Source organism: Nomascus leucogenys, chromosome 19 (genome assembly GCF_006542625.1).
Source record: "Nomascus leucogenys isolate Asia chromosome 19, Asia_NLE_v1, whole genome shotgun sequence".
Lineage (NCBI taxonomy): Eukaryota > Metazoa > Chordata > Mammalia > Primates > Hylobatidae > Nomascus > Nomascus leucogenys.
The window spans coordinates 11,064,390-11,208,568 of record NC_044399.1 but is presented as its reverse complement, the minus strand read 5'-3'; the positions used below and the strand labels follow the sequence as shown (position 1 = coordinate 11,208,568).

Here is a 144,179-nt window from a genome sequence, read left to right as displayed (position 1 = left end):
TCAAGTATACCCAGCCCAGCTCGGCCCATCTCGCATGCTCTCTACCATACACTTGAGCATGTTTCAATATCAGAAGACAAAATGTCACATGACACATTTTATATGATCTGCATTATTTTATGTGGTTCTTAGCTCGCTGGCTATTACTGAAATTCCAAATCAAGTGTTCTTCAACAGCCCCTACAGAGCCTGCAGGGGTGCTGAACTGACATTGACAAGTTAAACGGCAATAATAGGGCGCACCACAGTTTGCAGCATATGTGGAGTCACATAACCCATCTGAGCTTCACCATCACAAGCATCACAAACTGAGTCTCTCAGGGAAGGGACCTTGTTGAAGGCCTTGCTTTAGACACTTGCTCCCCACTCTAGCCCTGACCAGAGGGGTCGGGAAGACTACTGGGGCCCCCCAAGTAGCCGGTGAGAAAGGACCTTTGGGAACAGGGTTCGGTGAGGGAAGGCTACACACTGAGGTGCTTTGGCTTAATAGGTGTGTGCTAAATAGGGTGACTGTTCCCACCCAACACCTATGACAGCAAAAGAGGGTGCCATAAATAATTACAGGACAATAGGCATAAACCTGAGTGACCCGGACAAACAAGGACTTGCGTTCCCATGCTAAGGGTCTGCCCTGGATCGGGCAGTCTGGGAGACTGTGCTAGGTGCTGTGGGGACACCGAGATGGTGACACCCTCGCTGCCCCGGGGAGTGTGACATTTACTGGGAGCAGGAGATGGAAAAATACATACTGGGACATGACCACAACCATCTCTGTCACTTAAATGCTATGTTCAGAGCTTTGTCCCCTGCACTCCAACTTTACAGAGGGAAACAAAATCTGTCTGCAGCAGAAAGATGACGATCGCGACGGAGCTCCTATCCCCACCCACGAACTGAAATGGTATGGAGATGGAGGCATTTGAACTGGGCCTTGAAGGATGACTAGGGCTGTGACCGGTGCGGGGGAGAAGGGATTGAAGATGGGCGTCTGTGCCGGGGGCAGGATGTATTCCCTTGGCAGCTTGCTACGAGTTCAATCGCAAACATGTAACAGCAGGGAGTTTAAGCAGGACTGGCCTGGCTGCTCCCCTGTGACCACCGACTTTGCTTGTGCTCATCCTAATTTCTTGTCACTAAGAAAAGTCACATCAGACACCGTGGTTGGGTTTCCAGGACGCAGGTGGTTTCCTATGTGTAGTGGCAGAGTGTCACCTCCAGGGGGCGCTCAAGGCCTCCCTACGGCTCACCTGCAGGAGTGGGGCAGGCCCAGGACAATGAGAGGAGAGGCCCAAAGCCCCGCTCCCCACGGAGGCCTGCAGCTTTCTTCTCTGCCTCCATCTCCCCCACAACAAACACCCCAGGGGCCAGTGCCTTCAGGCCGGCCAGAGGTGGCAGCCTCCCGAGAGCCCTCCCAGGACCAGGGCGCAGCCCACACAGGCGTTTCGGGGGTTCGCGGTCTGGGAGAAGTGGACCCTTTCTCTGGGTTTGTCTCCACACCCGGCCACCGTCAGGGGCGTGCGCTCCAGAGGTCCCTGTAGAAAGGGGCCCCAGAGGACGTCGCCCAGCCTCTGTTCAGGCCTCTGGTTGGTGAAGCCAAATGAACCCAGGTGGCAAACAAAAGCTCTGGGTAGATGGGGCCCCAATTCCAACCCCCAAGCCTACATGGACTGGAGGTGACAAAACGGGTCCAGGGTCCTGAATGGTCACCTCCCTGGAGACCCAACTAACACACCTGGCTCAGCCCGTCCCAGGGGCAGCACGGGGACGTGGTCGAAGGAAAGAACAGAGCCGACGGGGGTGTACCAGCCTGTTCTCGCACTGCTATAAAGAAATACCTGAACCTGGGTAATTTATAAAGAAAAGAGGTTTAAGTGGCTCACAGTTCCACAGGCTGTACAGGAAGCATAGCTGGGGAGACCTCGGGAAACTTACAATCATGGCAGAAGGCGAAGGGGAAGCCAGCACGTCCTATACGGCCGGAGCAGGAGGAAGAGGAAGAGAAGAGAAGGCGGTGCTACGTACTTTTAACCAACCAGATCTCTCATGAGAACAGCAAAGGGAAAGTCGGCCACCGTGATCCAATCACCTCTCCCCAAACCTCTCCTCCAACACTGGGGATTATAATTCAACAGGAGCTTCGGGTGGGGGACACAAATCCAAACCATATCGGGGGAGAGGTGGGGCCAGCCTTTGAGGGGCCCTGAATGCCAAGCTAAGTGACTAGAGGAAGACTAAACTCGGAGTTCTTCATACAGAGACAAATGCAGGATCTGGCTCCGTGCATTTTCCCGTACAGTGCTCTCTGAGTCCACTGGGCCAGTATAAATGGATTCAGTGTCTTGGCAGTATTTACAGTAGAGCCTGTCACCACAGGCCATCTGCTTTCAGGTGTAGTGCTGGTATTAATATAGCTACTGTTTATCAAGTACCTGTGAGTAGTATATAGTTAGGTATTATAAGCTTCATTTTATAGATGAGACAACTAAGTCTTCAGCAAATCAAAAGTTGTAACTGACAATACTAGGGTGTGAGTCCAGGCCTTGTGGCCCCCGAACCTTGGCCTTCACTCTGGGTCTTACATATTTGGCACGTGACTGCCTGCTATCTTTCATAGGCGGGGTGCCTGACCAAGACGAATATCACCACACGCACCCTAACTAAGAAAAAAATAAAGTCCCAACGGCCCAAGGAACAACCCCTGCAGACTTAGCTTTAAGGGAACACACTGTACTCTCATTCCCCAGACTTTGCTCAAGCTGACCCCGCAGCCTGGAAAGCTCCACCCCCCTCAGCTCTGTTTATTGAAATCCTATTCCTCCTCCAAGGCCAGCTTCTCAGAGAGGCCTCCTCCGGCCCTGCCAGGCTGAATCACTCTAGACCTGTGCCCTGTGAACTCTGTGGCTGGCCAGCTGCAGCCCCACCCATTCCCATTCCACCTTGACCTCCTGCAGAGGAGGGAGAGACCAGGCCTTACACGCCTCCCCCCAATCGCCCCCCCCAACCCCACCACAGAGCTCTGCATACACTCAGGGCCCAGAAATACTTGTGGCGCAGAGACCGAGCCCGGAGTCTGTGGAAATGGCCGTGGCCAATAGCACAGGTGATGCTGCCAACTTAGCAGGTGCCTCCGAGGGCTCACGCTGCCGCCAGCTGCCCTCTTCCAGCCCCAGGAATGGAAACGGCCCCATGGTGGCTGAGCCACTTTTACGCTTCCCAGAAGCCAGCCAGCCCTGCCTGGGCTTCTGGACAGGGCAGTCGCAGCTCCTGCCTCTCCCATCCACATCTCCTGCATCCCCCCTCAGCATTCCTGGACCGCTGTCAGTCCACCAGGGGCCTGCCTGATCTAGGTCCCAGTTCCTCTTCTTTGCTGAAGCCCTGACTCTGGGCCCAGCCCTTCCTGCCATCCAAGGACTAGTTCCAGACTCAGTCCCCAGCAGCAACTCCCAGTGACACTCCCAGTTTCACGGCTCTGCAGCCACCCCTCAGCAAGAAGGCCAGATTCCTCCAGGTGCAGCACCAGCCTGAGCCAAGGCCAAGGCCACCAGGCCCCTTCAGAAGCAGAGCCTTGCAGGAAGCCAGCTCTACAGCCTGAGAGGAAGCAGGCCAGACTCCCCCCACCCCCATCACCCTTCAGAGCCATGGAGGCCTGCCTCCCGAGAGGCAAAAGGCCATGGGCACCACACAGAGACGGCCGGGGCAGGGGTGGGGGGAATCTAGACCACAGTGGATCGGCCAAGGGGCCTGCTGAGGGTTTTAGCCTGGGGCTTAGTATCCCATCCATCTGTCAACAAGCGTTTATCAAACACACAGGAAGGTTGTGGGGTTGGAAGAGCTATGGAATACGAGGGGACACGTGGCTAGTTTGACATCCTCTCTGCAGCTTCATTACAAGGAGCCTTCAGTGAAGGAAGCACCACCTCTGTTTACAAAGTCCCCAGGCTTTTATGTTATTTAAACTTTCCTATATATGCTACATGTTCTACAATGAACATGCTTTTATAATCAGAAAAATAATTAATATCCAATAAAACATAAGCAGAAAACAGACATAATATTAAATCAGTATTAAATCCAAACTTCCACATCTGTAGGGAGGTGCAGGAGAGAACGAGGGTTGGGCTGGGCCCCCGGAGGCCTGGGTTCCTCTCCCCGTCTTCCACCACTCCCCTCCCAAGGTGCTGTGTGAAAGTCCCAACTTCATAGCCTCAGTTTTCTCAGCTGTCAAATGGGAATAGCAGTGCTGTGCTCCCCACCTGCCAGGCTTGTGTGAGAGAGATGCCGTGATAATAACACCTCCATCTCAGGCTGGCGAGAGAGTCAGTCCCACGGGGCATGAGGCAGAGCTTCATAAGAGCCCCACCTGCCCACTGGGAAGATGTGAGTGCCATTCTCAGTCAGCACCGGGCAAACTTAACAGACATTCCAGCAATGGCCCAGGCCCCACCCTCAGGACTCACTGCCGCTCGGGGTTATTTGAACGCCCTCCACTCCTGCTTTGGGCTTTTTTGTGAAAATAACTACTTTTGTGCAACAACAACAAAAAAAGCCTTGGCTGCTAGGATGAGATCTGAAAAGGGCAGTAGGGACAGCCGCTGGCTTTGGAGTCCGCAGGACCCCCCACAGCACACACAGCATATTATTGGAGACAGCACTGGTTAAATGACCACATTGGAGGGGTCCCTTCAACTCTCCACACCTCGTTTCCTGGCCTGCACACAAACTGGACAGACAAGGGCGTTCCAGCACAGTGCCTGATGGGCTGGAGGCACTCATGAAGCTCTGAAGTCCGATTTTGAAGATTAAGCAATCACTATGCATTTTCCTTCCAAGGCAAAGAAAAAAGCCTTTAATTCTTGAATAAGTTCTACAGTCTCCTCTATAAATGCAGCCTTCTGAATAGGAGCCTGTGAGGAGCAAGCTGGGCTGGTCACTTATCTGGAGAAGCGTGAATGCACAAACCCATCCTGAACAAGGCGCTCTGGGCACAAATGTTCCCCGGGTCCCATCAGTACGCGGGCACCTGGGGATGGGAGGAGGAAGAGCAGGGGCTGTGTTTGCAGATGGCCACATGGCCAGCCCTTACCCATGACCAAGCCGAGTCTGGGGAGCTCTTGCCCTGCGAGGTCTCCCAGCTGGAGCTGCGAATGCCGTCCTGATCCCCCATGGCCCACCCTGTGGGGTGCTGCCTGCCTCCTCACCCAGCATCAGGAGAGAAATGTCCCCCGGGCAACACCGGCTCAGAAGCTGGGAGGCTGGGCTGGGCGACACCGGAGCCTGGGCAGGCGGTGCTTCCCTTCGCACCAGTCCCGGGAGCCCCAGCCAAGTCACAAGGCTCAGCAAAAGAGCAGAGTGTTGAATTGCAAATCCTCTCCTACCTGGGGACCAGCTGACAAACAACACCCAGGATGCAAAGCTTCCAGAAGATGCCAGTTTCTGTCAACTTTGTGAAGGGGAAACTAGAGAGGGGGGAATGACCCCTGCCAGCCAGCCGCAGGGTACTGTGTACCCTGCCCTCCCCACTCCAGCTCATCAGAGACAGTAGGACTCAGAGATTGAATGACTTCCCCAAGGCCACGCGGTTCCCTGGATGCTTTTCTCCTGCTCTACTTGTTTCCAGATTTATCCTCTCTTTGTCTTGGGATGTTCTGTTTCCAGAGGAGATTTTGGTGGGAGGTGTGGAGGGAAAGACCACCTCTCGTGCTGAGTGCCAGAAATGGTGCTTTCTAGATAATAATTCCTCCACTTTGTACTCTACCACTGTCTCGCGTGAACGGTTCTGGAGTCCTCTCTGCTCCTTTGCATCACCTCGGCACCCCGCAGAGCGTCAGGAGAGCCGGGTCCAGTGCGATGCTGCACTCCCCACATGGCCCTGAGCACGGCACGCCACTCTGGACCCTCTTTCCCAGCGGGCTCCCAAGGCCACCTGCAGGCACTCAGCCCCATCCATCATCATGACAGCTCTCCGGGTGAATACCTCTCACATATCAGGATCTGTGCTAGACACTGAAGATGCATGCCGGGTGCGGACGCTCACGCCTGTAATCCCAGCACTTTGAGAGGCTGAGGCAGATGGATTGCTTGAGCTCAGGAGTTCGAGACCAGCCTGGGCAACATGATGAAACCCCATCTCTATCAAAAATACAAAAAATTAGCCAGGCATGGTGATGCATGCCTGTGGTCCCAGCTACTAGAGTGGCTGAGGTGGGAGGATGGCTTCAGCCCGGGAGGTAGAAGTTGCAGTGAGACGAAATCACACCATTGCACTCCAACCTGGGTGACAGAGTGAGACCTTATCTCAAAAAACAGAAGAAGATGCATGATCATATATAATTTCCCAGCACCCCGATAAGGTTATGAACAGAAAACAGAAGCTTACAGAACTGGCCTTGGGTCCCAAAGCTGGGAAGTGGCAGAGCAGGGCCAGGCTGACTTCAAAGGTGGTGCTCTTCATCTAAACCTAATCCTTGCATGAGCCTTGGATTCTGTCCAGAGTGGTGATGGGGCTGGGCTCGGGTGACCTGCGCAGGGTAAAAGGGAGGGCACATCACTAGGGCAGTTTCTTGGCAAGGTGAGGACAGAGGGCACACTTCGAGGGAAGGTACAGAGGCCACTATCTGGTTCAACAACAACTGAAGGAGAGGGCTTTGCAGTTTCACTGAGAGAGAAACAGTGTGCCCTGGCAGCACAGCAGGGCTAGGGAAGAAACTTTAGAATACTGTCATGCGAGCATGTCGGGCGTTCTAAGCGTCCAAGAAAGGGAGTGGACAAGGAGAACTGCCTAAGTTCCCCTTCCAGGCCAAGCGAGCCTCACTGAGCCTCAGCTTCCTTCTTTGGGAGATGATACTGCCTAACCTTGAGGACCACTGTGAGATTAGAGGTGATGTGTGTGAGAAAAATGCTTGGCACAGAGAAGTTCAGAGACGTCAATCCCAGCCTCTCACCCTTTCCCTCGAAGGTCAAAGGGAGGAGAAATCATTACAGGTGGAGAGATCAGGGAAGACTTCATGGAGAAGGGGGCATTTGGCCTGGGTCTTGAAGAGGACAAATCTGAAAACAAGGAGAACAGGAGAAAAGCATCCCGGGAAGGAGTCATAGCAGGAGCTAAGTCATAGCAGGAGCTGAGGAAGTAACCGAGTGCTCTCGGGGGTTCATAGGTGACTCCCAGAGGCAGCCTGGTCGCCAGGGAATGGAGGTGTCCTGTGGATTCCGGACAGCTCCAGGGATTCAGGGAAATGTTTCAGGGACATTCAGCTTGGTCCTGGCCGTGAGGGGGAGCCAGCAGGAGAACATTTGGAGGCAGAAGCTGCAGCAGTAAGTCAGGCCCCCAACTCAACTTCTCCGGGTGCTGGTCCTCCTCTGTCCCTGCAGCCTGCGATGCCACGATGGCCTCCTGAAGTCTCTAACGTTCCTCTGTTGGCTCCAAAAGTGCTGCTCCCTAATTCTCCCTGTTCTCCCCTGGCAGGCTGTCTCTGCTGTTTTCATTACAGCTCCTCTTCCTCATTCCCTCCAGAGGGCACCCCCGCCCAGACAAAATCCATCTGGGATTGTCATAGGAATGAAATGGGAAAATAAATGAAAGATACCTGGCTTCTTCCGTCTAATGCAACATGCATACCATAGTGACCCTCACTTTACAGGCTTGGAGGCCAGCACTTCCCCAGCATAGTGGATCCAGCAGGGACGTAGTGTACTCAAACCAGGTCTCTGCCATCCCAGGTCACTGTGCCATGACCCTGGCCAATGGGACATTGATGCTCCTGGCCTTCCTTACTGCAGGAGAGCCCAGAGAGTGCTGGGGAAGGAGTAGCGCAGAGCTGATAACCCCCCACCACCCATGACCTGGAATAGCTCCCACAGTGTGAGTGCCCCGAAACGTGTTAAGCGTAAGGCAGAAAATAACAGCCCTTAAGACACTTCTACTGAGCTGGGGCACCAGCACTACTACTATTTTTAATTCATCCTGTCAAGATATTTTAAGAACCTCATGACCAATGAGTGATAAGATAGTGAGGAATTATACCTGGTCATGTTCAGCATTTGGCCAGGATCTGGTAGAAGCAGACCATGTGGGTAAGAAGGAGCTGCTCTGAACACAGGCAAGGCCAGAGTCATCGCATTGATTAGGAAGGTGCAGTCCGAGGGTAGCCTCCCATACAAACCAAGCCGGGAGAGGGGCTGCAGCCGGCTGCATCTTGGCCTCGGTCCTCAGAGCTCCAGCCCCAAGGCATGGCCGTTTCACGCCCCTGTTGGTAGCAGGTGTTGGAGGAGACAGGTGGTCAGAATGATATATGTCCCACTGCTATGTCAGGCCGCTGAAAGCTCCACTGATCTACACAGTGGGCCAAGAAATGGGGTCATGGCCATTGAAGGGGCTCCCAGCCCATGCCAGGGCCCACTAGAAGCTCAGCATGGTGGTTAAATCCCACATTCTGGATCAGACAGGCCTGGGCTCCCTGTCTGACTCTTCCTCTTAGAAGCTGCTTTGACTTAGAGCAATTCACTCAACCTCTGAGAAACTTCGTTTCTTTGTCTGGGAAAAACGAGGATAAAAATAGAGTTTCTCCCCCAGAAGGTTGTTGTGGGAATACTTGAGGCCATGCATGAAAGTCCTTGACAATGTCTTCAGTGAGTGGCAGCAGCTATTCATCCCCATAGTCACTTTGGGAGGCAGAGACGGCTCCACTTTACAGATGGAGACACCGAGTCTCTGCTTTATTTGGGGCAGCTGCTGGCTACAGACCCTCCAACTTCTCCACAGTAGAGCTCCCAAATCCGCCATTTCTCCTCGAGTGACCTCAGCCAGGACCAAGGTGAATGTCCCTGAAACATTTTCCTGGAACCCCCAGCTGTCAAGAATCCACAATCCACCTGTCTCCTGGTGACCAGACTGCACCTGGGAGTCACCTATGAGCCCCCGAGAGCACTCGGTATTTCATCACTTTTAACCCTTAGCTCCTGCTATGACTCCTCCTGGGATGCTTTTCTCCTGCTCCCCTTGTTTTCAGATTTGTCCTCTTCAAGACCCAGGCCAAATGCCCCCTTCTCCATGAAGTCTTCCCTGATCTCTCCACCTGTAATGATTTCTCCTTCCTTTGACCTTCGAGGGAAAGAATGAGAGCCTGGGACTGACGTCTCTGAACTCCTTCTCTGTGCCAAGTACTTTACTCACACATATCACCTCTAATCTCACAGCATTCTTCATGGTTAGGCAGTATCACCTCCCAGAGAAGGAAGCTGGGGCTCAGCGAGTCTCATTTGGCCAGGAAGGGGAACTTAGGCAGAGTCCTCATCATCCACTCCCCTTATTGGTTGGACACTTAGAATGTCCAGGGAGGATTAGTTGCCTGTGAATTTCTGTCTCATCATCCCAACACCACAGGGGCCCCCTCAGGACAGGATCCAGGCCTTACTCATTTTTAGCATTGTTAAAAGATAAACTGAGGTACAATACAATTATAAAAAGTTTATTTGAATGAATAGCGGTTCATGAATCAAGAAACACCAAACTGAAAGTGATTTCAGGCTCCACCAGGAGAGCCCAAGGGGAGGGTTTTTATACGGCGAATGCAGAAGTAAAGCAAAGAAAGTATTTCATGTGTTACAATTATGTAGTTGACTTATTTGGCCTATCTCACTGGAATGTCCCTAGTTGTATAAGTTAGTTGGCAGCTTCTGATCGGTTGAGCTTAAGTTCTTTAAAAAAAAAAAAATAGGTGTTTACAAGAAATAGCCCAAGTTAAGTTTTGTTTATATTTGCAAACAACGTCAAGGTCACCTCCGTGGCTTAACTGGTTTTGTCTGCTCAGGGATTCTTCAGGCCCGGTCTCAGTTTTCATATTAATTTCCGTGAGTAGCACCAATAGCACCTCCTACTCTGGAGAGTGCCCACCATAAGAAAAAAAGTCAAATCCTGTCGTGGTTTTTTAATTAATAAACTTTTTATTTTTTAGAGCAATTTCAAGCCCATGCAAAAACTGACTGGTGAGTATGGACAGTTCCCATACACCTTCTGTTCCCACACATGCACACTCACCCCACCCCATCCCCGCTATCAACATGCCCCTCCAGAGTGGTAGGTTTGTTACAATCGGTGAACCTACGCCGACATCATTATCACCCAAACTCCACAGTTTACATTAGGATTCACGCTTGGCATTGTACATTCTATGGGCTTTGACAAAAGTATAATGATATGTATCCACCACTATAGGGTCATACACAGTAGTTTCACTGCCCTAAAATCTTCTGTGCTCGACCTATCCATCCCTCCCTTCCCCCAACCCTTGGCAACCACAGATCCTTTTAGTGTAGCCCTAGTTTTGTCTTTTCCAGAATATCATACAGTTGAAATCACACAGTATGTAACCTTTTCAAGTGGACTTTTTCCACTTAATAATTTGCATTTAATGGTTTCTTCATGTCTTTTTCTGGCTTGAGAGCTCATTTGGTTTTAGCACTGAATACTATTCCATTTTCTGGATATGCCACAATTTACTTATCCATTCGCCTACTGAAGGACATCTTGGTTGCTTCCAAGTTTGGGTAATTAAGATAACGCTGTTATAAACATTCATGTGCAGGTTTTTGTGTGCATATAAGTTTTCAATTCATTTAGGTAAGTACCAAGGGACATGGTTGCTGGATCGTATGGTAAGAGTGTACACTGTTTTGTAACAAACCACCAAACTATCTCCCAACGTGGCTGTACCATTTTGCATTCCCATCAGCAAAGAATGAGAATTCCTTTTGCTCTACAGCCTCACCAGCATGTGGTGTTATTGGTGTTCTGGATTTTGGCCATTCTAAATGGTGTATAGCGTGTCTCAATGTTGTTTTAATTTGCATCTCCCTGATGACATATGATGTGGAGCATCTTTTCACATGTTTATATGCCATCTGTACATCTTCTTCAGTGAGGTGCCTGTTAAGATCTTAGATCTGTTTTTTAATTGGTTGTTTTCTTACTGCTGAGTTTTAAGAGTTCTTTGTATATTACGGGTAACAGTTCTTTATCAGATGTGACTTTGCAAATCTTTTCTCCTTGTCTATGGCTTGTCTTATTCTCTTGACAGTGACTCACACAGTCAGTGCTTTCACAGAGCAGAAAATTTGTATTTTAATAAAGCCCAGTTTATCCATTCTTTCTTTCATGGATTGTGCCTTTGGTGTTGCATCTGAAAAGTCATCACCCAACCAAAGGACATCTAGATTTTCTCCTATGTTCTTTTCTAAGAGTTCTATATTTCTGCATTTACGTTTAGGTCTGTGATCCTTTTGTGTTCATTTCTGTGAAGTGTAAAGTCTGTGTCTAGATTTCTTTTTGCATGTGGATGTCCAATTGTTCCAGCACCATTTGTTGAAAAGAGTATCTTTGTTCCATTGCATTGCCTTTGTTCCTTTGTCAAAAATCAGTTGATCATATTTATTTGGGTTTATTTCTGACCCCTCTGTTCTGTTCCGTTGATCTGCTTTGTCTATTCTTTTGCCAGTAGCACACTGTCTTGATTACCATACCTTTTCAGCAAGTCTTGAAGTCAAGTAGTGTCAATCCTCTAACTTTGTCCTTCTCCTTCAATATTGCACTGGGTATTCTGGGTCTTTGGCCTCTCCAAATAAATTTTACAATCAGTTTTTTAATACCCACAAAATAGCCTACTGGGCTTGGATTTTTATTGGAAATGGCATTAAATCTGTAGACAAGTTGAGAAGAGCTGACATTTTGACAATATTGAATCTTCTTATCCATGAATGTGGAATATCTCTCCATGTATTCATTTCTTCATTTATTTCTTTGGTCAGAGCTTTGTAGTTTTCCTCATATAGAATTTGGACATATGCTGTTAGGTTGATACCTAAGTATTTCACTTTGCAGGGGTCGGGGGATCCTAATTTAAATGATACATATTTTTAAATTTTTAATTCTACCTGTTTATTGCTGAAATATAGGAAAACAATTGACTTTTGTATATTAACATTGTGTCTTGAAACCTTGTTATAATCACTTATTTATTCCAGGAGGGGAGTTTTTTTTTTCATCAGTTCTTTCGAGTGTTCTACATAGATGTCATCTGTGTCATCTGTGAACATGTTCTTGTTTGCTGTCTACTTCTTCTATTAACTTCCTCAGCATATTAATGATGGGTTTTATAAATTTCTGGTCTGAGAATTCCTACATCCCTGCTGTATCTGAGTCTGGTTCTGATACTTGTTCATTCTCTTCAAACTGTGCTTTTTGCCTTTTAGTATGCCTTGTGATTTTTTTGTTGCAAGATGGACATGATATACTAGGTAAAAAGAATTGGGGTAGACAGGTCTTTAGTAATGTAGTGATAAAGTGTGGAGGGCGAGGAAGCATTTTACAGTCCCATGATTAGTTCTCAGGCTTTTAATAATGGTGAACATCATAGTGCTTCTCAGTTCTCCCTGTCCCTCTTTAGGTGGAACGGGATGGCTAGAGTGGTCTGAAGTTGGGTACTTCCCTTCCTCTGGTCAGTTAGACTCTGATAAAACCCCAGCACATTAGGCCCTGGTAAAATAGCTTCTTTGAGGGCAGGCTTTGTTAAGAACAGGGTGCTCTGGCATATTTCAAGGTGGTTCCCTTCACCTCCCCCTGCCAGAGCATGAGGGGATTTTTCTCTGATACTCGCTGTGAGAGTCCAGTTGAGCTCCTGGAGGTAAAACTCACAAAAGCGTGAGCCCACCCTCCACCATGACTGGTCCCCCTGGAGTTTTTAACTCTCAGACTCTTCCATACTGAGCCTCCAGCAATTAAAGTTTAAGTTTTCCTACCTGGGTACTGGTTCCTGTGGAGGTTTCCCTCATGGGTTTTGGCTCAGGAAAGATATGCTTCTCGTATGTGCCTATTGGTCTCTCTAACTCTGAGGGCAGCAGTTTGCCCTGTGACCTCACGATTCTGCCAGATCTAAGTAGAACTGTTGATTTTTCAATTTGTTCAGCTTTTTAATTGTTGTTAGGAAAGAATGACTACTTCTAAGCCCCTATGTGCCTGATGGAAAACTAGAAGTTTTCCAGGTTTGAAATTGCTAGTAGTTACAATTTATAAAGCAATGGCACAGGGGACAGATATTGCCCACTCTCATGGAATATATTAATAGATCATTTTCTCTTACAAGCAAAAGTATCAAAATGCCTGTTTGTCTCAGAATTTTCCTGTGAGAAATGGATAGGGAGGGGAACAGTGTTTCATTCAAATCCTGACTGTTCCACAGTGTGCTCCAACGCATGGGATTGTGCATCTAGAAAACAACAAGGGGCAAACCAGGGAGTCAGGCAATAAAAGCAGACAATGAGGAGAGCCTTCAGGTGGCCTGGGTAATTTTGTGGGAGTTAGAACATGCTCTTACTTTAGTGAGGGATACCTTGGGAAAAATAAGTGACTTTTCCATCAATTTCATCTTACCCATTTCAATTGATCAGGATCATTCAAATATCTACACATTTATACACATACATACATTCACATGCACACATGATCACACACACCCAGGAACACACACACACACACACACATCATCATCACACATACCAATGATCATACACACAATCACACATACCTAAGATCACACACAGCCATGATCACATACACAATCACAACACAATCACACACACACCCATGATCACACACACACACTTATGATCACACATACCTATGATCACATATACATACACATCTAGGATCACACATACCCATGATCATACACACACCCATTATCACATACACACACCCACACACACCCACACCTATGATCACACACATCCATGATCATACAACAATCACACACACACCTATGATCTCACACACACACATCCATGATCACACACACGCAGACACGCACATTAGATCAGTTCAGAGTCCCAGCAAAAATAGATAGGACACTTGAGCCAGGTGCTTGAGGCTTAATAATGGGACTGTTTACAAGGATGTGGGCAGGGTTGAGAAAGACCAGCAGAGTGGGGGGTCAGGGGTGACCTGACCTAGGCCTGCAAGAGGAAAGGCCATTGCCACCCTGGGGTAGGGAGAAAAGGAGGTGGAGCTATGACCTGAGCCCAGGTGGAGGAGTCAGGAGAACGTTCCCCAGGTCACACACCCTGGCCACCAGAAACCGTGACTATGTTACCTCACGTGGGTGATCTTACATCTTCCACCACACTCCATGGCAAAGGAGAATTGAGTTGGCAGGTGGAATTAAGGTTGCTGGTCAGCTGCTCTTAAAATAGGAAGATAATTCTGGATCATCCTTAAACAGTTATCCAACCAGTTACCCTAGCCCCTCTTCTTCTACCTGTCTTCACCGCAGAGCTTGACGCACACCTGGCATCCCTCACTCTCATCCCAGCCTCTGTCCTTGCTGTGTTCACCCAGGTGGGCTCAATACAATCATGAGGGTTCTTAAAAGAGGAAGAGGGAGGCAGAAGAGAGCACAGAGATACGGCGTGAGAGGACTCAACCTGCCACTGCTGGCTCTGAAGATGGAGGAGGGGCCTCGAGCCAAGGAATGCAGGTGGCCTCTAGGAAGCAGAGAAGGCAAGAAATGGATTCTCCCCTAGAGCTCCCAGAATGGAACGCATCCTTCCAGCATCTGTATTTTAGCCTAGTGAAACCCAGGTTGCACTTCTACCCTACTCAACTATCAGGTGATAAACGCGTATTGTTTTAAGCCACTAAGTTTCCAGCAATTTGTTACAGGAGCCCTAGAAAACTAACACACCAAAGAGTGGCTGGAGGAGAGGATCACCCTGCGGCCCTTGGGTGTCAAGAGTGTCAGCTGACCCATGGTAATCAGCCCCGAGGGACCCAGTCAGAGGAGCAAACACTGGAACTCTCTCTCCTTTCACTCACCTTCCACCACCAGCCAAGCTCTGTGGAGGCCAGAGCTCATCGAGAACGCTCTCTCTTTCTCTCTGACACACACACACACGCATCTCTGTTGTTCCTATGAAGGTAAACTCTGCTTCTCTGAGTCAGAAAATCCTCCTGTGACTGAATCCTGGAGTGAGGAAAAGAGGGAATTACCTCTGCATTTTTATTTATTTTTTTTATTTTTATTATTTTTTTATTTTTTTTTTGAGACGGAGTCTCGCTCTGTCACCCAGGCTGGAGTGCAGTGGCGCGATCTCGGCTCACTGCAAGCCCCGTGTCCCGGGTTCACGCCATTCTCCTGCCTCAGCCTCTCCGAGTAGCTGGGACTACAGGCGCCTGCCACCACGCCCGGCTAATTTTTTTTATATATATATTTTTAGTAGAGACGGGGTTTCACCATGGTCTCGATCTCCTGACCTCGTGATCCGCCCGCCTCGGCCTCCCAAAGTGCTGGGATTACAAGCGTGAGCCACCGCGCCCGGCCTACCTCTGCATTTTTAAATACTCTCTCCAGTCCACATGTTGGCATCAGACTAAAAGCTGCATAGGGATTAGAAACTGTCAAAGGCAGTTCAGGCTGCCATAACAAAATACCATAGACTGGTTAACAACAGGAATTTATTTTCTCACTGTACTAGAGGCTGGAAGTCCAGGGGCAAGGTGCTGGCATGGTGGGGTGCTGCGGAGGGCCCTCTTTCTGGGGCTGACTCCTCACCATGTCTTCACATGGTGAAGAGGGGACAGAGGAGGAAGAGAATGCTCTCTGGTGTCTCCTCTTTAAGAACACTAATCCTATGGGATCAGGGCCCCACCCTTACAACATCATTTAACCTTAATTACTCCCTTACTCCAAATACAGTCACACTGGGAGTTTGGGCTTTAACATACTAATTTGGGGGACACAACTCAATCCATAGAACAGGTTATTTTAATGAAAGCTTGCATGCAAAATACAAGAAGGCCAGGACCCAGAGCACACAAAGCAAATAGGAAACCCGGAGTCCTGGCCCCAGACACCCCCTGGCCAGCCAGAAAGCCTTGTAATACCTGACTCTATTGCTCAAAATAGAGCAGCTCTCACATCCCTGGACTCAGAACTGCTGCTCTCCATAACTTCCCACACCTGTTAGAGTCTAATGACTGAGTAGTTCTAATTATTCGCTGCTAAATTAGAAACAGACGAAGGTAGCTGCCTGCTCAGCAGTTGAACAGGAAAGCCAAGACTTTGATTCTGCAAAGTGGAAAATATCAAGGGTCAATCTTCCAATACAGGCTGAAATCAGTGCAAACACAAATGATGTTTTATTCTTATTCAGAGGCAACATCAGGCTCTGATGAGTATTGTAGAAGCAAGAGCCAGGCCCAGAGCATCTGTGCATGGATATACTCTCTGTGAAGGGCTTCAAGTTCCTGTGACCATGAATGAGATTTACAAACAGGGAGCAGAGCAGTCATTGTGCCCCGATCCCCTGGTGAAGACAGAAATTCTCAGCCTTTTGCACACGCCTGTTGAGGGGACCCCCTAGGCAATTCGATGGTGCTGAATTCCCTCATTTCCACATTCACTGCGTTTTCCAGTACTCCCCTGACCTGTCTGGAGACACCCACTTGCAGAAAATACAAAGAAAATTCTCCTCTTTCTAAATAATAGAGAATGCTTACCTAGAGCTGTCCTGAGAAGGCATCAATACATGTCTTTGATGCTCCCTCTGGAAAACGTAGCCACCCCCAACAGTGCCACACATGAAAGACCAGAGACTGTCCCCTTTATCTTTGGGCTTCCCTCCTGTGTAGGCATTAAAGGTTTAACTCCCTGAAGTAAGTAACAGCCAAGGAGCTTCAGTCCCTGTGAATTTTTTTTTTTTTTTGACAGAGTCTCACCCTGTCGCCCAGACTGGAGTGAGTGACGTGATCTTGGCTCACCGAAACCTCTGCCTCCCGGGTTCAAGTGATTCTTGTGCCTCAGCCTCCCGAGTAGCTGGGATTACAGGTGTGCACCACCGTGCCTGGCTAATTTTTGTATTTTTTAGTAGAGACAGGGTTTTGCCATATTGGCCAGCCTGGTCTCGAACTCCTGACTTCAGGTGATCCGCCTGCCTTGGCCTCCCAAAGTGCTAGGATTACAGCAATCCCTGTGATTCTTATCTGCTCATTGCTCTAACTCAATGAGGTATGAAAAACAGATATTAGTCTTATCACCCTCCATTTCAGATGAGTAAACCAAGGCTGAGAAAAGCTGCGTGACTTGGACAAGCCATAAGACAAATGAGCAGCAGGAGCCAAGACCTGTCCTTGCCTCTTCTGACTGCAAGCCCAGTGTCACACCAACCTAGACCTTGGGAGGCTAAGCACTTGGAGGATTCTTCCAAAGAGAAGCAGAAACCTACCTTTTCCCTACAGGCCTTATTGAGCTACATGAAACCCATTGACATAGTTTGGCTGTGTCCCCACCCAAATCTCATCTTGAATTGTAGCTCCCATAATTCCCATGTGTTGTGGGAGGGACCTGGTGGGAGATAATTGAAACATGGCGGTCATTTCCCCCATACTGTTCTCGTGGTAGTGAATACATCTCAGGAGTTCTGATGGTTTTATAACGGGTTTCCCCTTTCACTTGGCTCTCATTCTCTCTTGTCTGCTGCCATGTAAGACATCCTTTGCTCTTCCACCATGATTGTGTGGTTTCCCCAGCCATGTGGAACTGTGAGTCCATTAAACTTCTTTTCTATGTCATAAATTACCCAGTCTCAGGTATGTCTTTATCAGCAGCATGAAAACAAGCTAATACACCCATTAAAAAGTTAAGAATGTATTGGTACTGGTTATTTGGTTCAAAAAATGTGTTTAACATTCATCCATATGGAATCCTTAAACTTGATGTGAAAACTGAAGTTTAATCTCACAGTTTTCAAATTTTTTAGTTTTAGTTTTGTTTTACTTTTAATACTGTAAATATTGATAGAAATAACCCATGTAAACAAAAGTTCTCTGGGGTCATCAGTCATTTTTAAGAGTATAAAAGGGTCCTGAGACAAAAATGTTATACTTTTTAAAATTAAAACTGAGAATTTTTTAAGTATATATTTTTAATTCATTAAAAAATAATAAACCCATTACATGCTAAAACATATTGCCAGTTTTAATTAGAAATAAATCAAGACCACGTGAACTCTATAAAATACAAAAATACGGCTGGCGCCTGTCCCAGCTACTCAGATGAAAAATGCTCCGGGCATGGGCCATGGTGCTCACGGCCTCGTTAATTCCCCAGGCATTTTTGTGGGAGGCCCGAGGCGGGGGTGGATCACCTGAGGTCAGGAGTTCAAGACCAGCCTGATCAACATGGAGAAACCTCATCTCTACTAAAAATACAAAATTAGCTGGGAGTGGTGGTGCATGCCTGTAATCCCAGCTACTCGGGAGGCTGAGGCAGGAGAAGTGCTTGAACCCAGAAGGCGGAGGTTGCGGTGAGCTGAGATCATGCCATTGCTCTCCAGCCTGGGCACCAAGAATGAACTCTGTCTCAAAAAAAAAATAAAAATAAAAGTAAAAAACCATGTTTCCAAATTTTAAAAAATTGCATTATATTGCTTCATATTTTTTGCAAATCTCATTAATGTCTGGCTGAACTGAAGACACCTGATTCCCTGCTTCTGCGTTCAATCTGTTCCAATATTATGCACTGGTTGACTTATATGACGAAAAGTCAATTTGTGTATAAAGGAAAGTCAATTTGTATATAAAGAAAAGTCAATTTCACACAGACATATAATTGAAAAAGAGGGGGGATATTTTAATAATCTTTCAGATACTTGTGGATATTCTTCTCTGATATTACACCAAATTTGACAAGTAGTGGCTTCTTAAAGGTTGTTACAATATGGAAACTGAAACTATACTGATGAATTTTTCATAATCAGTTAAATTAAAATCCATTGGTCTACTTTCCCTTTTGAATGGGTCTTTTACTCATGCACAATTTTATACCCTCATACATTGGTTATTTGCAAAATACCAGTTCACCTAGTAGCCATGCAGATCATCCAACTGTTGATACATTTCATTATACAAAAATCACATTATCTAATATCACCATTGATATCATTAGTAAAGTCTTTGGATGTTGGGAAACTGCAAGTTCATAATGGCAAATACTATGGCCCAAAATTTCTTTCTGCAAGCTCAAATGTTGTAAATTTATTTACCAAAATACGTTCTGTTATTTTCCCTGAGTGCCAGGCTTACCTCATTCATTTTTAAGAAAATATCTGCCAAATACTCAGGCCTAAATAACCATAGTTTGGCAGTCATATTTTCAAGTAAAAATAATGTTCCAAGGAAAAAGCAGCAAGTTCATCTTGTGACTCGGACAAGTGCACAAATGCTTTCCTTTGAAATGACCATTGTACTTCAATAAGCAGCAGAAGTGATTTTAGGCAGGTGAAGAAGAAAAAGCAAAAATGTTAACCTTTAGGATACCAGGGTAAATATTACATTTAATTTTGAGTTGCTGGCACAAAAGCAAAAGGAGAAGCACGATACACTCCATCGCTTACAGTAATAGAAAAGAGGAAGCAGACAGGAAAGGCATATATTGCTTGATATTAAAGAAATTATTCTGAAATAATTTCTCAACCCCAAACATCATATATTATACACAAACTTCTCTGCTGCCTGTTCACATGGGCTTCCCTCTCTCCTCCGAGGAGTCTTCGGGTAGAACACAATCAGAGCTGAAACAGGGACAGAGCGGGGCAGTGGTCGTGACAAACATTTTTATTTTGTCTCAGATTTCACATCATATACTTAGACTTCTATATAGAAAAAACAGTTGGATCTGTAGCAGTTTATAACTCATTAAAAGCTTTTAAACCTGTGAGATACTGTATAAAAATTATTCTAAATGATTTCAGAGAAATGAGCACTGCCCAGCAATTTCATCATCTCTCCTATTGTTTTACAGCCTTGATTCATCTCTTAATTTCCTTGAGATCACAAGAAATTAAGTGGACACGACCTTTCTTTTAAAATTAAAACTTCAAGGCCAGGCACAGTGGCTCACACTTGTAATCTCAGCACTTTGGGAGGCCGAGGCAGGTGGATTGCTTGAGGCCAGGAGTTTGAGACCAGCCTGGCCAACATGGTGAAACCCTGTCTCTACCAAAAATAATTTTTTAAAAAAGCCAGTCATGGTGGTATACACCTGTAATCCCAGCTACTCGAATGGCTGAGACACGAGAATCGCTTGAACCCTCAAGGCAGAGGTTGCCGTGAGCAGAAATGGTGCCACTGCACTCCAGCCTGGGCAACACAGCAATACTCTGTCTCAAAATAAATGCAATTAAAACTTCAAAATACCAATTAGGAAGGAGTTGTAAACTATTAAAAAAATCACACATTCTGACAAAGAAAGCCCTCTTCCTTTCTTTGTTCCTCAACTGCAAAACACATCAGACTAAATATAAGTCTAACCGCGTCTGCTCAATTGACTTTCCTGGTGGGATATTCTCATTTGTAGTTACAACTGGCCACATAATTTGCAAGACTCTATACAAAATGAAATCGCAGGATTCCTTGTTCAAAAATTATGCAGCATTCCCAGATGACAACAGCATTTGTCTCAGGACAAGGCCTTTTCAAGCTTGGGACCCTGTGCAAAAACACAGTCACACTCCTAAGAACAGCCTTGGTTGTTAGTGATTCTCGCCATTCAATAAATGCTTATAATTTCAATAAATTTATTGTGCAGAGTAAAAGTATATTTACATAATCTCAATTCCAATGTAGATATGGTTATATGACCACATGGAAGATTAAACTGATTATCACCGGGCCATAATAACTTTGCTGAAGACAAAAAAGTCAGGATCCCTGGGTTCCAATTTCAAGTCTGCCCCCCAGCAAATACCAGCGGTCTAGGATGAGATGAGAAGGCCTCTGGGCTTTTCGGCTGTAAAGTTCTGGTGTTTTGCATGAATTTAGAAAAGTGAAAGGTTTTAAAACATGCTAAAAACACTTCTCACTTCATCCCCTAGCTCCATGAGAATGACACTCTCAAAGGACTGGGAAAGTGTGGCACCATGAGGATGTATTCTCAGTGACAAAGGAGCTTCCTGGGGCTCTTAAGATGGCATTGAAACAGCCCTTTAGCAAGAACAATAACAAAATGCTGAAGTGCTGGGACAGTCTTTCCCAAGACCTCTCCCGAGCTGCACACACACACAAAGCAACACCAGGGCCAAGGCGCAAGACGAAAGCACCATGTCTATTTATGCTGCAGGTAGAAGCTTCCACACACATTCGCTCATTTCATCTTCCCAGAAATTCTGCAGTGTCGATAATAAAGTTGCAAAACCAGATTCAGAGAGGTTAAAAAACTTCCCCAAGATCACAAAGTTCGAAAGTGGTGGAGTCCGGCCCAACTTGTGATTATCAGCCCCCAAAGGAACCCCCTTTGCACCAGCACGGGCTTCCCTGGGTCGGACTGAACCCAGACGTGTGACCGACGCTAACGGGCTGGCACTCGCGGTCTCACGTTGGCTCAGAGACACCCTTTCGGAGGCGTGTCCTCCCAGTTCTAGAGATTCCCAGAGAAGAGGAGGTGCTCACTAACCAGGCAGCTCGCCCAGACTCTGGGCAGTGAGAGGGAGGGAGCGCCGGCCGCGGGAGCGGGATGGAGACCAGCAGCCCGCGGCCCCCGCGGCCCAGCTCCAACCCGGTGCTGAGCCTGGACGCCCGGCTGGGCGTGGACACGCGCCTCTGGGCCAAGGTGCTGTTCACCGCGCTTTACGCACTCATCTGGGCGCTGGGCGCGGCGGGCAATGCGCTGTCCGTGCACGTGGTGCTGAAGGCGCGGGCCGGGCGCGCGGGGCGCCTGCGCTACCACGTGCTCAGCCTGGCGCTCGCGGGCCTGCTGCTGCTGCTAGTCGGCGTGCCGGTGGAGCTCTACAGTTTCGTGTGGTTCCACTACCCCTGGGTCTTCGGCGACCTGGGCTGCCGCGGCTACTACTTCGTGCGCGAGCTGTGCGCCTACGCCACGGTGCTGAGCGTGGCAGGCCTGAGCGCCGAGCGCTGCCTAGCCGTGTGCCAGCCTCTGCGTGCCCGCAGCCTGCTGACGCCGCGCCGGACCCGGCGGCTGGTGGCACTCTTGTGGGCCACCTCGCTTGGCCTCGCCCTGCCCATGGCCGTCATCATGGGACAGAAGCACGAACTGGAGACGGCGGACGGGGAGCCGGAGCCCGCCTCCCGAGTGTGCACGGTGCTGGTGAGCCGCACCGCGCTCCAAGTCTTTATCCAGGTAAGGGCGTGGAGAGCGGGAGTTGGGGGTGGGGCGGTGCTGGGAGGAGGGAACCCTCCTCTCCCCGGGGAACAGACATCTTCAACTCTAATGCTCGCCACCACCCAGAAAGTTGGGTCTCGTTGCTCTGTCCCATTTTACTAGACGGAGGGAGGCGTGGCCAAAGTGAAGCATTGAAAGAAGTCCCGATTTAAATTCAAAATTAACTCCAAAGTCAATGTTCCCACTCTTTCGAGAGTGGTGCTCAGACATTACTGAGTGTAAAGTTGCCTGCGGAGCCTGTGAAAATACGGAGTCCATGACCCACCCAAGTTCCTGCCTCAGTAGCCCGAAGTCTGTGTTCCAATGAGCCCCCGCAGACGGCTCTGGAGAGGACCTCCCTGGAGGTAGGGTGGGGACGGGGAAGGCACTCCCGGCCTCTCTTCCAGAGGCCTGATCAGGCTTCTAACCTCATTTCCTGTTACCTTCTCCTGGGCAGCCTTGCCTCCTCCAGGCTACTTGTCCCCCCACACCTCTTGCCCCCACTTTCCCCGAACCCCCCACCATGCCCAGCCTCTGGCTTTTAAGTCAAAAGCTCATTCTTCCAACCCTTCGTATTCCCCAAAGTGCAGCTCTGATCTCACCTCCTCCCCAACTCCAGGGACTCTGCCCTGTCTTCTGAATTCTCTCAGCATGTGATGTATTTGCAGCACTTCACAATGCATTTTCTGAAAGTGATGCTCACCTTTCTAAGTGTCTGTCTCCATTTCTGCATCGTTCTACAAGCCAATGTCCTCTGGTCGCTTGCTCTAGTCACATTAGACCATGATCTCATGTATCCAGCACATTGCGGAAGTGGGAAAGGCTGAGAAAGCACAGGCCCCTCCAGGCCCTGCTGGGCCTCCAGGAAACCTAAAGGAACAAAGCAGGGTGGAACCAGGACCCCTTCTCTGCACACTGGCACACGAGGGTATGTGGGAGAGTTTACTGTGTGAATTCATCAGGGCACATGGAGGGTGCAGAGGCTGCTTAGGGGACTCGTCCTAAGCAGCCTCCTAAGTGGCTTCTTAGTGCCACGTCCCCAGGCGAGGCTCCCTCTCATGTTAAGCTGCCTCCTGCAGCTGGAAGCCCAGCCTGCCTACACAGTCGAAGGGCCCTCTCTAAAGTCCCCTCTCTCTTCCTGTACCCTCTCCTTGTTCCTGAAGATCCCACCTTTGTTCACGTCTGCTCATCCATCCCCTGGGCAGGGGTAGAGGACTGAAGGGCCTCAGGGAAGGTGTTCACTCACCAACCTGCTTTTCACTCATGACCAAGAGAAATCCATGGAGTAGGCAACGTCTTAAGATTTCATGGGTGTTCAGTGGAGCCACTTTGTTCCCATTCAATCTAAACATTGTGGAGGGGAGAGGGACTCTCCATGGCCGGAATCCTCCCAGATCTTGAGCATGCCCCACAGTCCTGCCCCCGGAATCCACAGAGGCCACCGAGTCATCTTCAGAAGTGTACCTCTGTGGAGTGGCTGTCCTGGCAACAGGGCCTTCTCTCCACTGAACTTGTCACCTCTTATTTCTTTAAACAACATCTTCCTCCCCTAGTTCCTTTCTGACAGGCTCAGCCCAGAGATCCCTTGCGCATCACATGGAATCTGCCATGATCAACTGTCTGCAGTGATTTTCCCATGGGTCTGGGGGTTCCAATCGGCACCTGGAAGCAGGACACAGGTCTCCCGTGGATGTGGGGTATGGAGGGTGGGATCTGGCCTGGAGAGAGGGAGAGAAGGATGGAGGGACCAAATGCCTGAGGAAGATGTATTTATTTGTTTCCTTGTTTATTTTACATGGAACTTTGCATTTAAAAGTTTATAAGGCTCGGTGCAGTAGCTCAAGCCTGTAATCTCAGCACTTTGGGAGGCTAAGGCAGGAGGATCAGTTGAGGCCAGGAGTTCGAGACCAGCCTGGGCAACATAGTGAAACCCTGTCTCTCCTAAAAATAAAATAGTTAGCTGGGCATGGTGGCATGCCTGTAGTCCTAGATGTTGAGGAGCCTGAGGCAGGAAGATCCCTTGAACCCAGGAGTTTGAGGTCGCATTGAGTCATGATTGCATCACTGCACTCCAGCAGGGGTGACAGAGCAAGACCCTGTCTCAAAAAATAAAAATTAAACATTAAAAGTTCATAATCTGTTTCTGAACAAAAAATCTAGCCATTGTGGAAGGGGAAAAAGAGGCTGGAGAGGGGTGTAGTCAGAACTCTATGTTGCAAATGATGGAAACGGAGCTGGAGGCAACTTCAGCCAAAATAAAAAATTGAAGCAAGGATGTTGGGGCAGCCAAGATCTCTGGACAGAGTCAGGGCCTCAGAGCTCCCAGGAGCCCCTCTCTCTCCTGCTCTTCCCAGACTCAGAAAGAGGCCTCTCGGTGTCTGTGGGTAGGGTTCACATGCCCAGGTCTGTCCACAGGGCAAGAACATGGCTGCTGGCATCCTCTGTGATAATTCAATGAGATCATGTGGAATTGCCCAGAATATTGCAGGTCCTCAACAAATGTTCACCTTCTTTCCTTTCCTGCCTTTTCTTCCCACCTGAGGATTTAACTCCAGCTCTCCCTTCCCAGCCTGGTACAGTGCCTGGCTCACGGGAAGCAGAATCAGGGCCTTCCCACCTGTCCCGTCTTCTCTCCCTCCCTGCCTGCTCTGCCCTTCTCCTTCCCTCTCTCCTCTCCTCACTCATCATCAAGCTCCCTCCTTCCTCCACCCCTGGCCTCTCCTTAATAGCTCAGCTCCATTTGCCTTCTCTGGATTTACTTTTTGTTTTGTTTTTTTGTTTTGTTTGTTTTTTTTGATATGGAGTCTCACTCTGTCGCCAGGCTAGAGTGCAGTGGCACGTTCTCGGCTTACTGCAACCTCATCCTCCCGGGTTCAAGCGATTCTCCTGCCTCAGCCTCCTGAGTAGCTGAGACTACAGGCGTGTACCACCACGCCCAGCTAATTTTTGTATTTTTAGTAGAAACGGGGTTTCACCATGTTGGCCAGGATAGTCTCGATCTCCTGACCTCATGATCCGCCCACCTCGGCCTCCCAAAGTGCTGGGATTATAGCCGTGAGCCACCGCGCCCGGCCTAGATTCACTTTTTGTTTGTTGTTTTTTATTTTATTTTTATTTTATTTTTTGCTTTGAAAACATCTTTACTGTTTAAACAAGGTTATATACGTACATTTTTTAAAAATTTGAGCATGAGTAAGCAAAGGGGTGTGAGAGTTTGGTAGGATGAGGAACCCCACGGCAGCTGTCCCTGTGGCCTCTGGGGCAGCAGCTGGGAGGACCAGCGAGGAGAGACCAGCTGGAGACCCGCAGCCTCATCTCTCTGCTCTCTTTGCCCAGGAGATCTTCCCAGGCCTCCCCACCACTTTAACCCACTGCCACTGGGTACCCCAGCTCTACCAAGGGGTATCATCCTCCTTTTGCCACATTGATTCAGGTCCTGCTGTTGCTGCCGGGTAGCAGGATTCCAAGGGCTAAAGCGCCTGAGTGCCTTCCTGCAGTCTTGACCTGGTTTCTTGGCCTCAGAGGCTGTGACCATGGACTGTGACTTTAAACTGAAGCTGTCCAGCAAGTGGGAGCCGCTTGAGGACCTGTTTGAATCTGAGGACTGCAAAGCAGGCTGAGGCACTTGGGGTCGCGTCTACAAAGCCAAGAGGAAAGGTGGTTTCTTCACAAGCTTGAGCACCCACAGGCCCGCCCTCTTCGGAAAGTCTGTCTGTCTCATGCTGACAGGGAAGTAGGGCTTCTGTATGACCTCTGACTTATAATCTAGTGGTGCAGAGCTACTAACAAACAAGAAGCCAGCTCAGTTACCTTGGGGGAGAGTGAGGTCATCATCACCTTCCATCCTAGATGCAGTTTGCTGCCTGCATGACCACTGGGAGTTGCATAGGTATGTAGAACCTGCCAATATTTTAACTATGAGTAAAGATCCTGAGTAAAGACGAGTCAAAATTACTGATATGAGTGGTACTCTATTTTTTTGTTCACCTTTAAAGCCTTGGGCAGATCTGGATCTAGCAGCTGTAGCATTCTGGTTCTGAGTCCCAGAGCTACTTATCGAGGCAAGACATTATTCCAGAGCTGCTGATACATGGGCTATAGAGTGTGTATTTGCAGAACTACTAATGTCAGAACCAGTATTTTTTATCATCCACACTAGTAACCTTTAGCCCCATGACAAGCTAGCACTAAGCACAGAGCAGCAGGTACGGGAATCTACCTCCCAGCTGCCTGCACATGGTTCCCAGCTGCAGCAGAAGAGCCAGCGCATTGCTGTTCAGATCTGGCTGTGCAGTTCTCCGCTGAGGCCTGGCATGGCTGTGACGATGAACCATATTTCCACAGTGCCTGGGAGCCGAGTTCCACCACTTGTCACAGTCTGGAATAGTGACTTCCAGGCTGTTCCTAATTGGGAGACAAGCTTGAAAAAAAAAAAAGTGCCAAAGTGCCAAGCAGTGTTTGTGTTTTGAATATGCTACTCACATGGTTTCCTTGACATGGTTCAACCTGGCCAGAACAATGAAGCTGTGAAATGAATTCTGTCAGTCTAACAGCATCTTTTGACAAATAGTGCGTTTAAAAATGTTTAACTTGAAACATACAGTGTATGTTAACGCAACAAAATAACCAGACTCAAATTAGGATTATTTTGGTTCTAATATTTTATCAGTGAGTTGATTCACTGTTCATATTAATCAGTGTTTTTTTGTCCAAGAAAATTGCTCACAGTTTTTGAAAGTACGAAAAACTATAGTTTTCCCAGAAAGATTTTAAAACTCCCAAAGATTAATTACTAATGTATAAATATATTTTTAATTTTGATCTTTGTCTTGACTCATATTAAAGCTACAAATTGATAGTAATTAAGTATGTCATTACTGATATAAACCTGTTTGGTTCCTCAACAAACTAAATCGATGGTCATAGGTAGTGTTTTATTTTTCCGTCAGTGTTGCTGATTTGCGAGCAAGCATTAAGATAGAAAAGCCGGAATGATAACTCCATAAAAAGGCACAGGGTCCAATTCAGATAGTTCATACTGATTTTAAAGTGGTATTAAATATCATTCAGTTAGTCTGGGCACAGTGGCTCACACCTGTAATCTCAGCACTTTGGGAAGCCAAGGTGGGCAGATTGCTTGAGCTCAGGAGTTCAGGACGAGCCTGGGCAGCATAGTGAGAACCCCATCTCTACAAAAATTACAAAATTTAGCCAGGCGTATTGGCACATGCATGTAGTCCCAGCTACTCGGGAGGCTGAGGTGGGAGGATCACTTGAGCCCAGGAGGCAGAGGTTGCAGTAAGTTGTGATTGCACTACCGCCCTCTAGTCTGGGTGACCTCGTCTCAAAAAAAAAAAAAAAAAATGCTCAGTGTTTAAAACGTTTGCTAAAGGAAAGATGGAAGAGAGCCTTAGAACTGATGGGGGGGAGCCCTAGAACACATTGATTTTGAATTTTTAAAAGTAAACATTTAAAACACAGGGTATTATATAAATAAATTCATTTTTCTAAGTCAAATAGTATCGATGATAACCCAAGGTGTGTGATGGAAAACAGCAATCCTGTCGTTCTCCACACACTGATTCATTTTTCTATTTCTCTAGTTGAGAGGCAAGTACCGTGTGTTCTTGTCTCTTGCCCTCTTTGCCTCCATATTTCTATAGAGCACACTAGCTTTATTTCTCAGTTTTAAATTGTATCCACTGTCTTATATTTATAGAAAATGAGCATTTCACTCTACTACATTCCTATCCCTGCCCTCTGCCACCATCACCTCAACACACACTGGCCCCATCCTCCTTCCAGTATAATTCTATCCCTGTGCTGGGTTAAATTTATGTTCAGTGTTTATGTAATTGTGACTATGTAAACATTCTTCACAGATGATCCATGTGTTGTATTTTCTTTCTAATCCAAAGACTTTTGTTTTCTTTGCAGTTAATAATATATGGTCTTTTTTTTCATTTGCAAAGTATTTTACGTACCTATTTGTAGTTCATTTTCAGCTTCTCTATCACAAGCATAAACGCCCTTTCAATATGTTCTGATCCATTAGATAATCTACCAGTTTCATCTTTTATTTTTCAATTCTCCCTGGAACTCCCTGGTCTCCTGCTCCAGTCCCACTGGTTGCTTTCTAGTGCACAGGGGGACCATAGGGAAGTCTCATTTGCACAGGGGCCCCCTGGGAGCTCCCTTCCATCTGCACAGGGGGCCCCTAGAGGCTCCCTTCCATCACTTGGTGGGTCCTCTGTAGGATACCCCATTTTGAATGACAGGTCTTCCTCCTTATTGGCTTATAACCTTATTTGTCTAGAACATATGTTCTTTTAATCTCCTGAAACCTGAGGAAGGGTCCATAGAGGGTAAAAAAATTTGAGAATTTGCATGTTAAAAATTGTTTTCTTTTATCCTCACGTTTGTCATAATATGGCTGGGTATAAAATTCTAAGATGGAAGCCATTTTTCTCACAAATTGTAAAGCACTGCTCATGATTTTCTAGCTTCCACCATTGCTTTTATGAAGTGAATGTCATTCTGGTTTTCCATCCTATCTATGTGACCTGTTTTATCTGTCTGGAAGCTTTCAAGATCTTCTCTTTATACCCAAGGTGCTAAATGTCATAAGAGTGAGACTTGCTGTGAGTCTATTTCTATCCATTCTTCTGGGCACCCAGACAGCCTTTCAGTCTAGAAGCTCAGATTCCTCAACGTTGGGAAAACTTTCTTGAATGCATTTTTAAATAAAATTTCCTCCCCTCTGTTTTCTCTATTTTTTTCTTTCTGGAACCCCTATTATGAACATCCTAAACTAATCTGAAATTTTATTTTCTCTCTCCTCACTTTCTGAGAACTTTCTCAACCTTATCTTCTAACCCTTCTGCTGCTCCTTCTGCTAGCAGATTCCGGGCCTGGGGCACAGCTAGATGGTGAGGGCCACAGGGCCCTGGCACTGCCCCATAGCCCTTGGCATTACCTCCACAGGTGAATGTGCTGGTGTCCTTCGTGCTTCCCTTGGCACTAACTGCTTTCCTGAACGGGGTCACAGTGAGCCACCTGCTGGCCCTCTGCTCCCAAGTGCCATCCACTTCTACCCCGGGCAGCTGCACCCCCAGCCGCCTGGAGCTGCTGAGTGAGGAGGGTCTCCTCAGCTTCATCGTATGGAAGAAGACCTTTATCCAGGGAGGCCAGGTCAGCCTGGTGAGACACAAAGACGTGCGCCGGATCCGCAGCCTCCAGCGCAGCGTCCAGGTTCTCAGTTAAGTCCTCTGTAACATCACCCCAGAAGAAAGGGGCCCAGGTTCCAGGGCTGCCTCCACCAATCCCTGGCCGGGTAACCTCAGCAAGTCACTACCTCTCTCAAGGCTTCCTTTATCCTATGCCCCAGGGGAACTGTATAACCAACAGACTTCCTGTAGGGTTCGGTGGTATAATTAAAGGAAAGAATAGGAATTGTGTACATGAAGCCTCCGATCTGCTCCAGGGAGTTGCACACACAGGCAAACAGAGACCTGACCACTTTTCAGTAAGTCTGGCGGTGTGGATGAACACAAGAAGCAGTTATAGTTAAAGACTGCGGCTGCAAATTGTGGACTCTCAGATGGGCTGGGTACCTAAATCCAGTTCCCTTCAAACTCCATTTTCCTTCCTACCACACGGATCTGTTTGCTTTCTTGTTTTGTAAGTCTCTGGGAAAATTTGGCCTTATAAGAGAAACTCCAAAAGGCACCGGAGAGCAGAGGTCTCTCCAAGCACCCACCATAACCCAGGCACTAGCTAGGGTATGGAAGGATCAAGTACAAGACAGGCACTCTGCTGTCATCAATGTCACAGTCTTGTGTACGGACAGAGACGCAAGAGCTAAGTGCAATGTGATGTGATAAGTAACACAAAGTCACACATGAAGGTGTCAGACTTCATTTTATGGACAATGGTCAGTGATTGAAAAAGTCGATGTCCATGAGTGACGGGAGATTTGCTTTTGAGACCTATTGCACTCAGCTCTTTGGAGAATGAGCTAAACATGCCTTTCAAACTTCAGTGTGCATAAGAATGATCTCGAGAGTTGTAAAATGCAAGCCACGGGGCCCAAGATTCTGCACTTCTACCAGGCTTCTCATTGGTGTTGACACTGCTGGTCCAGGGGCTGCCCTGGGCTAGATGATGGCTTTGCCAGTCGGAGCAGAGTAGAAGCAGGAGAGGGAAGGGGTGGGAGGTTGGGGAACTCGTCATAGTCCAGTGCAGAGGCAGTAAGAGTGTCTTAGGGAGGTAGCAGTGAGAGCAGGGAAAGCACACAGAGGAGAGATGCTAAGAAGGAACTTTTTAATAGACTGGATATAGAAAGGAACAGAAAAATAGGAGTCTCTGGCTTATGGCTTGAGTGCCAGATGAATGGCAGTGCTGTAAATTAACCAGAGAAAAGACTAAAGGAGCAATAGGCTTTCTAGGACAAGAAAGACACGAGTTCTTTTTCTTTTTGAGATGGAGTCTTGCTCGGCCATCCAGGCTGGAGTGCAGCGGCGTGGTCTCAGCTCACTGCAACCTCCTCCTTTCAGGTTCAAGCAATTCTCCTGCCTCAGCCTCCCAAGTAGCTGGGATTACAGGCACCTGCCACCATGCCCAGCTAATTTTCATCCTGTTAGCCTGGCTGGTCTCGAACACCTGACCTCAACTGATCTGCTTGCCTCGGCTTCCCAAAGTGCTGGGATTACAGGCATGAGCCACCGTGCCTAGCCCAAGAAAGACACATTTCTGTTGTACATGCAGATCAATAACCAGGTAGGGATATCTAGCCCTGGGTTGGGAATATATTCTAGTGGCCAAGAGGAGGTCCTAGAAGCATGCTGTGTCCTGGTCATGGTCACAGAGAGAGGGGAAGCCTCAGAAGCATGGCCTGTGCCATGGACATTCACCCAGAGGACAGGATCACATGAGGTATGAGAAGAGATTCAGGTCGGGATATATCAGATAACCTCAAAGCCTCCTTCCAACCCTTGACTCCAGGACCAAGTTAGAGGGAAATGCTGCTGTCCCCTTGGGCATCATCCTCCCTTTGCAATGGTGTAACTGAGAATGTGTTTGCTTTCTCCTGGCGCTGTCTCTCCCTTTCCAATGCTCTGCAGGAGCCATCATGGTCATGTATGTCATCTGCTGGCTGCCGTACCACGCCCGCAGGCTCATGTACTGCTACGTCCCTGATGACGCGTGGACTGAGTGAGTGTGGCAGAAGGACCCTAGCACACAGGGAGGGCCCAACTGGGCTGGGCCTGGGGTCTCCATTGCTCTCCAGAGGGACCCTCCATTGCTGGGTCCTCTGGAACCCTGGACTGCATTCCACCTGGCCCTGTGCAGTCTGTGCCTTGAAATCTCACAGCCAGGGATGGGGAACAGAACGTTGTCTCTGACCTGGTAAGGCCGTGTGCATGAGAGGCCTAGCCAAGACTGTGGGATTCTCACTACAGGAGAGAGAGAAGCCTACAGCCTGGGAAGGGGGAGCACAGGCCATGCTTCTGAGGCTTCCCCTCTCTCTCCTTCCTCTCCTATTCCAAGGAGAGTGTGAGGAAGACACAAAGCTGCGACCCCATGAGCTAACAAAGGTCCCCTCGGCAGAGACCAAGACATGCACCCCCTTTTATGACATGGTTGGAGAAGATGAGAGAATTCATAATCTGCCTTTCAGAAATCACTGTGCCCCAATCATAAGTGGGAATCAAACATCCAAAAGAATCGAGGTCCCAGGAAGCCTCCACAGAAAGAGCCATGTGACAGATGCCTCCTCCTCAGGAGCCACCAGCACCCCTTACACTTGCGCGGGCAACATGAGCTTGTGCCAAGTGCTTCCCACTGCAGAGAACCTGCAGCAAGGAGTGTGGCTCCTCAGAAGGACCTTCGGCTCTTAGTGCAGCCACATCTCCCAACCACACGCAGCAGCCCGGGGCACCCAGGGCCTCAGTGGCTGGACAGATGGCCCCTGTCAGTCGGCAGTGTCACCTTACCGTGAGGTGACCAGGAACCACAGCCAGGAATGGCAGATCATAGAGGCTGGGTGGAGGGCATCAGCAGCTGGGGACGAAACATTTGTGGAATTTACATTGTGCTTCCTGGCCGGGTGCGGTGGCTCACACCTGTAATCTCAGCACTTTGGGAGGCTAAGGCAGGTGGATCACCTGAGGTCAGGAGTTCAAGACCAGTCTGGCCAACATGGTGAAACCGCGTCTCTACTAAAAATACAAAAATTGGCTGGGCATGGTGTTGTGCACCTGTAGTCCCAGCTATTTAGGACTGTAGGCAGGAGAATTGCTTGGGCCCGGGAGGCGGAGGTTGCAGTGAGCCGTGCCGTTGCAGTCCAGCCTGGGAGACAGAGCAAGACTCCGTCTCAAAAACAAACAAACAAACAAACAAACAAAAACACTGTGCTTCCTGATAGCAGAAAATAGGCTTCCTCATGCAGCCCTCTGGAGGAGAGGCATTCTCCAGCAGGAAGTGGACACTGCGAGGAGGTGACAGGTCCTCTAACCAGGCTTCCGGGTTTCTCTTACAGCCCACTGTACAATTTCTACCACTACTTCTACATGGTGACCAACACACTTTTCTACGTCAGCTCAACTGTGACTCCTCTTCTCTACAACGCCGTGTCCTCCTCCTTCAGAAAACACTTCCTGGAAGACATCAGCTCCCTGTGTGGGGAGCAGCACCCCATGGAACGGTTACCCCCTGAAGCCCCGGAGTCCCACCCTAATGGATACAGCTTCAGGCTTTGGGGATCCTCCAGAAACCCGGACCTGAATGTAATGCAAGAATGAACAGAACAAGCAAAATGACCAGCTGCTTAGTCACCTGGCAAAGCAGGTGAGCAACCTTATCACTAATCATTCAAGCTTCGCAGCTAGGGCGACTGCTATCAACCCCAGCTCTGCTGAGAACCATCAAGTGCAGGGAAGCCACGTGACCCCTCCTAGCCTCAGGCTCCCTCGTCTGTGTAGTGGAGATAAAGAACGGCACCCATCTCCTAGTGTTGTCTGAGACTAAAGTGCCTAGCACAGAGCCTGGTGTGTAGTAGATGCTCAATAAATCTTTGCTGGCACGATTTCTGTTGTTACTGTTGTTGCATGGCCATCATCATTGCTTTCCTGCTGTCCTGAAAGCCCAGGACATTCTTCTGTAGTTTTACGCTCAGGTGTCCTATAAATTTCCTCAAATGACAAATCAGCAGTGCCCCAGAAGCTGACCAAATTGGTGCCTCACATGAGCTGTAGTAAGATTCTCCATTCTCTCCCAGGCAGGGAGCAGCTGTTGACACTGACAGCAGCTTCTGCAGACTCTGGAAAGCCAGTGGGCTGCTGGCGTCCCCTCCTGCCTCTGGCCAAGCCAGCCCATGTGGCTTACGGGGTAACGGCCATGCACACTCTGCCACGAGGCATATGCGGCCCAGTTATGCTCTGGCCAGCGCAGTGCTGGACAAGAGTTGAATCTTAATTCTCTTCATCAGGGCAGGCTCTGCCTGTTTGACAGCAGGCCTCAGTCCCTGCACTGCCCGCACAGGCCAGGCCCACTTCCTGCCACCAGCCTTGCACCCGAAGGCAGTAAGGCTGAGGCCAGGGGAGCAATGGTGCTTTTCCCTGAGTGCAGAGGACGCAGTGGCAAAAGGCAGGGGAGGGTACTGGCCTGTGAGGGGAGGAGGAGAGAGATGGGTGCAGGACAGATCACCAAGGAGAGGTTCATTTTGATAAACTGCATCAACGCTTCCCTAGACTCTGTCCACCTCCTGACCCGTCCCCCACCCCCTACTCCCATGATGAACACTGCACACACTCATCACACACACAAGACCCCAGAAGTGTTTATTTCATCAAGCTTCCATCTCTGAGCCATGACTTTATCAGTATCAGAATCCTAGGAGGCTTTCGCTAAACGTTGAAAGTATGCACGGCACACCTGTGATAGTTTCTTATGGCTGCCATAACAAAGTAACACAAACTGCGTGTCTTAAAACAACAGAAATGTATTCTCTCACAATCCCGGAGGCTACAAATCTGAAATCCAGGTATTGGCAGGGCGCACTCACCCAAGACTCTAGGGAAGGAAACTTCCTTACTTCTTCCACCTTCCGATGGTTCTCAGCAAACCTTGGCGTTCCTTGGCTTGTAAATTTATCGCTCTAATCTCTGCCTCCATTGTCACATGATAGTCTGTCTGCCTCCACGTCTCTCTCTCCCGTCTTAGAAGGACACCAGTCATACTGGACTATGACCATATGGGGGACCCCTTCACTCCACTAGGACCTCATCTTAGCTAGTTACATCAGTAATTATATCAGTAATGACCCTATTTCCAAATAAGGTCCCATTCTGAGGTCCTGGGGCTTAAGAGTTCAACATGTCTTTTTTCAGGACATGATTCGACCTGAAATACCACCCAAACTCCCCCGCCTCAGCAGGCTGGACTCGCACCCTGGGAAAGACCCTTTGATAGGGCAAGAACTTGAGTTAGAGTAGCCCATGGTCTCAAGTGAGAAGAAAGAGTCCTCGCCAGAGTTTTAGAAAGAAAGGAGAAGGAAAACTGGGACAGCATATTTGGCGAATGACAAATGCAGTCATAGAAGAATTCTTGTTTCTTCTCTAGATGTGAAGGCCTTTAAAAAGCTGCACTGGCTTTTCCAACTGTTTTGTGAAATAAAATGCTAATTCCCTCTGGGCTGGGAAATCTGCCCAAGCAAGTAGACTGAAAAAGAAATGAAAGCTGTCAACACTGGATGCACCCTTGGTTCACAGTCTTCCCTTCAACAAAAGCTGTCTGCAGAATCTTAAGCCAGATCTAGGAGGTTTCATGCAATTTTTAAGATTAAAAGTGATTTCTAAACCTTAATACTGGGCTGTCCCACACTCTGGATGGCACATGATGTGGTATGTTTCATAAATGCCCACACCCAGGATTACCTCCAGGAAACCCGAGAACTGGGTTTCCCAGTGAGAAAAGATTGGATCTGTACCTTGATTGTACACAGAGCCTTGCGAGCCAACAGTGCCTTCTAATATATGGCATTCAGTGGCAGTAAATTGCTCAGAACAGGAAGCAGCTGTGATGTTAGTGGAGATATCATTACACATGCAGGCATGAATCTAGGTTTGTTCTATCACTTAATAGCTGTGTCATCTTAGACAAGTCATTTTACCTCTCGGCGCCCCAGTTTCTTCTTCCATAAAGTGGTCCCAATAATATCCATCTCAGAGTATTGTGTCGATTCAATGAAATAATGAATATTTAGTCATCTCATAAAACGCCTGGCACAGAGTGGGTGCTCACAAATGTTTGCTACTCACTATGTTCATTTTGTAGCTAACACACTCTCTGGGGAGCTGGGTGACTTGGCCAAGGAATAGAAGCACGAACCCAAGTCTCCTGATTTGAAATGCCAAGCCCTCTCCACTGCCACATCCTGCCATGGGAACTCCAACCCCCACATAATAAATGTTGCTTCTTGCAGCATGATTCCTCCTGTGTTATTGCAGCAGCTCTTAATTTGCTAAAAGCATCCAGGTGATTTTTTTCTTTGGGAACTATCTCTGACCCTGACTACTAGGCAGGTCAGAAAAGCATCTCTGAGCCCAGATGGCAAGGAACAGAGAAAACAGCTCTAAAGCTAGGCCTAGTAGGCACTAAGTTAGTGGTGCATAGCACATAGTCATGAAGACCCATTAAACACTGACCTACAGCCCCGGCCCACTGTGAACCCCTGTAGTAAGGTTGGGTTTTGCTGATCGGTTTGGGTCACTACTCGGGTTTTGAGGGCTTTCTATTTGGTTGGACTTGAGACTATAAAGCAGAGTCCTAGGATAAGCGAGGGTCTTAACTCTCGGATTGTCCTGGAAAAGATTCTTGTAGGTCTTGGAGTGCCCCCTAAATGAAGAAACAGGAGGTTTAACGGTTGTGTATGGACTGTTAGAGGTGCATGAATGGGGCTTCCTGTTCAAAACGACATCTGGCTAAGAGTCCCCTGACACAGCCATTTCCATTAGAACAACTGTAAAGATACAATGGAGAAAAGCTCATGACATTAGGAAAAGCAAAGAATGGAAGCCAAAAATCTCATAACTCCTAGTAACTATCAAACTGCTGGAATTTTCAACCACTGGTTAAAAAAATGCTCTATTGCCTAAAACAGCACACCTCTAGGCTTAAAATAAGTTGGAATTTGCTTAGCTTCCCACTGCCAGAAGTGTAGATGATGGCTTTTAAGTCATTGGAAACCTGCACCTCCATTTTATACCTCCCCATCAGTTCCCTCTTCTACATTAGTTTAAAAGAACCTGGTAATAACACTGACATCAACCCAAGTGTCCTGATTTGGATCATGTCTAGAGATGGGCTCAGAGGCATTGCATCCTAACTAGCCCTGATCCATGGCACGGAGAAGGAGGATCCACCAACTCCAAAACAGTTAGGAAGCAAGGCCAAGGGCAAGCCTTGCCAACTGAAAAAAATTGAATTTGATTTTTCTTCATTCCATGAAGAAAAGTAAAGACACATACACACACACACAGGACCAAATTAGGGGTGAGGAATTCTGCAGGATAAAATGTGCAATAGGTCAGGAGCACACCCCGGCAACGGATTTACTATCCCAGACAATGATTTCTTCCCTTCATAGCTTGCAAGAAAGCATGGCTCCTTGGCATCGCATGCAAAAGGCCATCAAGGAAAGGACAAGTTGTGACAAAAGGGAGCATGGCGATGCCCTGCATGCAGTAGAGAGGGAACGACAGTGTAGGAATTCAATCTGGGGTTTGGTGAAACACTTGAGAAGCCCTTCTGGAAGGGAGTGGAAAAGCATGAGGAGATGAAGACGAGCCAGGCCCTGATGGCAGACGAAAACCACAAAGCAGCAGATCACCAGAGCTAACGGGAAAGGGTGGGAGTTCAGAGGAAAAAAATGCCACCAAATAGGAGGGATTTATTGAAAAGTTTTAACCAGAGGAGTGACACAATCAATCATTGAAACAGAGAAGGAACACTATCAAATTTGTGTGTGTGTGTGTGTGTGTGTGTGTGTGACATTTGAGTACTGGGGAATTTCCTGTTTAAGAAAAAGTATACAATTTACACGTAAGTCCTCTTACCTTACAAAAAGTAAAGCATCTGGAAGGGCAGAGAGAAAAATGCGGAAGCCCCCTCAACACACCCCACTCCCTGCCCCTTCCCCAATGTGGCCATTGTCAACAGTTTGGTGTTCATTATTCCAGTTTCTTTCTACACATATGCAAAAATACATGCATAAATTATGCCTATGTATTTTTACATGTAAACTAAACTTTGTGTTTCTTTCTCTGATCAATATCTCCATGTCAATATACATAAAACTGCCGTGTTATTTTTCACTTTTGTGTTTGGAACACTGTTCTGGAAAATCAAGTCTGCCTAGGAGGAGCTAGAGTGGTTTAGAAAGTGTGTGCCCCCATCATCACTGGACTATGGAAGAGTAAGGACAAAAGCAGGGAAGATGAGTTAGAGAGATGGAGATATTTTCTTAGCAGAAAGGCTGAGAACTGAGGAGAGAGACTAGACTGATATGAAATGAAAAATGAGATGTTGAAGGCCAGTGAGACACACAACAGGGAACTGGAGAGAGGCCTAGATCCAACTGTTCTTAAGGAAGGTATTAGAAAAGGGGGTGATGTCTTAGTTGTGTGAGATCAGAAGTGGTGAGGGGAAGCACATACTGCTCATCTGACAAGAACAGCAGCCTGGTGTGTGTCTGCAAAGGGACCGAGGACCCAGGAAACTCTGGAGATGCGACTTTTAAAGCCACAGACACATTTTGGAGTAGGAGTAATTGGGGAACAATCCCTTAAAATATGACCGCAGTGCCAAGTGGTTACAGAAAATCTGGGTGTGTTTGAGAGGGGAAGGCTAGAGATAGCAATCTAAATACTCAAAATGCTATTAACTGAGTTTCAAGTTCTCTGTAGGTGGAAATACAGAAATTGCTGGGTCCTTAAGGAGCATCCCTGAGAAATGTATAGAATATGGGATCTAGGGAAGGCCCAGTCAAGATGAGATCTATTGGAAAGGAGCCAGACAGCACGTGGGTGGATCAAGTCCCAGCCTGGGTTAGACGTTGGTCTGACAAAATAGCTCCTGATGGTTCCATACAGGGAGATAAGTTAATATTTGTGACACACTTAGAACAGGGAGTCGAAAGTGATACATATGTGGTAAGTGATAAATATGTGTTGTGCTATAATAAGTTAAGTTAAAACATTTTTATTTGCATAGTAGATAGAATTGGCAGATCCTGGACTCATCGATTTCATCTCTCTCACTGTGGGAAGCTCAACAAGACGAAATCTAGAGAAGTACATTAGAAAAACAAATGTCTGTGCAGAAAATAAGAGAAATCATAAAAGGCAGTCCCATTCACCATTATCTATTCACGGCCTAGCCCAAGTGTTAGAGAAGAGGGATATCAACTCAGGAAGCAGGATAGAGGCAGCTCTTAGTAGGAAAAAAGGAGACAGGAGTGGCACATCCTTCTAAATAGAAAAAATATAGCAGAAAGAAAGGGGATTGAAAGCCATGAGCACTCCAAAATGAGAGAGGAGGGTATGTCAAGAAACATATGAGCAATACTGGCCTTCACTACATATGAGCAGTGCTGGCCTTCACCAGGGTTTGGGAAGGTGATTGATTCTCCAGCAGAAACAAATGTGAGGGGGAAGGGGAAGCTTCTCCAAGAAGCAGGTTCCATAGCTCCAAGCAGGTTCTGCCCCATGGCAGGACTGCAAACACCTGCACACAGGTGAGAGTGTCTGGGGACAGCTGGTCAACCAAGAGGGTGGGCCCTTGAATGTTACTGCTGTGATGGGATGATCACGCTAAGCAAGTTTCTCAACTTCACAGGAAGGCAGCGATACCTCCAAGTCTCATTGTTTGAGATAGGAAAGAGCAGGCAGAGATGGCATTTTCCCTAGGTAGTGGAAACAGCACCATCCTTAACGTGGATGAGGGAGTTACCCAGTTGAATTCAAGTGCAGACGTTGTGGATTCCAGACCCACAGGCACAGACCAGCTTCCTGGAATGACTAAAACCAAAAGGATTTTCCCATCCTCCTCCTTCACTCAGATATCACCGAGGGTCCTCTATGGCTTTTGGAAACACTGAACAGTGTACTTCAACATAATTTTGCCTGAGAAAATGTCCTTGTTTTCTAAAAGTTATGAGGGAAAGCCCAGTACTTTAATAATTGCATCGATTCCTTGAATCGCTGGATCTAAAAACTGAGGAACATCAAATAATTACCAATGTGCTAACGCAACCTTCAGAGAACCTGGAGGAATCCATTCCAGTGAGCATTCCCAGGCTGCAGCTGCAGAGGGAACCCCAACTCCACCAGGCATCTAGAACATTCCTGGATGAGAAGAAGCTGAATAACAAGTAAGGGAAGATGGGTTGGGACTTTACCTTAAAGAATACATATAATTTCTTTGGATTTTTCATCCAATTTTGCTTTACATTTGATTCCTTTGTGTTTCAATGTCTTTGAACATCAACTGATAAAGGACTTTGATTTTGCCCCCAAAATATATAATAGGAGAGGATTAATATTCAAATGTGGGGTGTATTAGTCCATTTTCATGTTGGTGATAAAGACATACCAGAGACTGGGTAATTTATAAAGAAAAAGAGGTTTGACGGACACACAGTTCCATGTGGCTGGGGAGGCCTCACAATCATGGCAGAAGGCAAAAGGCACATCTTACATGGCGGCAGACAAGAGAGAATGAGAACCAAGTGAAAGGGCTTTTCCCTTATAAAACTGTCAGATCTCATGAGACTTATTCATGACCACAAGAACAGTATGGGGGAAACTGCCCCCATGATTCAATTATCTCCCACCAGGTCCCTTCCACGACATGAGGAAATTATGGGAGCTACAATTCAAGATGAGATTTGGGTGGGGACACAGTCAAACCATATCACAGGGACATTTCCATTTTGTTAGATGGTTATTGGAACATCGCTCAGGGCCATCAAGTTGCATAATCCTAGCAGGCACAATTCACATTGCTCATCAAGATGGGTTAAGTGATGCCAACATCACAAATGAACCCTGAAATTGCAGTAGCTTAACAGTGTAAAAAATTGTCACTGGTTCTTATCATAGAACATCATTATGAGGGCAAGGGTCTGTGCAGGGTCCCGGTCCCCTCATCTCAGGACACCTCCCTCCTAAACATACGGCCACCTCCTGGGGTCAAGTCTACAGCACCATCAAGGGCTTCAAGGAACATTCAGAAAAAGCAAACATTGTTTTTGGGGAGGTGGTCTTAAAAATGAGAGCAGAGCTTCCCCCAAGGACTGTTCATCCCGCTAGGGGGTCAGCCTGTACTGATTGTAGGCTTAATGGTCAAGCCCAGTGGGTTAGGGAATCAAAAAGTGAGGTAAACTAACAGGAAACATTTGTTCCCAACTTCTGATGTTTCCTCCCACATGCAGGGAACACCATTAATGTAACATTTCTAGCTTCTCTCTACCTCCTCACTTACCCTTTGCCATGGGCAAAGAAGTAACCTATGTTATGGGTTCAGGGAAGGAGTTTGCCTGCATAAGTCAGCAATCTACTCCTTCCCTCTGCCCCTGGACCCAGCCTGCCTGTGGAGCACAGGATCCTGCCTGCTCTTCCAAGCTATACATTTGTAGGGACGAGACCCCACGTGGTATCTGCTGCTTGAGGCCAGGTAGGAAGGCCTAATTCCAGCTTCAGCACTGGAAACCTTGTTGATACTGATATGCCTACATCTGCCTTATTGATTCAACAGGGGACATTTTGGTCTCCATTTGTTTAACTACTCTTTTGTCTTACATCTGGATTCAGAGTGAGAATATCGATCTCAATAGGCAGCTTCCAGAAACAATCTGGTTGGGATTTGGATTAGCTTTGTATTGAACTTATACGTTAATTTGAGGTAGTGTTGGGGGGAGGAATTGGTAGTTTGATAATATTGAATCTTTCCATTAGGATTTTTCTCTATGTTTAATTTTATCTATCTTCTTTTATTTCTTTCATGGACGTTTTATAACTATCTTCACAGAGGTCTTACACATTTTCTACCTATTGGATACAATGTTTACTCTTCGGGTGATGGGTTCACTAGAAGCCCAGACTTCACCACTACACAATACATGCATGTAAGAAACCTGCACTTGTACCTCCTAAATCCTTAAAAATAAAACTTTAAAAATAAACTTAAAAAAAAATAAGTTTTTGGCAAGACCGAATAAGAAAAATGAGAAGAAAGAGATATGACACTAAAAAGAGAAATATAGTAAAGAGATTCTTAAAATTACAACACAAATATATAACGTTTAAATTTATGCCAGAAAACTTGAAGGTTTTTATGAAATAGATAATTTCCCAGAATGTACATTTCAGAACGTTGGATAAAATCTAAATATACAAATAACTGTGAAATAAATTGTGAAACACGCTCCATGTTTATTGCAGCACTATTCAAAAAAGCCAAGATTTGGAGCAACCTAAGTGTCTGTCAATAAACGAATGGATAAAGAAAATGGGATACATATACACAATAGGGTACTATTCAGCCATTAAAAAAAAAGTATGAGTTTGGGAGGCTGAGGCAGGCGGATCACGAGGTCAAGAGATCGAGACCATCCTGGCCAACATGGTGAAACCCCGTCTCTACTAAAAATACAAAAATTAGCTGGGCGTGGTGGCAGGCGCCTACAGTCCCAGCTACTCAGGAGGATGAGGCAGGAAAATCAATTGAACCCAGGAGGCTGAGGTTGCAGTGAGCTGAGATCACGCCACTGCATTCCAGCCTGGCGACAGAGCAAGACTCCGTCTCAAAAAAAAAAAAGAATGAGGTCCTGTCATCTGCAACAACATGGCTGGAACTGGAGGTCATTATGTTAAGTGAAATAAGCCAGGCACAGGACAAACTGAATGTCCTCACTTATTTGTGTGAGCTAAGAAAATTAAAACAATTGAATTCATAGAGATAGAGAGTAGAATGATGGTTAGCAAAGGCTGGGAACAGCAGTTGGGGAAAGGGGTGTAGGGATGGGTAATGGGTACAAAAATATAGTTAGAGAGAATGAATAAGATCTAGTATTTGATAGCACAACAGGATGACTATAGTCAATACTTTATTAAACATTTAAAAATAAGAGTATAGTTGTTTATAACATATAGAAACAGGAAATGCTTGAGGTGATGGATACCGCATTTACCCTCTGATTATTATACATTTTATGCCTGTAGCAAAAGATTTCATGTACCCCATAAGTATATATACCTACTATGTACCCACAAAAGTTAAAAATAAGTAAATTGTACAAGTAGTTAAAAAACACCTCTTCCTTAAAGAAAAAAAAGAAACTAGAACCATACTTCTTTTTAATGTATGTATTATTCTTAACTGGTTTGGGATTAGTGTTATTTCTGACCTTGCAGAAGTACAGATGTCTATATTTTCCAATGCTCTGGAAGTTTTATTTTATGGTAGTAAAATATACCAAAAAATTTACTATTATTGACATTTAGCATATTCACAACATTGTGTAACAATCACTACTCTCTAGTTCCAGAACATTTTCTGATTTTCTGGAATGATTTGTGTAACACAGAACTCTCTCTCCTTTGAAGGTAACTCTATGTCCAACAGGTTACTATGCCCATCAAATTTCATTTCTATTGGTCTCCTTCCTCCGTTTCTGAGAGAGATGAAGTGGTCTCCATTTATGACTACGGAATTTATGCATTCTTCTCATATATATATATATATTTATAGAGGTGGGGTCTTGCCATGTTGCCCAGGCTGGTCTCTAACTCCTGAGCTCAGGCACTCCTCCCACCTCGGCCTCCCAAAGTGTTGGGATTACAGACGTTGAGCCACCATGCCCGCCCCTCTTCTCACATTTCTAACAGATCTCACTTTATATATTTCATAACATGTGGGCATGTCTACAGAAGTTTGTGATCAAAATATTAAATTCTATTCTGATTAGCTTTCTCAACCCAATCTGAGCACCTCAATCTATTATTAGGTAAATTTAATCCACTTATATTTCTTTTGACAGTTGATATGTTTGGATGTTTGTCCCCTCCAAATCTCCTGTTGAAATGTGATCCCCAGTGTTGGAGGTGGGGCCTGGTGGGAGGTGTTTAGGTCATGGGGGGCAGATTCCATGGTGCTTAGATTGCTTGGTGCTGTCCTCAGGATGAGTGGGTTCTCCCTCTGAGTTCACGTGAGATCCGGTTGTTGAAAAGTGTGCGGCACCTCCCCACCTCTCTCTTGCTCCTGTTCTCACAATGTGATGTGTCTGCTCCCCTCCACCTTCCACCGCGATTGGAAGCTTCCTGAAGCCTTCACCAGGAGCAGATGCCAGCATCATGCTTCCTATACAGCCTGCAGAACCGTGAGCCAATAAACCTCTTATAAATTCCCCAGTCTCAGGTACTCCTTTATAGTAACACACAAATGGACACACACACCTGCCATCTAATTTTGTTTCTTATTTGCCAAGATTTCCTGTTGTTCTCCCCCATCCCCAGCTGTTCTTTCCTTATGTTGGATTTCATTGATTTGGTCTTTGCTGTCTTCCCTTTAACGTTTTAGATGTTGGAGATTCTTTCTTTTCTGCCAGTGGTCATCCGAAATGCTTAACATGCATATTTAAATGTTCCTTTTCTACCAGCATATTAATCAGTGCTGACCCAGTCAATCAAAAATTTCAGCGCAACTTCACTATTTTCTTAGTTTCTCCATCACTGATCACTCCCACCCCTGCTCCCATGTTGACATCATTGCGGGTATGAGATTCATTCATTCACTGAGCGGGCACTGAATGAACACATACCAGGAGCTGGGCAAATTCAAAGCTCTGGGCATGCAGCACTGAATGTTTCTTACAGAATTCCTACCTTCACAGAAGGAGACAAAAATAGCAAAAATGTATTCTATGTTAGTAGTCCCCCAATATGGGATGGCCTCGTTGGGAAAGTGACTTACGAGTAGCAAGAGAACATCAGAGTGTGGGACAGTCCAAGGGGTGTAGAGGGATGAGCACTCCCGGCATGAGGGGCAGCAGGCCTGAGTGGGCACTTGCCTGGCAGGGTCCAGGGAGCTGATGGGCAGTGAGCAAGGGGGCCACTGGCCTTAGCCGTGGCCGTATGCTTAGCCCAGGTTAGTGGAGTATGGGAAGCGTGGTGGGAAGGACCGCAGGGAATCAGCCACGCTCGCTGCTCCAAACCACTCCCCCTGGTAATCATCCAGACAAATGCCCCAGGTCCCTTCCACCCTTTGCAGCCACTGTGAAGCTCAGAGTCCCCCCAAACTACCTTTCCTTGGTGGCAGGCTTCTCTGCAATTCTGAGTTGGTTTCTTCTGTATTTGTTCTCCTGCACATCCAATGCAGTCTGCCTTTTTATCCTCAGGAATTCTGCAACATGTTAATATATTCCAGTTTTACGGCTTTATTCTTATTTCTTTTCCAAAACTATCCATTTTAAGCAGCTAGTCCCCAGAGATGAGTAGCCACACTACCTTATCTCGAAACAATGCTATGAATACTCACCAACAAAACAATACATGCATTATAAGTTTTATTTATAAGACTGGAACAGACAAGAATATTAGTTTGAGGGTTTTTTCCAATTTAAATTAACTAATAAAGTGGGGAGAATGACACAAAAACTGCTATTTACAAAAGACAAGTATGATTAAAGAAGGTCAGTTTTTATTCCAAAATAGGAATAATGAGATATACAAAGTGATCATTTTATAAACATTGATCTAAATATTTAATACTCGTGGACTTTTTTTCTTAGGAAAAAAAGATTGACATCAACTCTTCGGCATCATCTTTTACAATCATTTATTCTTGGATTGTTATCCATTAGAGTGCTTATAAATGTCTAAGATAGATGTGTAAGAATGCATTCTGAGGCCAGGCACAGTGGCTCACACCTGTAATCCCAGCACTTTGAGAGGATAAGGTGGGCAGATCACCTGAGGCCAGGAGTTCAAGACCAGCCTGGCCAACATGGCAAAACTCCGTCTCTACTAAAAAAAAAAAAAAAAAAAAAAATTAGCTGGGCATGGTGGTGGGCGCCCATAATCCCAGCTACTCGGGAGGCTGAGGCTGGAGAATCACTTGAACCCAGGAGGCAGAGGTTGCAGTGAGCCGAGATCATTGCACCACTGCACTCCAGCCTGGGCAGCAAGAGTGAAACTCCGTCCTGAAAAAAAAAAAAAAGAATGCATTCTGATGATTAAATTGAATCGTCTTTAAACTTTTCCTTCAAGTTATGTGCCACTTCAAAAACAGTGTGGCATTGAGGGTAGGCGAGTGGGAGAAGGGAGACCTGGACTGCAGAGTCCAGAAGCCAGAACTTTGAACTGTGCTTCTAGCTCTTTCCAGCAATGAGAACTTGGAAAGGTAGACTCTTTGCATCTCAACCTTCTCATCTTTCAAAGGGGACGAATAATTCCAATCACACAGGAAAGGACTGAACAAGATGAACGAGATGATCACTGTCCAGGCGCTGGGCAATGGGTGGCCTCTCAACTGTGGCTTTAAAAACCATTCTGGGCCAGGCACCGTGGCTCACGTCTGTAATCCCAACACTTTGGGAGGCCGAGGCGGGTGGATCACGAGGTCAGGAGATCCAGACCATCCTGGCTAACATGGTGAAACCCCGTCTCTACTAAAAAATACAAAAAAATTAGCCGGGCATGGTGGTGGGCACCTGTAGTCCCAGCTATTCCGGAGGCTGAGGCAGGAGAGTGGCGTGAACCCGGGAGGTGGAGCGTGCAGTGAGCCGAGATCGCACCACTGCACTCCAGCCTGGGCGACAGAGCTAGACTCCGTCTCAAAAAAAATAAAAATAAATAAAAATAAAAAAAAAAAACCATTCTGTCAGGCTGTGAAGGGGTGAGCCCTAAGAAATACATCTCCCTGCCTCCTTCTCTCTTCTGTTCCCACCTCCTCTCTAGTCAAGTGAGATTCTTCCCTGAGGAACCGAACATTAGTAAGAGAAAATGAGCTACTTTAGGAACTGAAAACTAAACTCTAGTAAATTACAGTCATAAGTCTAGTTCTCATCAACTATTTTCTATATCACTTTGGTTGTTTTCACTGTTTGTTTCAAGTAAGCAATGTGGTCCTTTCTCCTTTGTAAGGCTAATTTTAGGTCAACCTCTGTTAGCCTCATTTCCTACCCCCACCTCCACCCCCCCCCCAAAAAAAACCTTTTTAAAGAAAGCTTCTCTGCATTTTTGCCCTTTCTAAGAGGTAGGGTATTTACCCTATATTATTTTAATAGGATCATATTTGCTCCAAAGTAAATCAATTTGTTTAACTTTATTAAATTTGATGCCTTTGGGCTAGCCTCTGAAACAGCAAACTTATAGGCAATTAAATAATTGTTATTAAAACGATCTACTTATTTTTTCTTGTCTCCAGCCTTTACAGTTAAAATGTTCCTTTGGAATATTGCTCTGTAGGAGGTTACAGGGGAACCTACTTGGCTGAAATCCCATCTACTGAAATACTGGCACCGCTACAAAATAACCCAAGATTCTTTAGAACTAAGAGAAAAAAATCAGGTTTGTCCATGGAAGCACGCGAATGGCAGGACAGGGAGTAAATCTTTGTTCCTCGTGAAACGGGCTTTAAAACAGCCCAGGGCAATGGGCTGGCCCAGAACTTGGGAGTCTCAAGGTTTCATTCCCACCCACTGCGGAGTCTTTTCCTGGCTCCCAGGACCACAGTCTCGGGGGCCCATGTGTACTAGGAGGGGCTGCGCCTGGACAGTCCCTGGGGTCCATTCCAGTCAAACACCCCACAGATCCAGGCCTCCCTTTAGCCTCAACAGCATGAGGGCTCTGAGCACTCATCTCTTCCAGAAAACTCGCCGCTGTCTTCCTCAGATGTGTCGTCCGGTCAGAAAAAAGAGCGGCCGGTCTTCCCTGGCATTGGCAGTCTGGAACTCATCGCGCAGCCGGAACTGCCACTCATCCTCGAGCTCCAGGCGGACGACCGTCTGGCGCAGTGAGCTCCGGTCCTGACAGATGACACACAAGGTCGCACCTGCGTGGACAACGGCAGGGGTGTGGGAAGGGAAAAGGTGAGTTTATCCAGAGGAAAGCGGCTGCCCGGATTCTACTTGCAATGACGAGACAGGGCGCTGCTGAGAAGGGCAGAGGCGGCGTCCAAGTCTTGCTTCTTTCGGGATGATGTACAATCTTAGCGCGACAGGAGTGTGGCTGGGATGTGGCAGGTGTGCGGGGGAGAAAACACGGAGGCAGAAGGAAAGCTGAGCAGGGACTGAACCGGGGTGCGGAGAGGAAGGAGAGAGGCTGGTCGAATCGCAAACCAAGCATCCTCAGCCCCAGCCGGTAGCTCACATACCCCACCCTACCTACCCCACCTTACAGCTTCATCCCCCTCTTCTGCCACCCATCCAGGCCTGGGGCAGCCCCCACTGTCCCACGTGCCAGCCACAGGAATTCTCCTTCCTCTCAACTCCCAGCACGTGGCGACACCTCAACCCGGTCTCCTCCACACTTTCCCTCTCTGCTCCCTCCCCACCTTTGTGTCCAGTGCTCCCTTTAGATGAAATGTTTCCCAAGGCAGAGACTGCTGTAGAAACCTCTTGATCTTTCCCAAGGCCTTAGATGCTGCTGGTGCTCATTCAGTGCCTGCTAGAGGGGAAGGTCAGAGCCAAGGGCCACCAAGGAAAGCGAAGGTCAGCTAGGGATCTGAGCAGGACTGGAAATGCAGACTGGAAATCGTGTTTTCAAGTCATGCAGAACAAGTGCTTGTCATTCTCAACCAAGCTGGTGCAGACAGGAGAGAGACTGGCGTAAAAGTCAAGGTGGTGTGGCACCTCCCAGGACGAGGAGGAAGACTTGTCTACCAGGAGGAAGCGCGTCAGCAACGACCGGGACACTGATGTGAAGGATTTGGGTTGGAAAAGAACACAGATGGCTGGTGCGGTGGCTCACGCCGATAATCCCAACACTTTGGGAGGCCGAGGCAGGTGGATCACCTGAGGTTGGGAGTTCGAGACGAGCCTGGCCAACATGGCGAAACCCTGTCTCTACTAAAAATAAAAAATTAGCTGGGCGTGGTGGCGGCACCTGTAATCCCAGATACTCAGGAGGCTGAGGCACGAGAATCACTTGAACCCGGGAGGCAGAAGTTGCAGTGAGCCAAGATCGTGCCACTGCACTCCAGCCAAGGTGACAGAGCAAGACTCCATCTCAAAAGAAAGAAAGAAAGAAAGAAAGAAAGAAAGAAAGAAAGAAAGAAAGAAAGAAAGAAAGAAAACACAAAGGCTAAAAAATGTCTGCAATTCATCTAAAAGAAAGGGGGACGTGTCTTGCCTCTACCCAAACAGGTATAGGGGAAAGAGAGCCCCTGGGGATCAAATCCCAGCTCCTTGCACTTCCCTGGGTGGCTGAGGCAGTCACTTCCCTCTCTGATCCTCAGTTTACCCATGGGCAAATAAGGACTAGGACCAAAGGTCCCCTCCTGAGGGTACCCGGTGACTACAGCCATTGAAGACAAGGTGCAGAGTTAAGAGTACAAAAGTTACCTTTCAGAAAATGAAACTTTTTCAAAAAGCTAGCTCCCACGAAAGAGTCACAGAGGTACAGCAGCAGCCCACTGAACAGCAAGTCCGAGCAGCTGATGTTTAAAGAGTGGGGCCTGGAGCTCACGTAGCAAACAGAAATCTGAAAAAGAAGAAATCCAAGAGAGGGCACTGTTTTCTATGAAATGCTCAGTAACATTCTACTATAGGTTTGCATCTAGTAAATACCAACTGCTTGGTCCAGCTCAAGATTTTTGGGGGGCCAGAGACGATATTTTCATGTTATTTCCAAATCTGTATCTGAAAAATAAATTCTGGAAGTTTTATCCAGACTTATCTAGTCATGAGTTTATCTGAGAATCAGAATATTTAGGCCGGGTGCGGTGGCTCACACTTGTAATCCCAGCATTTTGGGAGGCCCAGGCGGGTGGATCCCCTGAGGTTGGGAGTTGGAGACCAGCCTGGACAACATGGTGAAACCCCGTCTCTACTAAAAATACAAAAATTAGCCAGGCATGGTGGCACATGCCTGCAATCCCAGCTACTTGGGAGGCTGAGGCAGGAGAATCACTTGGACCCAGGAGGAGGAGACTGCAGTGAGCTGAGATCCTGCCATTGCACTCCAGCCTGGGCGACGAAAGTGAAACTCCATCTCAAAAACAAACAAACAAACAAACAAACAAAAAGTTTGGGCATCAGAATTGGGCTGGCTTCCTATCTTCTTACTTCCGGGCAAAGCATCTCAGCTCTCTCAGCTCAATGGCAAAAGCTATAAAGTGGGGTCAACCCCAAGACAAAGGAGTTGAGGACTTAGGATCCAGAGTCCCAGATTCCAGCCCATCGGTTCTAGAGATTTCTCTGAATTAGGGATTCGACAGCGCCCCCTCTGAAAGTCACCTGAGATCCCAGGTTCAGGTAACAGTCGACAGACAGCACTGGGTGGTCATGGTTCTTCAGGGACAGCGGGAAGAAGAGGTGGCTGTGGTGCTGCAGGAACTTCTCCAGCAGGAGCTGGGCGGGCGCCGCGAGGAACGTGTGCTTGCTGTCCGGGGCACAGATGTACTGGGCCGGCACAACCGCTGCGGAGTTATCTGACACCTGCACGGGAAGGGGGGTGTCAGGCCACTACCGCCCTGAGGGGCGAGGACCTTCCCACGGCTTCTGGGCTGCATGGCTTCTGGGCTGCACGGGTGGCCCAGGCATGGAAGCTTGTGTCGCTCAGGGGAATGAACTGAGAACACATACTTCAAGAATAAACTTCTCTGTTGAGAAAGATTAGGTTTTACTCAAGGGAAACATGAAAGAGACATGTCAAAACGAATGAACCCAATCAGTAAGAATTATAGACACTGATCATTCCATGCAGGAAACCGGCTTTCTGGTCTAGGGAAAATAAGAGAACCAGTGGGCCTGGGGGATGCAAGCGTCTGGGAGTGGCCAGCTCCCCACCAAAGATCCTGTCCCCATCCCGCCCAGCCCCGGGGCTCTTCCCACCCACAGCCAGCATCCAAGCCACAGGCTCTTGCTCCATCACCAACACGTTTACATCTACGTAAATCAGACTGTCGCTGGCTTCCCTCCCGTGAGTCCTAGAGAAAAGTCTGGAACTTTCCCATGGCTGGGAAGGCCTGCCTACTTCCCCAGCTCCTCTCCACCACCCTCTTCCCCTTCCTCCATACTGACCTCCTCGCTCCTATCCTTCTGCACCTTCACCCACTGAAGGAATCCTGTCCTTGCTCCTGCCTCTGTCCCTGCCCGTGCCCCTGCCTCTGTCCCTGCCCGTGCCCCTGCCTCTGCTCCTTCCCATGCCTCTGCCTCTGCCCCTGCCCCTGCCCGTGCTCCTGCCTCTGCCCCTGCCCGTGCTCCTGCCTCTGTCCCTGCCCGTGCCCCTGCCTCTGTCCCTGCCCGTGTCCCTGCCCCTGCCTCTGTCCCTGCCTCTGCCCCTGTCCCTGCCCCTGCCCCCCTGCCCCTGCCTCTGCCCCCCTGCCCCTGCCCCTGCCTCTGCCCCTGCCTTTGCCCATGTCCCTGCCCCTGCCTCTGCCCTGCCTCTGCCCCTGCCTCTGCCCATGCCCGTGCCCCTGCCCCTGCCCTTGACCCTGCCTGGGCACGTGGCTCACTCTCTTTCTCCAGGTCTCTGCTTTAACGTCACTTCCCCAGGGACTCCCACAGACTCAGGTCTCCCTGCGACACACACTTCACCTTTGTGGCGCTTCTCCCGATGGTCCTTAACTAGCCATGTGTCTAACATCTGCCCCAGCTGCTGGGGTGTGTATTCCTGAGCATGGGGATTGGCTGCTCACTAAATATTTAGTGAATAAATGAAAACAATGCAGGGATTTCACTCACATGAAAGATTCTAAGACATGACTAGCTTTCTTATGTATAACCAATATGCAATCAAATATAATAGAAAATTAAGATTATGTTCAAATAATAAAGATAAAATACCTAAGAGTTAAAAAATGACACTGAAGGACATAAAAGTTGGTTTTAAAGGCACATCCACATCTGGCCCTTTGGTGGAGACACGGTAAAGGTGTCTGTTCTCCCTGATTAAACAACAAACCTCACACAATTGTAAGATCTCAATGATGCTGTAAGTGGGGGCCTTTATTTAAAGGTCTTGTTACTTTGCAAGAGAAATGAGGAGAGGCCCCACACTCCCGGAAAAGGGGCAATCCCTGCCTCTGGGGGTCAGTGGAGATGGAGCTGGTGTCCCAGTTCAGACCCAGCCCACCTCAGCATAGCTAACTCCATCAGGAGTTTACAGAAACAAGGAGGGATAGAGGCTGGGAAAGGCAGCTGGTGGCATTAGGGCAGGATCAAGACAGACAGAAGTGACAGAGAAAGGGGCTCTGGCCCACGGGACTGGGGAGAACTTCGGGCAGAGACACACCTGCTGCATTGCTTCCTGGAAGACACAGAGCTATCAAGACTTGCTGTGATTTTACATCTTAATTCCCCAGGCCTGCTCAGCTGGAACACACATATCGTACCATGTCTCTCCCCACCCTGAGGCTGCCCAGTGGACACACAGTATGACTATGGGGCCAGCCTGCAGAGCCATTCAGATAGTTATGCAACCAGGCACCATCCCAGGGGCCCAAGGAAGAGCGTGGCCTGAGACCTCACCCAGCTGGGATGGGTGAGAACACACAGGAAGGCTTGGATGTGGCCTTGCACCCAGCGGAAGCTTGCAGGATACTGGTTAATATCAGGTAGAAGAGAGACCCCATGGGCCCTGTCATTTCCCAGGGCTCGATGCCGATTAAAAACCTTTACCGATCCCACCCAGTAGGGCCCTGCCCCATGCGCTTGAAAGAGACATGGCCTCCCTCGATGGCTCCTACCCTCAGTGTGCGTGCCAGGGTGGCACAGGCGGTGGACACAGAGGCCTGCCCAGCAGCGAGGAGCTCACCTTGGACGTGATGTGGAAGGACCTGTGGCCGCCCACCACGATCTGCTTCTTCATCACGCTGAAGCGGTTGAACCGGCAGAGCAGGAGGCCGGCGCTGTGCACCCGCAGGTTGAAGTCTACATCGTCACACAGGAACCTACTCAGGGCCAGAGGGAGGGTGGGTCTGATGGGCACGGCTCACACCCTCCGTCACTGCCCCCAGCACCTAGAGTGTGGGTTCCCATTTTTGGCGGCTATGACGGTGGAGTGGGCTTCATTCTTGCCTCAAGACCTTCCTTACTCTAGGGGAAATATAAGGCAAAACAGACAAGGAAAACCCACAGGACAGACAGGGCCATCTCTGCACAGGAAAGGCAGTGTGTACCTCATGCTTAAACCACACAAGGTGGTGACCACAGACCAAGGACCAAGTGCACGTGAGAAATGTTAACACAACCTCACGCGTCGGTGAAAAAGAAAGCAAAAAAAACCTCCCAGGGTAAAAACATGAGCCGCTTTTTACAGCTAAGAAGAATAGGGCTCGGAGGTGAGTGGCCTGCCTGCGCTGCAAAGATAATACGCAGCAGAACCCGGGCTCCTGGAGGCCCAGTCAGTCTGGCTCCAAAACCGACCCTCCTCGAGTGGCTGACGCAGGCTGTGGCCCACTGCCCGGCGTAGAGAGGTACTCCATGAACACTGAGCATTGAATCCTCTGGAGACGTGAGCACTTCTGTGACTAGATATGTACAGAAACCTACGGAAATTGTCATTTTCTTCAGTGCTAAAGCTCCTAGAAAACAATGTATTGGGAGAATGAACCAAAAAGGCCAGAAAAACACACAGTCCAATATAACTCACTCAATAAAGCATCATGAGAACTGGTGAATGAAGCTGAATGATCTGCAAATACTCAAAATTATTCAGCACTAAAAAAAACTGGGACAGCGGAGAGCAAGGCCAGGTCAGTGCTCACAACCAGGACGCCTCTGCAGCCCCAGGCTGCCCTCACTCAGGACTCTGCACCCCCAGGCTGCCCTCACTCAGGACTCTGCACCCCCAGGGCCGCTGCCCCCTCTGCCCCAGGTGCAGGAGCTCACCGGTTCTGGTTGTACTGCACGTTCTGGGTCAGGTCCACGTTCAGGATGATGAAGTTGTGCACGTGGCAGCGGGAGAAGGGCTCTCGCACCTCGCTGGCCCGGGTCTTGCTGGACCACTTCCGCAGGCCCAGCAGGGCGTAGTGCATGATGTTGGGGGCCGCCTCGATGTGCTGCATGATGTGCTTCAAAGACACGTTCCTTTCCGACCAGGAGAACTCCCTGCTCGAAGGAGGGAGAGTGAGTCCCTAGGCTGACACATGAGCAGCAGCAAGGCCCTTGGGACCAGGCAGTGTGGCACCGGCTCTCAGACCGCCGTGAACACCCGGACGGGCCAGTGCCCCGCACAGTCCCCACCCCCGGGGCCAGGCACCCTGCTGGGCACTTCTCACGGGCGCTCATTTCTTCTATGTGCTGAACACATTTGCTGACCATTATTTAGTCAATTCTCACAACAACCCCATGGCACAGGTATTAATCGCAGACGAGGAAACTAGAACCCAACATGATTTAGCCATTTGCCTAAAGCCACACAGCAAATAAAAATAAAGCTAGGAGTCAGCAGTCAGGCTAGTGAGGAGGGCTGGGGCTGGGGGCAGCAGGAAGGGAGTTTCTGGGGGGCAGCAATGTCCCTTTCTTAATATCGGAGTTGGTTAAATGAATGTGCTTAACTTGGGAAAAATTCTGTGTATGTATTACACTTTCCTTTTTGTCTATATGTTATACTAAATGGATAGTGTGATTTTCTGTATTATACTTCAATAACAACTTTTTTTTCTTTGAGACGGAGTCTCGCTCTGTCTCCCAGGCTGGAGTGCAGTGGCGCCATCTCCACTTACTACAAGCTCCGCCTCCCAGGTTCATGCCATTCTCCTGCCTCAGCCTCCCAAGTAGCTGGGACTACAGGTGCCCGCTACCACACTCAGCTATTTTTTTGTGTGTTTTTAGTAGAGACAAGGTTTCACTGTGTTAGCCAGGATGGTCTCGATCTCCCGACCTCATGATCCACCTGCCTTGGCCTCCCGAGGTGCTGGGATTACAGGTGTGAGCCACCGCGCCCGGCCCAATAACAATTTTTTAAAATTAAAAGCAAGCCAGGCTTGGCACGTGAGCTCACTTTTACCATACCCAGGGCTCTGGGAACCACAACCACCCCTTCTACTATGAGAGGCCCTCCGGTCTTCCAGGGGTGGGTGCATTCCCCATACAAAGAGGGCACACTCGTTGGTCATTTGTAGGGTGGCAGGAGGTGGTGCTCTCAGGCCACCTCACCTGCTTCTCTCCCCAGCAGAGTTGACGTCCACCACGTTCCACATCACACAGGAGTCATCAGAGATCACAATGAAAGGCCAGATGTCCTGCGGCTTGATCCCCAGCTCCTCCTGCCGGTTCCGCTCAAGCTCCAGGTTATGGTAGGACAGCTCCTTGATGAGGAAATGGGCGGCACCTGCAGTGGGCGAAGCACCTGGACTCAGGGCTGTCCTGCACCCACACCCACAGCAGACAGACCCCAGGCAGACCTGCTGTCGAGGCCGCCCAGACAAGCCAGCTCCGACCTTCCTGACATGAATCACCTGTCACAAAACACAGCCCATGGGCTAGGGAGAGAAAACTACAGAGAGGAAAACACTCCTCTCCAGGTGGAACACAAATTTGCTTTCTTATGCTTTCTTCTCTAACCATTGAAAATATCAGTTTGGCCAGGCGCAGTGGCTCACGCCTATAACCCCAGCAGTTTGGGGGGCCGAGGCAGTCCAATAACCTGAGGTCGGGAGTTTAAGACCAGCCTGGCCAACATGGTGAAACCCTGTCTCTACAAAAATGCAAAAATTAGCCAGGCGTCATGGCTAGTGCCTGTAATTCCAGCTACTCGGGCAGCTGAGGCGGGAGAATCGCTTGAACCCGTAAGACAGAGGTTGCAGTGAGCCGAGATCATGCCGTTGCACTCCAGCCTGGGTGACAGAACGAGACTCCATCTCAAAAAAAAAAAAAAAAAAAAAGAGAGAAAGAAAGAAAGAAAATATCGACTAAATGGATAACCAAACACTGGGTGCGGGTGGGGGGAAGACTGCATAAAAAAGTCAAACAAAATGAAAATAGCTTTAAAAGTCCAAAAGTAAAAGGCCTGATGTCACATGTTTAACTTTTGCCTCTAGAATCCTCTCTCAAGTGTTCGTTCACAGGAGTCTGACTGAGTAGATGACATTAAAGGACACTCACCAACCCCAGCGCTGTTGAAGATACTGGGGAGCACCAGCATGATGTGGTTGGGCCAATATTTCTTATAAATGGCCATCTCGTATTCCTTGACAACCAGCACATGCAAATGGCTGGCACCATCCATTGCATGGTACAGATTAAAGAGCCCATGTTCGTGACGGCCGGTGGTTGGAGTGAATGTCGGACTTTTTATATATTCATGGCTCTGCAAAGTACAGGTATCATGAAGTAGAGTGTTTATAAACGTGGCTGCAATTATTCCCTTGACTTGTGACTTTGCAGCATTTTCCATCAAAGAATGATGACCATTCTCATACTGCTGGAATTTTCAGCCTTGTGACTTGCTTTTACCAGTAAAAGGCAGGAAAAATGGCCTTGTGCCAGTCCTGGGCCTACCCTCAGAGGACTTACATGTTCCATGCCCTCTCAGAACTCTCCCATGCACAAGCCCGGGCTAGCCTGCTGGACGATGAGAGACCACAGGGAGGAGAGCTGAACAGCCCAGCTGAGGCCCCCAGCCAGCCCGCAGACAACCTGCTGGCTCACTATTGACACAAGTGAGTGAGTACAAGCAAGCCCAGAAAACCATCCGGCTGAACCAAGCCCAAACTGTTAGGCTACAGATCCCAAAGCTAATGCTTATTTGGGAATGGTTTGTTAGGCAACAGAAACTAACTGGCATATAGCAATTAACCAAATTCATTACCCTGTCATATTAGAATCTAATATTGTGTCCAGAGCACACATTATTCGTGTATGTCTTTAATTTTCCATACACTATGAACACATAACAATCGCTGCCCCATAGAGCTTAGCTATCCACTCGGGTTGTTATATCTTTTATGTAAATAACTATTTTCTTCAACTCCTTCCTTAACAGTAAGTTCATCTGGCAGAGCTAGGCCTTCTGCTCCCTCTGAATTCCTCAAAGCACCTGCCACAATACTGTGAAGCAGCTGGTGCTCATGGCCAGCTCCGCCAGGAAGGCTGGAAGGTGAGGGGAGTGGTGGAGAAACCCCAGCTCTCATATTTCACCCATGGAATTTCACTGCAACACCCAACCCCAGCCTGTGGGGTAGGAGGTACCTTACAATGATGGCCTCTTGGGTACATTACAAATATTTTCATTGCTTAATAACAGGCTGCTGGGTCTGAAAGGCCAGGTGCAACTCCACAGGTGCCTGGCACTCTGGAGAAGGAAAAGCAGCTTCTCCACATGGCCTGCTTTGAGTGGGGCTGGTTAAAGAGCAGCCAGCTGACTCAGGTGATCAGGTAAGCACTGTCAAACCAAAAGCTCTACAAGGAGCATCTCTGTGAGAATGGTCAGAGACAATGGAACATTCAGAACAATCTCTTCAAAAGATAAAGGAAATGTGTCTTTTAGAGAGACACACTGAAATATCTATATCTATAGGTATAAATATGTATAGATAGATGACATCATTTGAGGTCTGGAATTTACTTCCAAACAAAACAGGAAGGAAGAAGAGGAGAGAGGGATGGATGAAACAAGGCTGGCTATGAGTTAGCAATTGCTGGAGTTGGTAATGGGCCCTAGGGATTCACTGTGCTGTCCTATCTACCTAAGCCTATGCAAAATGTTACCTGGCAGAGCATTCAAGAAAAGACAAGGAGGGGATGAGCATTTACCCAGCTCCTGTTATCTTCCAGGCACGGAGCTAGGGGCTTTCATCAGTTATTCCAAATAGTTCTCACCACAAGCTTTTGCAAGTTACTACTGTCCAACGTTACAATGAGGAAACCAAGGCTTGCAGATATTAAGTGACATGTTCAAATAACAAAACTACTAAATAGTAGAGCAAGGCTGAGGCTTGAATTGGTGTGACTCCAGAGCCCGTGTGCAACACCAGCCTCTTCCAAGTTCAGTCCCTGTATCGGTGTCTGCACTCCCTCATCAGGCAGCTCTGTCTCTAGTCCCCGGCTCAGTCCCCACGTGAAGCCACTTGGATCTGCCCCACTAGGTCTCTGAGCCAGTACCTTGTCTGTCACGAGGGGCAGTCGCATGCTCTCCAGCTGGCCTCCAGGTTGGCTGAAGACAAAGTGGTGCTCCTTGGACTTGGGGATGATGAAGTGCAGCTGGATCTCCTCTCCTAGCATGGAGTAAGAGAAGGCAAAGGCGTGCAGGGTGGACTCATACAGCTGGGGTGTGGGGGAAAGGACAGAGCTTGCCGTCAGAGTCCAGCCTGCTTCCCAGAAGACCCCAGGCCCACTCTGTTGTGACAATGTGCAGCTCACAGTCACCACTTCCCTACAGCACAAGAAACCCACAGGGTGACTCCAGTGCAAAGTGCAGACACCCGGGTCTGTTGACAGGGCAAGCACGCCCAAGGCCACACACCCACAGCGAGAGCCTGCTCCCATCCTCAGTCCGCATGGGGCCTCCCAACTGTGCCACGCAGGCATCAAGCTTTCTGGTCCCCGTGGCTTTGAACCAGAGCCCTGTTCTGGGTCACCAACTCAAGCATTCATGCCACAGAGCTCATTTTTAATTCTAATAAATGTATTTTTCCATCATAGTTACATGCAATCGCATATTAACACTAGCTGCATATGCTTGGACACTCCTATAACACAGCTCACCAGGCACTGTTCTGTCCTGTGTGCTGCGATTAACAATCCAACAAAGCAGTACTGTCATCATCCCCATTTTACAGATGTGGAAACTGACATTCAGAGACCTTGGGCTCACTTCTGTCACCAAGTCTGGCTGTGCCCTTAGTCACCTCCTCCAGCCTCCACTTCCCAGGAGCCTCACACCCTACATCTGTGCACGTGCTGCTCTGGGTGTGACCTCCAGCCCAGCTTTGCCCTCAGCGTGAACATCCTCTTAGGACCCCACCGACCCATGGCCCTCACTACTGACATCCCCTCCTAGCATGTGCTATGCATGCATCCCAGGGTCTGCAGGGAAGGAGGCAGACGAGCACACACTGCTTTAATCTCTGCCATGGCTCTTCTAGACCCACAGAGCCCTTTCTTTGGGAGCAGAGATGAGGGAGAAAGGGATTTTGACTGGGGGAGGCAGTTAAGGAGGACACACTGAGGCAGTTTCATAAAAAAGGTCAAGGGAGCCTTGGGAGGCAAAGGAAAAGAAAACAGAATGAGCAGGTGCAGGCCACATGGAGATGGCAGCCAGGGGGCCACGCGGCCTCTGCACCCGTGCCAGCTGGTTTCAAGCCCCCTCACCATCCCAGGCATGCTCCTCTTCCACTGTGGCCCCCAGACCTGCGCACCCCTGAGAACACAGGCCAGGCGCAGCCCAGCCGGCTGCCTCTCCTCCTCCTCTGCGCTCTGATGTCTGTTGATGCAGCCCGAGGTCCTGATGGCACCACCTACTCCTGACACTGACAGGGATGAGTGGGGACCAACACCCTTCCGTCCCTTTCAGTTCTCTACATTTCAAAATCAAGGACGTGTTTTCACATGTTTTTGTTTGCCTTGAAAGAAAAACTACATCTCCAAGAAACAAAATGTTAGGAGAGTTTATCTGGAACAAATGGGATTACTGATTATTTTGACCCTTAAAAAATTGCTCGTATATTCTTTCTTTCATCTACAGTACAATTGCACACTCAAACAATGAGTGCTGCGTCCCCGGCAGCCAAGCTCAAGGCCAGGCAGACAGGGGCTGTTTCCCTCTGCAAAAGGGATAGAAAGAGAGGCCAGTGCTCTTGCCTCAGGCCTTTCTGAAAGCAGCCCAGGACATCAGCTACCCTACATGCCTCTCCTCCCCAGCCAGGCATCTGACTAGCTCCCACCAACTCTGGCTCTCTCCCTCCGCCCCTCTCTCCCTTGCTTGGGTCTGAAATGAAAAGAAATATTCAATGTAAAATAAATCCTCTCCCCTGTTTATAAATCACCAGCCTCAAGGCCCTCCATACACCTCCATGGCACTAAGAGACCAGTCTAAACACAGCTCTGCCCACACTGGGCTCCACTTGGAGTTCCTGCTGAAAGAGTCCTCGTTCCTCCCCACAGTGCCTACCAGGCATTTTGTGGTCTGGCCTCTGCCCACCCTCCAAGTTTCGTGGCTGAGTGTCCCCACCCCAAAGTCTGGGTTCCAGAAACACCCAACCCACATCACTTCCCATCCCCCGGAAACCCCACCTCCCCTCTCCCATACATGCTGTCCCTCTCCCTTCATCTTATTAATTCTTGGCCCCTTGGCAAATTCTTATTAATTCTTCCAAATCTTCTCTCTTCCACTCCCCACCGAAACAGGATCCTCATTTATAAAACAGGGACAATGAAATTTTAGTGTGAAGTAAATAGGACACTAGACAGGACAGCTCCCATCCAGTGCACCTTGAGTGGCTGGCGGGTGTGGCTTCAGGTGATCCACCAGGGCCTGAGGCAGCCAGAGCCCTGGGTCAGGAGCCTTATCCATTTCTATGTGTCCAGGATAAATATTTTCTATTGCATAAAAGGTTGGGAGAGACTGATACATAAAAAGTGCCTAGGCACATTGCCTAGCATGCAGTAGGTGCTCGATAAATACAAATTCCTCCTCTTACCAATGGATTTCTGTGCCTCAACCATAGTACTCTTTCTGCCTACTTCACATCATTATGTTTTGCTTATGTGCACATCTCCCTCCTAGACTGAGTGTGGAGGATGGGGACAGAGTTGATTCAGCTCTGCACCCCCAGTGCCTGGTACAGAATAAGCACCTGGTGAGCATTTGCTGCATTGGACTAACTTCTGAAATCATTGGGACCTAAACATGACGACCACCTCCACGGTTGGGTAACTTGGCCACTGATAAACACACAACCCCAGGAGAACCGTGATGCTCTAGTTCCAGCAATAATTTCACAGACAATTGAAGGGAACAGAGGATGCAAGTAGACCAGGAAGCCAGGGCTTCCAGAACTCTCTATCTCCCACTCTGGAATTAAAGTGTGAGAGAGCAGGGGAACCGATGATGTGGGCCAAGGTGAAATGCCTGGTGGGGAGCTGCTGGGGCCTACCTGGTAGCGGGGGTGGAAGCCCATGTACTGGTGGCACTGCTCACAGTGGTGGTAAGTGTTGTATGCTGCGTACTTGGACAGTCTCATTCGTGCCGTCTGACGCCGCACATAAAGGTCCTCCGGCTTCCGGGACATCCCTCTGTCTGCACCAAATTCCCCGGAATTAAAAAGCAGCAGGGAGCAAAGCAAACATTATCCCCTGCCTGCTCAAACAGAAACCAAAATGCTCAAAATGACCAGACAACAGGATTCTGTCTGGTTGGGGATGACTGCCTCTCACCTCCCTGGGTCCTGACATGACAGCTGGTCAAAGGAAACAACAAAGGACCACAAAGTGTCAGTGCAATAAACTAATTAAGGCACTGTCCATATCATGTCTTTCTGTAGACTAAAAATTTTCATCAGCACCTATGTAGAGATCTGCTATACAACAATTTAAAACGATTGCCAACTTAACATACCAGCACTGAATGCAGATGAACTGCCCCTTGTTTTTCTTTTTTTGTTTGTTTTTTGGAGACAAGGTCTCGCTCTGTCGCTCAGGCTGGAGTACAGAGGCACGATCTCAGTTCACTGCAACCTCCACCTTGCAGGTTCAAGTGATTCTCCTGCCTCAGCGTCCTGAGTAGCTGGGATTACAGGTGCACACCACCACACCTGGCTAATTTTTGCATTTTTTGTAGAGACAGGGTTTTGCCACCTTAGCCAGGCTGGTCTTGAACTCCTGACCTCAGGTGACCCGCCCACCTCAGCCTCCCAACGTGCTGAGATTACAGGTGTGAGCCACCACTCCCAGCCCCTGCTTGCTTTTCAAATGACCTGGCTGATTAAGATTTTAACACTCAGCCTTCATTAGAGACTGGCCTACGAGAAGGATCCTCAGTGCAAGGGATCTATTCTGAGAGCAAGGACAATAAAGTTGTTGGTTTAAAATGGAGACTGGTGGGTCATTGATACGGTTTGTCTATGTCCCCACCCAAATCTATCTTGAATTGTAGCTCCCATAATTCTTACATGTTGTGGGAGGGACCTGATGGGAGATAACTGAATCATGGGGGCAGTTTCCCTAGTACTGTTCTCATGGTACTGAATAAGTCTCACGAGATGCAATGGTTTTATAAAGGGTTTCCCCTTTTGCTGGGCTGTCATTCTCTCTTGCCTGCTGCTATGTAAGACGTGCCTTTCACCTTCTACCATGATTGTGAAGCCTCCCCAGCCACGTGGAAGTGTGAGTCAATTAAGCCTCTTTTTCGTTATAAATTACCCAGTCTCGGGTATGTCTTTATCAGCAGCGTGAAATGGACTAATACAGTCATTTCCTTTCTCATGGCATTTACCAAACTTTTCTAGTCTAAGTTTATAATCGCAATGGCCCTGGTACACTGCAGCGCCAGCATACCATGGATGTTAGGGATCCCTAAGGGGGAGGGAAAAATCAAGACGCTGGGGAAGGAGAGGTGAACACGTGTACTCGTTTTGGTAATTCCAAATTAATAAGTAAACATACACATCTTTTATCCTCTATTAACCACAACCTTCAGAATATTCCAATGATGACAAATCAGCAAGGGTGTCGTCATCGTCACTTAGCACTTCCTGAGCAACACTCTTCAATTCACAGGTTTCACATTCCTCCCTTCCTTATACAGGGAGGTGGTGACCTCAGTTCTGTACTAAGTATGGCAGGTTAATTCATCACCACCTGATTTCATGCATAACAAAATCCAGTTCATCCTTTTAAGAGGCTGTGCCCATGCACTCTGGAAGGTGAAACGAGAGATTCAAAGTCTGACCTTCACTCTTTATACTCTGATAGTGCGAACAAATCAGGCTGGCATCTTCGTACTTCGGGTCGTGAATGATGTAGTCAAAGGGCAACTTCTTGAACAGCTCCAGGTCTGGCCAGGGGTCGCTAAGCTGGAGATAATGCCAGTCAGATTCTTCTCTGAGGTCTACAAGATTGGTAGAAACATAGATGTGACAAAAGAGGAAGTGAAAATGATTTACAGTCATGCGTCGCTAAACAACACAGAATATGTTCTGAGAAATGCGACATCAGGCGATTCTGTCACTGTGCTAACATCCTAGAGTGCACTTACACACACCTACACGGCACAGCCTGCTACACACTAGGATATGTGGTGTAGCCTACTGGTCTTGGGCTACAAACCTGTGAGCACGGGTGTCCAATCTTTTGGATTCCCTGGGCCACAATGGAAGAATTGTCTTGGGCCACACATAAAATACACTAACACTAATGATAGCTGTTGAGCTTAAAAAAAAATTGCAAAAAAAAATCTCACAATGTTTTCAGAAAGTTTACAAATTTATGTTGGGCCACATTCAAAGCTGTCCTGGGCCACATGCAGCCCGTGGGTTGGACAAGCTTGCTATATAGCACGTTATTGCACTAAATACTGCAGGTAATTGTAACACAATGTGAAGCATTTGTGTATCTTGGCCGGGCGCAGTGGCTCCTGCCTGTAACCCCAGCACTTTGGGAGGCCGAGGCAGGTGGATCACCTAGGGTCAGGAGTTCAAGACCAGTCTGGCCAACATGGTAAAACCCCATATCTACTAAAAATACAAAAATCAGCCAGGCATGGTGGTGGGTGTCTGTAATCCCAGCTACTCGGGAGGCTGAGGCAGAAGAATCACTTGAACCCAGGAGGCGGAGGTTGCAGTGAGCCAAGATCTCGCCATTGCACTCCAGCCTGGGCAACAATGGCAAAACTCCATCTCAAAAAAAAAAAAAAAAAAAAAAAGAATTTGTGTATCTAAACATAGAAAAGGCATGGGGGAAATATGGTATAAAAAATGTAAAACGGTGCACTGTACCGGGCACCTGCCATGCACGGGGCTTGCAGGACTGGCAGTTGTTCCCGGTGAGTCAGTGAGTAAGTGGTGAGCAAATGTGAAGGCCTGTGACATGGCCGTGCGCTACTGGAGACTTCACACTCTCCTCTTAGGATACACTCGATTTATAAACGATATTTTTCTTTCTTCAATAGTAAGTTAATCTTAGCTTACTATAACTTTTTTACTTTATAACCTTTTTAACTCTTTGTTTTATCATAACACTTAGCTTAAAACAAACCCATTGTACAACTGATCAAAAATGTCTTTTTTCTTGATATCCTTATTCTATGAGCCTAATATTTTAATTTTTCTACTTTTATTTGTTGTTGTTGTTGTTGTTTCTTGAGACAGAGTCTTGCTCTGTCACCCAGGCTGGAGTGCAGTGGCACCATCTCGGCTTACTGCAACCTCCGCCTCCCGGGTTCAAGTGACTCTCCTGCCTCAGGGGAGTAGCTGAAATTACAGGCACATGCCACCACATCCAGCTAATTTTTGTACTTTTAGTAGAGATGGGGTTTCACCACGTTTGCCAGGCTGGTCTCAAACTCCTGGCCTCAAGTGATCTGCCCGCCCCGGCCTCCCAAAGTGCTGGGATTACAGGCGTAAGCCACGGCGCCCCGCCCTACTTTTAAAACTTTTTGTTAAAACTAAGACAGACAGACAGACAGACAGACACACACACACACACACACACACACACTCGCCCAGCCTTTACAGCATCAGGATCATCAATATCATTGTCTTCCACCTCCACATCTTGTCCCACTAGAAGGTCTTTACCGGCAGCAATCACGGAGCTGTCATCTCCTATGAGAACAATGCCTTCTTCTGAAGTATCTCCTGAAGGACCTGCCCGAGGCTGTTCTACAGTTAACTGCTTTTTAATAAGTAGAAGGCGTATATTATAATAAAAGTATGGTAAATACATATACCAGTAACAATTGTTTATAATTATCAAGTGCTATGTACTATACATAATTGTATGTGCTAGACTTTTGATAGTACTGGCAGTGCAGGTTAATTTACACCCGAATCGCTACAAACACTTGAGTAATGCCCCTTGCCACAAATTCCGATGACTACGATATCACTAGGTGATAGGAATTTTTCAGTTCTCCTAGAATCTCACAGGACCAATGTCACAGATGCAGTCTGTTGACCAAAACACCATTACGCACGACTACATTTTAAATGTGCACAAAGGATGATGCTTGGAGTGGAATTGTTATTGAGTCTGTGGGCTGCTGGGAAACCCCACTGTACCTGCAAGGCTCTTGACACATATTCCATTTTCAGGAATGTTCTAATGAGGCAAGAATGTGCATTCAGAGCTATCTCCATCCAGAGCAACAGCCTTGTGCTGTTTGCTGTGAGAATGGCTTTGCTCTCCTGTCCCTAAGTCTGACTTCCACTCCGGCCAGAGTCCTGACCCAGAGTACCTCAGCCCTATGCTTCACCCCAGCACCATCCCCCCAGGTGATCGCACTGGTGGCCAATACTAGCAAAACCTGCATAGCTTCCTTTCTTGCCTCTATCTAAATGCCCCCCAGCCAATATGGCTCAGCTCCTGTCACTCCACCTATAGAAAGCCTCTTGGAGCGCTCCAGCCCAGGGGCTTCTCCCTCCTGATGCCAACAACATTCGTAGCCCAAATCGCACTTTTCTATTTGCCATGTCTCATCTCACATGGTGATCATTGTAGTCTGTGGTGCTTACTAAATGTCTGTCAACTAAAAGGCAGAAAAATCTAGTTGGCCCAACTCAAATTATAAAACACGTTGATTATATTAAATACAGGTCCTAGTATAGTACGCACATAGGCAGAGTGCATGTCCATAGGAAGGCAGGGTAGAAATGCCTATGAGTATTTAACAGGTTTTGGCCAAACACAGTGGCTCACACCTGTAATCCCAGCACTTTGGGAGGCTGAGGCGGGTGGATCACTTGAGGTCAGGAGTTCAAGACCAGCCTGGCCAACATGGTGAACCCCTGTCTATACTAAAAATACAAAAATTAGCTGGGCGTGGTGGCACATGCCTATAAATCCAGTTGCTCCAGAGGCTGAGACAAGAGAATCACTTGAACCTGGGAGGCGGAGGTTGCAATGAGCCAAGATGGTGCCACTGCACTCCAGCCTGGGCAACACAGCTAGACTTTGTCTAAAAAAAAAGTCTTGGTGCTCTGTGTGTGTCACATTTAATCCCCATAAAACCCTATAAAACAGAAATTATCCTTATTCAACAAAAGAGATAAGATTTAAAGAATGGGCTTTAACACTGAACAAACTGGGTTCAAATCCTGTCTTTATCACTGGTATGTCCAAGAAAGACAAATTCAGCAGGGCTGCAGACTTCATCTGAAATGTGGTTCCAAACTGTGGGGAGACCTTAGGAAACTCAGAGCCAGGCTGAAGAGCCTCTCCTTTCCTGGGAGGGAAGGCCGAGGGCTGGACGGGCTTCCTTGGCTCCAAATTTTCTCCAAGTCAAAACTGAAGCACAGTCGACAGCATCTCACCAAGTGCCCTTCAGACACTGGTGCAGCTGGCTGGCAACCTCTCCACAACACAGACAGGACTCGTCTGACAAGCTCTCTCTCCCAGCACAGCAGATTCATTGACCAGACCAAGTTTATGAGCCACTGCGAGGAGGGATGAGGAGGAAACGGGGGACGTTATTTTACATGAGCACAAAAGGGGTGCTCAAAAAGAAGCTGACCTTCATCAGGGTAAACTCTGTTCTGGAAATGAGAACAGGATTTTCCCCACATTTCACGTATTTCTATTTTGCCCCAAGACACTGACCTCCCTGCTCAGCTGCCTGAGCAGGAAACCTCTTCTAGGGGTAAGTCTGCTTTGCGGAGGCAGCAGTCAAATCTAATTCCCTCCAGCCCTGCCACTACTCAGCTGGGCTCCTAAGCATGTGATTTATCAGGAGAATGGAACATCTATCTCACCCTGGGCCTAGGAAATTAACATGGTAACTTGTGCAAAGTATCTAGGTCAGTGCTCCACATGTGGAAGGTACTCAGTAAACAGTCAGCTAATAATCATAATTGTATCACTGCAGCAAAGGCCTGATACTGAGAAAAATGACTACAAGATAAATAGCACCCCATACAAGGTCATTGGGATGAGTCTGATCATGAATCTGAGAATTCCGTCTAGAAAGTGAAATATAAAATTAAAGTCACTTGAGAAAGTGATGAAGGTGGTTCCAAGCCCACATATCCCCAAACAGATAACTCACTGATATTGATCTCCTCCTCGTCATAGACATCCACTTCTGTGAGCCGAACAAGCATCCTGGACAGGACACTGAGGAACTGCAGGTAGGCGCCTGTCTTCCCGATCTGTAAAGGTATGGGAGTTAAAACCCCCAGTGAGGAAGCCCCATCCGCCTGCCAGGCACCGGCTGAACACCTGGCATGGCTCCTGACATCTGCCTCACTTAAAGATCCTGTCTTTAAAATGAGAGCCCCGTGGATGCAAAGATATTTGAAGGGAACAAGTGTGGCAGGTGGACAAATGGACTCCCACGAGCATGAGGCCTTCCTGCTTAAATATTGTCACAAATGCATCTCTGGATTTTAACCAGCCGCATTTTTAAGCTGTTAGAAATAGAACTTTATCATAAGCCAAAGAAAGCTGCTTCAAAAAAATAGGATACTATAAACATGTCTTATGAATCTTGCAAATTGCTTGACTTAATCAATATGTCTGTACAAGACAGCAAAATTCATTGTATAAGACATAAAAAAAAAGTGCTTCTCGTATTTCTCCTTCTAAACCCAGGAAAAGAACAACTTTCTTCTTCTTCCTTCTCCTGCTTCCTGTAACATAGAGTTCCCTGCTTCCCCAGCCCAGCTTCAGGCTAGCATACCTCCTATTAATCTTAGTTCATTTTGGTTATTACTGATTGAGAAGTACCCATGGTCTGGCCCAGTACCCTCCCTGTACCCCTGTATAAAGAGCCACTACAGGCGTGGGTCTCCTGGTTCACGCCTGTAATCCCAGCACTTTGGGAGGCCGAGGCGGGCGGATCACGAGGTCAAGAGATCCAGACCATCCTGGCCAACATGGTGAAACCCCATCTCTACTAAAAATACAAAAATTAGCCGGGCATGGTAGCATCCGCCTGTAGTCCCAGCTACTCGGGAGGCTGAGGCAAGAGAATCGCTTGAACCTGGGAGGCAGAGGCTGCAGTGAGCTGAGATCGTGCCACTGCACTGAAGCCTGGTGACAGAGCAAGACTCTGTCTGAAAAATAACAATAATAAATAATAATAATAAATAAAAGAGCCATTCCAGGGATGTGCTTTCCAAGCACCAAGCCCAATGCCTGCTTCATGCTACAACTCAGCAAATGCCAATGAATGGAAATAACTAACTTTACAGAGGAAAATATGACACCCAACCACAGGGAAGCTTCAGAGAAAATATCTGCAATACAGATGATAGACAAAGGACAAAAATCTAATATCTAAAGCACTTCCACAAATCAACAATAAAAAGTCAAATGGCCTAAAGGAAAACCAAATAAGAAAAAACAGAAAATCACTGAAAAAGAAATATCAATGACCAGTAAAAATACAAGAATATGTCAATCTTACTAGTAAAACTGTAATGTATTATTTTTCACCCATCAAAGAGACAACGATTTTAAATTGATAATCTCCAATAGTGTGAGGGTATGGAAGAAGGGAGACTCCTTGGTAAGAAACATTTTCTTTTGTCCTTTTTAAATCAGAAAAAGTAATATTGTTCATTCTACAAGTTTAAGAAACAAATGGATACTGAACCACATCCCAGCCCCAAAGCCCAGCTCTGTTCCAAAGAGCAGATCCCAGTCTCCAGCCCTCCGCCTCCCCACATGCTCACGCCCAGGAGATTCTGCCATTGAGAGGTAAAATGGACTTTTGCTGTTAAGGAAACACCATGCATTGGGGGAGGGCTGAGATGGGGAAACAGAACCCCTAGTTCTCCGTTCATGGTTGACCGAAACCTTCCAGTGGAGAACCCAGAGTTTTGTTTCTATTTGTTAAGAGAACACGCGCAGTGGCCGAGTAAGATGACGTGGGGTGAGGAACCATAGTCTGATACACCCAGAGAGGTCTCCTACCCGCCCCCCACATCACACAGGGGAGGAATGGAAGCCACCAGCCCTGAGTGGCAGATGAGACCTGCCCTCCTCCCTCCAGTCCACCCCAGGCCGTCGGAGAAGATTCCACCATGGGAAGGGTGAAAGGTGAAGACGTGGGTGCGGTCACCCCCAGGCCTGCCCTCCAGATGGGAGTGTGAGGACCCCCCCCAGTCTGGGGCTGTGCTGGGGCAGCGAGCAACACTCACCTGAGGGGGGCCGCTGAGCAGCAGCCTGCGGGGGTGGAAGCTGTCCACGCGGCCCTCGGCCCGGTTGCCGTAGTCCATGTGGCTGGGCCGGGGCACCGTCCACTGCCGGTAGTAGAGGGACTGCTCGGTGGATGTCATTGTTTTGCTGAGCAGGGGGCGGAAAGAGCTGGCCCACATGACCGAGGGGGAGGGCAGGAGGGAGGCGGCCTTGGGCAGGCCGCTGCTGTCAGTGGACACGACCATGTCGTACACGAGCTTGGGCAAGAAGACGACGGGCGGCTGGCGGCAGGCCTTGGTCAGGGAGCACTGGGAGGCCTGCAGGACCCACGTGCCAGCAGTGGGTGCCACGGATGAGGAGGATGCACCCGAGGAGGAGGACAGCTGGGAGCACGACGAGGTGACCGACACCTGGATGCTCCTCTGGCCGGTGCTGAGGCTACCGTCAGGCTGGGGCGTCAGCCCGGGGCTGTGTCTGCTGATGGCCGACGGCGGCCCCTGACTTGCCCGGGGCCTCTGTTTCTCACCAGGGGCTCTGCCCTCCTCTGCGGGGCTGCAGGGCTGGGGTGACCTGGCATGCTCTCCCTGGGGGAGCGCTGTGGGCTGATCCGAGGACTCGCCACCAAGCGCTGAACCTGAGGAGAGACGAAGCTGGTCAGGGATGTCCTAGAAGGTACCTGTCCCAGGAGTGACCCGTCCCAGGGGCGATTTGTCCCAGGAGTGAGCTGTCCCAGAGCTTGCCGGCGGCTCCTGTTTCTGCCCCAGGCCCCCTGTACTGTTTCAGGCAAACAGACCCAGTGGTTGCAGCGCTGGCTTTTCTGACTGAGCTCCTGCCGATGAGGCGGGGCTGCTTTCAGTCCCAGAGCTCTGGGCTGAGGGTGAAGAGGCTCAGTGCTGACTCCATCGGGGGCGTCTGGGAGGGAGACCCCAACCACCAGCTCACTGTTGTGCACAGGCGCGGGAGGTGAGGGGAAAAGAAGGGCGGCCCCAGATGCCCCCTAGCCAGTCTCCTGGTGGGCTCTGACCTCTGACCTTTCCCTGTCCCAGACCAAACAGCAGCAACTCTCAGCCGCTCCCTCAGCCACACCTAGGCGCCCCCCGGCCCCCACAACAGGAGCCTGTGGCCACCGCACGCACCCGTCCCCGCACCCAGGCCCTGTGCGTCTCGCCCCTGAGCCTCTCGGCCCTTAAGGCTTCCTGCACTTGCAACACCTTTCGCAAGGCCCGACTGAGGGTCAGCTGCTCTCTCAAACCTGTGGTAACCTCACCTACCCTGAAATCTGCCCTCTGCCTTGGGACAAAACTACAGACTTCTTCATATGTGAAGTGAAAATGTGTGCAAAAAACTACTGCAAAATAACACGTCTTTTATGAGAACAATGAGTTCGTTCCCTGAGGTCAGGTCTACATCTCATTTATCCTTCAGTGCTGATCCAGATAGCAAGTAGGCCCTCATAATGCTTTTGGCGGGAAGACAGGGGACACTCTTTCATGTTCGTGGTCCTGACTGCTCTCGGAGACAGAGGGACCCCTTAGGGCAGAGACCGTGTGGAGCCTGTGGTTGGTTGCCCACCCGCTGTGGCTCTGGCTACACGGAGGGCTCATCAGCTTGTGTTGCCTTTTGTTGCTCTTCCCCCAGTGAAGTCTCCATGTCTACTTCTCTCCTTGCGCTCAGCTCCTCTCCCCACAGGGCACAGGGTTTTCCCAAACCAACAACGGCAGGGAGAACACCTGGGGACCCGCCCCTAACACGGCCAGGACTCAGCCTGAGGCCGCAGCCACAGTGCGGGGCAAGGTCCACAGTCTTCCCCTGAGGACAGGGGCAGCGGAACCCTACAATCTTGCTTCGTCTTCAAGTTCTCTGATCCCAAGTTCACCAGAACATTTACTCTCTAGAGAGTCCAGCGCTTCAAAGATTTCCTTATCTTTCCAGTTCTGATGGAAAATAAAGGATCAGCAAATAGCCCTATATAGGTTTCTTTTCATTCTCTGAAACCTCAAAAATCAGTCCGCTAGTCTGGTCCTTCCCGCATGGGAAGACTCACCGGACGCCTTGGAGGAGAGGGACGAGGATGCTGAGTCGTGGGAGCGGGACCTCTCCCTTTTCGTAGGGCTTCTCTTCTCGGAGGTGGAGCCTGTTTCAAAACACACATGCTGAGAATGCACCGAAATCACCATCCCTGACGTTTGCCCAGCACTTTGCAGTGTGTAAAGTGTGTTCCCATGCATCACGTCTCCCCATCCATTCACTCATTCACTGCCATCCTCCAGGCCCCCACCATGGACAGGGCACTGAGGAGCCAGGAGGGAGTGGGCTGCGGTGCAGGGAGGCACTCTGGGTGCAACAAAGGCTCCTGCCCATGAGGCATAGCTGCAAGCTGGTGGAGGAGATGCAAAAAGAGAGGGGTTGGGGATCCTGGGGAAAAAGCAGGGCATCTCCTGGAAGAGGGGGCATCTGGCCTTCGTCCTGAAGGTCCTCAGGGCTTTCCAGGGAAAGTAGAGAAAGGAAAACTCCGAGCAGCAGGAAGGGCGGCCGAGCAGCGCAGAGGCCAGAAGGGCAGAGCACAGCCCGGCCACTGCAAGTTTAATGCGGGCCAGTGCCCATTGCAGTGGGTGCTGTGGGTAGAGAGGAGCAGATGGTGAAACTAAAGAAGGGGGTCCTGAGATGCCAGGGAGCATGGAGACATGCAGCAGATACCCACAAGTGAAATAATTAAATCAAAGTCTCTGCTGTGCTTCGAAAAGATGGCTACAGGCAGGCAGGACTTTCCATCTACATTTTACAGATGAGCAAGGAGAGGCTAGGAGAGGTCCCACAGTCAAGACAGAGGAGGGAGACGACAGACCTGGGCTGGTGCCCGCACCCACCTCCTTCCACTCCACACACTCCACAAATGCTTTCTAGTTTTTCTATGATTGTCTACGTCTTTCTCATCACATTGTTGACTATAGTCAATGCCTTACGATGTTATCATTTATGTGTCCTATTAAAAAGATGGCATCAGATTTGAAGAGTCTGCAAATGAGCCTGTTTTCATAAATCTTAAAAATGGACAGCACGCTGTTGGCTTGATTCACAGAGGAAATAAGCAAGCAAATCACACTAGGTCAGAATTCCACCAGTGAGTGGAACAAGGAACTCTAAGAAATTTTCAACTTGAACTCTAAGAAATCTTAATTTTTCTTCCTATTCTTTCAGAATTCTAGAACTAGGAAAAACCTATAGGGATTTCCATTTTCTCACACCACCAAAAGAGATGGGGAGAAAACAAGCACAATCTGAATTCAATGAGAGCTCTGCCATTTCATCCAACACTGGAGACCTCTCATCCAGAGCTGCTGTCCAGCAGACAGGTCCCAGAACCCTGCTGAACTGGAGACAGCTGTCTTCATAAGCACAGGCAGCCTCAAAGCTCAGAAGCCAAGAAAGACATGCAGACAGGGACACGTAGGCTGAGGGCAGCCATCCCTCACCTTCTGTCCCCAGCTCATCATCCTCATTGTCTGTGCTGCTCAGCTTCTCTGCATCACTCTCCAAGGCCTCGTTCCTAGCCCCCTTCTCCAAGGGAACCTCGTTGCTCACAAAGTAGGCAGCCAGGCCCAGCTCCTGCTCCAAGGCTGTTCTCACCAGGCAGGAGGAGTTTATCAATCGCAGGTCACAGTACCTCAAAGACCTAGCAAGACACAGAAGAAGGTGTCTGTTTAGTGCCTTCCACAAGTGGGGTGCTGTTCCCACTGCTGCAGGCAGCACTGATCAGGACCATACCCCACCTTCCTGGTGAGGACCCAAGGACTCGTACAAGTGCAAAAGCCAACAGTGTAACTGGGAGCTTGCAGCAACAAATTCAGTATAACAGTAAATGTTGGGGACACCCACTACGCATTTAGCCCTGTGCCGCACTAACTTTTGGGTCAGATAAAAAAGGGGCTTGCAGCACTTTGGGAGGCCGAGGAGGGTGGATCACAAGGTCAGGAGATCGAGACCATCCTGGCTAACACGGTGAAACCCCGTCTCTACTAAAAACACAAAAAATTAGCCGGGCATGGTGGCGGGCGCCTGTAGTCCCAGCTACTCAGGAGGCTGAGGCAGGAGAATGGCGTGAACCCGGGAAGCAGAGCTTGCCGTGAGCCGAGATTGTGTCACTGCACTCAAGCCTGGGCGACAGAGTGAGACTCCATCTCAAAAAAAAAGGGGGGGTGGGGAAGGGGGGGCTTGAACCTGAGCTCTGCTACTTCCTAGCGACAGAAGCTGTGACAAGCTGCACAGCTTCTCTGAGGCTCTGATTTTTTCATCTGAAAGATGGGAATGAATATTAATAACCATCTGGCTGGGCGCGGTGGCTCACGCCTGTAATCCCAGCACTTTGGGAGGCGAAGGCGGGCCGATCACTTGAGGTCAGGAGTTCGAGAACAGTCTAACCAACATGGCAAAACCCCATCTCTACTAAAAATACAAAAATTAGCCAGGTGTGGAGGCAGGTGCCTATAATCCCAGCTCCTCGGGAGGCTGAGGCAGGAGAATCACTTGAACCCAGGAAGCGGAGGCTGCAGTGAGTAGAGATCACACCACTGCACTCCAGCCTGGGCAACAGAGTGAGACTCCATCTCAAAAAAAAAAAAAAAAATCTAAGTCCACTGTGATAAAGATTAAATGTAATCAGTGGGCATTTAATTATTCAATCCAAGTGAACACATGCCAGGGTACTAGATGCTAGAAATAGAATGGCAATCAAGTCGGACACCACCAAGCAATGCTATCTGTGAGCAGCAGAGGAAAGGCCAACCCCATGCGCAGACTTGCGCAGCAGAAAGACAACCAAGCCAAAGGGCTTAGAGAGGGGTACGTGAGGGTTCCAACAGGGCTCCGAAACTTACTGCTCATGTGACCTCAGGCAAATGATCGTTCATTGACTCAGCCATAGAACAGGCTGGTGATACTACTGCAGCAAGGAGTAAGTTTCATATGAAAAGTCTATCATGATGCCTGGTACAAAGAAGGTACCAGAAGTTGCCTGCTACAAAGAAGGTAACAGAGGGTACCTGGTACTCAGCAAATGCTTGCTAAAATTTAAAATAGAGTAAGACATTGTCTCAGTCCTTAAGGAGTTGAAGAAGAAAAGAATTAATCCATCTGAAACAGCAACAACCAAGGTCAAACGTTCTGGAGCCCCTTCCCCTGGCCCATGAGTATGCAGCATGCACAGGGCCATTTGCTGAAGTGTGGCGTGGTCCTGGGGGAAGGAGCCAGGCCCACTGCCGGCCAGACTGGCTTAATCTCAGTAAGCCTCAGTTTCTTCATCTGTAAAATGGGACTACTGAAATAGCACCTTTCCCCCAGGATTAAGGTGAGAGTAAAATTAGATAAAACATAAAGAGGAATCTAGGACAATGCCCGGAACATAACAGGAACTGCACTGATGTCGGCTTTTGCTATCTTTTGCTGGCCGTCTGCTCTTCTCCACGGGTATGAAGTCTCTAAAACCCAATCTGTCACCACCAATCCAAGAAACTGCCTCACAGGAGGCCCAGTGACCCGAGTCTCGAGTGTCTGCATGTCTGTGTGGTGGCCTAGAGACCCCCCACCCAGGGGACATCGAGTGGATGCGTGGCTGAGACTTTCCAGGCTGTGATGGCTTCACAGGGACACACCTTTTGAGACAGTCCACTCTGCGCTGGAAGAACCAGCTCTTCCCGAGCAACGTCAGTTGCCCCCACTCCCAGAACGCCTCCTAAGCCAGGAAGGCCCAGGCATTGCGGCAGCCTAGGTACCAGCAGGAACTGTGGCTGCAAGTCCTGGAGAGGATGCCGTGCTGTCCCAAGCGGAACTGCCACCCCTAGCACACACAGAGCGCCCCACGGGGAGAAACTGAACTCAGGAGGCATGAACTCCTGACTCCAGCTGCAGAGCCTCCACCCGCAGAGCCTGGCAACAGCCGTCACCACGAGCCCAAACAGTGCCTTTCTGAGAATCAGGAAAAGGGGCACGGGCCTCAGACGCACTCAGGCCCCTGCTGGGAGAGCCATGATGAAGGCGTCACCAACGGGGCCTGTGAATGCGACTGGTGCTGCCCACCGTCAGGGCACGGCAGCCCCCCTGACATGCTCCCTGAGGGGGCCCAGGCAGCCAGCTCCTCAGAGACCCCCAGGGGCATAACCCCTCCACTCACCTCGGCAAGGACTCCCCGTGCGGGTCCATCCCACTGAAGATCAGGATGCAGGGCAGACCCTCCAGCTCCAAGTAAGTCTGGGGTCTCCAATCCACATCCTCGATTTTCTGCCACATCTGCAGATAATGAAAAAGAAATAAAGCCACAGATGCCTCCCTTCCCAACCAGCCCAGCTCTGAGGAAACCTGATGGCCTCCCACACCAATTTAAACTCCTTAAACTACATCTTCTGACCAAAAGGAAATTTCTTTAGACTGCAAATAAGCACACCATCCACTTGGCCACCGTATTTTCAGTCGTCTAGAACATGTAGACTAGCCAGCCAGAGCATGTTCAAGACATCCCTGTCAGCTGACCAGCTCCATGAAAGAAAGTGTGTGTTGTCAGCTGCTCCTCACGTCTTTTTTTTTTTTTTTTTTTTTTGAGACAGAGTCTTGCTCAGTCACCCAGGCTGGAGTGCAGTGGCACAATCTCAGCTCACTGCAACCTCCACCACCAGGGTTCAAGTGATTCAAGTGATTCTCCTGCCTCAGCCTCCGGAGTAGCTGGGACTACAGGTGCATGCCACCCCATCTGGCTAATTGTGTATTTTTAGTAGAGACAGGGTTTCTCCATGTTGGCCAGGCTTATCTTGAACTCCTGACCTCAAGTGATCCGCCCACCTCGGCCTCCTAAAGTGCTGGGATTACAGGCGTAAGCCACCGCGCCCAACCAGCTGTTCCTTATGTCTTGCCTGTGCTCTCTCCTGACAGTGTCCTCCCTTTCATTCCTGTTTTCCACTCATTTGCTCTTTCCCTAAACCTTTTGCATTTTGTGTCACCTGCAGGTTGAGTGAGAACCTACTATGGGCCAGGCGCTGTGCTAGGCTTTGGGGGCTGAGTTCTGTGGGGATGGCCATTGCCCCCCACCATCTGGGAGAGGGGCTGGATGACAGGCAGGGAGCATGGCACTGCCCTGGGCATGGCAGAGGGGGAGGGTGGCTTCCTGAAAGAGGAAAGACACCAAGCTAAGTGCTGCAGAAAATAAGCAGGGCAGCTCACACCTGGAACCCAGCACTTTGTGAGGCTGAGGCAGGAGGATCGCTTGAACTCAGGAGTTTGAGATCAGCCGGGGCAACATGGAGAAAATTTTTAAAATTTTAAAAATTAGCCGAGCGTGGTGGCACACGCCGGTGGTTCCAGCTACTCAGGAGCCTGGGTGGGAGGATCCCTGGAGCCCAGGAGCTCAAGGCTGCAGTGAGCTGTGATCACGCCACTGCAATCCAGCCTGGGCCACAGAGTGAGACCCTGTCTCAAAGGGGAAAATAAAGAAGCATCAACTAAACAAAGAAGAGAGGAAATGGATGCCTAGGAAAAAAGAAAGCAGGCTGCTGCCCAGAGGTCTAAAGTCATAAGGCAATGCTGCAGGGGTGTGGGCGTGCTGCTGGGACGGAGGGCAGAGGTGGGGAAGCACAGAGAGGAGGCTGGGGGGTGGCTGGGTCTAGGGAAGCCACGCTGACCACGCTGTGGGGTTTGTGACACTCCCTGCCTCTGGCGGGCCCCTCAGCTCTCCCAGGTACCCCCAGGCCCGCGCTCAGCACCTACCCTGAGCTGCTTTACGAAGTGCTTTCCCACGGTGACACCTGAACTGGGACTGCCCAGGATGATCTCAAAGTGCTCCTCAAGCGCCAGCCGGGCCCGCACGTGGGCCAGCCGCTCATAGGCCACGGCCGCCAGGGGTGAACAGGGCACCCGCAGCAGGACCATGAGCCCGTGGCCGCAGGGGCACTGCTTTGGGGAGTTGAGGAGGTTCTGCGTGATTTCCAGCGTCTCCACCGACGTGTAGTTCTTCATCTGCGGGAGGCCGCTCACGGCCATCAGGGCGGCTGCGTAGTGCTGCACGAGAACAAAGGTCCTGATCACCGCACTGTGCAGGCGGGGGAACCTGCAAGGAACACAGAGAGACCATGCCTGTGACGGCCACGCCTGCCAGCCTGCTGCTGCCAAGTCACCCAAGACATCTGTCACTCTAGCACAGGCAACTCCGGCATTATACACAGTTGTGTTGCCTCTAGAAGGTGGTTGTGGGAACCTGAATGAGAAGCCTTCTTTAGAAACCAAATTATACAGTCCTTTGTTTTTTCCAGCTGGGAAACAAAAACATAGGTCTGGTGTTACTATGTTTTTCCAGCATTTGGCACTTAGTAGCTGCTCAGTAGATATTTGTCCAATGAATGAGCAGATGAATAAATGGTATAAATGCCTATTTTGTCTCTATCAGCACAATGTGCAGTTCTACTAGAAACAGGAGAACCACCAGCAATCAATGTGGAAATGCAGCTATCGGAGGCCCCAGTTCTAAAGGCACATCTCTGTGTTCACTTGGATCACAGTGAATTATTAGAAATATAACTAAACGTATTTTAATTTGACAGACGAATTACAAATCAGAACATATCCAGCCAAATCAAGAATCCCAGTTTTTGCTTCAGAAACTGTGGTTACTATATGCGTCCCCACACAAAGGTGGTGGCTGCTCCCACAACCACCCGCTCTCCTAGAGTGGCTCTGACCCATTAGTCAAACAGACCCCGGGGCACCAATGGAAAAGCCCAGGTCCCTGTAGATGATGGTGTTTCTCAACAGGAATAAATAAATTGGTATCCAGTTTATGCACCATGTTCTCCTGGGTTGATTGAGCTGGAATGGGTCCTCCTGACTCTGGCTTTTTGTAGCAAAGGTAAGGTAGTTTCTCGACCTACAAAAATGAGTACCATACCGTGGCCATGCCACCCTGTGAGTTCTATCAGGGCAGCCAGCTCGCCTTCCTACAGCACCTGATAGCATTTCTGACATTGCGATGACATCCCTGCTCCTTCTTCCTGACCATCCTCCTCCCTTTCTTCATGCTTTCTTCAGCACTTCATCCACTACACAGGTCACATAAGCTGGAAGCTGGCCTGGCAAGCTTGTCATTACCAGGGCTGTCTCAGGAAGGTATAACTGGTCCAGAGACTCTGGCATGAAGGGGACTCAGCAGCCCAGGGACTGCTGTACCTACCCCTGATGCACCTGTTAAATAATGCCCAGGAAGTGGATTGCCTGAGGTCAGGAGTTTGAGGCCACCCTGGCCAACATGAAGAAACCCTGCCTCTACTAAAAATACAAAAATTAGTCGGGCATGGTGGCACATGCCTGTAATCTCAGCTACTTGGGAGGCTGAGGCAGGAGAATCGCTTGAACTCGGGAGGTGGAGGTTGCAGAAGCCAAGATCATGATCACCACTGCACTCCAGCCTGGGCCACAGAGCGAGACCCCATCTCAAAATAAATAAATAAATAAATAAATAAAGCCCAGGAAGAAAGAAAGAAAGTGCAGTAGGGAAAATGGGCTTTGCTCAAAGGACAGAGACTTCTGCTTCTGCCAAGATGGAGCAACGGGATCAGGTTTATCCTCCCATCTGAAACAGCTGAAAAACTGAACACATAAATGAAACAACTGCATTTCAATACACGGGACATCAGGCAGTGAAAGACAGTGATCCTAACGATGTGAGACAAATTAGGTGAGTCCCCCAGCTTCTGCCCACAGTTTCTGGGATGTACTCAGGAAGAGGGAAGCCAGCCAAAGCTTGGTGGTCTCCCTGAGTTGAGGAGAGGTATTGGATTCCAGGAAAGCCAAGGCAGCTAGAGATCACAGGGCATTGTACCAAAGAGAAGAGATCTGCAGAGGGTCTCCCTAAAGTCTTCAGCTGACATGAGCAGTGCACATATGTAAGGAAATGACCCAAGGCCAAAACAAGAATCCTTTGGTTGCAAATGAATTAAAGGGAACAATGTCTCAGGTTCATGTAGGGCTGGGAATAGTTCCTGTTTCCACAGCCAGTATGGAACACCTCGGAGTCATGAAACATTGCAGAGTACTTACTCAAAGGATTTTGTCTCAGTAATGGGGAAAGTTAGCACTACATTAAATACTGCTCTGGTCCTGCCTAACAAAATTTAAAACCAAGACCTGGAAGGATTAAACTATGTGCAAGTAACTTAGTTGTATCACAAAAAAATTCAATATTTATAGACATACAAATATATCTAGCACCCAACAAGGTAGAATTGACAATGTCTGGCATTCTCTCAAAAATTACCAGACATGTAAATAAGCAGGCAAATATGGTCCATAATAAAGGGGAGGGGGAACAAATTGATCAATAGAAACTGACTCAGGAATGACACAGATGACAGAATTTACAGATGGCAAAATTAAAACAATTATTGTAACTACATTCTGTATGGTTAAAAATCTAGAGGAAAGACTGAACTTGTTGAGTGGAGATATAAAAATCACAAATTAAATTCTAGAGGTGAAATCTTCAATGTCATAGATACAAAGTAAACTAGACCCTGAATTCTCATGGAAGCTATGATCTTTGTATGTGACCTTGCCCTGCCAGCCACAATAGACTGGTTCAGGTATGGAAACCCAACTCAGCTGAGCCAGTCTTCTCTTGGGAATTTTCAAACGATAAGAAAGAATAAGTCCCCCTCTGGAATCTAGAGACTGTGAGGCTCAGCAGCAAGCAGTGGTAATGTTTTTCAGTGCACGGAGGAAGGCATTATGCAGTGAGATACAATAAAACCACCATACAGATACCAAAGATAAAACAACACAGTTTTGGCGGTGTTTGAATACTTAAGTTGTTAGGTATCTCTGCTGTTCTATGGTTTATTTGTTCAACCTTTCCTATTACTTTATGAGTCAATACATCCCTCTCTTTTTCTTAAAAGAGTTCAAGTTGAGTGTCTGTTACTTGCAACAAAGAGTCCTGATTAATAAACACAATATGTATCATCAATGTGTATGTACATCAATGCACGTGACACCTCAAATTGTCTTTTTTCTCTTAGGAATCTTGTCATAAAACTGTGCTTTTGTAAGATAAATATATATATATGTATATATATATACACACACACACATACATACACTGGATGAAATTGGCAGCAGATTAGATAACACAGAAAATAAGATTAATAAACTTGAAAACACAGCAATAGAAACTAAAATGTTTCAGCACTTTGGGAGGCCAAGGCAGGAGAATCACTTGAGGCAAGAAGTTCAAGACCTTGGCAATATAGAGAGAAAAAATTTTAAAAAATTGGCCAGGCATGGTGGCTTGCACCTGAAGTCCCAGCTGTTTGGGAAGCTGAGATGGGGGGATGGCTTGAGCCCAGGAGTTTGAGGTTACAATGAGCTATGATCATGCCACTGCACTTCAGCCTGGACAACAGCCCTAAAATATTCTTTCTCTAAAAAATAATAATAATAGGCCAGCCGTGGTGGCTCATGCCTGTAATTCCAGCACTTTGGGAGGCCGTGGAAAGCAGATCATTAGGTTAGGAGATCGAGACCATCCTGGCCAACATGGTGAAACCCTGTCTCTACTAAAAATGCAAAAATTAGCTGGGCGTGGTGGTGCGTGCCTATAATCCTAGCTACTCAGGAGACTGAGGCAGGAGAATCACTTGAACCCAGGAGGCGGAGGTTGCAGTGAGCCAAGATCGTGCCACTGCACTCCAGCCTGGTGACACAGTGAGACTCCGTCTCAAATAATAATAATAATAATAATAATAATAATAATAATAATAAAACTAAAATCAAATAGCAATCAATTAAAAGGCAGAGATTGTCACATTTGATAAAAAGCAAGACTCGGCTATAAGCTGCCTACAAGAAACCAAGTTTAAACACAAAAAGAGAAACATGCTCAAAGTAAAGGGATAAAAAATTATAATCTATAGTAACACTAGTCAAAAGAAAACTAGAATAACTACATTAATACCAGAAGAGATTATAGAGCTATAAATAATATTCTTTGGGTCGTTTGAAAATAATAAAGGAGTCAGCTTATCAACAGGCACTTCATTAAAGATGATACACAAATGGCAGATAAACATAGGAAAAGATGTTCAAAATCGTTAGTCACTGGAGAAATTAAAATTACGAGCTACCACTTCATACCTATTAGATGAATAAAATGTAAAATACTGACCATACCAAGTGCTGACAAAGATGGGGAGCAACTGAAATTCTGATAGGAATGTAAAATGAATGACAGCTGACCCTTGAATAACATGGGTTTGAACTTCAAGGGTCCACTTGTATGTGGATTTTTAACCAAATGCAAATAAAAAATACAGCATTTTCTAGATGTGAAACCCATGTACACGGAAAGCTGACTTTTGCTTACATGTGGGTTCCAGAGGGCTGACCATGGGACTTGAGTATGCATGGATTTTGGTATGTGGGGGACAGTTCTGGAATTAAACCCCCGTGTATACCCAGGGACAGCTACGCTTTGGAAAACAATTTGGCAGCTTGTGAAAAAGTTAAACATACACCTATCAAATGGCCCAGCCATTTCACAGCTAGGTGTTTACCCATGAAAAGTGAAAGTATATGTCTATACAAAGCTTTGTACATGAATGTTCACAGCACCGTTATCTGTAATAGCCAAAACTGAAAACCAACCTAAATGCCTCTTAACCAGTAAATAAACAAACTAGTATGGCCATACGATAGTATTCTATTCTAGAATACCAGCAGTAAAAAGGAACAAACTATTGATACATAAAAGAACATGGATGAATTTCAATATAATTATACAGAGTGAAAGACACCAGGCCAAAAACAGAGTACCTATTGCACAATTCCATTTCTATAAAACTCTAGAAAATGCAAACTACATTTCTACAGTGGGAAAAAGACAGGAGGAAGGAATTACAAAGGGGCAAGAGAAAACTTTTTTCATTACCTTGTGGTGACCAGTCTATACGTGGATCAAAATGTAAATTGAATACTTTAAATATGTACGGCCGGGCATGGTGGCTCACGCCTGTAATCCCAACGCTTTGGGAGACTGAGGTGGGCGGATCATGAAGTCAGGAGTTCAAGACCAGCCTGACCAACATGGTGAAACCCCATCTCTACTAAAAATACAAAAATTAGCTGGGCGTGGTGGCGGGCGCCTGTAATTCCAGCTACGTGGGAGGCTGAGGCAGGAGAATTGCTTGAACCTGGGAGGCAGAGGTTGCAGTGAGCTGAGATCGCACCATTGCACTTCAGCATGGGCGACAGACTGAGACTATGTCTCAAAAAAAAGAAAAGAAATAAAAAAGATATGCGGTCTACTGGCTGTCAGTTATTCCCCATTAAAGCTGCTGTGTAAAAAAAAAAAAAAAAAAAGCAGGCTCTGGTGCCCAGCTCCAGACAGTACCCCCAGGTCAGGCACAGAAATGTACCCTAGCTGTGGATCAGCAGAGAACTATGCCCACCCTTAAGCCTCTGTGGTAGGTACTAAAGGAAAAAAGTTCCATAGACAATACATTAGAATAAAAATAGGAGTTGTCAAAGGTCTAGATCTTTTGTTTTTAAGTTATAGTAGGTTTGTGTCCAACTGACAGTCCTACAAGCAGTTTTCCCAGCCATGTGCTGGCGTTTATGACACATGGAGGACTAACAGTCTGGCCACTCACATGGTGGCAAGAGGCAGTAACCCCATGTTCTAACCTTTATCTCCTTCTGTTCAAATGACCAGTTTCAAGAGAGTTCTCCAGACAAATGATTCCTAGTAAAGACAGTGCAGTATGGTGGAAAGATGTCAAACCTGTCTGCAGTCCATGATGCCACCAACAGGCTGCATGAACTCGGGCAAATCACTCTCCCACTCCAGGCTTGTTCCCACAATTATAAAATGAGGTGGTTGGGCCAAATAATTCCTAGAAGTTCCTATGATTCTCCATACTTCAACAGTCCAGGGTTTGATATTCTCTTTTCACCCAGTGAGATGTAAGATTTAATCTCTGCAACACTTCTAGTGTAGCAGAGGGGAAGAGAGAAGAGAGGATGATGATGGTGAATAATGGTGGAGGTGGTGGTGCTAGCAGCCAACAGAAGCATGTAATGTGGGCCAGGCCCTGTTTCCAATGGTTTACGTGTATGAATCCATTTAATCCTTATAGTATCTCTGTGATGTAGGTGTTATCATCCCCAAAGAAAATCGAGAAACTTTCTCAAAGTCTCACAGCTGGTTAATGGCAGATTCAGGATTCAAACCCAGGAAGGATGATTTTGGAGCCTGAGCTCTCAGCATGCAACTGTTACTGAATGTGCGTACGTACATTATCTCATGAAACTCTAAGGAGCCACTAGGAAGGTGGATTTGTTCTACAGGTGAGGGTACAGAAGTTTAGACAGGTTAGATGATTTGCCAAGGTTAAAACTAATAGAGAGTAATCCAAGATGTATTGGCATGGTGGTCACAGCCTACCCTTTACTAGCTGTGAGACTTTGGTCAGTATGGCTTGGTGGCTACGTGATTTTGGAGCCAAGCAAGCAGGGTTGGGGTCCAGTTTCACTATAAACCCCCCACGTGACTTTGGACAAGTCGCCTAACTTCTCTAAGTCTGAGTTTCTTCATCTGAAAAAGGGGGATAACAGTATTTCCTATCTCGCTGTATCACTGTGAGGATTATTTTAGGTAATAAATATAGAGTACTGAGCCCAGTGTCTACAACATACTAAACACATCATGTGTGCTCACTGTCTGAGGAGAAGCAGAGGAAGGGCAAAGGCTGGTTTTCTTGCCTCAACGTGAAGTCTTGGAGGGCTACTTCACGCAGCCAGTTGATGAGAGCTCAGCTGTCCATCCATGCGCTGGAGAACTGACCTGATTAATTTCTATCAGTGTCACAGAACTGAACAGTATCTAAGAGATTTAGTTTCTCCAAGAGTGTTCTGGGAAATTCTAGTCCCACGAGCTACTGGACACATCTCTAGCCTTCTGGAGAATTATAGCATGCATGGATGTGCTGAAGGCTCCAAGAACTCTCATGGAAAAGAAGTCCTTTCCTTAAATGTCTCTCAGACACGTTTGACCATGGAACCCCTTTATGCTTAACAGCTATTAGTATCCAGCCAAAGCAGTACACCTTGGAACATAGCTTGAGAAGGATATGCCTAACTTCATCCCTTGGTCTGCAAATGAGAAGAATGAGGTTCAATAAGAAAAGCGGGCAGAGACCAACTCACGCTGACAATCAGTGGTATTTTGTTCAGTGGCATTTTGCTTTGCATTAGATCGTCTATAAAACTTGGCCTGGCTTTACCACGAATAAACCATGTGGTCCCTGGCAATCACGTAGCCTGTCTGAGCCTCAGTTTCATCTATAAAATGAGGTCCGTTGCGACAGGGTTAAAAGGGCTGGCTGTGCAGTCAGAGTGACTCTGGGTTCTCACCCAGTTCTGTCACTTGCTAGACACGTAGCCTGAGCAAGCTATGGGGCCTCTCCAAGCCTCAGCCTCTTCATTTGCAAAGTATGGATAACAGCAGCAAGTGGCTCAGACAGGCAGTGAGGATCAAATCAGATAATGAAAGTAAAGTCCATGGAAGAGTGAATGGCACAAAATAAACATTCAAGACATGATACACATCGGAAATAAAAACAAAGCTGACTATGATCATCACTCCAGTTTCTTTTAAAGCTTTGTTATCTTCCTCCCATTTTCCTACCCTCCATCGGCTCGAAAACATCATTCCACATTCCAGCATATTTCTGCTCGTTGTCATCTCTAAAATTTTCTAGAGCAACAGCATGACAAAGATATCACTGACCCAGAGGGATTCAAATACAGGAGAAGGAAAAAAACCAGGGTACATTTAGTGGAGAAACTGAGTTGCTCAGGAAGGAAGGACCTCCCTTCCTGGAAGTCCCTGGCTGGCTAAACGCACCTCAACTTGCCCTTTAAGCTACTGAGCACTTCTAGTAACTTAGAAGAGAAACAAGTACCTTTTTCCTAATGCAGTGACCATGGCCTCAAAGGAGCTATCGTATCTGAGCAAGGGGAGGCTGTGTCCTGAAAGGGTGGATTCGATAAACTCCGACAGCCCGAAGTACTTCTTATTTTCATGATATAAGTCCACTCCCTAAAACAAAGAAGAGCGTCTGTCACTCCAACATTGCACTCGCAGGGACGGTCAGAGGTTCCTGTGTCAGGCCTGTGGATGACCTGGGTTGGCAACTTCATCTAAATCGTGCCTACTGTGCAGTGGCTTGGATGGCATTTTATAAACTTCTTCCATCTGCAGAAGCAGAGCACAGTACCTCCCATACATTAAAAATGGTGTGTCCCCATTGCTCGGGAGTTTTCCATTCATTTGGTCCCAATGTTTTTACCAAGAAGAAAATCAGCCTATCTTATTTTAACATATCAATTTCTTTGTTAAATTTGCTTCTTTCTACAATCTTAAGCTGGTTTTAGGAATAGGCAAATCAACCGTCTTGCATTCAGTTGCTACTAAAAATCAATAGATGAAGAAAACATTTATCTAGCCAATTTTACTCACAGCGACATAAAATTCCAAAGTTGGAGGACTTTGCTGAATATATAAAGGGATGAAAACTCTACCCCTAAATAGCACAGTGGTTAAGGGCCAAGCCATGGAGCCAGTGGCCTGGGTCATATCCCAGCTCCACGACTTTCTAGCTGCCTGGCCTGAGGCAAGTGGCCCAACTCTCTCTGTCTCATGTTCCCCATTTGTAGATGAGAACTCATCCTAGCACCTGCCTCTTGCGTGAGCTCATAGCACGAAGCACTTTGGGCAGGGCGTCCCTGGCTCATGGGAAGTGCCTTACGAACAATGGCTACCCCCACCACGGATTCTCAGTCCACAGGACGGAAGCCAGGTATTTTTTAAAGTTTCTCAGAGGATTGCAAGACACTCCAAAAAAGTCTCATCTCTTACGTTTACTTATTCTTGTGTAACTAACTACAAACCACCCAGAATTCTCAAATTACCAGGATTGTTTTAGTCTTCTATTTTGATGAGAAAATGTCAGGTGATGGCCGGGCGCAGTGGCTCACGCTTGTAATCCCAGCACTTTGGGAGGCCGAGGCGGGTGGATCACGAGGTCAGGAGATCGAGACCACGGTGAAACCCCGTCTCTACTAAAAATACAAAAAAAAAAAAATTAGCCGGGCGTAGTGGCGGGCGCCTGTAGTCCCAGCTACTCGGAGAGGCTGAGGCAGGAGAATGGCGTGAACCCGGGAGGCGGAGCTTGCAGTGAGCCGAGATTGCGCCACTGCACTCCAGCCTGGGCGACAGAGCGAGACTCCGTCTCAAAAAAAAAAAAAAAAGGGAAAATGTCAGGTGATAAGCTAAAAACTCACCAAGTTTTGAGGATATGTGTGTAGTCTGAGGAAGGAGATTCTGAATCTCACCACTTAAGGATGCAGGATAGGGAAAACAGGAACCTTCCTAGGGCTTCTGGAGACATTGAGCGTTGCTCTGTATGGAGCCCAAAGCCCCCAGCGCCCAAGGGCTCTACCTTCAATATCTCCATTCAATGCCATAGAACAAACATTCCGAATGCTACTCAGAAAGCTGCAGTCACCAGAGAAAATGTCCCACAAACTGCATTACATCTTCCGAGATGAGGAAGCCAACTGGCGCATTGCAGGAAGGTTACCAAAAAGACCAAGAAGGGTTTACACCTAACTCTGGGTTGAACCAAAGATCCAGGGAGCTGGAACCCATTATCCTCAACCACACTGGTCAAGGCTTTTACTAAATGTAATTTCTGCAAACCCATGTGTCATTGCTACACAAAGGCCCAGCAGCCCCATGGCACTCACATTACTGCAGGAGGCAGGCCAGTGGATCTCGTTGTAGGGGCTGATGAGGGTGTGCTGTGTCTGCAGTGCGTACGGGAAGGAGGTCACGTGAAGTGTCACAATGTTGGGGGCCTCCTTCACCTCCCTGCAGTTGAGCAATCGGTCCACCAATCCCACCGACGGGTCACTTTGAGAATAGAGGTTATGAACAGTGCTACTGAGGGAGGAAAAGACACAATCAGTGGAATTACTATATTGTTTTCTAATTTTGCAAGGTGAAGCAGTTGAAAAAATTTATAACTAACCCCCGACTTTACCAACAACTGAAGATTATGGCTCTGCCCATGACTAGGAACAGAGAAAAAAAAAGGCTGGACTTCAGGTAGCTCTCAGGGACTCTCCTGAGACTCGTTACTTAGGAAAAATGTGTCTGGGGTGGGACGGTAGTCAGAGAGGATTTCTTACAAGACACACACTCCTTCTACCCCAATCGGACAGTGATGTGTCCCCGGGAATGTTCCATGAATCATTTGTTCCTCTTTGGCCCCATCTGATTGTGTACTTATCTCCTTACACAGTCTTTCTGACCTTGAAATGATCCAGAAAAGATATAAAAGAGTAAATTCTATAGTCAGTTTAAAAGGCAGCAGGAAAGGATTGGGAAGCATTTTGGACAAGGGGTCTAGGAGACAGGCCCAGCTCTGCACTCCTCTGTGGGACAAAGGCCTTTGCATTCTCTCCTGTAAGTCTAGGAGATTAAAAAAAAAAAAAAAAATCAGTGCTTAACCCTTTGGATGGCAGGAGGCCACTCTGAGAAACCTACTCCCAAAATGCATATTCACAATATAGCTCTTTCTATAATTTCAGAATGTTCCAATTTCCCCCAAGCCCATACATGGATTCTGGATTGTAAACCCTTTACGAGGTCCTTCATGTCCTGACCAGCCTAACTAGCTATCTGTGGATCTGTGACAATCAAAGCCTTTCTCCATAACCTGGCCCAGGAGCCCCCTCCTTCCTCATCTACATCAGTGGAAATGTCTGAAGGTACAACCCCTAGGCCAGTCTCACGGAGATGACCAATCCCGGTAAACCACCAGAAATCCTGCCAGGAGCTTGGCTTGGCCCATCTGAAATTCATCTGGGTTTATGTTCATTTTAACTGAGTGAGTAAAATCACCCCTTAAGAAGGGCAGGCATCAGCCAGGTGCGGTGGCTCACGCCTGTAATCCCAGCACTTTGGGATGCCGAGGCGGGCGGATCATGAGGTCAGGAGATCGAGACCATCCTGGCTAACATGGTGAAACCCCGTCTCTACTAAAAATACAAAAAATTAGCCGGGCTTGGTGGCGGGCGCCTGTAGTCCCAGCTACTCAGGAGGCTGAGGCAGGAGAATGGTGTGAACCCGGGAGGCAGAGTTTGCAGTGAGCAGAGATCGTGCCACTGCACTCCAAGCCTGGGTGACAGAGTGAGACTCCGTCTCAAACAAACAAACAAAAATACAAAAACGAAAATAGCCGGGCGTGGCGATGGGTGACTGTAGTCCCAGCTATTCGGGAGGCTGAGGTGGGAGAATGGCGTGAACCCAGGAGGCTGAGCCTGCAGTGAGCCGAGATCGCACCACTGCACTCCAGCCTGGGCGACAGATTGAGACTCCATATCAAAAAAAAAAAAAAAAAAAAAAAAAAAAAAGAAGGGCAGGCATCAGTGGTGACCCACAGTACCGGAGCCCACGGAGCCTCTTTCAGGGAACAGCTAGGCTGAGCTACTCCTGCTAGGACCCTCTGCACCCCACACCAGCATGGCTCCTTGTTGCTGAGTGGACTACGAAAGAAACATACCAGACATCAGGCTGTGATTCGGGGTCTTGGCTCTGCCACTAACACCCTCCCACTCCACCCCGCCCTGTGACTCTGGGAGACATGCTGCCCTTCTCCAGCCCTTAAATACCACCATGGTAAATTTCAGAGGTCACACTAGATAATCCCTGAGATAACTTCCAGCTCAAGACTGTGGGAAACATCCATGGCATCTGCTTACAAACACCAAGCCCAAACATCATCCCTCTTTTCAGGATTTGTACCCTCAGCCCCTGGGAACATCCACATATATCATTTCAAAGAAGGAAAATGTCAACTTGTCATATATCAAGTCACTCTAACCTCACAAGATCCCAGTGTGCATGGTCATGGATTAGGACAAAAAGTGTATGTGGGTTCTGGAAGGAGTTTTGCAGAAAAGCCTTAAATTTTGTCTGTGCCTCCGCGTCTAGCTTCAGAACATACTGTTCCACCCTCTGCTTCGTCATGTGCTCCTTCTCCAGACCAAGCTCCAGCAAAACCCCTGCAACACAAAGAAAATACATCCGTAACTCCAAACATGCTCACTGGTTTTCATTCACTCAACAGACACCTGATGAGCAACTCCTATACAGAGGTCCTGAGCTAGACTCAGAGATGTGAGAGTGGGGAAAGGAAGGGAAAAAGCTCCCACACAGGTTACAGCTGCGTAACTGTCCTGCACAGGAGCTGGGGTGCAGGCAAGCCTTGGCTGTGTGTACAGCAGCCCTCCCGAGGGGCACCAGCTTCATGAAGCAGCTGATCCCAAGTGTGGTAAGACAGAGGGAACTGAAAGGTCCCGCCAGCAGCAAAATCCCTCTCTCAGTCTGAATGCCACAGTGCTATACATTACGCCACTAAAGAGTGAGTCCTTTCAGTGAAGACACTGGACATCTGTGTACTCTGTGGTTAAATATGATATCCTTGAAAGTACAAGGATATCAGTGACGCTAGATGGCAACACATGGTTAGGTCACTAGCCTGAGTGGGACATGGTGAAAGTTCAAGTTTTGGCTCTACCTTCAACAGATCCTAAAATCTTGGGCAAGTCACTGTCTCTGAACATCGGTTTCACAATCTATAAAACAAGAGCAGCAATACTTGCCCTATTCACTTTATAGCAAAGAACAGTATCAACACCCACACACGGATTTCGGCAGATCACAGCTTCTCCACACATGACTTCTCCCCAAAATGCCCCATACCTGAATGCCACACGTGGAACAGAGTCTGCTGGTAGGTCACTTCTGAGGGTGGAATGCAAATGAGAAAGTCCACCTTCTCAAAGGATCCCAGGTCCAGATTTTGGGTGCTGGAATCCGCAATGGAACACACATGGGAGAGGAGCTTCTGCGCTACCGCCAGCTGGAAGGGCCGGATGCTGTGTGGCTCCAGATGGTAACCTGGAACCAGAGCCCCAGGATGCCAGGTGAGCTCCAGGGCACATGGCTACTGCCAGGCCCTTGGCCAGAGAATCAGCGAGACCCGTCCAGGGGAGATGGCCCCATGCACAAAGCGATGAGGGAAAGGGGAATAACTCACGTTTATCAAGTCCCTGCTCTCAGCTAAGCAGTGGCGGGTGTGGGGGTAGCGATCATTTTATGCACCATCCTTCACTTAATAATAAAAGCAAGAACCAAGCATTTGGGGAGCACCGCGGAGGCAGTGGTCTCTTCTGCTTAGAGGGGACAAGGAGCCTATCCCAGGGGAGGTGACGCTGAGACTGGACTTTGGAAGAGGACTGCAAACTCTCCAGAAAAGAAAACTAACAGGACAGTCATTTAGTAACTCCGTATGAATAAAAAACAGCAGCAACAGACTCAGAGGCAGGAAATTGGCATAGAAAAATCTACCACCTCAGAGACAGTGATGGATGTGCAATTCAAGATTAAATGAGATTGTCATAATTAAAGATTGAATTTTAAATTAGGTATCAGGTCTACTGTGACACTAAAAAAAGTCTTGTCTTGTGGATGTGCCTCCGACATTGCTACCTCCAATCTGAGTCCTTGGATGCTGCCTCCCAGGCCAGACCCAGGCCCTCACCAGTGCCCTCTCATCACCCACCGAGCACACATGAGCCCTCTGCCCTCTCTCATGGTGCACACCTGTGCCCACTGGCACCTCTCACTGCACACAGCTATGCCCACTGCCCCATGTCACTGAGCATATCTGTGCCCCTGCCCACTCTCACGGTGCACACCTGCGCCCCCGCCCCTTCTCACTGTACACACCGGCGACCCTGCCCCCTCTCACGGTATACACCTGTACCCCCGCCCCCTCTCACTTTACACACCAGTGCCCCACCCCCTCTCACGGTATACACCTGCACCCCCACCCCCTCTCACTGTACAAACAAGTGCCCCACCCCCTCTCATGGTACACACCTGTGCCCCACCCCCTCTCACTGTACACACTGGTGCCCCCACCCCCTCTCACTGTACACACCGGTGCCCCCACCCCCTCCCACTGTACACACCTATGCCCCCACCCACTCTCGCTGTATACACCCGCACCCCCGCCCCCTCTTACTGTACACACTGGTGCCCCACCCCTCTCACTGTACACACTGGTGCCCCTACACCCCTCATGGTAAACACCTGTGCCCCCGCCCCCTCACTGTGCACACCTGTGTCCCCGCCCCCTCACTGTACACACCTGTGCCCCTGCCACCTCTCACTGTACACACCTGTGCCCCTGCCCCCTCACTGTGCACACCTGCACCATGGCCCTTCTGTGCACACCTGCGCCCACTGACCCTGCCCCTCACACTACTTTGTACCCCCTCCACCCTGGGAGATTCCTTTTCACCACTCACTTGTACACACCGGTGTCCCACTGACATCCAGGGATGCTGCTTTAGTGACAGAAGAGGCAGTGAGTGAGGAAGAAATATGGCCTTGATTTTCCTGGTGAAATTTGTCCAGCAAAATGTCAATGTCACCCTCTGCCCAAGACAGAATAAACAAATGGGTTTTTGATGTCAGTGAAATTCAGCAAACATCTACAGAGCAGTTAGTGTCAGGTACTGTCCTGAGGCCTGGAGTCATGAAGGTAAAGAGGACACGGCCCGTCCTGTCAAGAGGTCTCAGCCTAGTCAGGATGAGCTGCCAGAGTGAGCTCCCCCCACACAGACACAGCAGGTGCCAGGGCAGAAGGAAGAACAACATGGGAAAGGATGAAGGGGAAGGTCCCAAGCCCATCTGGAAAGCGAAGGGTCTGAGAAGCTTTCTAGGGGGACATGAGATGAGTCTGGAGGGGTGGGTAGCTAGGCAAACAAGGGAGAAGGATGCTCATAGCCCAGAGCATGCGGGATGCGGAACTCTTCAGCAAAATGGGAGACAGGGAAGAGAGGCCACCAAGGCTTGAAAGGTGGAGAGGAACAGGCACAAGGGCCTTGTGTACCCCACGAAGACAGAACCCACAAGGTGCCCTCCACCCCTCAGGAGAACTCTACCGCCCAAGCAGGAAGAGATGGCGAGCCAGAACCTGCGGCTGTCACTCAAGAAAAGAAAGGGGCAGAAATGCAAGTGCACAGAATGAGGGGCACTCTGCAGTGGAGGCCAGCCTTAGCGGGTCACAGGCAGGGTGGGGCAGAGATGACCTCCCCCGGCACTGATTACTGTCCTATTAACATACGCATGTGCACCTGTCTCACGACAAGCCTACCTGGACAGAGGGTGCTAAAGAACGCCCCCAGCGAGTCTACCTTCCCCGTAACCAGCTCGTAATTGACTTCCTTCTGGTACTCCGCAGGGGTGAGAAGGCTCTCGGAAAGAATCCGGGCTTGGTATTTTCCTGGAAAGCAAACAGATTTCACAGTACCCATTGTATCTTCCCTGCTTACTGGCTGTGTGGCCCTAGACTAGTCCCTTAACCCTTCTAGACTGACATTTCCCATCTGGAATCTGTGGCTAACAGCTGGATCTACCTCCCAGGCCTGCTGTCAGGCGACACAAGACAATGGTGCCTGACACATGGCAGAGGCTCAGGGTCTACTACTGCATGTCCCACTCACATCAAGGTAAAGAATTCATTAAAAAAAAAAAAAAAAAAGGCCAGGCACAGTGGCTCACGCCTGCAATCCCAGCACTTTGGGAGGCCAAGGCGGGCAGATCACAAGGTCAGGAGATCAAGACCATCCTGACTAACACGGTGAAACCCCATCTCTACTAAAAATACAAAAAAATTAGCCAGGAGTGGTGGCGGGCACCTTGTAGTCCCAGCTACTCAGGAGGCTGAGGCAGGAGAATGGTGTAAACTCGGGAGGCGGAGCTTGCAGTGAGCCGACATTGCATCACTACACTCCAGCCTGGGGAACAGAGTGAGACTCTGTCTCAAAAACAAACAAGCAACAACAACAAAAAACACAGAATGGGTTTAAGATTAAAGAACGTTCGTCGGGCACGGTGGCTCTTGCCTGTAATCTCAGCACTGTGGGACACTGAGGTGGGTGGATCACCTGAGGTCAGGAGTTTGAGACCAGCCTGGCCAACATGGTGAAACCCCATCTCTACTAAAAATACAAAAATTAGCTGGGCGTGGTGGTGCACGCCTGTGGTCCCAGCTACTCAGGAGGCTGAGGCAAAAGAATTACTTGAACTTGGGAGACGGAGGTAGCAGTGAGCTGAGACTGCACCACTGCATTCCAGCCCGGGCAACAGAGCAAGACTCCATCTCAAAAAAAAAGAAAAAACATGCTAAAAGACAACTCAGACTCTGTACTTAAAAAGTACATTAAACGCCAGGCACAGTGGCTCATGCCTGTAATCCCAGCACTTTGGGAGACTGAGGCGGGTGGATTGCTTGAGCCCAGGAGTTTGAGACCAGCCTGGGCAACATGGCAAAACCCTGTCTCTACAAAAGTACAAAACTGAGCTGGGTGTGGTGGTGCACACCTGTAGTAGTTCCAGCTACTCTGGATGGAGGCTGAGGCAACAGAATCACTTGAGCCCAGGAGCTCGATACTGCAATGAGCCAACATCTCGCCACTGCACTTCAGCCCAGGTGACAGAGCAAGACCCTGTCTCAAAAAAAGAGTGCATTAAATTCTGCACTTTTAAAGTAAATTTTACAAGGTCCAAAAAATTCCGGCCAAAAATGCACAACACTTGTGAAGATTTAAGCAGGCCAAGAAAGCTCACATGTTTGGTGTCTGCCTCCCCTACCTAAAAGAGCACTCCAGGCAGGTAGAGACTGCTCTGCTCCCTGTGGGCCCCCAGCCCCTAGAACAGTGGCTGCACATGTGGGGCCTCAACGGGTGTTTTTAAAATTAAATCAATTGGCCGGGCACAGTGGCTCACACCTGTAATCCCGGCACTTTGGGAGGCCTAGGCACGTGGATCACTTGAGCTCAGGAGTTCCAGACCAGCCTGGGCAACGTGATGAAACCCCAAAAAATACAAATTAGCTGGGCGTGGTCCCAGCTACTTGGGAGGCTGAGGTGGGAGAATCTCTTGAACCCAGGAGGTAGAGGTTATAATGAGCCAAGATCAGGCCACTGCACTCCAGCCTGGGCAAGAGAGTGAGACCTTGTCTCAAAAAATTAAATTAATTGGCTCCTGAACACAGACAACACAACAAGGTCATTGTTTTTTATCTCCGATAGATCGGTGAAGATACGGTGCCGGAGTTCCTGCTGTGAGTGACCACCCACGTGGTGGAGCCAGGTTTTCATCAGGGTCTTTCCACACTCCCAAGCTGACCCCAGGGCTAACCTCACCAGCCACTCACAGCAGGGATGAGATTGTAACTATGTCATTAGCCAAGGCTGCCTTCTGAAGCCAGTTACTGAGCACAAACCGCAGGTGCTCACTGCTGCTGCAAACCCGGGCCACCCTAGACAGAAAGGGAGAGAACCACCAAAGGGGGGGACCGGGAACGCCGTTCAGGGGGCTTCCCCGCAGCCGCGCGTCCCAGCGCTCACCGGTGACGGCGATGCAGGAGTCGATGGCCGCGCTGCGGCAGGCGCAGATGATGACCACGTAGTTGGTCTTGGCGAGCTTGCCCTCGACCAACAGCCGGAACATCTCGGAGAGGCCCTCGGCCAGGGAGTAGGCACACTCGATGACGTGCACACTGTCGTTGCAGGAGCTGGCGGCCAGGCTGGCCAGCCAGGGCAGCTGCGCGGAGGTCACGGGTGCTGCGGCGCTGGGCGCGGGCGGGAAGGGCTGCGGCGGCGCCTGCTGGTACTGCCGGATCTCGGTCACGTGCGACTCGCGCCAAGAGCGCAGGAAGATCTGCTCCAGGTCCTCCATCAAGGGCACCTGGTCCGCGGCTGCAACACAACGCGGGCGGAGGGCCTGCCACAAATGCCAGCAGCCGGGGACGCATCCGGGGACGCGCGGGTGCGGTGATGTGAAAGTACCCACCTAAGTTATTACTGTGAAATCGTATCACAGACGGCTGGAGCACGAGGGGAGGGCATAAAATCCGCCACAATCTAACCACCGTCCTAACAGAGCCACGCTATTTACGTGTATTTCTCTGTCTTTTTTTTCCATATGAAAGTTTTTTTTTAAATTATAAGATGATTTGTAAATTTATTTTTATTTTTAAGATTAAGCACCCTCTTTGACAATCCAGAAACACTCTTTGGCCACACACATCTAAAACAGTTAAAAGTGATTCCTCAATTTTCAATGACAAAGTAGGAAAAAAGAATATGTTCTCAAGCTGCAATTCAATTTTTCTGTCTTCTTTCTAAAAAAAAAAAAATCTTACTTTGCTACCAAGCCACTTACCAACTATAAGTTGGAAAGACAATTTTTCAAAAAGCCAACAAAACCCAGAAAAAGGAAGAAGTATCAATCCAAAATTATCACCCCAAACACTGCGGTTGTAAAAAAAAGTAGGAAGCCAAATTCTCATAGCTTGTTAGAGAAGGTCTTTAAAAAGAATTCAGAAAGGTAGGACTGGAACTACGGTGGTATAGATAGGTTACACTGTCCCTATGTGCATATACAGTGGTAAATGTGTAGAACATTCAGCCTGGGAATATAGGCTTTCTCCTACTCCAGGACAGGGAATAAAAACATGTGTTGCTGGAGTTAATATTAAAATTGTCCTTACAAATAGCTGCAATGATTGTCGGTATAAACTTTGGGTCTTGCATTCTTTCCTTAACGGTGACCCTATCATCAGTTTCAGTGCCATTTTCAGCCATCATAAAGAGTGCTGTTAGCATGTCCATAATGTCCCATCATATGTAAGCACCACCGTTTACTTAGCAAGGTCTCTATTATGGATTCTGTTACTTCTTCCAAATATTCACCTTTACAAATACCTCTGCAATGCATATCTTGACGTATAGAACGTTACTTCCTTTGCCTAAATTCTCAAAGGTAGATTTACAGAACCAGCTACTACATATCATCAGCTTGCTTCCAAAAGGCCAGAATGTGTCAGTTTACCAGGCGAACAGTGCATTTGACAAGTGCTGGTTTTACTGCACCTAAGCACCCCTGGGTACCATCATTTGGGTTATTAATTCAGAAAAAGATGACTTGATTTGTGATTTGCATGTCTTTGATGATGAGTGAGACTGAATACTTTTCAATATTTGTTTCCTCCTGGTATTTTCTCTTTTATGGATTGTCTGGTTTATACGTCCGGATTTCATATTTGATGTGCTGGAAGAAAGCGCACCAGGCTTCCATTTAGAAGGTGGGTCCCAGCCCAGCTCTACCCAGCACCAGCTGTGCGGCCCAGAGCTATCTCCTATGGTTTCCTGATGCATAACACGGGGTTCATGCCACCTGCTCTGTGGGCCGTGCCAGAATTTGATTAAATTAGCTTATATCTCCCTCTTTGATTGGATGCATTTAATCAGAATTCACTACTTGAATTAGCTAATCAAATTAGAATTTAATTAGATTAGCCATTATCTCTCCCTCATCTTTAAAAACTTTCCTTTGAGTCCCCATCTCCTTCCAGAACTAACCCCTACCCAGAGCTGTCTGCACGCACCATACTGTCTCTTCACCTCCAATCTCTCTAACCCACTCCAATATGACTTTTATCTCCAATCTTCGCATACATCATCATCAAGGTTGCCAACCGCTTCGCATGGCTAAACCCAATGGTCAGGGTCCAGTCTTCCCTCCGCTCAACTCCTAGCCACACTGGCACAGTTGGTCAGCCCCTCTCCTTGGGATCAGCCCCTCTCCTTGGGAATGCTTTTTTTCACTGCTTCTTATCAACATTCACCCATTCCTCAACTGTTCCCTCAACATAGGTTGGCAGACTATTGACTTCAGCTGCGGATGCTGTGGGGCATCTGGAAAAGGACTCACTGACCATGCCTGGCCTCATGGAGCTTACAACCTAGCTGGGAGAGACACACTTAAAGGGAACAATCACAGACCCTAATTGCTGGTGCCCTAAAGATAAAGGGCATAGGATAGGGGCCTGGAGGGCGGGAGCTGTCTTACACACAGTAACAAGGAGGCCTTGAGGAGGAGATGATGAGTGACCCGAAACCTGAAGGACATGCGGGAGCAAGCCACACAAATGTCTTTGGCAAGAGCACGTCACAGGGAAGGAACAGCAAGTGTGGGATGCCCAGGTGGGACCAAGGTTGCTGAGGCGGACAGCGGGCTGGGACAGAGCAAGCAGGTGGGACGAGGAGGCAGGCTGGGCCCCAGGGGAAGGGGTGGAGTGAGCACCTGATGGGAAGCCTCGGCAGGGCTCTGAGCGGGGAAGAGATGCAATCGGATTCCCAGTTCTCAGGGATGTGGGGAACAGGGCAAGAATGGTGCCCCGGTGAGGGGCAACCACAGAGAGGGTGAGCGAGGCTAGACTCAGGATGAAGCCGTGCTTACTGACGGACTGGTGGGGACTATGAGAAAGAGGGACAATGCTGGGTTTCCCAGATTCTCCACTGTCCTTTCCTTCCTTCCCACCCATTCCATCTCAGTCACCTCCTCTGGATCTCTGAAGATTGGAGGTCCCCAGGCTCAAACCTTGGCACTTTCCTCTCCTCGTAGCTACCCGCAGGTGGTCTCACAGCTTTAATATAAGTCATCTGTAAGCCAATGTGTCTTAAATGTATACCTAGAGCCTCAATCTCTCCTGGGACTCAAGGCCTGCCCATGCAAATGAACACAGGTGACCTGACTGTCTCGTGGGCATCTTGTACAAACTCATGCCAAGACAGAACTCAGGTTCATTGCCACCATTCACCTGGCTGCTCAGGCTAAAACCCAGGCCCCATCTGTTCCCACCCCCTTCAAAGGGATTTCCAGCAGGCCTTACCTTCAGAATAGCCCCTCCAGCTCACTGCTGCCACCCTCAGTGGTCCAAGCCACTGCGTGCCTTTAATAGGCAACAACTGACTCTTTCTCCATTTCCACCACTGCGTCTGCACCATCTGACTCCACATAGCAGTCAAGGTGGCGTTTTTAAAGTGAAACTCAGATCACCTCCATCCCCTGCCTAAAAATACTCCGGTGGCTTCAAAATGTGTCTACCATAGAATCACACTCTGGACAGGAGCCTGCCCCCTCTGCACACCTCTCACTCACACCCTCTCTCTGCTGCAGCTACGCTGGCCTCTCCAGTGACCGGGACACTCACTGCTCCTCCACCTCACAGCCCTCACCTGGCCTCCCTCTCTCCTCAGGGCCCCACCTGTCTTCATTCCTCAGATCATCACAAGGCTGACTCCTTCTCAGGGTCCAGGTCTCTATTCACAGAGGCCTTTCTTCATGACCCTAAACTGACCGCACACAAACACACACTAATGCATGCACCCATCTTTACCTGCCTGTTTTCCACTGGTTTATTCCTTCTCTCTCCCACTAGACTAGAATCGCCTCAAGGACAGGGTCTTTGCTCAATTCCCTGCTGTATCCCTGTGCCTAGAATGGCAGATAAAGAGTTCTGGAAATGTCTCCATCAACTTCAACCTACATTCAGCCCCCTAGTGTGGGGACGCCCACAGTGACCTCATGACGTCCTCCCAGTGGAGCCATAAGCTCTCCCCATGTATTTCAATTCCAGCAGCCCAAGTCAGCCCCCACAAGGGCCGAGGCCAGGTCTGTGCTCGGGCCGTGGCCCCTCCCTGCCACTGGGCCGGGAGGTGGAGGGGACTCACCCAGCTGGACCAGGTAGTAGACGGTAAGCAGGAGCTGCATCTCCTCGGAGATGGGCTGGATGGCAGAGGCGCCGTACTGCTCGTATGCCCGCGAGACAGACTGGGAATTCTGGTAGCACGTGTACAGGAGGGGGCTGACCACGACATCATTCAAGTTCCCACAGAGGTAAGGGAAGTTCCCGTGGCCTGCGGAGGAACGGCAGCAACTTGGCACCCGGTCTTGTGCACAGCTTACGGCCGTTCTCTGGGGGTGAGGGCATTGAAGGAGATAGGTGAGCTGTGCCAGGTCCCTCGAGTGCCCTGTCCTGGGAAGCCTTGCTCATTGAGTGCACCTGCTCACCCTCCTGGAGCCTAGGATGAGAGGAGTCACCTTTTCTAACCAATGGGGGGCTGTGCCACTTGCTGGTTCATTTCGTCGAATCCTCTTATTTTTTACAAGTGAGGGAGCTGAAGGGAGGGACTTGCCCAGAGCCAAGCAGCCGCCACCTGTCACTCCTCCAGCACCACCGATGGGACACCTTGTGGGCAGAGCACCTTCCAGAGCTTCACTGCGTGCTGCCTGCCAGGCCTTGCCTCCCTGACTCCAGGCAGGGAGGATTCTGCCCTGCATCCTCCCAGGGCTGTCTGGCAAGGTGAGTTGGGACAATATATCACCATAGAGACCAGAAGACTGAGTCATTCTTTTGTTTTTGTTTGTTTGTTTGTTTTGAGACAGTGCCTTGCTCTGTCCCTGGGCTGGAGTGCAATGGTGCGATCCCGGCTCACCGCAACCTCCACCTCCCAAGTTCAAGCGATTCTCCCACCTCAGCCTCCTGAGTAGCTGGGATTACAGGTGTGCATCACCACCACACCCGGCCAATTTTCATGTTTTTAGTAGAGACAAGGTTTCACCATGTTGCCCAGGCTGGTCTTGAACTTCTGACCTAAAGTGATCTACCTGCCTCAGCCTCTCAAAGTTCTGGGATTATAGGCAGGAGCCACCGTGCCCAGCCCATTAGAAGATTCATTCTGAGGACAGCCCTCAGAGGTGGAATTGCCTAGGTCAGGTTCAAATATCTTTCCACTATTCTTTAGCTACATGACGCTAAGCAAGAAGCTTAACTGCCCCAAACCTCAGTCTCCGCATTTGTAAAACCAGGTGAAGCTATCAAATCCTCTCGGGGCTGCTGAGCTCCCAACGGTGGCGTGTGTGTGTGTGTGTGTGTGTGTGTGTGTGTGTGTGTGTTATCTTGCACTCCGGGTACTCCATTTAGTCACCAAAAATATATTTTCTGACTTCGGCTGTGTGCTATGTGCAGATGTCCTGCTAGGCTTGGGGAGTAAAGCTGGTGCCTGGGGCACAGGTCATGTTCTCAAAGACATTGCTTCTCAAGGGCTTGCCAAACACCTGCTGGCCCCACCCAGAGCTTCTGATGCAGAACTGGGGCCTGATTCTGATTCCAGAATGGGTCCGTGAATTCACGTCTCTCATAAGCTCCGGGGCGATGCAGGTTCTGCCAGACCAGGGGCTACCATTTGGGTAGCACCGCTGACAAATATTGCGGTTGGCAAGAGGCAAGGTAAAGAGTTACTATAAAAGCAGGCATGTGACATTTGTCATAAAAGAGGGACAGAGAAGTGACAAGGGGGGCAGAGGAAAGGGAATCTAAGACAGCTTCATGGAGAAGGCACAGAGCTGAGTCTTAAGGCCTCAGGAGGGCTTGGACATACGGCTGTGGGGAACAGGGGTCAGGGAGACAAGGGCTTTACAGCGAGGGCTGCAGTGTAGACAGAGAGGCGGTGGAGGGAACAGAGCACACCTGAGAACTGAGAGGACAGTCTCTATTCTGAGATTGTTCATGTGAGACGTAGGCTTGCTGGGCTTTCTTTTCTGAGGTTCCTGGCTCAAAGCAGAGGCAGGTGACGCCCTGCCTGCACCTCCAAGCCTTGCACCCTGTCCCAGCTCTGTTTCCTGAGCACCGTGTTCTTCGGGGCTACCACAGACACATCATGGCCACATAAAAAAGTACATGCAACATGACTGAAAGAATGTTGGTCTTCATTTGAGGTAGACAGTGAAGCCCAGTGGAACTGCCTCGGTCATTGGTCCTGCATCACACTAAGGTCAAAACTCAGAGTTGCACTCTACTTCCTGAATGCCCTGTCCAGTTTTTGTTTTTTAGGAAAAAGACATGCTCTTTCTTATTTCTTAATTAACAGTAGGGTGCTCCTCCTACTTTCCTATAGTTCTCGCTCCTCTATCTATAAGCATGATACCAAATGCAATAATAACGTATTTAAGAGGGGCCCGCATGCATGGTGTGTGTGCATGGTGTGTGTGTGCCATGCCCACATGTGTATGTATGTGTGTGTTGCCATGTGCCAGCCGTTCTGGTGCCTACAATCACCAGCCAAGCCCTGCTGAATCCCCCCAGGGTTTCCCATTGCAACGTCCCCAGCTTCATCAAGGAGATTTATTCAGCTGAGCCAAAAGTCTACCCCCACGTAGCATACGTTAGCCCGCTGCACAAAACAGATCAAATCTAATCTTGTTCGATGCTTCTACAGTGGTGGCCACGGCTATCTTTGCTCAACCAAAGTAGATTTCATAGTCAAAAAAAACTAGTGGCGTGGGTGACAACAGGAGACAACCCACCAGCGCGGGGCTCCCGCAGCCAGGGAGTGATTTGTTTTTTCCTAATCCTTGGCACTCAGCACCAGGCCTGGGACCATGGCAGAAGCTCAATGAAGCTCAGCAAACGAAGGAAAGAATGAGTGAACAGGCAAATAGACTTCATGGCAGGGAATCATTTCACCTGCACCCACTGTGGGAAGCTGTGACAAGTTCCGTCATTCTTGGCATCTGATCAGGGGCTGAACTAGTGACTGGCTCTGCTTTGTTCTTTCCTTGACCTGGAAAGCGTTTTAGGTTTGTCTCAGGAGGATACCCTTGGAGTCAGACCGGGATGAGGTCTCGCTTTTGCCTGTTTCTCATGCCTTCCTTTAGGTTCTCCCATCCCCATGACTCGGTGCACTGCTGTACTTGCCTTTAAATATCACTGGCTTGGCCTTGCATATTTTCAGCAAGTTGTCAGGAACAGACACTGGTTCTCCAGAGGCCACCACTGGAACGGTGACTGAAGCTGGTCCCACCAAGCCAACCTGGGGCACGCAGGACATGCCTGTGCTTTCTAGGAACACCCAAGAATATTAGTAAAAACATCAGACAAGGCATCCACCTCTCACACACCTGACATCAGGCCAGCCAGCAAATCTGCTACCCCCTGACCAACATCCCTGATTACAGGAGCATCAAAGTCTTAGAGTCACAGATTCCAAGGTCCTTTAAGTTCATTCTGTCCATCCTTCCCCCAAGTGGTTCAGTCTCCTCTTCCATATCCCTGCCACGTCATAAACAGCCCCTTTTAAAATTTCCCGAGGATCAGAGAACTCACTATCATACACGGATCCTAGACCTTGCAAAGCAATTTTAACATGTGAGAAAGAGGTCTTTTGTTACACCAAACTCTGCCTCCTTAGAACTCCCTCAACAGTACACATGCACATTCACACTCGTGCGCGCACACACACGCACACATACACACAACTGGCAGCAGCACTACCACCAGTACCCAAGTCTGGAATTCTGGGCAAGGCTGCCATCACTTACCATATTTAGCTCTGTTCCCACCACCTTGGGGGCAGCCACCATCTGGAGCTGATGGAGATTCTGGAGACCACCCTTTGTGGCGTTTTTTGGGGGGCCCGGAGTTTGACAAGATACCTAGACAACATTCAGAGTGTGGATTAGGCTATCACCAGGACAGGGTTCCAATAAAACTTATGCTTTGTTTGGAGAACAATGATCTGTTTTGTTTTGTTTTTCTAATCACAGATTCACGTGGGTTTTAAGGACCTAGTGAAATATCTAGGCCTAAGGAAATGTCAATTTTTGTAAATGTTTCATTCCAAAGTTGTGTATGTGTCTAAACGATCTCTCTCTGAGCCCGAGCTCCTTCATCTTTAAAATAGGACACTAAACCCTACTCTGAAAGGTGGTTTGATCAGGACTAAAGAGAATGTATGTAGAGTGCTTTGTGCAACGAATTGCGGGGAGCTTGGACCCAATAAGGTAGCCAGAATTACCCACATCATCATCATCTTCACCACCATCATTACTGTTATCAACATATTCCAATACACTTCTGAAGGGCTAGAAGAGAGAAATACGTTTCTGCGGACAGGCGGCGGCAGCATTTGATCCACCACCACTGCTCCACCGCTTGGGGGCAGTACTGATCCACCTGTGCTCCCCTCCCTGCCCCAGCCTGGAAAGCTAATTTCAGTCAAAAAAATCAAGTACAGAGCAGCGCACCCACTCCAATGAGTCATCCCCGCCCACTCTAGACAACAGCATGCTCATGACTCAAACTATCTTCGTGAATGGTTCAAAATATCAAGAATTGGTTTCCATAGTTTCTTGACTAACCAGACACAAAATTTCCCCTACATGCAGAGATTCATGTCTCAACCTCAACTGTACATTAAACTCAACTGGGAAACTTTTAAAACTCTGTCTGGATGCAATCTCATCCCAGGCAAACCAGAAGCCCAGCATGGGAGTGGGACCCAGACATCCCAATATCTCAACGCTTCTTCTTGATTCTAACGCACAGCCCGGATGGAGAAACGCCAATTAGAGCAATGGTTCTCCAGGTGTGACCCGAGGCACTGCACAGAACCCGCATGAGCCTATTGAACCTGTGCCTACTAAACCTGTGTGTCCCTGGGCCCTGCCTTGACCTCCAGAATCACATCTCTGGAAACGACAGTAAAAAACACCATCCTTTGTAAGCCAGCCTGGTGATTTTTTTTTTTTTTTTTTTCCGAGACGGAGTGTCGCTGTTGTTGCCCAGGCTGGAGTGCAGTGGCGCAATCTCGGCTCACTGCAACCTCTCCCTCCTGAGTTCAAGCGATTCTCCTGCCTCAGTCTCCCAAGTAGCTGGGATTACAAGCGCGCACCACCACACCCGGCCAATTTTTGTATTTAGTAGAGACGGGGTTTCACCGTGTTGGTCAGGCTGGTCTCGAACTCCTGACCTCAGGTGATCCGCCCGCTCAGCCTCCCAAAGTGCTGAGATTATAGGTGTCAACCAATGCACCCGACCAGCCTGGTAATTCTTAAGCACGCTTTAGGGTGAGAATCATTGCTTTAGAGTCCCTAAAGAGTAAACAAAAAAATATTATCACTTCATTTGACTGACTGAAAGTAAACAAAAAGTTAAAAGCATAAAGTACTTTGTTTACAAAGAGCTTTCAAACCCGTGGGCTCCTTTGGCCCTCCCAACAACCACTGACGCAGCTGCTGTTTTCCTCCTTCCTGTTTGCAGGGATGAGGCCTTTGACTCTGCAAACATCTGTCCCCAGTTGCCATGGGAGACTGGGAGACCCCCCACAGAGGCTAAGCAGCCAGCTCCTCTAAAAGCTCCACTGAACGACCAAAGGGGACAGGGCTTGGAATTGGATCTCAGTAAGGAATGAAGAAACGCAGATGTTTTCTCACCTTGGGAAGATAACCCTATAAATAGCTCTAAGTAGACCCTAAGCCCATGAGCTCTTCCCAAATGATGTCACCAGGATCTGCTCCCATGGTACCAATGCGCATCAACTATTTCTCAGAATGTCTCTTGGGGAGGTACTATTTGGCATTTTTTGGAGATGATTCATTATGTAGCCCGCTTGCTGCAGGACACTGTGCATCCTGCCCACTCTGTCCCAGCACCAAATGCCCGTAAGACCCTGGACCTGGGACAACAAATCCATCCTCTACCAGAACATTTCCTAACCCCGCCCCCAGGGGGCAGCACTTCTCCATTGCGAACCAGTGAGTGACAGGACTCCAGGCTTCAGTAAACTCCTTGTGGTATTAGAGGCCGTTTCTTAAAAATTGATTTTGAGCTCTCTCCCCAGAGCTGAGGAGAAGGCCCAGGAACTCCAACACTTCAGCTGTGCTCATCGCAACTCAACCCAGCCAGTGTCATGCCCTCTGGCTGGGCTCCCCAGCAGCTGGTGCCAGGGGCTCCAAGATGCACACGACCACGGCGCTGCCCTCGGGAACTGCACAGCGCCGAGGCCCCGATGGCCACATGTGGCTGCGGGACTGAGCCTGGGACGGCTGGGAGCCCCGGGCGCTCACAGGGAGCCCTCCTGCACGGAGCAGGTGCCCCCAGAACTAAGCTCAGAAAGGCGATTTAATCGGTGGGTGAAGAGAGCAGCCCAGAGCCAGGACGCAGGCACAGAGCATGGAGACAGGAGGATGGGGCCATGGGGGTGGGGGGGCTCAACTGCCCAGGGCAGCCCAAATAGCAGGGAATGAGGTTCGGCAGGTGGGCTGGGTCCAGATTCTGGAAAGGCTCGAGTGTTCCCCTAGGCAATTTGGCGGAGCTCCATCTCCCACAGCCCTCCATGGAGCGTGGCAAGGAAAATGCAGTCAGTCCCACACAGAAGGCTTCCCAAGGCCACCTTCCCAGGTTCCCGGGCTGAGGGAGGCCCTCATCTCCCTGCTGTTCAGGGTGGAAGCTGGGGGTCCACAGACAGCCCAGAAGGGAGGCCGCAGCAGCGTGGCATCCCCAGCATCCTCATCCCCAGAGGTCCAGCTCTGCAGCCACAGGGCTGCCCCCAAATGCAGCACCCAGCAGAGAAGCAGCAGTCCCTGGATGAAAGCAGGAGGCTGCCTGGCGCTAGGCTGCTGTGGAGGACGGGACTCGGCTACTGCCTGGGACTTGGCTGCTGTGGGTTTCGGACTCCAGGATGGAGGCGCTGGTTGGGAGGCCTCGGATTGTGTTCAGAAACTACATTTGCCCCTTCAGGGAAGAGTTAGACAATTCACAAGATTTTCACCAGGGAGGCCCTCCACCAGCACAGTGGAGTGGGAGCATGGAGACCTGGCCTTGCCTCTCTGACCTCTGTCTCCTCCTCTGTCAAACAGCGCTGGCCTAGATGGTTTCTAAGGGCTCCTCCAGTTTGATGTCTTAGATCTTCAAATCCAATTTAGCTGAGTGCATGATGGAGGAAAGAAAAGACGAGAATGGCTTATGATGTGGCTCCAGATGAGCATGGTGGGGAGAGCACTGGACTGGGAGTCCACGAGCAGGTCCCCAGGTTGCTCCGCCCATTCACAGCTCCCTCAAACCCTCCTCTGGCAGGAGGTCTGCTCAGCCCCTTCACTCACCTCTCTCATCCACATCCTCACCTCCTCATCCCTCTTTGCTCCCTTTGTCCCTTTCCATCTCTACATGATGCTTCCCCAGCCTCTAAGTTGCAGCTCAGTTATCACCTCCTCCAGGAAGCCTTTCCTGAACAGACTAGCCTCAGCAATGATGCTGATTTGGATGAGAACAGCCGGTACCAATTAGTGAGCTGCCAGATGTGCTCTGACCTTTCATACAGCACCTCATCCCTCTTAACAACCCTTGGAGCAGAATTCTCATCTCCAGATGAAGAGACATTTATTGAGACTTGGCCAAGGTCCCCTGACTAACAAGAGACAGCGGTAGATTTTGAATTCATATTTTTCTGATTGAGAAGCCCATGTTCTTCCCCAACAACACACTGTCCACTATTGCTCCAAAATTCTACCATCCTCCAGCTGTGCAGCCATAGGACAGGTCACTCGCCGTCACCACAGGTGTCTCACTGCTCCTTGGCACACACGATAACTCCCAAGTGTCACTCATACAGCACCAGGACCTGGGCCTAGACCCACGGACTCAGGAGGCACCTGTGGTCCTGGCCTGACTCTCATGGAAGCCACACCAGACTCCAGGAGGCTCAGCGGCCCCAGCCCAGCAGCTCCCACGCCCCCTCTGGCCTTGGCCCAGAGAAGAGCAGGATCCCCAGGACGGCCAGGACAGGCAGAGCTACCTAAAGCCGATGGTCGCGGCAGGGCCAACCCGTTATTCTTTGCCAGTTGTTGGCACTTCGGGGAATCTTTGCCGTTGAAAACAGCCGGACCCATTGCTGCGCTTAGTGAGGGGTGATCAGAAGCTGGTCCTGAAAACAGATAGAAGGCAAAGAGGAGGGTCAGTTCACAAGAATGCCCTGGGAGCCAGGCAAGGAGGAAATCATTTTCCTTGCAGTTTCACAAACTAGCTTTTCCCCAGCAAGTCTCATCAGGAGGTCAGAATTCCCAACAGTGATTCTCCTACACTGAGAAGATACATGCAGACACATGCATACACACACACCCGTGCACGTGCACACACATACACGCTTCTGCCTACACACAAGCATACACATGCACAAACATGTACACACACACACATGCACAAACACATGCCTATATACATGCACACCCAGGAACATGCACCCTCCTGCTCACACCCCATTGGACACACAGCCTGAGTTAAAGAAGGACCAGGGGACTTCCTGAATTCCAGGACCACACCTGAAACTGTTCTGCTTCCTTCTACCTTCTCTCTCAAGACCTCTGGTTGATATGGTTTGGCTGTGTCCCTGCCCAAATCCCACTTTGAATTGCAGCTCCCATAATCCCCCTGTGTCATGGGAGAGACCTGGTGGGAGGTAATTGAATCATGGGGGTGGTTTCCCCCATACCGTTCTCGTGATAGTGAAGAAGTCTCACGAGACCCGATGGTTTTATAAAGGGCAGTTCCCCTGCACATGCTCTCTTGCCTGCCACCATGCAAGACGTGCCTTTGCTTCTCCTTTGCCTTTCGCCATGATTGTGAGGCCTCCACAGCCATGTAGAACTGTGAGTCCATTAAACCACTTTATAAATTACCCAGTCTTGGGAATGTCTTCATAGCAGTATGGAAATGGACTAATACATCTGGAGTCCAGGAGAGCAGTTGGGTTTGCAGCTACCTGGGTGCAGGCTGTTCATAGGGCCCAGGGCTCCCCAGGTCTAAGGGTAATTCTGGGGACAATCGTGGCTTCTGGTCTCCTGGGGCTGACGGAACTGCTTAGGTTGCCCATGTCAGCCAGAATGGTCTGGAAAGAGCTCGGGTCAGAAGTAGCACTGAATGTTTCCTGTGGGTTTGAGAGGGTGGCTCTGAAGCCACATGACATGTGTTTGAGCCCAGTTCCACCACCTCCCAGCTTTGTAACCCTGGACACTTACTTAACCTCCCTATGCCTCAGTGTTCTCATCTAGAAAATGGGGGTGGTCACTGTAGCAACTCAGAGCCACTGTGAGAACGACATGAGTTAGCAGAAGAAAGTGCCTGGAACAGTGCCTGGTGTGTAACATGCATTGAGTACTTGCTCATACTATCATCTTATTTAATTCTTACAATTGCCCTACAAATTAGACAGAAGAGATTTGCCCAACTTTACAGATGAGGAAACGGAGGTTCAGAAGGTTTGAATTGCCCCAAATCACTCAGCTAAAAGGTGGCAGAACTGGAGCTTACACCCAGGCACCCCGACAGCAAAAACAGCAGGCTCTCCAGGCCATGAGGGCAGAGGCACCAGGAGCCTGGGCATGGGCCAATGTACCTCTACAGACCATCTGGGCAGGAGGCATGAAAACAACCAGCGACCTTCCTGAGTCCTCAGGAAGGCTGGTGTCCACCGTGATAACAATGGCCATGCTTAGGAAGTCTGTGCAACATGGTGAAATGCCAAGCATGTACATCAGGGTTCACATCTAATGTCACCTCTTGCCTCCACCTCCTCCTGCCCACGAGGTCCTAGGCAAGAACCCAGCCTCAATGAGCCTCACCTTCCCAATCAGTAAAATGCAGAAACTGACGCTTGCTCACAGCGTGGTTGTTGGGCTTCAAGGCGTTCATAGAGCTGGGGAGTGCTGAGTGCGGGGTCAATGGCAGCAATCTGGTCTTTTCCACCCCTTCTAGCAATTCATTCAAACACTGACTCAGCACCTTTACATAGAGAGCTCTATGCTGTGCGGGGGTTGGGGTGGGGGTGCTGCAGAGGGAACCTGCATATGTCCCCACCAGGGGATCCCACTTCATATCAAACAGGAATAAAGAAACTCCCAGTGAAAAACCTAGCATTCTTTGTTGAAAAGTATTACAAATGCAAGATGAAAGTAAAGGTGTTATAGAAAAAGATAACAGCCCCCTGATTTATTTTGAAGAATGCTTGACTGCATAGTCAACCGGACACATTGGAGACATGCTAGCTCTGTGGATTTAGCAGCTCTGGCGTGTCTCCGCCACCTCACCTGCCTGCTGAGCTCCCATCAGGATGCTGGGGTTCGTCCCAGGAACGGGCTCACTGGGGAAGGCAGCCGCGCTCTCCAGGGCTGGGAAGAGGGAACTGGAACAAGTACTGGCGGGGATCTGCCGGCTTCTAAACTCTAAGGGGGCAAGGTGCACGCGTGAAAATCAACTCACTCTTCTCCAACAATTACGAAATGAGTTCCTGGAGTGGAACGTGTCCTACAGGACAGTGAGCTATGGAGACAGCCACACAAGCTGCCACCACATTCTGGTCTTTGTTTCAGCGTGAAGCCAGGGCGGGGGTGTGACTCTCTACTTGTGGCTCCATGCCAAGGGGCAGCTCTGGTTGTCAAGAGTGGGAGCAATGGTGAGTATTTAGAAGAAAGGGAAAAATTACACAACTAAGTCACCCTACAGCTACCCGTAGCCATAGACGAGAGTGTTACTTGAAGATAAAGAAATGATACCATCTTCCACCCTTATTTCCTCCTCTGGGAAAGGCCACCCCCAGCAGCCAGTGAGGTGGGGAACCTCTGAGGTGCTTGGACCCAGCAGGTGATCAAAGACGGTGAACTGGTCCCACATGGGGCAGAACCACTGCATCCTCAGAGCCTGAGAAATGACTGGCAAGTAGTAGGGGCTCAGGAGGCATTGACTGAACAAAGCAAGAAAAGCAGACAGGAAGGAAGAGTGGGGTGTGAGGGGGCCATGCCCAGAGCCACCCAGCCTAAGGCCTCTTCCCTCTACTCCCAGGACCTGCCTGGGAGAGTCCGGAAGACAAGATGGAAACAAACAGACAAGGGAGGGACACCTCACACCCCAGACTTGCCCTCCACTCGTGGCAAGCCACTGAGGATCCAGCCTCCTCCTCACCCCGCATTGCGGACTATGGCCACGAAGGGCAAAGCTGAGACAAAGAAGGGTGGGAGGGCAGCCTGCTCCCAACATTTCTGAATGCTGCATCCCAATCACTTCTTCAGAGACCAGCAACGTGAAGCTGGTCTTTCTGGCCCTAGTTCAGGGTTCAGGGGCTTGGGTGGGGCACTGTTCAAGCCAAGCTGTCTTAAGTCAGGTTCTCAGCCTTGGCACCAGTGACATTTGCAGTGGGCTCCTTTGTGCTGGGGGACGCCCTGTGCACTGCAGAATATTCAGCCATACCCTGGTCCCTACCCCAGATGCTGGTGGCACCATCCAGTCATGACAATCAAACTTGTCTCGAGTTATGGCCAAACATTCCCTAGGGGACAAAAGTCACCCATGGTTGCGGACCACTTGGGTGAACCACTCAATCTGGGGAGATGAGAACCAGTGCCCCAAATACTTGCCATAGGAGGTAACGCACAGTCTGGCCCTCTGTCAACGTGTTTTTTGTTTTGTTTTGTTTTTTGAGATGCAGTCATGCTCTGCTGCCCAGGCTGGAGTGCAGTGGCACCATCTCAGCTCACTGCAAACTCTACCTCCCGGGTCCAAGTGATTCTCCTGCCTCAGCCTCCCGAGTAGCTGGGATTACAGGCGGGCACCACCATGCCCGGCTAACTTTTGTATTCTCAGTAGAGAAGGGTCTCACCATGTTGGCCAGGCTGGTCTTGAACTCCTGACCTCAAGTGATCCCTTCACCTCAGCCTCCCAAAGTGCTGGGATTACAGGCGTGAGCCACCACAACTGGCCCTCTGTCGACTTTTAAACATCCCACCCAATTAGACTGTCACTGTCAACCAGCTTAACGCCCGTAATGCAGAGGAGCATTTTCCATTTCATAGGCCTGGCCTTTTGCCTGTGATGTGTGCTGCTATGCAATGGCCTCTCCCCAACATCACACCAACAGGCACCATGGCCCACTTGGGGGCCCAGCACTCCCACACCTCCTCCACAGCCAACCTGCTCACCTGAGCCTTTCCAACAGATTAAAGGTCCTTTGGTTAGAGTCCCTTGTGCATTACGGACCAGGTAATACTTCAAGTGTTTCTGCTTCTTGGGCTGAGTGGTCAGTTTCAGATTTATATGATTGGAGAATTCTGTGAAGTAACAGAAGCCTTTCTTTCCACAGCCAACACAATTCCCAGAGAAACCTGGAGAAGGAAGTAAAACCATAAACATCTTTCTTTCTTTTTTTTTTTTTTTTTTTTTGAGATGAAGTCTCTTTCTTGTCATCTAGGCTGGAGTGCAATGGCGCGATCTCGGCTCGCTGCAACCTCCGCCTCCCAGGTTCAAGTGATTCTCCTGCCTCAGCCTCCTGAATAGCTGGGATTACAGGCACCTGCCACCATGCCTAGCTAATTGTTTTGTATTTTTTAGTAGAGACGGGGTTTCACCATGTTGGCCAGCCTGGTCCTTTTCAAATAAGAAGAGTTCATCCAAACTCTGAAGGTTCATTTCTGGCACCACCAGCCAGAGAACGCCACAAGGCAAGCACCCCACCCTCTTAGACTAGCCCAGAGGTGAAGACGGCCTCAATTTGAATAAAAGAGGACCAAGAAGACTTAGTGATAGAGATGGGCCCAGGCAAACTTGGAAGATTTAACGTGCTTGGGGGCCCACTGAAACACCTATGTAGACAGCAAACTTTGCAAGACAAGAGCCATCCCATTCCACTGTCTACACAGATCAGGCACCTGAAATGATGCGACAGGCTCTTATTTCCGTTGGGGTGGGTTAGTTACAGACTCTCGAAGCAATGTGACTAGTGAGATGGGCTACACTGGGAGGCCTCCTAAGAGTCCAAAATTCCATCCTGCTATCAAGTTGATCCCGTGAGTTTCTGAAATCAATCAGGAGAGCTCCGCAATGCCTGGTCGGCACGCTGGCGAGTGAATTCCATGGCTCAGCAGTGGATGGAGATGCTCTGCTAGAATGTGACTATCTTGCTGCTGCTGGCCTCTGCACCAGGCCTACAGTTGACTTTCTGGGAGGTGATGGAGGCTCCCATCAGCTGTGAGGCTCTAAGCAGGCCTCCTACACAGTGGCAATGACAAAACCACCTCCTGGGAGCTATTAAAATCCAGAGAATATGCTTGAAAAGACCTTCGTACACTGTAAAGCCTATTCAGACCATAGGCATTGGGAGTGTTGGTTAAGATGAGAAATGTGAAGACTGGGCTTCTGCCCAGGCTGACTGCTCTTATTTAAACGATCTTAGGACGGCCTTGCTTCACCCACTGGTATGTCTGGTTTCTCTGGGTCCAAAGGCCTTTGGCTGGGGAGATCCTGAAGCTAAGACTCATGTATCATATTCTCCATTTGATAAGTCTACAAAGGTCATCGTGCCTTAGGCCGTGAGGGCCACCCGGCTCTGTGTGTAACTCTGCTCTAAAACAGTCTCCCTAAGGTCTCTGGCTAGTATTCAAAATAACTCCAGTTAGTGAAGGTTAAAAACATCTCCACAGATAAATAAGACATCTACATTACAGAGGCCTACTGGACTCCCTGATCTATTTTGAGCACATCTAGTCTTCCTCCAAAGGCATTAGAAATAAGGACAGATCTCTTGGCCTCGCCATAGGACAGTTACAGGATAATTTACCTTCCACAGTCCTATTCCCTCTGTGCCAGCACAAACAGTAAGGTCCTGACATGAAACACTGTCCTCTCCATGTGCTTACTTTCCATGGAACAGGCAGGGAACTAACACTCACAGGGAACCAGGGCCATTCTTGTCATTCATCTCAACCCACAAGTGACACAGGAGCCAGTCAACCTGGAGGGCAAGTCCTTCTTTGTGAAATCAGAGAACCAGAGAGGCCAACTGTTCAAATGCATAGGTACAGAAAGTGTGGCATTCAACTCCAGCCTGAGGATGATGTTCTCGCCCACAGGCCTGGCATCCGAGGCTGCCCCAATGCCCCCAGCTTTCATCTCCAGCTTCATTCCTGTCCTTCCTCTGATATGCTAATTCCCAGCTGGACTCCCCTGCCTTTCAACCCAGCCCGCTCCCACTGCCCTCCACCCACAGGCTCATCCTCTCCTCCAGGGGCCCCACCTGTACACGTCCAGTCCTCACTCAACATCGTGTTCCAATGCCTAACCCCAAGAGCCTTCTGTGACCCAAAGGCTAGCTGGCAGTTTCCTCCAGACTCCAGGCTCTTCCTGTAGCTCAGGGCCCTCTGAACATCCCAGTGATTGAAATTTGTGTCTTTTTCCCATCATTATTCCTCTAAGCTCGCAGCATGACTGCACGTGTGAGCTGTGTGTGTGCAAGTGCACAGGTACTGACTAATGCCCAACACGTGGCAGGCAGCCGGTTAATATCGAGAGGGAAGAAAGGAGAGAGGAAACAGGGTAACTGTAAAAAAGCCTGTTAGGGTTTCTGCAAGCACTCTGAAGGAATAACCTCATGTCTTTGTTTATTCCTTCACCTCCAACTTAGGGACGCTTGAGATAAACCCAGCTCAACTGCTGCCTAAGAACAAGGCCCGAAGAAACCTTCAGAGCTCCCTGGAAGGGCTTCTAAGCCTGGTGTTAAAAAGACGGATGAACAGGAAACAGAACTGCAAGAAACTAAGAGCAACTTGCCAAGGCCAGGCTGTCAAACCTCTCCAGAGACAGCTAAGCAGGTTACAGTCCTCTGTCCCATAAGAAACACGGCTGGGGACCGTTGCTGTGCTGCAGTGGCCGTCTCCATCTCCTCGGCCGGCCGGGACAGGAAGCACGGATAATAGGGAGCCCTTTGTGATTCAGAAATGAGGGCGGACACCCTGGGTCTTGCTGGCACAGGAAACATTTAGGGACTCAGCAAGCAACTGCTTTTCTGCTTTGGTAAAAACTTTCCGGTCAGGAGACCCAGCTGCTCTTCTGTGAGGTGTCTTAGATAGCCACAGAGGCCAACCAAGAAAACCACAGACAGCTTCCCAACCGGCCCTGGGAGAGACAGGAAATGTCAACTCTTCAAGAAGGTATTGGAAAGGCAACAGAAGTTTTCATGAGAAAGAGGAAAATAATGAGCCGTTCTCTTCAGAAATTTACCTTAGGACTTGGAAGTCTAGAAAGTTTTCTTTATATGATGGGCTTAGAAAGCATGGGATCCTGCCTGAAATCTCAAATTCCTGCCGGGTGTGGATATCCAGAATCGAAATTCTTCCTTCAGTGTCCTCACCATGGGAAACAGTCCATCTTAAACAGGACTCGTCACCACGCACAGCCACACCCTGTGATTCTCCTGTGTGTCTAGTTAGCAGCTGCAGGTAGCATTTGTTTAACAAGCACGTCCTGGGCGGCTACGTGTGCTGGCCACTGAGCAAGCCTCTCTCCCCTTCTGCTGAGAGGGCAGCTACATCCACTCCCCCAGCCCCTGCAAGGGAGTGTGCATAAGCCTGGATGTCTGAGGGGCCTGGGTTCAAATCCTAACTACAGTTAGGTGATGTGAGGCAGGTAACTAACACCTCTGAGCTTTGCTTTCCTCATCTGTCAACAAGCCGACAATAGCGGCTTCATAGTGCACCTACCATGGGCCAGGCACTGTGCCAAGCGCGTTATAAACGTTCTCATTTAAACCTCATGAAGCCCGACAAAACAATCAGTAGCAGTGTCCCAGTTTACAGATGAACGCATCAAGGCAGAGGGAGAGACAGAAACCCATCCATGGTACAGGGTGACCCAGCCACGGCTACAGGGTAGAAAGTGCTGGAGTTAGGATTTGAACCCATCTCCTCCCAAAAACCCACCTTGTAGGAGCACTATGGGGGTTACGTACCTACGAGATGTCTAACATGTCAGGGGCACTCTGCAAGCATCCCTCCTTCCTCTACCCTGGACTAAGTGTATTAGGAAGGAGAGCACAGTGGGGGTCATGACACTCACATGTGGCCCTAGGGGAGCAAATATATAGCCCCCCACAACACTGTGAGACGTGGAGGAAGCAGCTCCATTTCTCTGGGTTTCCGTGTTCCAACCATCAAAGGGAAGGCTATGACTAAATGGGCCCTATGCCTCCTTCTAGGACCAAAGTGACACGATTCTTCTTGGAAGCATCCATAGGTGGCTTCCTTCAGACCCAGTGGTCTCTGAGCACTTGGCTCATAGCAGGCTGGAGACGGCCCAGGTTTACTGCTGGGGCCACTCCCTCTGCAGAGAGGAGTCCTCCCACAAAACCTCAGGGATGCCTTTAGAAGCCCACCTGCACCTGACCTTTCTTCTAGAACCACAGTCCAAGGAGATCTCACTGACAGCCACTGCACCAGAGCTGGGAGCCACAAACCTGTCCCCCAGGCCTGATGCCTCCATCCAGTGCCTTCCCAGGAGAGTGGATGCTCAGAAGGGCCTTACTCTAGACCGCTGTCCCTGCGCAGAAGGCCACTTGGCCCTAGTCATCAACCCTCCATGAAAAAATGCAAATCTGACAAATACTTCTGTGCACAAATATGTTTAGAAAGAAAATCTGATAGGAAACAAACCACATGCTCTGGGCAAGACATAGATTAAAAATGCATGGTTCGGCCGGGCGCGGTGGCTCACGCCTGGAATCCCAGCATTTTGGGAGGCTGAGGCGGGTGGATCATGAGGTCAGGAGATCGAGACCATCCTGGCTAACACAGTGAAACCCCGTCTCTACTAAAAATACAAAAAAAATTAGCCAGGCTTGGTGGCGGGCGCCTGTAGTCCCAGCTACTCAGGAGGCTGAGGCAAGAGAATGGCGTGAACCCGGAAGGTGGAGCTTGCAGTAAGCCGAGATCGCGCCACTGCACTCCAGCCTGGGAGACAGAGCGAGACTCCATTTCAAAAAGAAAGAAAAAACAAAAAAATGCATGGTTCATTAATTGGGTATTGTTTTTGGTTAAAAAAAAGAAATGGTCCCTATTAGGAAGAAGGAACAGACACAATTAAATAATCTCATGATTGAGGCAGAAGTACCGGTAGCAACGACAGTAGTTCCTCAAATTTGGGTAGCATTTTCGAGTTTATAAAGATTGTCATATAAAGAGCGGAGTTATCCTCAAAACCGCAGTCAGGTACCACATACATCTTTATCCCCTTTATAGATGGCAAACCTGTAGCCCCAAGGCAGGAAGTATTTCTCTGCCAAGATGGGACTGGCTGTTCCAGCACAGTGTGCTGCGGGGAAGAATGAGGAAACAGCAGCAGTAATTTAGGAAAGCAATTCCAGGAAGACATCCTGGCAAGTGGGATTTAAATTGGGCCTGAACAGCAACTCTATGTTCCTTCCACATAATAAGCCTTGAAAGCCCGTGAGCTCAGACGAGCACACATTATACCTAGCAACTAATGACCACCCTCCCCATGCCTGAAAATAAACAGGTACTTGGGACAAAACTAACATCATCTTTGGCTCACTGTGTGCCATATTAATTGAAAAAAGAAAAAACAGTATCTGGGAAACATTATTTTAAATCCCTACCTGGATGGAGAAAGGAAAAGACCATGGGCAAAGTAAAACAACGTAATATATATATATATATAATATATATGTGTGTATATATATGTGTGTGTATATATGTGTGTGTATATATGTGTGTATATATATGTGTATATATACACATATATACATATATACATATATACACACATATATACACACACACATATATACACACATATATATACACACACATATATATTATATATATATATACCCATATATACATACACACATATATACACACATATATACACACACACATATATGTACACACACATATATACACACATACATATATTTAGACACATATATACATATATATACACACATATATATACACACACATATATACACACACATATATATACACACACATATACATATACATACATACATACACACACACACACACACACACACACACACATATATATCCAGAGCCCCTGCCTGGGTATTTTGGCCAAATCCCAGCTCAAGTGTGGAAATGACCTCCTTGTGTCGGGGAAGCCTAAGGAGCGGTACCAGGATTCCAGGTGAAACAGGAAGTGGGGCAGGGGTCCCAGGTGTTCCCAGGGAAGATGAAGCACTCAGGGGTGGTAAATAGTATGATGTTGGGAAGTTTGAAACATATAATTCTCAGGCCATCGTACTCCTCTAGAATCCTGCAGTAAGTTCATAACTAGTTCTTCCACCTCAGTTTCTCCCTTTGCATAAAAATCAATTGTGTATCTGACTTCTAAGAGATCTTCTTAAAACACAAATTAAAACAGTCATCTAAATTTAACATCTAACACTCTAAATATCCTTAAAAATATCAATTATAAGGGTAAAACTAGGGAGGAAGGACCTACACATTAAGAAAAATTGAAGAGATACAGCAACCAAATGCTTTAGAAGACCCTTGTCTGGATCTTGATACAAATGCACCAATTGCTTTAAAAAAAAAAGTGTAAGATACAATTTGAACACCCTGAATATTTGATAATATCAAATATCTGTTAAATCTTTTAGATATGATAATGGTATTGGATTTCTAATGAAAAGCCGTTAACTTTTTTTTTTTTTTTTAAATGGAGTTTCATTCTTGTCACCTAGACTGGAGTGGAATGGCTTGATCTCAGCTCACTGCAACCTCCGCCTCCTGGGTTCAAGTGATTTTCCTGTCTCAGCCTCCCGAGTAGCTGGGATTACAGGCATGTGCCACCACGCCCGGCTAATTTTTGTATTTTTAGTAGAGACGGGGTTTCACCACGTTGGCCTGGCTAGTCTCGAACTCCTGGCCTCAGATGATCTACCCCCGCCCCTCAGCCTCCCAAAGTACTGGGATTACAGACATAAGCCACCGCACCTGGCCCCATTATCTTTTAGAGATAATGCCCTGCGGATATATTTACAGATGAAATGATACAATGTCTGAGATTTGTTTCAAAATAATCCCAGAAAGGGAGACGAGGGGGACATTATCAATGAAACAAGATTGGCCATGTGTTGGTAACCTTTAAAGAAGGCTAGATCACCTCATACCATGAGACTCTGTACTTCTGTAGTTTGAAAATAGCTCCTTTTCCAAGCAGAACCCAGCTGGGCACCCCACCCCACCATGCTCTCCACCAGCCTCCACTCCAGCCACAGAGTACTCTAGCCACTTCTCCAGTGCGCCATGCTGTCATGTACAGGGAGTTCCCTCTGCTGAGATGCCCTTCATCCTCCAGGACCTGGGCACCAGGGCCAGACCCTCAGGGTTCAAACAGCAGGGTGGCCCTGAGCAAGTCAGTTAGCCTCTCTGTGCCTTCATTTCTGTATATAACTCGAGATAATAATAGACCCACTGCATTGGCTATTTTAACTTATTTTGTGCACTTTCTGGCATATGATAAATGCTCAAAAAGTGCCGACTGCTGTTAGTGTTTGGTTTCTGTTGCTGTTATTCTCCAATTGGCAAAATTCCACTCATTTTTCAGGGCCCAGCTCAGATACCACATCCTCCCATTCCCATCCTCACTGGGAGCCGGTGTGCCCCTCCGATTCCTGGAGCACCTTACCGTCTCTGCTGGACCATGTCGCACACGGATGTATCGTAAGATTTATTGACAGAGTCGTTTGTTGTGGACATCTAGGCTGATTCTTGGTGTGCCTACATCCCCCCACCCTGCCCCCAGACATAACTGAAGGTCCAGGCTTTCATTTCACGTTATATATTCAGTAAATGCATGCTGAATTCTTTGCCTGCTGAATGAACAAAGGACTCGTTTACTCCCATCTAAGAAAAAACAATCTAGCGGGGTATGTTTTCCTTTTTTATGTCTGAGCTGTCAACCCACTTAGATAAATTACCGGGCAATAAACTGAAACACACACCTAGATTTTAATCTTTCAGCTTTTCAGATAAAAGACCTGAGTTGATTAAAAGTCACGAAAACAAGTCTCCCAATACTGCTGCTTCCCTCAAGGTATTCCCCAGCCTGTATTTTATAGATCACTAAAAAGCACTGAGCCCTGCCGCTGCAGGGCTGGAGGGGTCACCTTGTCCTGTATAGCCATCAGATTTAATTGCAGGAAACCTAAACAGTGTTAAGTACGCAAGCTGAGAGCATAAAGTTATTTTATTAAAAGAAGAAAGTGACGGTTATTACCAACCAGGCCTTGTCACCCATTTCAGATGGCTTTGGCAAGCAATTAACAAAGCTCCTACTTCCTCTCCTCGAGGAGCTGGCTCTGTTACTGGGCTGATGGTGAAGGAACTGAAAGATCCTCGTCTCCGTGGGCCAAGAGGCAGAGCCTCCTTGATTTATTATCCTGGCAATTCCTTTACAGTCACAAAGTGGTGGAATCCAGACGAATCCCCGGCCACCACCAGATCAAACGCTAAGGCGGCCACCAGGCACCAGGCACGGCCTGGCGTACTCACTTTCATCCTGGGCGACTGTCGTAAGCATTCAGTCTGTCATTGGATTATTCCACCAGCTTCTTTGCTAGAGTGGGTTTTCTGGAATGGTTGTGTTTTAGAGAACTAGTTACAGTGAGTCCATGAGCCTGCCTCAAGAGAGTTAGCCAAAATGTTTTCTCTCTTTCATCACTGTCTAGTGGTGCTGTCCCTCGAGTTAGCATTCACCTGCCTTGTGTCGGAGTTCACACACGTGTGTGTCCCCAGCGCCTTTGTGGCAGCAGCCACTGCGTTTTCTTCTCCCCTCTCTCCATCTTTCATCCTTTGCACAGCTCCTCAGACATAAAGTGTGCTCAATAACTACCTGTGGAGTGAGTCTATCCTCCCAGCTTTTGGAACTGTATCAAGCGCAAAACTGGAGGCTTCAATGTCTATACCCATGGAAAATATGTAAGAAATTGTGGGGGTTTTCAGCCTAAAAGTTTTTCCCATAAATTCTCACAATCAAATTTGCTTCTGCATGAAGACTGTTCCTGAGGCTACATCTGAAGTGGGTTATTACCAATCCTGCCTCCTGCCCAGATTTCCTCCAAAGAAGATGCCAGGCCAGATGGAGGGGCCGGACCCACAGTCACGGGATGAGAACAGACTGCCAAAGGGCCAGGGCACATGTGGAAGTCACCTCCCTGCTTCATGGATGAGGACGCAGAAGCCCAGGGGGGCACACAGGGACCTGTGGGCAGATGCAGGGCAGGAACCCAGATCCCCGGGCTCTCAGTCCACACCTCGGGTGTCCCTAGATTTTACTCCACAATGGGGGAGCCTGCTGAGTGATGGCCTGGCACACAGTAAGAACTCAATTATGTCATATGAGCAAAGGCAGCCAGGCTTGGCAAGGCCTGGCCTCAGCTCTGCACTCAGAGCCTTAGTGGGCCAGCGGTTGTTGGAAAGATCAAAGGCTAGTGGTGCCGGTGGCTGGAAGGGAAAACAGTGGCTCCCCCACCTTGACCTTGACCACAACATGTTCAAGACCATGTGGGATGGTACCGGGTAGAATCTGGAGCCAGGAAGACTTGAGTTTGAATCCTGGCTCTGTCCTCTTTACTCATGCGGCCTTGAGCAAGTTAACAGATCCAAGTCCACTTATAAAACTGAGGTAATAAAGACCACCTCTTGACTGGGCGTGGTGGCTCATGCTTGTAATCCCAGGACTTTGAGAGGCCAAGGTGGGCAGATCACTTGAGGCCAGGAGTTCGAGACCAGCCTGGCCAACATGGTGAAACCCCATCTCTACTAAAAATACAAACATTAGGCGGGTGTGGTGGCGTACACCTGTAATCCCAGCTATTTGGGTGGCTGAGGCATGAGAATCACTTGAACCCAGGAGGTGGGGGTCACAGTGAGCTGAGATAGCACCACTGCACTCCAGCCTGGGCGACAGGGAGAGACTCTGTCTCAAAATAAATAAATAAACAAACAAGCAAACAAACAGACCACGTCTTGAGAGATGAGTGATAAACCAAAGGGGAAAACAGATACAGGGTGCCTGGCAGTCCTTCAGGACAGAACATTCTGGAAGCAGCAACACACTCGGCCTCATTCTCCTCTGCCTCTGTAGGCTGTTTCTGAGACTGTCTAGGACAGGGTTTGTCACCCATTCTTGACACAAGCAGGCACTTAGGGAGGTTTGAAGAATAAATGTATGAAAAATGAATGCTAAATGTTGAGCTTTCTGCAGGGATGCAGTCATACTGTAAATGCATCTCATTTGCATTCCATTCCACAAATAACTTGTCTACCAAAAAAACAGGGCTGCATGCTGCGCTGGGGGTCTGTTGCCACCACCCCCAGCCGTGACCTCCCTTGACCCTGCTCTACCCCATGCAGAAGGAGCCACAGAGGATGACAAAGCAGCACTTACCAAGAAGAGCATTGTGGCCACTGTCATCCGGCAAGAACCTCTTGTCAACGGCGCACACCAGGAGATGGTCTGGCAGGCTGGGGGACTTGGCCCCCACGAGGAGAAAGCCCGCAGGGATGTCAATGGGCTCGTTGGAAATGGCGATGAGGCGCAGGTCCTTCCCGGCCTGGCAGAACCCTAGGAGGGGTAGACAGGGCTCACACGCTGCCCAGGGCTTCCCAGAAGCAGTGTCACAGGGGCAAAGGGAGGAAATGTTCTGGGTGTGCTCAGGTGAAACCCTTACCTCTGGGTGTGCTTGACCTCAGAATTAATCCTGAGAGATAAAACTACGATCTTGGTTGGCCGGGCATGGTTGCTCATGCCTGTAATCCCAGCACTTTGGGAAGCTGAGGCGGGAGGATCACTTGAGGTCAGGAGTTCAAGACCAGCCTGGCCAATGTAGTGAAACCCCATCTACTAAAAATACAAAAATTAGCCAGGGATAGTGGCACACACCTGCAATCCCAGCTACTCGTGAGGCTGAGGCAGAAGAATCATTTGAACCCAGAAGGCGGAGGTTGCAGTGAGCCGAGATTGTGCCCCGTACTCCAGCCTAAGCAATAAAGTGAGACTCCATCTCAAAAAAAAAAAATATATATATATAATCTATATATAGATATCTATATATATATAAAATCATAGTTATCCACGACACAGATCACACATTATTTGTCTATCGGTGCCACCATGTGATGCACCTTAATGTGCAAATGAAGCTCAACAGGAAGAAATTTTAAACACATGATGGTAAATGGAAACATACACAAGATAAATCCATAAGAAACTGAGGATCCTCTGAGGTTTTTTACATGCTGCATTTTATGGGGATGAGAAAGAGGCCATCATGAAAAATGAAGGCTGAGAATCTGATAGCGTCGGTTTCTTCTAGGGGGTCATGGAGAGGACGGGCGGCCAGGACACAGGCACAGAGCAGGCCGAGAGCACGGAGATTCTTATTCTATGCCCTTCAGAACCTTTTGTGTTTTGGAGCTTGTAAATACATTTCCTATTCAAATAATACATTTCTACAAATATCTGGGGGGAAACGTAAAAATAGAGGCCAGCTGAGATTAATTTGGATAAGGCTTTTCCAGGGTCTTGTCCCAGGTAAGGGCACACCCAGCCCCATCTCCTGTGCTTCCTGTAGCTTTAGCTCCCGACTGAGACCTCTGTGGGAGCCCCAGTGAGCCGAGGCCTTCCCAGCAGAGCTCTGCAGGATGTCATGAAGACTTTCCTCCTGCGTGCAGGGCTTCCCCACTCACCACGCATTTGCTCCATGGTTTCCCATGTGCCTCTGGGCGGGGGCAGTAGAAAGCAACACCTGTTGGGGAGACGCTGGCAGGCATGGGGCCAGCACCACCGCATGCCAGGCACTGATGAGGCAGGCTCTGCAAAGCTCTCATCACCTGCAGCGAAGTGTTGCTGTTCCCATTTTGAAGACAGGGAAACTGAGGCTCAGAGAGGTTGAGTGATTTGCTGCAAGCTATAGAGAGGTGGACCAGGAAGGGAGCCCAAGCTGACTCCCAGGTCTGGGGCATGATATGGTCTGGCTGTGCCCCCACCCACAGCTCATCTTAAACTGTAATTCCCACAATTCCCACATATTGTGGGAGGGATCCGGTGGGAGGTAACTGAATCATGGGGGTGGGTCTTTCCCACGCTATTCTCATGATAGTGAATATGTCTCATGAGATCTGATGGTTTTAAAAAGGGGAGTTTCCCCACACCAGCTCTCTTGTCTTGTCTGCTGCCATGTGATGTGCCTTTCACCTTCCAGCATGATTGTGAGGCCTCCCCAGCCACGTGGAACTGTAGGTCTAAGAATCCAGTTTCTTTTGAAAATTGCCCGATCTTGGGTATGTCTTTATCAGCAGTGTGAAAATGGACTAATACAGGCCAGTTCCTTGCATTGGCTTGGGGAAGGGAGGTCAATTCCCTGAGGTCAAGGTCAATCCCCAGAGGTCCCCTAACTCTCTGACCTAGGTCCCTCCCAGCCTGGTGTGGTCCATGCCTTCTGAAGAGCTGGAGGGATGTAGGCCATGAGTAGTCACAGTGTTTACTGTATTTATTTGGAAATTATGTAAAAATATAACGACCATTGGGGAGTTTACCTCTTAACGTTTTTTGTTTTTTTTTTTAAGAGATAGGGTCTTGCTATATTGCCCAGGCTGGCCTCGAAGTCTGGGCTCAAGCAATCCTCCTGCCTCAGCCTCCCGGTAGCTGGGACCTGACTACTTGTGCCACCATGCCTGGCTGAAGAGTTCACCTCTTACCATTTAATTCAGTGGTCTTTTAAATACTTGGACACTAGAAGTCCTACCTCACTAAGAGCCACCCTATTGCCTTCCCCTTGCCTGGAAGAGCAGCCCAGCGAGGGCCGAGTCCCTCCCCCCGCAGTCATCATGCTCAGGGTCAAGTCCAGGCCCCAAGGCAGAACACATGGGGCCTTCACACCAAGTCTCATCCCTCCTCCCAGCCTGGCTCTGCCACAGCTCAGGCCCCTACGTAAATAATCTGCTAGCAGTTCCCCCAAATGAGCTGTAATTTCACCCGACTAAGCCTTTGCACATACTGTTCCCTCTGTCTGGAACTTCCCAGCTTCCTGCACCCTCCACAGTCTCCTGGCTGACTCGTACTAATCCTCCAAAACCCGAAGGGCAACCTCCTCCAAGAAGCCTTCCCAAAACTACCTGCGTTAGAGCCCCTCCTCTGCTCCACGCACCCCTGCTTGCTCTCAACTGTGTGCAAAGTACCCACTTCCCTGTATAGCTCCCATCAAACAGGGATCTCTCGTCCCATTTATCTCCATATTTCCAGAGCAAAGAGTTCAATAATTACTTCAATTACTGCTTAATTTAATAATAACCAGTTAGTTATCTTAAATAACTAAGGACTGAGCACAATGCCTGGACATAGTAGGCATTCCAAAAATATTTGTATGGGGGTACCATAGTGTCATATGTAAACCATTTTACAAATAAGGAAGTGGAGGCTCAGAGAGATGCAGTGATCGGCCCGCAGCTATTCAACTATCTGCTAAGCAGCATGGCCTGCATGTTCCACTTGTGTCTGATGCCCAAGCTGATGTTCTCGCCACTAACTGGCCTCCCCCCTTGACTGGCATGGGTGTCAGACGGATGAACTCACTAGCAAAGAGGTTGTGTGGCTCATGGGTGGCAGAGTCAGGGGTGTACACCAAGCCTGAGTGCACAGCACAAGCTCTCAGCACAGGATTAAGCTGCCACCCACCCAGCATCTCCTGTTGGGTGGGTGAGGCCTCAGCTCCTCAACAGTGGAACTGTACCATTACTGATCGTACAGGGTCCCTGAGATTATGTGTATTTGCCTGTTCAACATTGACATACTGATGGGTATGAAAGATTATTCCAGCCAGGCACGGGGGCTCACGCCTGTAATCCCAACACTTTGGGAGGCTGAGGTGGGTGGATCACCCGAGGTCAGGAGTTCGAGACCAGCCTGGTCAACATGGTGAAACCCCATATCTACTAAAAACATAAAAATTAGCCAGGCATGGTGGCATGTGCCTATAATCCCAGCTACTCGGGAGGTTGAGGCAGAACTGCTTGAACCCAGGAGGCAGAGGTTGCAGTGATTTGAGATTGCACCACTGCACTCCAGCCTAGGCAACAGAAAGAAAGAAAGAAAGATTATTCCTCCTAATCACTTCTGAGTTCAATATGCTGTGCAAACAGGCCTGAGTAGGGAAAATGTATTCTAGGTTCCAAGCAACCTAGAATGTCTGGCTCCCAAGCCACTGGTAAAGTTGAGGCTGTCCAAAGAGCGGCACAGAGGCCTGCCTTAGCATCCCAGGATGGTGTCTCTGGAGCTCCTGTTTCAGGAGGGCAGGCCGGGCCAGCACCTGCTGGGGGCCCACGGGCATGGCTCACACCTCAGGGAAAGCAAAGGGAAGAGCAAAGAGGACCCCTGCGGCGTACAGTCACAGGCCCAGTCACCGGCCTGGCCACTGCCTCCGGGCAGCACGGCAGGCACTGCCTGGCCAGGAGCTGGCAGAGGCTCACCGTCTGTGGTGCAGCATCCTTCAGGCAGAGGGTGCAGCTGGAAAGGGTTTGGGGGGCTGTTTGTTTCCAGCCCTCCTTCTCCCTCTTCTTCCTCTTCCTCGTTGTCCACTCGGCTACCACCTAGATGGGGGAAGAAGAGTGATGAACAAGGCAGCTGCTGTCTGGCCTCAGAGCTTCCCCCAGGGCCTTTCCTCTGCCTGCATTCTCAGGCTCAACAAGCCCAACAAGTCCCTACGGGACTAATCCAGAATGGGTTCCACCCATCCTTAACAAGTACTCAGAAAGTCTAGCTAGTTCGGAATTAACTTGTCCTTACAGACAGTCTGTCAGTCGGGTTTTATCAACCTTCTTTACTGGAGGGAAAAGCTGAGGCTTGCTCGGGTTGGATGAGACTTGCCCAAGGTCACACTGCACACAGACCTGGGCCTCATGACTCCAGATTCAGGTTCACTCCTCTTCCATCTGCCACAGCTGCACGTACACTAGAGGTTTAATATGTATCGAATTGGTTGATAAGGACTGAGCGCAACGCCTGGACATAGTAGCATTCCAAAGACATTTGTGTAGATGGTACCATAGTGTCATATGAAGACCATTTTACAGAAAAGGAAATGGAGGCTCAGAGAGATCCAGCAATTGGCCCACAGCTATTCAACTATGTGCTAAGTAGCATGGCCCACACGTTCCCAGATGTGTGTGATGCCCAAGCTGATGCTCTTTCCCCTAACCTGCACTGCTTCATTTGGGACACAAAATATAGGTAGTATGAACAGCTTTACACAATACAAGACAGCTCTCAAACTACACCTTGTCTATGGCCATACCACCCTGAACGCACCTGATCTCGTCTGATCTCAGAAGCTAAGCAGGGTCGGGCCTGGTTAGTACTTGGATGGGAGACCTCCTGGGAATACCAGGTGCTGTAGGCCAGGCGCGGTGGCTCAAGCCTGTAATCCCAGCACTTTGGGAGGCCGAGGCAGGTGGGTCACCTGAGGTCAGGAGTTCGAGACCAGCCTGGCCAACATGATGAAACCCTGTCTCTACTGAAAATACAAAAAATTAGTTGGGTGTGGTGGTGCATGCCTGTAATCCCAGCTACCCAGGAGGCTGAGGCAGGAGAATCGCTTGAGCCTGGGAGGTGGAGGTTGCAGTGAGCCAAGATCACGCCACTGCACTCCGGCCTGGGCAACAAGAGCAAAAACTCCGTCTCAAACAACAACAAAAAATTATCCCCAAGGGAAGAACGCATGTAAACATTACTAGACACACAAACACACACACATACAAACAGCCATTCTAGAACAGGGTCAGGTATGGTATGGATGTAGGAAGCTTTCTTTAAACTGATAAGAACAGATACTACACTTGGTCTTAGCCAAAAGGCCGAGAAGCGATGTAGGAAGCTTTTTATAAGTGAAATAATATTTCGGAAGGAATGGTCACTGTTGAACAGGTCAGGAGAGCCTAGAGGTGGCCATGGAAATCCTGCAACTCCCTGGACACACGCTCTGTCACTACAGGGAAATGAAATTATCTCAGCTCTGGCAGGCAGGATCTCTGCCCTCACTCATCCCTGTATTCTAGGCACCCCACAAGGAAGCTAAGTATAACTGTGTGTTGGGCAGCCCAGTGGCTCCGGGTACACAGAATCGTACCTTATTCACTAAGCACTGCTGGAGAAGGCAGGATCTCAGGCTGTTGAAATTTAGTCCTGCCAACTTCTTGTAAGTTAGACATTTGGGGTAAAAATCTTTCTCAACTTCTCTATCTTTAAATGTCATTTAATAAATAGCATACAGAGTTCTTCAGCAAACAGGGTCATTATGAACATCCTTAAATACACTGGGCCAGGATACAGACACTCTTCGCTTCTTTTTTTTTTTTTTTTTTTTTGAGATGGAGTTTCTTTCTTGTCGCCCACACTGGAGTAAAATGGTGCAATCTCGGCTCACTGCAATCTCCGCCTCCCAGGTTCAAGCGATTCTCCTGCCTCGGCCTCCCAAATAGCTGGAATTACAGGCGCCTACCACTATGCCCAACAAATTTTTGTATTTTTAGTAGAGATGGGGTTTCACCATGTTGGCCAGGCTGGTCTCAAACTCCTGATCTCAGGTGATCCACCTGCCTCGGCCTCCCAAAGTGCTGAGATTATAGGCATGAGCCACCATGCCCGGCCCGCTTCTTATTTCTTTGTCTTATCCTCCAGTGTTGGTTTATTTGCTGTCAAGTCTCAAACTCTCACTTAACTTGGCTCTAACACCGTCCATCCATCCACAAGGCTAAGCAACCTAGGTTAATGATGAAATCATGTGTAGTAGAAAGAGATTGGACTGGAAATCAGGGAACTCAAGTTTCCATACTAGCCTGGGCCACTGCCTAGGTGGATGCAGGAAAATTACTTAACCTCTCTGTGCATCTGATCCTGCATCTTTAAAATGAGGTGGTTAATCCAGACAAACCCTAAGGTCACCTGGAGTTGTGATGGCCTATGTGGAAAAACATGGTCCTCAGAGCTGCACGGGATGTTCCAGATGTGATTTAAACGGTAGAGCATACTGGAAATATAGCCTCACAATGGCTACCATTTCAAACGGGCTTGTGGGACAAGAGGCAGAAGAAGCTGAATGTTTCCAGCAGGTGGGAACCATGACTTTGGGAAGGTCACAGCAGGAAGTGACTCAAGAATTCTTGATCTCTCAGTCTTCTGGGCTTAGAGGACACAGAGGTGGTAGGAAGGCTGTGAGGAGATTACCCAGAGGTGGGGTGGGGAGGGAGATACATTCTTGAGCCTGCTTCAGATGCTTTCTTTCTGCCATTACATACAGCAGGCGTGGTTTTAGCAGAACGTGTAAAGAGTCATGCCGAGACCCCAGGCGCCAGCAATGCAGTACAGGTCTCCATGTCAGGGACAGAGAAGACTCTGCAAAATCGACTCTGGTCTCTAAGCCAGCACCACAGAGGCTCAGAGGGGGATGGCACAGATGCCAACTATCAGTGAAATAAGGGAGACACATCCCAGGAAAACTAACACCAGCAGCCCCCAAGGCCCGCACTGTCGCAGCCAAGGGCACACCCGGGAATGCCTGCATGTGATTCTGCTAAGCTGCTAAGAACAGCAATTCAGACTCTTAGAAGGCATGAAAGAAAAGGGTCGTAAGCCTCAAAAGGTCAAAGAAAGAGCTCAAAATCCAGTCAGTAAGAAAGCAGGATTAAAGGTCAAAGGTCTACATCAGATATTCCAGGGGCTGTGATGGGAAGATCTGCCAGCAATAAGCTCGAGGAGACATTCCTGCCCGGGAGCAGACTAAACCAGACGTGTTTACCCAGGTCTCCTGGCAGGACGAGAGCTCTAAAATGGCTTTAGACAAAACCAACTGGATTGGGAGCTTAGAATCCTGATAACAAAACACAGGAACTCAGGGGGCCACTTCCCTCCATTCCGTACAAGGCTACTGCTTTTAATGTTGACATGCAATTGTGTTTTCTTTCCATGAGCAGAAACTCTATGGCATTCTAAGTGGGTGGGACTACAGAATTTTACCTATGTCCTGTTTAATGAATAAATACTTATCCCAAAATGCTGGACAGTGTCTGTTTTGTTGATCTCTCTTTTTAAAAAAAAAAATCAAGAATGTATAAGGGTTTTTCCCCTAAAGGAGGTGGTAGGTTAACAGCCCTAATTCAAAGAACAAAGTAATAAAACTCCTGCTAAATCTCCCTCACAAATACGTAAAATGTTAACAGATCAAGGGGTGTTCAGTATACCAGCACCCCGGTCATAAAAACCATCTTTAATGTCATTGTCTGAAGAAGGCCAGCAATGAGATAAGAAACCCCGAAAAACAGACACAACGAGATGCGGCCTGGATAAGCCTGTCTGCGCCAGGTTTGACTCTGCAGAAAGCAGGGGCTCTGAGTGCTTGGTTTAGGGTAACATTTAGCAAACCAAAAAGAGTCTGTCTCTTCCCACCAGCCCCATCAGCCCCCTTGTTTTCCTGCACTAGAAAACCAAACTCTCAGAGGACTTCTCTCTTCTGTTTGTCGGATAAATGGGAAAATCACAGGGCCAGTTCCAGTTTTCATACCAACATGGAGCTGGACAAGCCGGCTGAGAGCTGGCAGGGAACCTTCAGTCACAGCACTGGAGGAATGAAGGCTTAAGCCTCAGCACTGTCCCTGGACAGTGCCACATGTCCAACAGCAGATAAGGGCACCCTGAGCTGTCGGAATGTCAGACACAGCCTCCCAGTTAAAGGTGGGCAGAAAGCAACTATCAAGATCTTTCAACAGGAGGGAAAGCTGATTTGGAATCCTCAAAGGGCTTTCTACTCCTCTCTCGCCCTGTGGGCAGCCCTGGGCCTACTCAACCCCTTGTCTGTCCCCTTTTTATCTCAGAGCTTGGCCAAAGCTGAGTATGCAACTGCTGCTCAGTCACTCAAGCTTCCAGCAAGCCACCCTTCCATCTTCCCAAATCACAGAATTCAATTGCTTCAGCTTGTGAGGTAAAAGCACTTTGTGGATTTTAAGGTATCATTCAAATAAACATTACCATCAATATCACTATTAGGAATCCATCATTAGCCACAAAGCTCTTCAATACTATAGACGTAGAGGATGACCAGGTAATTCATATTCCACCAAAGTCTTTCAACTGGCCAAAAACAGTCCATAAAATACTCTCCAGCCATTCCTCGGCTCCCCATAAAATCACAGTCACGTCTCCCATGCCAGAAAACATCGGTGCTTTTGATGTGAATGCCAGCGATTCTCAGTTTTCCTAATGCATGGTTTTGATCACAGTCTAGTTTCTCTCAGACCCACATCCAGTTCTTCCAGGGGTTTAGAAGGGCCATTTGCAAGGTTAATTTAGTAAGGATGTTTTAAACAATGACACAGAAATGCCTCCCTGCTAGAATAAGGAACTATCAGATCTCACACAAGCTCAGTGCAGGGCCCCTTGAAGACAAGCACCTCCACACCTCGTTTTTTTCTGGGTACAATTCACCTCCACACCTCATTTTTCTCTAGGTACAATTCTCTCCAACCCAACCATCCCCTGCCACATACACACTCACGCATAGCAAGACCATCCCAGCACGAGACCTGGCTCACTCAGTGCTTTCTTCTTTAATTCTAGTTAATTAATTTTTGTTTTAAAGTATAGCCCCTTTGCACTTCGATAGCTAAGAGAAGTCTGCGGGTAACTTCAAGTCAAAGACATCAGCTTACAAAAAGAACTTCCATAACAGAGCTATCTCATACTATGGATCACTGAGGGGTTACTTCTGACACGAAAACACACAGCTATAAAAAACAATTGTTTCAATCTCTGCATAATTAAATAAACTCTAAAAAGTCATCCCCATGCCTGAAGAGAATTTAGTTGTTTATTCTTGGCATATATTAAATTTATAAGGGTTTGCTTTTGGCTTTTAAAGGTTTCTAAGAGTTCTCATACCTACTATTACTTTGCAAAGATCACAGGACAAAGAGAAGGAATATATTGCTGAGGGTCAAAAGCGTGTTAAAATTTCTTGCTTTTCCAAGTGAAAATGTCAAACCTTCTAAAGGAGCATAAGTAACAACCGATTGAGAACAATTTGTCCTCTTCCTTTCTCCTACTGATTCAATGAATAAGTTCACTTTTTGCAATTTTATGGCTGAAACTTATTTACATTTTAGCCAAAGTAAGAACTTGTACACAGTTTTTCTTTTTCTAATAATTCTTTTCTGCTAGATTCAACGTTATCTACATAAAGAGTTTCAAGTTCTGGTGCTAACATTAACTGCGCACAATAAAAGAAATACACAAATAAAAGCAATGTGCATCTCCCACCTTCTAGAGCGGCAAGCTGCTGCTCAGCTTCCAGGTACAGCTGGGAAAAGATGGGCCTGGGCACCAGGTTGTTGGACCGCAGGGATGCCTCGATGGAATTGTGCAAGACCTCTTCAAAGCGTGTCGTCTTCAGCTGTCCAGCGTAAGAATTTCCCATCTTCAAGAGGATGGAGTCTTCTGTTTAAAATGGCATCTCAGATTCGGTGCAAAAGCCTGGCTCCACGCAAGGTAGAAGGTGAAACAGCTGCAAGGAGGAAGGGCCGTGTAGCCTCTGCTCAGCAAAGACGAAGAGAGGGTGGCTGTCCTCAGCTGCAGCTACTGCCGGGCAATTACAGGAAGTTATATAAGTAACAGCTTTCTCTAATTTAGCACTCAGCAGAGCCTGACACTTCTTAGACTATTTCACTAGGAGCTGCCTCTTTTGCCATCCCCAGGTTTCACAGGACTCCCACTTTTCCCAGAGATGTGGTCCTGCCCGAGAGTTCCCAGACGAATGATGTTTCATTTTCCATGACCTGCAGACGAATGGCCCTCCAACACTCTTGTCAGTGACGGCAACTGAGCAATCCACCAAAACCAGTCCCAGATTTGAGGATTAGAAGAGCCGGCCTCCCCCCACCTTCCCAGAAGGTAGGCTAGCAGGTCTCCCATCACTGTCTTTGCTGGTAAAAGGCTGATTATTCTCATTCTTCCTTTAAAATGTTTTTTAATCTACTAAAAGTTTCCATGATTCAAGTAATACAGAATTACATCTGGAAAACCTGGAAATCACAGAGGAGTGGGAAAACGAGGAAAATCACTGACATTTCTATCCCCCAAGAGATTTATTTTCTATCCTCCCAAAATCACAGAGAACCGCCGTGATTTTTTTTCTGTAGCAGCTTAATTGAGATATAATTCACATACCTTACCACTTAAAGTAGACAACTCAATGGTTTTTCGTATATTCACCGTGTTGTGCAACTGTCATATGACCAATTTTAGAATGCTTTCATCACCCCAAGAGGAAACCCCAGACCTATCATTCTGCGACCCTCCAACCCCTCCAGCTGGTGGCAACGATTAATTTATTTTCTGTCTCTATAGATTTGCTCATTCTGGATACTTTGTATAAATGGAATCATTCAGTACGAGGTCTTTTGTGACTGGCTTCTATCTAACGTTAGCACAATGTCTCCAAGATTCGTCTGTTTAGCATGAATCAATACTTCATTCCGACTCATGTATTTTGATGTATTGTTTTAGATTTAATTCTCTTCAGAACTTGCGGGTGGGAAGGGATAGACGATTGTATTCACATAATTATAATCATACTATAATATACATTTTTATTTTTTTTTCCTTGACATAAGCATTTCGCTCAACCCTCTTGCAAATGTTTTTAGAACAATTTTAATGGCTGCTTCCATTGAGTGAAAATGCTGATATTTGTTCTGACATTTCTCCCTGATTATACATAGGGTTAAATTTCTATTTTCAGTCCTTCCCAAAAACAGGCATTTAAATGTGTATATGTCCCTAATGTTTTCCATTTATTTTCTATTTCATTACATTTAGCTATTTGTTATATTTCTGTTTTATTTCCTTTTGGTTTAACTTGTACTTTTTCCAAACTTTTCAAAATAGTTACTGTATTGTCATCTTTAGTTTTCATCTTCATTAACAACGAAGACATTTAAGGCTATACGTTATTCTCTGGGCACCTCCTTTGGTACAAGGTTTAGTATGAAGTGTTCTCCTTTTCATTTCTTTCTAGACAGTTTATCATTTCCCTCTGATTCCCTCTTTGATCCGTTAATTATACAGGAGTGTGTGTTTAATTTTTAAACAGTCAAGACAGCGACGGGTGGGGGGGGGTGAGTTCAGCTTCATATCATTTACTTCCAGTTTTTAATAGATTATAATCAAGACTGTGGTCTTTAGAAACTCTACTTTTGAAGCTTGTTAAGGGTTTCTTTTTGCCATATACCTGCTGGAGTTTTACAGATATGAGAAAAGACGTTCGTAAACTCTACAAGGGATGAAAGGAAATCAATCAGATTATTCAACGGTTCTATATCCTTGTATGTCTCTTGTCTACTATCCTGTTCATCTTTAAAGTAGCATTTGACTTACGAAATGGCACCAGATGCCTGCGCTGAAGTGACCACAGAATAGCAGTTTCCTGCCTTCATCTACAATTACTGCACACACACCAGTTATGCAACTGGCTTCACCAGCCAGGCGAGATCTCCCATTCACTCTAACTCAAGCCGTGTGTAATAAATTCCCTCGTCCTTGTTCTGTTGGTGGCAGAGTAGCTTCAAGATGTCATCCTTGGTGCCCTGAAAGAGCTCTGCTTTCCCTCCCGAAGGTATAATAACTGGTAGAGTCACGTTGATTTCCCGCCCCTATTGTAAGGAAGATTCAGCCTTTCCTCTTCCAACTAAAAGTTAATGGAAGGCATTAACCACTTCCTGCTTGTGGCAATAACTTCTGACCACAGGGCCCCTTGGTCAGCCTCTGCTTATAGCCTGGGGAAATAAGCTGTGGGAGGATTGCTTCAGGAATTATCCCCAACAAAAAGAAAGTGCTCCTGAAAGAGAGAGGTCAGCAGCCGGAGTAACCTAACAGGAGAGCGGAAGAGGTTGCAGGGTCCTCTCGTTTGCCTTTTTTCTTGATCTGTGGCAGACTTTAATATGTGACTGAGGGGTTGCCAGCCACATTTGGGGACACCTGCATTATTCTCAACTCAGGGTGGTGTGTTTAAAGCTGCCGCCAACTAATAACATTCCAAATGCCCTCAATTGCCATAGCATCTTTGTCTACAGAGCTTAAGGCACACAGGAAGAAGCTTTAAGTTGGACTCATTTTACATGGAGCCCCTGAAGAATCGTGTCCTCTGACGGAAAGAACACATCGGGGCATCCAGACCCTCCCTGCCCAAGGTCCTGTTCAGCTGACCTCACAGCTGACCTCACAGCTGATTGGCACCCAGGAGACTCCAGCAGCGAAGGGACATGTAGGCCTGATGTAGACGGGGCAATAAAAACAAAGAAGGAAAAGTAATATCCATTGTCCAGCCACTGCATGTGAGACACTGGGCACGCTCCCTACTTCACACACATGGTAGCCCATGGAAGAGGTATGATGAAGCTCATTTTATAAATGATGCAATTGAATCTAGAGCTACATAGCCGGCAGAAACGCTTGCTGAAAAAAAAGAAATAGAATGGGGGAGAGAAAGATGGAGAAAGAGACAGAGAAGCAAAAAACAACACGGCATAGAAAAGTGGGGTTTTTGTTTGTTTGTGTTTTGAAACAGGATCTCACTTTGTTGCCCAGGCTGGAGTCAGTGCAGTGGCATGATCTCGGTTCTGCAACCTCTGATCCTCCCACCTCAGCCTCCCCAAGTGGCTGGCACTGCAGGAATATGCCACCACGCCCAGCTAATTTTCACATTCTTTGTAGAGATGGGGTTTCGCCATGTTGCCCAGGCTGGTCTCGAACTCCTGGGCTCAAGAGAGCTCCCAAAGTGCTGGGACCACAGGCATGAGCCACCATGCCCACCCAGTAAAGTTTTCATATCACAAAATTAAAACTTTATTTTATAGCCCTAAACAAACATCAAAGTTTTAATGTCTGTAAGCAAATAGTAAAGAAAAAATACCACTCCCTATCTAACGACGCATTTGACATCAGAACAATAAACACATACCACTAAAGAAGAATGAAGAGGCATTGCAACAGTATTCAAATCTGCGGCTCTTTTTGTTATTCCATTGTGGCCACAACCAGTGTGGGGACTTTCTAGATACCATGGCAGTGCTTTATCTTACAGACAGGCCCTGACTGCAAAGCCACACCTGCCAGGTGAGGAAGGTTTGGGCCAGACCGGTCCTGCCGTGGAGGCACATCTGGAGCTCTTTGACCCACTGGAATCCTGCATTTGACCAGTGGAGAACTAAAGACCCAGACAGAGAAGAGCCTAGTTCAAGGTCAAACACTAAAGCTTCAAGCCCCCCAAATGCCGCATGGAGTGGAGACCACACCTACAAAACGCCTCCTTGGGATGGTCCTTCTTTCCCTGGCCTGGCCCTGACCACTCGCTCTCTGTCCATGGTCTCTTTGCTAGACCCCTGCTGCAGTTATTCAAGTCTGCAAACGGCCTGTCGGATTTCTTCCATGCCCTAACACATCACATCCACCGCCTGCATTCCAAGGCCTGGACCAGTTTCTCTCCAGGCTGGTGTGTGATGCTCTTCAACTACAGAATCTGAAGCAGTGCCCATCAGGGCAGTGATGATGGCCGAACCACAGCCTTCACCTTAATGCACAAAAGCCTGGCTGTACTAGTCTGTAAAGAGCATGCGCAACCCCACGCAAAGTGATTTAATCACTGGGCCTTGGTGTTCTCATCTGTAAAACGGGCACTTAGAAAAACCGATTGCTCGTTACGGAGAGTAAGAGAGACGGAGTATAGTCAGTGCATAATCATTAATTTCTAGTTAAATCTGAGCATTCACAGGAAAAGAATTTCAGATTATAAATGACAAGTGACAAAAAAGCACTATTGTCCGTAAGTGCTACAACTTAAAAGGGGAGAAATCAGTGAGAACTCGGGTTTACAACGGGGCTGGTACTGGAAGCAGGCCAGGAGGGCTGAGGATATTTTTGGCCGTGGCTCGTCCTGCTCCACTTCTTGATTCCATGACTGGGAGTAGAACCCAGGCCGTGGCGGTGAGAGCGCCGAATCCTAACCACTAGACCACCTGGGAACTCTGAGTAGGATATTTTTGGAAAAAAACTAAGAACAACATTTGAGGAAGGGACAGGAGAGTGCAAAGGCATGAAAACTCCAAGGGAACAGACATACTCTAGAAAAAGAAGTAAGTTTATTGCCTAAGAGTAAATGGTTTACAAGATGACACAGTGATAGAATAACAAAAACAAACCCAAGGGTGAAAATCAGACATTGTATAGGCGACAGACACTCCCTGGACCCACAGAGCTAGAGACCGATGATAGTAAAGATAATGCCGGTCAATCAGACAGAAATGATTGGGATAAAACTGGAAGGAAGACCTGCAGGCAGGAGGCTGGGCAGACACTCTTTCAATAGGACCTTTGATATCTGCTTATCTTCAAGAGTGAGGCACAAAAAGTTGCTTGGAAACTCTGTACATGGAGATTCAACTGGTTGCCTGGTGGGCTTCATGGGAGGTGATCAGATGTGGGTTTGTTTCACCAAATCAACCTCAAACATAGCTCCGTGTCAGCTCAAATCCCAGCACCAGTACCTAACTTCCACTGGCCCTTCTGATCCCAGAAGCACCAATGGGCTTGACTAGATGAAGCCAACTGACCCAGGTCAGTTTGAAGTGGCAACGGTGAGCTATCTCAACATGCTCTAGATGGCTGGGACATTGACCTGAGCTATCCTCTTCCCATGGTACCGGTAAATCTGTGTCCTTTAGAGGACTCGGGTAGAATGAGAATTTTTAGGTTGAGTTGAAGTTCAACTAGAATAAGCACAGGGCAGAAAGCTTCAAGGAAGATAAGGAACTATTAAAGGCGGGGACAAAGAAAGGAGAGGAGGCTTCTGGTGAAATGGGACAGATGGAGAACATGCATTGTCTCTAGTCCCTTCAAAACCTCACTAAAAGGACAGTGAAGGAATGTGCAGGTATAAGTACCCAAAGACAAAGAGACGGGAGAGAAAATCACAGCAGACAAGATATGCCAACAAAAGTTAGCATATTCAAAGCAGACGAGAAGTAGGGCTAGACTTGGAAAGTGTCCTTTCCAAGCCCAGTCCTGAACTGGGTGAGGCGTCCTGAACTGGGTGAGGCCTCCTGAGAAGCAAACCAATTCAAATGCACAGAACCCAGAGAAGGCTTAGGAATTCCAGGCAACAAGGTGAAAAGTAGGGCTGAAGAGTGGGAGGACTCCCTCTCCCTTCCCGAGCAGCCCTTTCCCCTTCTCTGCAGAAGTCTGGAAGTTTACTCAGGACAAATTAAACCAAAGAGAATCTGGACTCTTGGACATAGCTGGCAACAGGTATGAGATGCAAGGGTGAAAACAGGGAAATTGACTCAAATGATGCAATGTCCCTTCTCTCATTCCTTTTCTCCCATTTGGCTCCCCTAAAATGCAATCATGCTTAAGGATGGACAGATATTGAAAATTGGGGGTACTCAGTATAACAGATCCATATCTAATCACCTTCTGTGAGGCCCAGCAGTCAACCAGCAGCTTTCTTTTATTTATTTATTATTATTATTTTTGAGACAGAGTTTCGCTCTTGTTTCCCAGACTGGAGTGCTATGGCACGATCTCGCTCACTGCAACCTTCGCCTCCCAGGTTCAAGCGATTCTCCTGCCTCAGCCTCCGAGTAGCTGGGATTACAGGTGCCCGCCACCTCACCTGGCTAATTTTTGTACTTTTAACAGAGACAGGGTTGCATCATGTTGGCCAGGCTGGTCTCGAATCTCCTGACTCAAGTGATCCACCTGCCTCAGCCTCCCAAAGTGCTGGGATTACAGGCATGAGCCACCACAGCTGGCCAATCAGCAACTTTCTATGCTTGACTTAAAAATAAGCAGACATCCAAAGATCATCAGCATCACAAGGCTTTTGAGAAAATCCTTAAACATAAAAGGTAGACACCGAAAGAAACAAACAGACAAAAGAGAGCAAACAAAAACCACAAAGGAAACACACCTGCCACAGTTAATATCTTCAGAGGGATAATGTATCCACAAAACAAGAACAGAATGCTATAAAAAGTAAACATGGAGAAAACGAGAAGGAATTCTTAAAAACTGTTTAAACAATAACAGAAATTTAAACTTTAGTAGAAGGGCTACACGGCAAAGTTGAAAATTAAAATAACAGGACAACTATAGTATTAAGCTGAAGTTTTTTCAGTAGTTTTCAATGTCATTTTCCTACCATATTATTTCCAAAATGAGAGAAAAATAGCTACTCTTGGCTACACTGAAGGCTACTCTGAAACATTTCATTAATGTGGCTCCTATTTATACATTTAACCATTCTCTTTTTTTCGTCTTAAAGTAGGACAACTGAGACATTACCTAGGAAAGGACTTATCAGACACCAAATACCCACAAAGAGAAAACATTTTAAGGTTTCTTTTTAATGTATTTATTCTATTAGAAAATAAACTCTTTGGGGGTTCATGGGGGAAAAAAAAGACAACTGGAAGATCAATCCACGAGGCCCAGAAGGAGTTCTAGAAGAATAAAAAAAGAAAAAGGAGAAAATGATATTCCCAAAGAATATTTTTCAGAGCTGAAAACCATAGATTTCCAGATTTAAAGGACCCATCAAGAGCCCAGCACAACAAATGAAAAGGATACACATGGAGGCGCATCCATGAAATTTTAGAACCCTGGAGATAAAGAGGCAAAGAAACAACAGGTCACATTTAAGGGCTTAAAATAATCAGGATGACTTTGAATTTCTCAACAGCATTACTGGACACTAGGAAATAATGAAATAATGCCCGGAAAATTTTAAGGGAAAATTTTCTCTACCTAGAATACTCAACAAAAATAATAAGCAAAGTGAGAGTAGAGTAAAACCATTTTCTGAAATGCAAAATCTCAAAGCAAATTATCTCCCAAGTTCACTTTCTCAAGAAACCACTGGGGAGTGGTGTAAATTAACAATTGTGAAGCCAGGGGGCCAGGATGGGGGATCCAACAAAGGAGAGAAGGAGAGGGGACTCACAAGGTGATGATCCACACTGGAGCAGGGACAGAAGGCTCCAGGAAGGAGGTCTCCAAGAAGAAAACAGGGTAACAGATTTAATTATCTGAAGTGTTCAATAATATTGAAAGGAGTTTACAAGTTCTATCAGAATATGGGGATGTATTATTGACAGGTACAGGAAGAATAAGATGTACAATGACTGAAATTTTAGTTACGCACACTGTAAGTCTATGGTGAGTGCTGATTCAAACAAAGTTTTGATATAACTATTTTGGAAGAATGAGAAAAGGGAACGGCATGTGTATGTGTATGTATGTGGGTGTGTGCATGTGTGTGCATCCATGTTTGGGTATATGCATGTGTGCACATGTGTCTGGGTGTGTGCGTGTGTGTGCATATGTGTTTGGGTATGTGCACATGTGTGCACGTGTCTGGCTGTGCATGTGTGTGCACATATGTTTGGATATATGCACATGTGTGCACACATCTGGCTGTGTGCATGTGAGAATGTGTGGTGGGTTTTTTTTTTTGGAGACAGGGTCTTGCTCTGTTGCCCAGCTGTAGTGCAGTGGTGCAGTCACAGCTCACTGTAGCCTCAACTCCTGGGCTCAAGTAATCCTCCCACCTCAGCCTCCTGAGTAGCTAGGACTATAAGAACATGCCACCATGCCCAGATAACTTTTTTTGGTAAGGACGGAGGGTCTTGCTAGGTTGCCCAGGCTGGTCTCAAACTCCTGGGCTCAAGAAATTCTACCGCCTCGGCCTCCCAAAGCACTTGGATTACGGGAGTGAGCCACTGCACCCAGCTAACAGTGTGTTCTTGGGGTAGAAGGAATGAGGTATAAGAAAGCTAAATTCTCATATTCCACAGGTAAGAATGAAAAGATGGCCTAGACACAAACAATAAATTGCAACACCAGTTGTTATTTGGAAATAGAGGTAATTCCAGAGAAGAAGAAAAAAAAGGAAAGAATTTAAAAATAGTTTTAAATTTCGTCAATTTAAAAATGGTTGTCTCTAGGAAGCAGGAATTGGGATAGAAATAGGTTTTTCATTTTCATTTTTCATTTTAAAGCTTATAATTAACTTTTAGACTGTGTGTATATTTATATTTTTTGAAAAACGATGGTTACATTTTAAAAATAAATGAAAGGCAGGGAAGAATAGAATGACAGGCATTATAAGGAATCTCAGTAGAAGAGCAGCTGAAGATCATGGTGGACTGCAGACCAATATCAAAGGAAGGACACGTGTGAAGAATTACCTAATTTCATCCTGCCAACAACCCTGTCTTCTAGATATTTCTCTCTCTATTTTTAATCCCATATGAAGAAACTAAGAAAATAAGACTTGGAAAGGTTGGACCTGTCTGAAGACACACAGCTAGTGCCTGGTCTGGAATTAAAAGCTGATCTCCAAAGAATCTCTTCCATGAAAAGTAGTGTTAAGAAATTTAAACTAGCACAGCCGAGCACGGTGGCTCATGCCTGTAATCCCAGCACTTTGGGAGGCCAAGGCAGGCGGATCACTTGAGGTTAGGAGTTCGACATTGCCCTGGCCAACATGGTGAAACCCCATATGTACTAAAAATACAAAACATAGCAGGGCGTGGTGGCACACCTGTAATCCCAGCTACTCGGGAGGCTGAGGCAGGAGAATCACTTGAGCCCGGGAGGCAGAGATTGCGTGAGCCGAGATTGCGCCATTGCAATCCAGCCAGGGCAACAGGGTGAGAAGCCATCTCAAACAAAAAAAAAAGTTTAAACTAGCAGAATGTAAAATTCTCAGACACCCTCATTTTCAGAGTTCTAAATCTGTATTATCATTACTTTCTGGTGCCTTTTCTAGTAGTGACAAGACACTTCCTGATTTTATAGAAGGTTAAGGCATTCCTCTAAAGTTCTAAAGGACAGCACTAGAGACTTGGCCTAAAGAGACTAAGCCTGCATTCACACAAAAAGTGAGATGTGCTCCTGAGCAGAGCAGGGTGTTCATCATGCAGGGAGACAAGAAAGTCCTGCAATTACCTCAAGAACAGGTTCTACCTATTCTCCCAGAACCACATGAGAAAGCTTGTAAGGTCCCTATTACAGAGCTTGTATGTTACAACATTGCATTCCAAGTGAGCACATAAAAAATATCAAAACTTCAGTTTATAGCTAATTTACCTATTCACTTCAATTATGTATGTATATATTTTATAATACAAATAATATATACTGTGGTCCATGCATGCATAAACCACATATAAGCATATAAAAACATGTGGTCCATGTTCTTATAAATCAGTAAGGACATATGTTGTATACAAATATATGTGTGTATTTATTTATTGAGAGTATAAATGGAATAAGAAAACCAGTATTTCTTTCCTGTATACTATGTGCCAGGAAATTTTCTTCCAACAGCTCAATGACAAAAGTATTATTGTCTTAGTTTTGCAGATGAAGGGAGGGGGCGTGGGATGTAAAAGCATTCTTTGTCGTCACATCCTTGTTATTTTTTTTTTATTTTTATTTTTTGAGATGGAATCTCACTCTGTCACCCAGGCTTGAGTTCAGTGGCACGATCTCAGCTCACTGCAACCTCCACCTCCCAGGTTCAAGCAGTTCTCCTCCCTCAGCCTCCCGAGTAGCTGGGACTACAGACACGCGCCAACATGCCCGGCTAATTTTGTATTTTTAGTAGAGATGGGGCTTCTCCATGTTGGTCAGGTTGGCCTTGAACTCTCGACCTCAAGTGATCCGCCCGCCTCGGCCTCCCAAAGTGCTGGGATTACAGGCATGAGCCACCGCACCTGGCTATCTTTGTTATTTTCTTTAGCAACACAAACCCCAAACATTTTAAGTAATAATCAATAGCTGCTATCTGTCAGGACCACTTTGTGCAGAGATTTTTCTTGCTTTCCATTTGTAACCTTACTTCATCTTCATCACAGTCCTAAAACTCAGGTAATGTGGTTCTCATTTTACACATTAGGAAATTGAGGCTGGGTGACATTCAAGTGACTTGTCCAAGGTCACACATTCGGAACAATTTTAGAATGTCCAATGATGGCCCTCAGTATGCTTTACTGAAAGCAAAGATTCATTGGAAAGATTAATCCCTTTTCCTTCAGAAAAGGATGCATTTTTTTAAGTTGCATTTTAAAAATGGTGTTCAGTTGTCCAGCCATTCTCCAAACTTTAGGTTAGGAAAAGGATTGCCTTGGGTTCTTTCGTCATGGTGCTTTGCCAAAAGGGGAGCTGCCATAGAAAGTTGCTGATTGGCTGGGTGCGGTGGCTCATGCCTGTAATCCCAGCACTTTGGGAGGCTGAGGCAGGTGGATCACCTGAGTCAGGAGATTCGAGACCAGCCTGGCCAACATGATGCAACCCGTCTCTGCTAAAATACAAAAATTAGCCAGGCGAGGTGGTGGGCGCCTGTAATCCTAGCTACTCGGAGGCTGAGGCAAGAGAATCACTTGAACCTGGGAGGCGAAGGTTGCAGTGAGCCGAGATCGTGCCATTGCCCTCCAGCCTGGGACACATTTTTTTTAGCATCATCTAAAAAGACACATTTCTAGCCAGACAAAACCAAGAGCAGGCCGGGCGCGGTGGCTCACACCTGTAATCCCACCACTTTGGGAGGCCGAGGCAAGTGGATCACCTGAGGTCAGGAGTTCGAGACCAGCCTGGCCAACATGGTGAAACCCTGTCTCTACCAAAAATACAAAAGTTAGCCGGGCATGGTGGCAGGTGCCTGTAATCCTCACTACTCGGGAGGCTGAGACACAAGAATCGCTTGACCCTGGGAGGCGGAGGTTGCAGTGAGCTGAGAACGCACCACTGCACTCCAGCCTGGGCGACAGAGTGAGACCTTCTCTCAACTGAAAAAAAAAAAAAAAAAACAACTGAGAGCATTCTAAGAATGGGGCCTGCAGACCCGTCCCCTGCGTGGAGGTGAGCAGGTAGACGGCGGGGGGGGGGGGGGGCAGGACAGACAGGCGGCCAGCGTTTGCTCCTCCACCTGCACCCTCAGCACCGTGGGCCCTTCCCTGGGGATAAGAGCAGGAGCCTTCTGACTCCAGCCCATTCCAAGGAAAACATTCTTGCCCTGGCCTCTCCTTAGAGTGACCCCTCCCCTCCTCTTCTCTCCTTAGAATAGAACATCCAAAGGTTTGCCCACAGGTGAAAAATGGATTTCTCTTAAAAGGCTCGGCCAGGAGCAGTGACTCACACCTGTAATCCCAGCACTTTGGCAGGCCGAGATGGGCCGATCACAAAGTCACGAGACCGAGACCATCCTGGCTAACACGGTGAAACTCCGTCTCTACTAAAAATGTAAAAAGTTAGCTGGGCATGGTGGTGGGCGCCTGTAGTCCCAGCTACTCGGTATACTAAGGCAGGAGAATGGCGTGAACCCGGGAGACGGAGCTTGCAGTGACCCGAGATCGCGCCACCGCACTCCAGCCTGGGCAACTTGAGCAAGACTCCGTCTCAAAATAAACAAACAAACAAAACAAATAAAAGGCCCTCAGACTAGAAGGGTTAAGCATCCAACTAAAATTGGGGTCCGAATGATTTCCCTACTCCTCTCTGAGGTCCCTTCACTCCACCTTTTACCAATCATGCAATGAAGCACCTCTGTCTAAATGAAGCCTCCATCTGTCAACAACAGCGTTGAGTCCCAGAATGGGCTGGGACTCACTTCCTAAGATAACACTTGGCTCTGGGTGGTCCTGGGTGCTTCACACTCATCATTTTGCTCAGAAAAATAAAGCCACAGCTTCCCTGTACTGCCCACCCTTCAGACCCAACTCCTCCCCACTCCCCAGTCCATTCACAGACGGGCATCAATACCCATTTCTTCACACCACCCAGCAGCACACATCAGGGGTTCAACACCCCCGCACACGTACATGGACACCGAGGCCCACGAGGTGCTGAGAACACAGCGCTCTTGGGTTCCCAGTCGCAACATCCAGTTAGATCAAAACCAGCAGGACTCATAGAGAAGGTCTTACAGGTCTCTTCAAGTTATGAGATAATAAACTTCTCATTATCATTGAACTTCACCAACGTCAAAAAAATTCTCAAACTTGGGCTTTGCAAAGTGTTTATAATCTGTCTGCTATAGTGGTAAAAGCATTCACTTTTCAATAAGACCACCAGGGGCTTGATTCATGGTTATGCTGCTTTCAAGCTGTGTGACCTTGGGCAAGTTACCTAACCTCTCTGAACCTCCATTTCCTCTTTTATAAAATGGAGATACTAAGAACCACCTTACACGGCTGTAGTGAGGACTAAATTAACATGTAGGGCAGTTGGCATAAAATAGATGTTAATAAGTTCCAGTTTCCTCTCTAAAATTGGAATTAACTGCCCATAATTCCAATTTCTAGATGTTAACCAGAGACTTAATTTTAAGTCTTAAACTTGACTTAATTTTATTCATTATCACAGAATAGTTTATCCAATGGAATTAATGAAACTTCTGGCTTCCTTAGGAGTACACCTATTGAAACATGCCTCTCTGAGTAGATAATATATCATTTAGTCTCTTATCCTCTTTCTGCTAGCTTCCCAACTAAACCTGAAGGGCTTTGACAGCAGGGACTATTCCAGTCACCTCTTTACTTCCCATGGTGCCCAGAACACTGCAGGTCCCCAGAAAACAACCCCTAAAAAGAGAGTAGAAGAGGAAAAGGAAGACCACATGCTTAAGGTTACACAGAG

General features: G+C 48.1%; 2 protein-coding genes, 1 long non-coding RNA gene, 1 other non-coding gene and 1 pseudogene across 5 annotated transcripts; 2 read left to right on the top strand and 3 right to left on the bottom strand.

Annotated features, from left to right (window-relative positions):
* Positions 1-101: 101 nt before the first annotated feature.
* Positions 102-1,965, bottom strand: LOC101176731. The gene is made up of 2 exons (XR_179851.3): positions 1,933-1,965; positions 102-1,133 (listed from the first exon to the last, which is right to left on the bottom strand). It is a non-coding gene; the product is annotated as an uncharacterized LOC101176731 (long non-coding RNA).
* A 19,419-nt stretch (positions 1,966-21,384) lies between these two features.
* NTSR2 (neurotensin receptor 2) lies at positions 21,385-33,285 on the top strand. The gene is given in 5 exon segments (XM_030800341.1): positions 21,385-22,178; positions 29,184-29,457; positions 31,322-31,412; positions 32,740-32,914; positions 32,916-33,285. Coding segments are annotated over 5 exon segments (1,233 nt in total). The 5' UTR covers positions 21,385-21,554; the 3' UTR covers positions 32,985-33,285.
* An 11,521-nt stretch (positions 33,286-44,806) lies between these two features.
* GREB1 (growth regulating estrogen receptor binding 1) lies at positions 44,807-131,078 on the bottom strand. 2 transcript variants are annotated; one of them, XM_030800186.1, is made up of 32 exons: positions 130,746-131,078; positions 124,910-125,029; positions 120,831-121,007; positions 110,543-110,725; positions 108,659-108,793; positions 106,372-106,500; positions 102,119-102,232; positions 101,496-101,639; positions 98,470-98,655; positions 94,300-94,650; positions 92,043-92,171; positions 91,192-91,320; positions 89,579-89,776; positions 88,698-88,878; positions 86,557-86,752; positions 84,711-84,847; positions 76,471-76,810; positions 74,888-75,003; positions 72,195-72,394; positions 70,766-70,855; positions 68,724-69,355; positions 66,626-66,728; positions 62,315-62,473; positions 60,522-60,664; positions 57,529-57,690; positions 55,531-55,735; positions 54,583-54,757; positions 53,314-53,532; positions 52,238-52,373; positions 49,717-49,917; positions 48,823-48,961; positions 44,807-47,312 (listed from the first exon to the last, which is right to left on the bottom strand). In XM_030800186.1, exons 1-32 carry the CDS (start codon positions 130,900-130,902, stop codon positions 47,149-47,151), a joined length of 5,850 nt encoding a protein of 1,949 aa, XP_030656046.1. In that variant the 5' UTR covers positions 130,903-131,078; the 3' UTR covers positions 44,807-47,148. The 2 variants fall into 2 exon arrangements, with proteins under 2 accessions (XP_030656046.1, XP_030656048.1); XM_030800188.1 differs by having other exon boundaries at positions 86,557-86,749.
* On the top strand, positions 125,720-125,838 carry LOC115831582. The gene has a single exon (XR_004027112.1). It is a non-coding gene; the product is annotated as a 5S ribosomal RNA (ribosomal RNA).
* LOC115831665 lies at positions 126,131-126,304 on the bottom strand (annotated as a pseudogene).
* Positions 131,079-144,179: the final 13,101 nt, after the last annotated feature.

Bases quoted from the DNA above. Each gene is read 5' to 3' on its own strand.
- GREB1 (XM_030800186.1), bottom strand. From the start codon at position 130,902: ATGGGAAATTCTTACGCTGGACAGCTGAAGACGACACGCTTTGAAGAG. The intron at 75,004-76,470 runs GTAGGTGCTGAG...CATTATCTGCAG, and splicing joins ACTTCGTAAAGCAGCTCAGG to ATGTGGCAGAAAATCGAGGA. The intron at 48,962-49,716 runs GTGACTTTCAGA...CTTCTTTTTCAG, and splicing joins ACCTGAACCTGGGATCTCAG to ATTTCTGTTTGCTACGTGAG.